This window comes from Podarcis erhardii (assembly GCF_964252035.2).
Source record: "Podarcis erhardii genome assembly, chromosome: 6".
Taxonomy (NCBI): Eukaryota; Metazoa; Chordata; class Lepidosauria; order Squamata; family Lacertidae; genus Podarcis; species Podarcis erhardii.
This window is the reverse complement of record NC_138510.1, coordinates 22,700,093-22,823,862: the sequence shown is the minus strand read 5'-3', so window position 1 is coordinate 22,823,862 and position 123,770 is coordinate 22,700,093. Positions and strand designations below refer to the sequence as shown.

At 43.9% G+C, this 123,770-nt stretch overlaps 3 protein-coding genes and 1 long non-coding RNA gene across 14 annotated transcripts; 2 read left to right on the top strand and 2 right to left on the bottom strand.

The window, feature by feature from the left end:
* The first annotated feature begins 12,228 nt into the window (after nt 1-12,228).
* On the top strand, nt 12,229-23,500 carry SERINC3 (serine incorporator 3). Of its 3 annotated transcripts, none has more exons than XM_081867889.1 (11): nt 12,229-12,430; nt 14,758-14,807; nt 16,212-16,373; nt 17,226-17,386; nt 18,073-18,152; nt 18,745-18,882; nt 19,473-19,642; nt 20,318-20,408; nt 20,772-20,955; nt 21,440-21,664; nt 22,700-23,500. In XM_081867889.1, exons 2-11 carry the CDS (start codon nt 14,799-14,801, stop codon nt 22,836-22,838), a joined length of 1,359 nt encoding a protein of 452 aa, XP_081724015.1. In that variant the 5' UTR covers nt 12,229-12,430; nt 14,758-14,798; the 3' UTR covers nt 22,839-23,500. The 3 variants fall into 3 exon arrangements, with proteins under 3 accessions (XP_081724015.1, XP_081724014.1, XP_081724013.1); XM_081867888.1 differs by having other exon boundaries at nt 14,755-14,807; XM_081867887.1 differs by lacking the exon at nt 14,758-14,807.
* Nucleotides 23,501-25,565: 2,065 nt separating this feature from the next.
* On the bottom strand, nt 25,566-33,381 carry TTPAL (alpha tocopherol transfer protein like). 4 transcript variants are annotated; one of them, XM_081868029.1, is made up of 5 exons: nt 33,280-33,381; nt 30,143-30,597; nt 27,990-28,183; nt 27,350-27,460; nt 25,566-26,633 (listed from the first exon to the last, which is right to left on the bottom strand). In XM_081868029.1, exons 2-5 carry the CDS (start codon nt 30,579-30,581, stop codon nt 26,358-26,360), a joined length of 1,020 nt encoding a protein of 339 aa, XP_081724155.1. In that variant the 5' UTR covers nt 30,582-30,597; nt 33,280-33,381; the 3' UTR covers nt 25,566-26,357. The 4 variants fall into 4 exon arrangements, with proteins under 4 accessions (XP_081724155.1, XP_081724158.1, XP_081724157.1 ...); XM_081868032.1 differs by lacking the exon at nt 33,280-33,381 and adding an exon at nt 33,210-33,232; XM_081868031.1 differs by lacking the exon at nt 33,280-33,381 and adding an exon at nt 32,593-33,167.
* Nucleotides 33,382-47,867: 14,486 nt separating this feature from the next.
* Nucleotides 47,868-120,766, bottom strand: HNF4A (hepatocyte nuclear factor 4 alpha). Of its 5 annotated transcripts, none has more exons than XM_081867871.1 (12): nt 80,786-81,019; nt 71,690-71,864; nt 69,089-69,183; nt 65,926-66,032; nt 62,639-62,797; nt 60,037-60,124; nt 58,143-58,298; nt 57,182-57,418; nt 55,984-56,109; nt 53,831-55,273; nt 49,856-49,925; nt 47,868-48,686 (listed from the first exon to the last, which is right to left on the bottom strand). In XM_081867871.1, the coding sequence occupies exons 1-10, from the start codon at nt 80,904-80,906 to the stop codon at nt 55,131-55,133; spliced, it is 1,407 nt and encodes a 468-aa protein (XP_081723997.1). In that variant the 5' UTR covers nt 80,907-81,019; the 3' UTR covers nt 47,868-48,686; nt 49,856-49,925; nt 53,831-55,130. The 5 variants fall into 5 exon arrangements, with proteins under 5 accessions (XP_081723997.1, XP_081723998.1, XP_081723999.1 ...); XM_081867872.1 differs by having other exon boundaries at nt 53,907-55,273; XM_081867873.1 differs by having other exon boundaries at nt 53,957-55,273.
* LOC309345160 lies at nt 89,928-105,878 on the top strand. Of its 2 annotated transcripts, XR_014158033.1 has the most exons (5): nt 89,928-90,101; nt 97,629-97,714; nt 98,732-98,804; nt 104,330-104,535; nt 105,390-105,878. It is a non-coding gene; the product is annotated as an uncharacterized lncRNA (long non-coding RNA). The 2 variants fall into 2 exon arrangements; XR_014158032.1 differs by lacking the exon at nt 97,629-97,714.
* Nucleotides 120,767-123,770: the final 3,004 nt, after the last annotated feature.

Below are 123,770 nucleotides of genomic sequence, written 5' to 3'. Positions count from 1 at the left end.
AGCTATTGCATTTGGTAATTTGGTAATAGGTGTATTTATTTATAAATACAGGAAACCGTTAACATGGGGATTATGTTCCAAAGCACCGCGCACGTTGGTGAAATCACATATAATTGAAACTCACTGAAAAATTCTGCAAACACCCCCTTCTGCCCCCACCCTGCTCTCATTCTGCCCTTTTAGTGACTTTTTCACTTGGGGAGTCATAAAGGTAAAGGGGACCCCTGACCATTAGGTCCAAGCGTGACCGACTCTGGGGTTGCAGCGCTCATCTTGCTTTATTGGCCGAGGGAGCCGTCGTACAGCTTCCGGGTCATGTGGCCAGCATGACTAAGCCGCTTCTGGCGAACCAGAGCAGTACATGGAAACGCCGTTTACCTTCCCGCCGGAGCGGTACCTATTTATCTACTTGTACTTGGACGTGCTTTCAAACTGCTAGGTTGGCAGGAGCAGGGACCAAGCAACGGGAGCTCACCCCGTCGTGGGGATTCGAACCGCTGACCTTCTGATCGGCAAGTCCTAGGCTCTGTGGTTTAACCCACAGCACCACCCGCGTCCCTGGGGTGTCATAGGTGACCATGATAAATTGATTCAGGGGGCGCTGTTTATGGGTTACTATAGGGATATTTATTTTGACGGAGATAAATACAGTGGTACCTCTGGTTACATACTTAATTCGTTCCGGAGTTCCATTCTTAACCTGAAACTGTTCTTAACCTGAAGCACCACTTTAGCTAAAGGGGCCTCCCACTGCTGTCATGCTGCCACTGCACGATTTCTGTTCTCATCCTGAAGCAAAGTTCTTAACCTGAGGTACTATTTCTGGGTTAGCGGAATGTAACCTGAAGCGTATGTAACCTGAAACGTATGTAACCCAAGGTACCACTGTATTAGTAAATATGAACTCATTAAAAGTGCAATGCTCCATTCTACATCATTGCTCTGACGTCCCCTGTCGCCCTTACTCCAAAACCTCCTGTCACCTACTGGAGTGTCACAGATCTGTCTTCTTTTGGCAGAGAGCGGGGGCAAAGAAAACATTTGTTTCAGCTCAGTCTGTTCTGTTCTTCTGCTCTGCAGAAAGGAATGGACTGTGATAATCTAATACAGACCTCCGTTTAGCCGTAGAAATTCTCAGACAATGCAAGCAGGAAAAGATAATGTTAATCAGATTAGTAAGTAGAAACGTTGCCAGGAAAACTCCCAATGGAGAAACAGAATTTCCCCACAAGTGTGGTATTTCCACCCAAACCCAAGATATAGTGGTACCTCAGGTTACATACGCTTCAGGTTACAGACTCCGCTAACCCAGAAATAGTGCTTCAGGTTAAGAACTTTGCTTCAGGATGAGAACAGAAATTGCACTCTGGTGGCATGGCGGCAGCAGGAGGCCCCATTAACTAAAGTGGTCTTCAAGTTAAGAACAGTTTCAGGTTAAGAACGGACCTCCAGAACAAATTAAGTACTTAACCCAAGGTACCACTGTAATGATATTTTAAAATTAACAATACGGGAGATGACTCAAGTCATTTTTTGTGCCTGGGTCAAACAAATCTCAGTGTCACACACACACACCGGTGACAACTAACAACAGGTTATCTCTTAATGGTATCCCACAATCTGTTCTATCCTCTGCTAAGCCTGGCCCTACACAGTAGAACTGTGGAACTATTGTCCTTTAAGATGTATTTATTTAAAAGACTTATGAGCCACACTTCAGGGAAAAATTGCACGAACTGAGCTCCTGCAAGTATCATATGATGTTCACTCCACATCTGGTCAGAGTCAAAGCTTTGAGTGTGGCAGCACCTGTGATCTGGGACTATTTCAAACACCCAGACACCCAGACACGTAAGCAAGTTGTGTACACTGGTTTCAATTTTTGCTTATTTTATTTGTATATTGATAATTGTTTTGCAAGAATTTCTGCACCCCACTTTGATTAAGCAATGTGACCCAGAGGTTCCCAGGTGTCTAAGAAGGAAAGGAATTACTGGTACAAAAGTGCCTTAAGAAACACATCCTATCCATCTTGGGTTTGTAAGTTTTTGTCACGAGAGAAGTGTGGACGTGCAAAGAGAAAAGATGGCCACTTTTGAAACTGCACTAAAGACGACTCCAAAGAGATCCCCGCCCCCGCCCCAGTGTTTACTCTGTCAAATAGCTATTTATAGCTCTAATAATCTGTGTGGAGATAAAACATTTGTGGGCCCAAATGCTTTCCATCTCTGGGGAATTTCATTCCACAACTATATCCCAGCTACTTCCCAAAGAAAACTCCCTCCCACACTGCTTAACCAGATTTTTTAAAAAAAATGTGTGTCTAATATTATTATTATTGTTGTTGTTGTTGTTGTTGTTGTTGTTGTTGTTGTTGTCACCTAATACAAGCAGTCTCTAGGCAACTTATTATTACCAGTAGTATTATTAATTTGATTTTGAAGACTATAAAGGAGAGAACTTTTAAAATTTATCTGCCACAAAACATGTTTCTCAAATTTCAGTGTTCATCATTCGTATCTGGAAGACATGACACTGAATTGTGTTTGTTCTGAAAAAATTGTTCTACTTGATTTCACTTCACACTTTAAAATCAAAGACCCCATAAAGCACGTTGGTATAACATTTGCTGTAATAGCACAACTGTAAGGTGATATATTTTTTATGTGCTATTTTTATGTTTTGTCTTAATATCTCACCCAATGGTGTTGAGCACTGGGTAATATCCTTTTGCTTTTAAAATAAAACATGAAATAATAATTCCGAAATATACACCATTCTGTATTGATAGAGTCACAGAACTGTGGGGTTGGAAGGGATCCAACCTTCTGCAATGCAGGCTCACTGCATATTTTACTAGCCAGGGCTTGTATTCAATGCTACTAGTGTTGAGATCAGCATCTTAAAAAGCAGAGACATCACCTTGCCAACAAAGGTCCGGGTAGTTAAAGCTATGGTATTCCCAGTAGTGATGTATGGAAGTGAGAGCTGGACCATAAAGAAGCTAAATATAAATGGTTCACAGAAATATAGCAAGAGGGCAGTAGAAATTAGGCGGATCTAGGTAAAATAGATCTAGGTAAAATAGTTTGAAAAGCAATGACAAACTCAGACAGCATCTTAAAAAGTAGAGACATCACCTTGCCAACAAAGGTCCGTATAGTAAAAGCTATGGTTTTCCCAGTAGTGATGTATGGAAGTGAAAGCTGGACCATAAAGAAGGCTGATCGCCGAAGAATTGACTCTTGAGAGTCCCATGGACTGCAAGAAGATCCAACCTATCCATTCTGAAGGAAATCAGCCCTGAGTGCTCACTGGAAGGACAGATCGTGAAGCTGAGGCTCCAATACTTTGGCCACCTCGTGAGAAGAGAAGACTCCCTGGAAAAGACCCTGATGTTGGGAAAGATGGAGGGCACAAGGAGAAGGGGACGACAGACGACGAGATGGTTGGAGAGTGTTCTCGAAGCTACCAGCATGAGTTTGACCAAACTACAGGAGGCAGTGGAAGACAGGAGTGCCTGGCGTGCTCTGGTCCATGGGGTCACGAAGAGTCGGACATGACTAAACGACTAAACAACAACAACAACTGAACTTATTTAAAAATCATGTGTAATGCTGATTACCGAGTGGAATAACTTACCTCTGGTATTTTTAAATCTTAATTAAATGACGTAAAACAGTGTTGGAACACTTTTACATTTCACGTACTTTTTTAGTTGGCTGTGCTAAAAACACACCTACTCTCGTAGAACACCAACGGCTAACCAGCAGGCGGTGCAGTTGCAACCGTTGTACTCACACATGTATAGACACATTTTAGGGATGTCGCAACACGAATAACATTTAGCGATATTGAAATATTGTTGGTGTATCAATGTGCCCCATGCATCAATGTGCCCCGCTTCCCCCCTACCTCCAGTATCTGGTTCGGTCTCCTGTTCTTGCAGTGGCCAACCAGGTGTCTATGGGAAGCCCAGAAGAAGGCCCAGCAACACTCTCCCACGGTTGTTCCCCAATGACTGGTGTTCAGGGCATCCTGTCTATTCACTCAGTTTGGAGTGATCCTGCCAGAGTGCCTCGCAATCATTTTTTCTTTTCACTACCCTGAACAGTCTGGTGTTATCAGCAAACTTGGGATTCAGCTATACAGCTGCAAGTAAAACATTTTAAGTGCAATATACAATGTGACCCTAGATGCAACGGTGAGCCTTGTGGAAAATTCAATGTATTTTTAAAAAACGCTTTAAAAAAAGCATTTTCAGAATGGTTATTATATGTGTGTAGATTCCACCTATGTCATCTCATTATTCATTTCTAGCTCCAGTTCATTCAACATGAACAAGTTAAAAAGCACATGCCCAAATACAGAGCTTCGAGGCTGAGTGGGGATTTGAATTCTCTCACTAACCACTACGTGGAATTGGCAAGTAGTAACAGTGACAAGATACATAAAACAGATCCACAAGCTGAAATGCAGACATGAGCCATTCTGAATTTTTCTGCGGTGTACTTAGAAGCATTTCTGGAACTTTTGGCTTGGAACCAAGCCAGTTTTGGGTAAACAAGCCCAACCGCAAGAGAAATACTTCATGTTGATATTGTGGTCAGCGCACCAGCAGCCACCCTGTCAGGCCTGCTGGAGGCGGTGGCCGGCTGGGCCTTGGAGTTCCCTAACCTATTGGTATTGGGGGACTTCAACATCCATGCTGATGCCACTCCCTCCTCGCAGGCTCTGGACCTGGTGTCTTCCATGGCGACACTAGGGCTCTCCCAGTTTGTTTCGGGCCCCACACATCAAGCAGGCCACACGCTGGATCTGATCTTTGGCATCGGTATAGATGTGATCATGTTTCCTTCGATGAAGGTGCCATGGTCTGATCACTATGCCCTGAAAGCCAGGATTGACGTTCCACCCCCACCCTGCTTGGGTGGCGAGCCAATTTGGGCTTGCCCGCAAAGGCTGATGGACCCTGATAGATTCCGTCAAGCCTTGCGGGACCTTTCTCCCCCTGGCGACTCATTGACTGAGCTTGTTGAGGCCTGGAATACCCAGCTCCTGGCAGCCATCAATGAGATCGCACCTAAGCGCCCTCTGCGACCCCGCAGAAACCAGGCTCCCTGGTTTACCGAGGAGCTCCGGAAAATGAAGCGGGACCTCAGACGGCTAGAGCGAGTATGGCGGGGTGCCCGTGACGGAGCCTCAAGAACATCTTATAGGGTTTTTATGAAAACCTATGAGATGGCAGTGAAGGCCGCTAAGAAGTCTTACTTCTCGGCCTCCATTGCATCCGCTAGCTCTCGCCCGGCGCAATTATTTAGTATAATTCGGTCTTTAACGTCCCTCGAAGGACAGCCAAATTTAAATAACAATTTGACACACAGCTGTGAGGCATTTGCGAGCTTTTTTGCGGAGAAGGTCTTGTTGCTCCGCCATGACCTCCCTGCCAATTTGGATACAATAAAGGAACTGGAGGCCCCTCGACTGTCCTCGGGTCCAGTATTGGACCACTTTGACCGGATATCCCCAGCCGATGTGGACAGACTCCTCCGAGCTGGAAAGCCCACCACATGTCCTCTCGACCCGTGCCCGTCCTGGCTGATTAGAGCGTGTCCAGACGAGGTGCGGGCCCCCCTGGGGGATATCATCAATCTGTCCCTTGGCACCGGGACATTCCCAGGGGAACTGAAGGAGGCAGTGGTGCGCCCGCTCTTAAAGAAAACATCATTAGATCCCTTAGATCTATCCAATTACCGCCACTCCTTGGTGTGTGGCGTGCCCCAGGGTGCAATACTCTCCCCAATGCTTTTTAACATCTTTATGCGCCCCCTCGCCCAGCTTGTCCGGAGTTTTGGGCTGGGCTGCCATCAGTATGCTGATGACACCCAACTCTATCTGTTGATGGACGGCCACCCGGACTCTGCCCCAGACACACTGATCAGATGCTTGGAGGCTGTGGCTGGATGGTTACGTGGGAGCCGGCTGAAGTTAAATCCTTCGAAGACAGAGGTCCTCTGGCTGGGACGGGACGACGGGGGGCTGAGGGGGCAACTCCCATCTCTTGCGGGGGTGCAATTAGTGCCAGCACCGTCCGTTAAGAGTTTGGGTGTAATCTTCGATACCTCCCTCTCTATGGAGGCGCAGATTGCAGCTATAACAAAGGCGGCATTCTTTCATCTCCGCCAAGCTAAGCAGTTGGCTCCTTACCTCTCACGCCCCGACCTAGCCACTGTGATCCACGCGACGGTCACCTCCAGACTGGATTATTGTAACTCGCTCTACGTGGGGCTGCCCTTGAGACTGACCCAGAAACTCCAGCGGGTGCAAAATGCTGCAGCGAGACTCCTTACGGGGTCTTCGCTTAGAGATCACATTCATCCGGTGCTATACCAGCTGCACTGGCTCCCGGTGGAGTACAGGATCAGGTTTAAGGTGCTGGTTTTAACCTTCAAAGCCCTATACGGCCTAGGGCCCTCGTACCTACGGGACCGCCTCTCCTGGTATGCCCCACAGAGGAACTTACGATCTTCAAATAAAAACATCTTGAAGGTCCCAAGCCACAGAGAGGTTAGGCTGGCCTCAACTAGAGCCAGGGCTTTTTCGGCTGCGGCTCCAACCTGGTGGAACGCTCTCTCACAAGAGACAAGGGCCCTGCAGGACTTGACATCTTTCCGCAGGGCCTGTAAGACAGAGCTGTTCCACCTGGCCTTTGGTCAGGGCGCAGCCTGACTCCCTCCTCTGGCAATCTTTACAAAACTTTAGTTTATGGTTGCCATCAATTTTGATTTTAATTCATTTTAATCCATTTTTATAATGTTTTATAATGTTGTACTGTTTTAGTGTTGTTAGCCGCCCTGAGCCCGGCTTCGGCTGGGGAGGGCGGGATATAAATAAAATTTATTATTATTATTATTATTATTATTATTATTTTGATTTTAATCACTATATAAGAGGGATAAGAGAGTAGAGGGCGAGGAATGAAAGAGTCCCCAGATGTTGTTGAACTACAACTCCCATCACCCCTAACTAGCAAGGCCAGAGCTCAGGGATGATGGGAGTTGTAGTCCGACAACATATGGGGACCCAAAGTTGAGAAACACCAAGTTAAATGATTCCCCCTCATCTTAACAAAATTAACAAATTTAGCAAAAATCATGGGAAGAGATGTGACTCCTCAGGAGAGCATGTGAAACTATTTCATGGGGGCGGGGGGGAGAAGCATCCTCTTTGCAAAAATATAAACAACTCAAAGAAGTGCTGCATATTAAGTGCTTCCAAACATTCCTTCAAAAATCTGGAATCTAAAATATCAGTTGTGATGCCAAGGACAGCGTACATGATTAAATTACTTACAGGGGCAGGGTGACTATTAACTGTTTAATTGGTTCTGTTTGGAAAGATTAGAGCGATCTGAAAAGCCAGCATTGTCAAAGATAAAATGGCCATTGTGCTGTAGTTATTTAAAACCCGATGCTAGTTCTATGTTTGTTGTAAACTGGCATAAGTGCAGCCCATGTCATGTATTGCCTCTACACATACATATTACTTAAGTGGAGAATTGCATTGCAAAATTTGGAGAATTTTGAAAGATGGCTTTGTTTTAGTTCTTCTATTGTTTCACAAAGTATGAACTAGTTTTTAAATGTGAAATGAATTGAATTTCCCTTCTGTCGCTAATTAGGATTCTCATGAAAGAGTTTTGAATATACCGTGCTTTAATTAGGGTTGCCATATTTCTAGAAGGAAACACAAAAGTTGTTGAGCTTTTTGGCAGGAAATCACCTAAAACGTTGTTGAGATGGTTATTTTTAAAATATCCCCCGGATACTATTTTCACCATTTGAATCTCAGGACGTATGGCAACCCTATTTTAATGCAAAAACATATTATGAACGAATATAGATCTAAAAGCACTAACAGCAGAAATTTCAAAGCTTTAATTTTTGCATCTTCCCTTCATTCTACAATTGACTGTGGATTGGAGCTCAGTTCATTTTGTCAAATAGGAATTCCTGTCTGACAAGCTATTTATCACAGGCTTCGTAGATTGGGATAACCTTCTGGCATATTCTGGTTCTTTTCCCACAACAGTCAGAAAGCTGATTTCACCCTTATCTCTTTTTAAACACATGCAGCTGGAGATGATGCAGAACAGAAGCAGGATGCCTTGTGTTGTTGGGAAAGAGCCATTAGAAGGTTCTCTGATGATGTTATCTTTGGAGGCATTTCCTCCAAGCAGTTGACAGAACAGCTCTTTCACCTTTCCAAGCATGCTTTCCAAGCATCAGGACTAAGGTGGAAATCTTATGCACACTTCTCTGGAAGTAAGCTCCATTGAACACATTAATACTTACTGTAATTTGATAACCATAGTATCTACCATTTAGCTAGGACATGAGTGAACTTCATATCAAATCATATCTGATTGCATTTATTAAACCATTTGGCTGTTTTTCTTTTTCTTTTTGAATCCATGTCACTTTGTTATGAAAATCCCAGCCCATACTTCTTTTTTATATTTCATTTGGATTTTTTCCTCACTACAGAAAATGCAGTAAGTAAAAATAATCCATTTTCTATCAGCAGTCACTGCTAGGTGAAAGCTCTTTAGATGTCAAGGCAATAAACAACTATTTTGCTTTTAAAAGACAACTGTAGGCAGCCCTGTTTAGGGAAGTTTTTAATGTCTGGTGCTGTATTGTTTTTAATATTCAGTTGGAAGCCGCCCAGAGTGGCTGGGGAAAGACAGCCAGATGGGCGGGGTATAAATAATAAATTGTTGTTGTTGTTCTTGTTGTTCTTGTTGTGCTCTGTGAATGTGCGGTTTTTCACATGTCAGTGGGTGGCCTCTTAACACCATTCGTCTACTTCCCACTTTTTAAAAGAATAGGACTTTTTGTGGTTTGCAAAGTGATGGGAAAATGCACCGGAAAGCGTGGGATGAACAAATGGCTAATGGTAAACGAATAATTGTTATATAGCTGCCTCACAAATGATTCAGAACGAATGTTCAATAGAGACTGGATATAATCTAACCTGCATAGGCTTTGTGCAAGCAAATCAGGATGAATGCTCAATAACCAGGTCATCTGGAGGGACCCTAAACACCAGCTGAGCACAAATGGGAAACAGTGCTTTCGCACCCAGGTCCTGCTTTCTGGGCTTCCCAGAGGCATGTGGTTAGTCACTGTGGTAACAGGATGCTGGACTAGATGGGCCTTAATAGATAGATTATTCAAGGTGTTTCTTATGACTGCCAATAGTTTAACGAAAGCAACAATGAACAGCCCCCTTTTCTAAAGCAGGTTGCATGATACGAAGGTTGTTTAAGGGAGAAAAGAAGAGTGGATTTTTGTCTTAAACGCCATTCTGGGGCTGAAAACTATTTTCTCAGCTTGAACATGTTCTTTAGAGGCACACTGTTCTTTAACTGGGTATCCCCCATACACCATGAGCCACTATTTAGCATCTGGCAGGGATGGTTGGATCTCAGGACTCTCAACATATTATGTACAAGCAATAACAGAAAGGAGATTGTAACTAAGGAGTGTAACCACACACAAAAAAGTGTTGACTTCCTTTTGGTCTAAGATCTTTAACAGTACTGGAGACCTACAGGACCAATTCTCCTGATATGTCCCACGGAGGACCTTACGTGCTTGCAAATAACAACATCCTGAAGATTCCGGACCCCAGGGAGATTAGACTGGCCTCGATCAGAGCCAGGGCCTTTTCGGCCGTGGCCCCAGCCTGGTGGAACGCTCTCTCACAAGAGACCAGGGCCCTGCGAAATTTGACATCCTTCCGCAGGGACTGCACGACGGAGCTGTTCCGCCAGGCCTTTGGTCAGGGTTCAGTCTGACTCATTTTCTCTTTGTATAAGAACAAGCACGAAGGAGATTTCCCAGCCCGCTCACAGGTCCTTATAATATCAGTGGAAACAGTTGGTCCTGGCGAGTATTAATTGTTATGTATTGAAGTTCTGACCCTGGCCACCAGGAGTATCGTGCATATAGTTTTCACTCAAGTCCACGTCAGTTACTTTAGGTGGGAAACCCTGGGTTGTTGTTGCTACAATGTTGACAGCCAGCTGCCTATAAAAGCAGGCCAGCTGAGCTGTTTGCTGTTCAGTTCAGTTCTGTTCTGGCCTGTGAATAAACAAGAGCTGTTTGAAGAATCGCTGTGTCATCTGATATGTTCACCCATAACTTAACATTAATCACTTTCAATTTTAACCTGAGGATTGTCATTTGTCCCATTTTAACTTTAACTTTAATTAACTTTAATTAATTTTGGGATGCATTTTAATCGACTGATTGCTTGTTTTATGCATATTGTATTATTTATATGATGCTAGCCACTCTGAGCCCAGCTCCGGCTGAGGAGGGAAGGGTACAAATAAATTATTATTATTGTTATTGTTGTTGTTGTTGTTGTTGTTATTTACTGAGCTGCACATATTTCTGAATTACATTCCAGTCATATGGCAGTTATCTGGTGAACAGCACAAATGGCTGCTGCAAGCTTATGATGGCATAAATGGTACTTACTGGCAAATGAATGTTTATTATGGAATCGCCACTGTTCCTGCATGCAAAGGTGTTTGTTTGTTTGTTTGTTGCAGCACATTTTGCTAGCCCAAACTTCTCCAACCAGATTTAATCCGGATTTACCATTTCTGTGGGAAATCCAAAAAGGAAAACTGTTGCCAGAGACCAGCATGAAATATCTTAACAAACTGCTTGCAAATTGAGGCCACTATTTTAGTGGCTTATGAAACATTTGACAACACAAACACACTTTTATATCATAAAAGTTGTTAACAAATTTTGGACACACTTTGGTCGGAGATCAGTTCAAAGTTTTCTGTACCTCCAGGGGAACAAGCCACTGGGCGTCGCATTACAAGTGAGCAGAAATGTGAAAGCAACTTTTTATCTATCTATCTATTTTAAATTTTATTTATTTGGTTTTCCAGATTAAAATTTTACTTTGCTTTTGAGCAACACTGGCTGAAGCTAAGGAGCAACTGCAGAAATAACATTAAGCCTTGTTAAAAGAGAAATCTGAGGGCTCCATTGGACAAAAAACAAGGCACCAGCCAGGAATACCAGAGCAAAACAGCAGCCAGTAGGCTTAGTCTTTATTGAAGACTATCATGACAGGACTCCCACCTGCCACAAGGTGGAACAAGATGGAAGCCCCGAACAAAAGAGCACCCAAACTCTATTAGCTGCTAATCCCCATATTACATCCCCCCCAAACTACATCATGGTTACATCTTGAAAGGAGAGGTCTGGTGGCAGTAATCTGAGCATCCTGGACCCTGCCCCAGGGTTCTCCTTGCCCTCCACCAAGCACCCATCAAGTGTAACAAAAGAGATATTTACATTTCCCTGTTTCCCAGCCAAGTTAATCACACCCTTTTGTCTTCATCTGGGTTTGTTATTTCTGGAATGGCTACCTGTCTGGCACTCAAGTATCAGGATGCCAGGAATTATCCCTCAGGCAGAGGGGCTGCTGAGTAGCTGAGCTCACATGTCTATATGAATTTCTGAAGTTTTCCCAGTGAGCCAGTACATAGATACATTTATCAGTGAATTCTTACATTTAGTATTGTGCAGCAAAGGCCCTTTGAGTAGATGGGAAGAAAGTGTGACGAAGTGTTTTGTGGGGACAAATCACAAGTCACAAAAGTGATTGTGCTGATTTTTGTAGCATGTGCATGATATCTGCTGGATATCCCCCCCATTCATAAATTCCTGCAACAGTCTGCAGAGCAAGGCAGATGACGAAATAAGTGCCTGGTCCTGGGTAACGCCATCCTTCAGGCGCAGCCCATCCACCAAGCAAGCTCTAAAGAGGCTGTTGCCAAGGCAACCGTTCGCACCAACGACGGCTAGTCCCATTGAAGATAGGCGAGGGGGGAAGGACCCTTCTCCTCCGTCCCACCCCCTCGAAGAGACCAAGATAGGCCAACCTCTAATAGGCCAACCGCTGACAATAAACGCTTGTCCTTTAAAAACCTTATAGCCAATCAGCGTCGCTCATGGTCACTGCGTCACCGCCAACCCTGCTGCACATCCCTCCTCTCTTGTTTTTTCTTTTCTGTTTCTGTTTTTTCCCCTTTTCCGGCCTCGCGACAGGCTGGGCCTCGCCTCTCCATTGGTCGGCTGCTCAGACCCCACCCCCGATGATTGGGCCTGCGGCGCCCGGCCAATCAGCGCGGCCCGGAAGGGTGGCGGCGGCGACCACAGAGCCAACAACGACAACGGCGGCGGCGGCGGCAGAAGCGGCTGAGGCGGCACCAGGCCCGGGGAGGAAGGCGACGGAGTGAGGCGGAAGCGTCCACGCGGGGGGAAGCAGAGAGCGGAGGGGCTGCGTTGCCGCCATGGGGGCCGTGCTAGGGGTTTGTTCCTTGGCCAGCTGGGTAAGTACCTGAGGGGAGAAGGTCGGGTAGGCCCCGCCGGGAGGCGGCTTCCGGACTGAGGGAAGTAGGCCGCGTCGTTCCCCGTCCCCTGTTTCTGACCTCCAGTGGGTGTCAGGGTTGCCGCCGTTTCCCACAGAGGCTGAGGGGGCGGCCTCGACAGACGTTCCCAGGTGCCTTTGCGGCTCTGGGGTTCAAAGCGAAACCTCCATGTCTAGGAGCACTATATCTCTATAAATACCGCGACAAATAACTCGTTGTCCAGGTTTGGCTTGCTGGACCTAAACGGACCTTGATGCCACATTCCGAAGCCCGCTTTACTCGCGAGTAAGCCCACTCAAGCTCACCGAGGCTTGCTTCTGTGTAGATATGCTTTCGTTTCGCCCGAACCAGGCCGATCCAGTTTCGTTTGTATAATCATGCCTTTCTTCGCTTTAGATTTATTTATTTGAATTTGTATACCACTCTTGCTCCAAAGGGATGCGGGTGGCGCTGTGGGTTAAACCACAGAGCCTAGGACTTGCCGACCTTTCGGCGGTTCAAATCCCCACGACGGGGTGAGGTCCCATTGCTCGGTCCCTGCTCCTGCCAACCTAGCAGTTCGAAAGCACGTCAAGGTGCAAGTAGATAAATAGGTACCACTCCGGTGGGAAGGTGAACGGCGTTTCCGTGTGCTGCTCTGGTTCGCCAGAAGTGGCTTAGACATGCTGGCCACATGACCTGGAAGCTGTCTGTGGACAAACGCTGGCTCCCTCAGCCAATAAAGCAAGATGAGCGCCGCAACCCCAGAATCGTCCGCGACTGGACCTAATGGTCAGGGGTCCCTTTACCTTTAAGCCCCACTCAAGCTCACTTCTGTGTAGATATGCTTTCGTTTCTCCCTGTTAGGCCGATCCAGTTTCGTTTGTATAATCGTTTCCTTTCTTCACTTCAGGTTTATTTATTTATTTGGATTTGTATACCACTCTTCCTCCAAAGATGGTAGTTCGCAACATAAAGATACAAAGTTCAGCACACAAAATACATAATAAGAAAAACAAACCAGTAACACTTCCCCCTCCCACCAACACATTTATAAGGCCATGTAGAATGTTGGTCAGCCTTGTCTGGCGTGAAGGCGCCAGACAAGCCTCCCTTCAGAGAGTATTCCATAAAGGGAGGGGGGAGCCATCCTATTCTTATATTGCCACGCTCCAGAACTCTTGTGGTGAAAAAAGGCCTCAGATGATGATCACAGGATCCAGGGCGTTTTGCAATACTGTACTGGGCTTCCCCAGTATTACAAAAATGGATGAAAACTAGTAATGGCAGGTTAACATCAAATCGGAAACAGGATGGGGTATTTGGATCTTTACTCTTGTAATATGGCAGTGGTTCTCAAACTTCTTTTTTGTGGGATACTTTAGAATTGCTTTTTTGGCATATGTTTAATATTTCTTATCTATAGCTTTAAAAAGAATAATTCTGGAAGTGGTTGCTGTCCTAAACATCGGATTTTGGGGGGGGGCTGTGTTTTTTTAAATTATTTTTGCCTACTGTTTGTCTTTATGGCAAGGAAGGAGAGTTCATTTGGGCTGTGGTTCTCTTTCCTCTCTTCGCCAAGACCTGTGATTTCATCTCTAGGAATGATGTTATTTCCTAATCCAGGAAGTGCTGGCTGAGTCATAGCCTTCTCAGCACGTTGACAGCTAACATTTATCCATGAGCTTTTTCCTGTGTAAGCAGGTATTACAAATCCAGTATTAGGTGACTGTCCTTTTTTATCAACTTTCTTGGTCTGGCCCCATTTGGCTGTTTTGGATGGGTTTAGTAGATCAGCCTAAATTTTTATTAATTTTTTTGGGGGGGGAACTAGGATCTCTACAAGCACAACTGTGGTATGTTCGAATACAGAAGGTGTGTTCATCTGCAGTAGCACCAAGGCAATTAGAATAAGCAAGCTTAATTCAGATTAAGTGATGGTAAATAGGCAACATCTCTTTAAATAAGGGAGAGCTGTCATAGCCAATTGAACAAGGGATGATTTCATATTTTTTGTCATTAGAGAGGGCATGAAGCTTAACATTGCAGCGATAACTCCCTCCAAAGTGCATCCAAATATTAAGACTTTTTATTACATAAAAGTAAGCTTTTTGTGCTGCCAAGTTATCAAACGTTTCATAATTCACTGAAATGATGGCATCCATTTGCAAAGCAGTTCCTTGCGCTTGAAAGAACAGAAAATTGTACTGAGATATTCCTCAGCGTTTCCATGACCTCTCAGAGTAGTGTAGAAATGAGTTACCCTCGCCACCACCAGTTTGAGTTGCCTATTTTTCTTTTTCCAGTAGTAGTTTGGAGTTAGTCCCTATCAAGAGAGAGTTATGTGCATATGTGCAAGGTATTGTGTTCCTTTGTTTTCAGGCATGAGTAAATGGAGTGTGCAGTGTGTGTGTGCATGAACCTAAGGCATGAGTCGTGGGCATGTGCAACTAACAATAAACATGCAGTACAATAGTTTTACAGCATCCACTTCATTGTGGATTCTTAAAGTGGCTGCTGGGATATTCCAATGTACCTGTGAGAACTGATAACATGCCACTAGAAATAAGTTTACTCAAAAGCTGCTGTAAGATGAAGGCACTCATCTGTTCAGGTAGCAACCCATAGTGTATCTGCATGGTTCACTGGTCTGCCTTTGCTTATTTCCAGCCAGCTTTCCACTAGGAGTAGAATTAGCAATAAAATATACGTTAATCAGCACATTCAAGAATAAAACAAGATGGATAAACTATAATCAACAATTTAAATTGGAACTAGCTGCTGCTTTTTCCCTCTTAAATCAGCCAAAAAGGCTGCCAGACATTGACTGTTCTTTTTATGAAACATGAGGCTTAAAGCGCTTGTTTGTGGATGTACCAGTTTGAGTTTTCTTTATTTTCTTGTGACTGCACAGATATATAACTTGTTATAAAATATTTTAAAATATTTCAATTTTATTTTTGTATGGCTCTAAGAGTTTTCTACAAATCATCTAGTTAGGGGTGCTCCTTGATCCAGTGTGCAGATGGGGTCAGTAGCAAAGGGCACCATTTTTTAGCTCTGGCTGGTTCCCCAACTACAACGCTATCTGACAAAGTTACAGTTTGAAAAGCCATTTTAAATTTAGAGAATGGTTTATCCGTAGAGAAATAGCACAAACCATTCTGAAAATCTGTCAGCCATTAAGGAACATGTTGTGGTTTATGATTATTTTACGTACACAATTTGGACATAGTGCTAAACCATATACTCTTTCTCTTTATAAAAACTAACTAGACTGGTTTATAAGGTGGTGATAGATTCATGGTGGTGATAGATTGATAGATTTAGTGGGACGCAGGTGGCTCTGTGGTCTAAACCACCAAACCTCTTGGACTTGCGGATCGGAAAGTCGGCAGTTCAAATCCCCATGACAGGGTGAACTACCTTTGCTCTGTCCCAGCTCCTGCCAACCTAGCAGTTTGAAAGCACTCCAGTGCAAGTATATAAATAGGTACCACTGTGGTGGGAAGGTAAGTGGCATTTCCGTTGCGCCATAAGCGGTTTCGTCATGCTAGCCACATGACCCGGAAAGCTGTCTGTTGTCAAACACCCGCTCCCTGGGCCTGAAAGCGAGATGAGGGCCACAACCCCATAGTTGCCTTTAACTGGGCTTAACTGTCCAGGGTCCTTTACCTTTTAGATTCATGTGACTCTATACACAGTATGTACTTTGTATGTAGGAGTTAACACTTAAGATAATATTTTCATTTCCATTCTACAGATACCATGTCTGTGCAGCGGTGCATCATGTTTGCTGTGTCGCTGTTGTCCCAACAGCAAGAACTCCACGGTGACTCGACTTATTTATGCCTTCTTGCTTCTACTAAGTACTATTGTTGCTTGTATCATGCTGGCGCCAGGAATGGAAATGCAGCTGAAAAAGGTACTGAGACTTTTTGTGACGTGTGTTTGTAACACAAGTCACGGCGCACAGATTCACCTACATATCATATGGCATGCAACAGAGACTGAAATAAGAGATGATAGTATTTTCATTAGACTCTTGCTGTAAGAAGGGAAGGGCAAGTGGATTGTTTGACTGGACTCATATTCCAGTGTCCTATCTCAGCTAATATCGGAAGAATGTTCCATGTATAAGCTGAAGATCTTTAGATTTATTTTGCTAAGCTTCAGTTAGCCGCCTTATGCAATCTCTTCAAATGCTATTTCACTAGGATTCTCTGGTTTGCTGCAATACTAGTCTTTCCCTGCTTAGGTGTGTACCTCTTTTGCATGTTGGTGGTTGGGGCCCTGGGGCCTTCAGCTGATCCTACTTTATTCTGTTCAATTAAAGATGAGTTTGTGTTATGTCAGTGCATTAAAATCATACGAGTTGGAATGGTCACCTAGTCCAACACCTTGCAATGCAGGAATCCCAACTAAAGCATCCATGACTGATGGACATCCGACCTCTGCTTTAAAACCTTCAATGAAGGAGAGTCCACAACCTCCTGAGGGGTTATGAAACTTCTAGTCTGTCTGCCATAACACAGGGTGATTTAAGTATAGTTTGTGGGCTTTATGAAGCCCCAAAATACTATAAAGTGGGCCACCCATTTGGTAGTGCAAAGAGAACATCAGCTTTCATTTTTCATCAGCATTTCAAATCTTGTTGAGCAATGGAAGCATATGCCGAAAGTTCAGTAAAATGGTGTGTTATTATTATTTTGTAAGGTGCCTTCAAGGTCTGCTTCAGCTGAGAAAAATCTTGGGATTTGTTGCTCTCTTCTTTCAGGTGCCTGGATTTTGTGATAAGGTGGTTCACTGTGAAGAATTGGTTGGATACAGAGCAGTTTACCGAGTCAGTTTTGCCATGGCGGTGTTTTTCTTTCTCTTCTCACTAATCATGATACAAGTGAAATCAAGTAAAGATCCAAGGGCTTCTGTACATAATGGGTAGGTTGGGAATGTGGACTGGTCTCTTCTTTCCTCTGCCCAGAGCATTAAACTCATAAGCACAGAAAATGGCCAAGTGAATATGTTCATGTTTTACTGAGTAGGAGCTAGTGCCCCCGTGAGGCAAAATAGAGGTATAACCAGTAGCTTCTACTTAAAAAAAAAGATACTCATAGACTAACAAGCAAAGTCCAGTTAAATATATTCTAGCATTTGTGGGGCAGGGTGGGCTTTATGTTCACTGGATACTAGGCATTAAGTGGGCAGCTTTGATGGGGCTTCCCTTTGAGATGTTAACCTAACACTTCCATTTGGGGCTCATCAGTCCTTGGCTCCTGGGTGCTTCCCCATTCTCCTGTGAGATGGAGCAGGCAGGCCTTGGTGGAGATCTGGGACCATGTTCTCACCCCTAGGTTAGGGTCTCTAGGAAGGGATCACCAGGGGGTTACTTACCAGGAGCAGGTGAAACGTACAGTGTCTAAAAAGACAATATGTCATGAATATCTTGAAGTAGACATGGGGCTTCCTTTTAGCTAAGTGAGATTAAGATTGCAACCCAAGTAACTATGCAGGCATATATGTGACCACCTATCTTTATAATACTTTGGCACACCCCTTAAAGGTGCTTGACTTTGTTAGCTTAAGAGAAATTATTCTAATCAGTGTTCTGTTTTTTTAAAAAACAGGTTTTGGTTCTTCAAAATAGCTGCCATTGTTGGCATCATGGTTGGAGCATTTTACATTCCAGAAGGACCTTTCACAACAGGCAAGCATTGATGGATGAGGAAATAGAATTTCCCTTAGCTGTTGCTATTAAGTGAAGCATTTGGTATTCAGTAAAGTGTCTTATTAAGCGTTAATTCAGTTGTGCTCATGCCTGGGGGGGGGGTGACATATGAATTCCTTAGAGTAGTCGCAACTATGGTGACAGCTCGTATTTTACTGAACTGTTCTTTTTAAAAGAATTGGGTTCATGAAGAGCTGGAGCTTATTAAATGCAAAAGTTTTTAGGAGCATATACGTTTGGCCACTCACTTAGCAGATAAAGGGCTGGATTCACCTAATGAGCTCTGTAAGCCAAAGTTTACACAACAGGACTTTCCTCCTTTTGCCCTGTGTACCCCTGTTACCCAAAAGTGACTCGGGGGGGGTGTCAGGAGAACACCAAGAATAGTGTACAGAGGACAGAAAGCGGGGATAGTTCTGTCTGGTAAGCTGAAATGCTTGTGGGGAGGAAACATTCATCATAGCAAGATGCTGAATTCCACCCAAAGGCTCCATAACTTCCTTTAAATATATTTAGCCAGAGGTTGTCAAAAGTTAAGAGGTTCATTATAACATTCTCCTTTTCTTTCTAGCATTGTTTGCTATTGGCACTTGTGGCGCCTTCTGCTTCATTTTAATCCAGCTGGTACTGCTTGTTGATTTTGCGCACTCCTGGAATGAATCCTGGGTTGAACGAATGGAAGAAGGAAACTCAAAATGCTGGTATGCTGGTAAGTGCCGTTTAACTAGTGAGTAGCAAAAATCAGCAAGAGGCAAGAAGTTTAGTATGAAACTGTGTTTATTGGCCAGCGTGTCAGCATTGTTGATAAAAGAAGTTCGGGCCCAGTGAAAGAAATGGGATCCACACAACATCTGCTAAACATTGTTGCTTAAATGCTATCACTGTAGCAAGGTGCGTGTTGGGTGTTGCATAAGAAGTTGTGACATTCGGAATGAAGGATATGTCATTTAAATCTTAACTTTGCCAACGTCTTGCCTGCCTCTGAGCAAACCAGGTAGCTGCTCTTCTTTCATTACGGAGGAAATACGTGAGATGTTGGTGTGATTGTATAGCACTTTTGAATACTAAATGTGTTTATTATTAAAAATTTGTGAAGGCAGCCATATAAGCTAAGAAAATGCTTTATAACTAATTTGTGGTATTATATTATGCAAGCCCTGCGGAATGTCAGTATTTCCCATGAAGGAGAGGGATAATATTTTCCTATTTGAAACAGAGTCTTAATCGGTGTTCTGATAATCTTTTGAAGAACTGCATTGTAATTTAACAATTGAACGTTGAAATGTGCTTTTCCTTTAGCTCTGTTGGCATGTACTGGCCTTTTCTACACCCTGTCCTTTATTGCCGTTGTGCTCTTCTATGTCTTCTACACAAAACCTGATGCCTGTACTGAGAACAAGTTTTTCATCAGTTTTAATATGCTTGTCTGCATTGCTGTGTCAATCACATCAGTTCTTCCAAAAGTCCAGGTATGATGAATTCTGCATTGGATTATTCTGAGGGATATAGGTTAGGATGACTTATTCGGGCTTGTATAAATATGCTTAGTTAGATGTGGTTTTTATCTTGCAAACACTCAGGAGGAGTAGGTGAGTGTGTGGAGCAAAACAGACTATAAACCCTTTGGTACAGCTGTATAACACTTGCTGATATTGCTGGAGGGAATGGTGGTCATGTAATGTACTGTTTTGGTGCCACTGAACTACAACTAGTTGAGGATCAGTATAATGTTTAGCTGATTGCATTGAGACGCAACATGACAGCAGACATTTTATTCGAGGGCTGGGGAACACAACTAGCAAGATTGCATAGTCATTCATAGAAGAGTTGCTTGCAAGAAGCAGTTTTGGATATTGAAAGAATAGTCTGGAGGCTGTACTAAAATACATGAAATAATATATGTGGGTAGGGGTGGCATGAGAAAAGTAACTCTTGCCCATGGAAACTGAAATATTTCTCATCAGTTCCCCAAGTAGTTCTTGTGCCTCTACTCATGCTTCATATTCCCCTCTGTACAGAAGCCTTAAGTTGTAGTGAAAGTGAAATCTTTCCAGTCAAGGCTAACCAACATGGAGTTAAACAAAAAAGCGATCTACATGGTTCAGGTACAGTTCAGTTATATAAAATTTGCTTGTCTCAAACAGGAACACCAGCCTCGTTCTGGCCTTCTCCAGTCTTCTATCATTACTCTCTACACGATGTACCTCACTTGGTCAGCCATGTCCAATGAACCTGGTAAGCTTTCATAAGTGCAGATAATTGTGCCTTCAAAACAATAATGGTAGTGGAGACAGTTGCGAAGGAATAAAAATATACTGAATCTTTGAGTGTATTAGGAATTGGAACCCTGCAGGCTTCTAAGAGATGCACAGTTTGGTTAAGTATGAAGGCAATAAATAATCTCTTGTCTGGCTACTTCACATCTGGAAATCATATATACTTTGTGAGTTCATGATGGGGGAAGAATTAGGTCGAATTCCAAGTTTTTTGTAGAGCATTTTCACTATGACAGGCAAAGAGATTCTGGGTTTATTACTAGGCTATAAACTCTCCTGAGAGTGAGCACTATTTTATAAATCTGTGGAATTTATTTTCCAGAACGCATCTGTAACCCAAGTCTTCTGAACATCATCAGCCAGATAGCTGCTCCTACTTCCATCCCAGCAAATGTAACTGCTGTTGTACCTGTTGTTCCTACACCTGGACCACAAAAGCTGCAGTGGTGGGATGCACAGAGCGTTGTTGGACTTACAGTCTTCGTACTTTGTCTCTTGTATTCCAGGTAACATTTGATCTCTGTAGTTTCAAAACTTCAGGCAGATTTTTGAGAATCGCATCTTAGGTTTAGGCGTAATGAACAGGTAGCTGCTGTGTTTTGAATCAAGGTAAACATTAACTAGACTTCAACTGTAACGGAATTCCATGAATTTTTATCTCTTCCCAGCATGGCTGGTGGTCAAGAAAGTTGGGAGTTGTAGTCCATCCATTTCTAAAGGGCCATAGTTTTCCCACCTGTTCTAAGGATTTTTGATGTATTTTTTACACTTGTAATTCATTCCTCCTCCCAGAGTTGAAAGCAGCGGTCTCGTTTCCAATCAGCTTACGTAGCCAGGTCTACTTAGCATCTGTGGTAGAATTGCATTACATACTTATAGACTCAGGTGTTCTTGGGCACTTTGAATAAGGCTAAACAATTTACTGGTAGATTTCAACTTTCTTATTCAATCTGAAACATTTAACACCCTCTTCCTTGAACTGTTTTGCAGTATCCGATCTTCCAACAACAGTCAAGTGAACAAACTGACTCTGTCAACGAGTGACAGCGTCATTTTGGATGATACTACCGGAACTGGTAGCGATGTAGAAGATGGAGAAATTCGCCGGGTCCCGGATAATGAAAAGGATGGTGTCCAGTACAGTTATGCCTTCTTCCACTTCATGCTGTTCCTTGCCTCCCTGTATATCATGATGACTCTTACTAATTGGTACAGGTAAGAATAGCCTAGTGGAGATTTAATCAGATAGTATAATATTTTTGCTGACAAGTACAGTGAGATTATCATAATCTCAAATATTAACTACTATTTTTAAATTTACTTTCTTAAAAAATGGGAACCTAGGAATCTGCCTTATACCAAGTTGGACATTAGTCCATGTTGCTCAGTATTGTGCACACTGACTGGCAGCATCTTGCCAGGCTTTCAGATTGTCTTTCCCAGCCTTGCCTAGAGATGCAAGGGAAACTCTCTGATCTTCCACAATTACTGAATAATAGTATTCTTTGATTGCTTTAATGCCGAGAGCTTTACATGGATTCTCTGTATTCTTGCGACAGCTTTATAATGAAAGTCAGTTACTTCCATGTGTGTGTGGCTTACCTAAAGTCACCCTGTGAGTAAAGCCAGAAGCTTCCAACTCTCAATGTGATTTAATATGCTCCTTCTAGTTATGTATCAAAATTGTAGGACTTGTGTCTCTATAAAGTAGGATGGGTACTTGGTGTATCTGAGCCCTTTTTATTGTTCATAGTTAAAGATGGTTATCTGACTGTAATGAATTCTTAAGTATCTAATGAAGTATATTAGTAGTCTCGTTTCCCAGCATTGCTGATTGAATTAAAAGAATTATCACTGTCTCTAGAATGCCTGAGTGTACAATAAATATGCGCATAGCCAAATTAAGTTTGAAATCAAGGTAGTGGCATAGTACCTGCTTCAGTCTGTATGACATATCTTGTCATACAGCTGAATCTCTTTTTGTTTTTCCTGTTAAGCCACTGTAATATTCCAGCTCTATTAACTCATTAAGCCAGATAGTTCTCTTATGCTTCAAACTGCATGACATCTCATCAACTGCTATCCCACTCGGGCACTGACAGGAAGAAACAGTTGCTTTCATGGGACTTACTTCTGAGTAGACATTGTTACAATGCTCCTGTTAGTCACCCTAACCCCTAGTTTCTTGCATGAATAAATTAGGCTCTAAGTTATGGCTTAATTCATTTTTGCCATTTATTCATTCCACAGCCCTGATGCCGAATTCAAAACTCTGACAAGCAAGTGGCCAGCTGTCTGGGTGAAGATCTCCTCCAGCTGGGTTTGTCTCCTCCTCTATCTGTGGACCTTAGTGGCACCTCTTGTCCTTCCTAATCGGGACTTCAATTAAACGATAATTTCTCTGAAAGCATAGAAACATGAAGTTCCTCTCTGCTGAAAGCCAAATGGTCTGTATTGCTTCTTGGAGCCAAGGCTCCAGCCATTTCTCCTGCAACATATACAGATGAATAGAAAGCTGCTAACTTGTATAATGCTTGATACAAAAAGCTAAGCTCTGTACATTTTGATATGTTTAAATGAAAGCTAGCTTTACCATTAGTCTACTACAGCTGTGCTGTTCGATACCGTAAAAAAGCCAGTAGTATAAGCAACCGAGTTGAAAGAAAAATTGCTTGAGCTTAAAGTAATATATTTTAAAGTTATTCTAATGCTTCAGTATATGGAAGTGAAAGCCATACTGCAGGTGTACATTCCACTTCAAGAAAACATGTTTAAATGGCATTTTAACATACAGATTTCTCAATGGAGCAGCATGCTATGTAGTATGGGAAGTTCAAATAAGCAATTTTTGGATCACTGTAGAAGACCAATTTTATAGAAAAGTTCTACTGAACTTTAGTATTTGTCAGTTAATTCCAAATGAAGTATCTACTGTGCTTTAATTAAATTATATTAAAATAATTTGAAGTGCTTTTTTGTCTAATATTTGTGATGTGAGTAAAAGCCAGTGCATCATTTTGGCATTTGCACTATAAACATGTTTGATTAAAATTACCTGTTCAGTGTCTCTTTATTTTGGGCAGGGGTATGAAAAATCCTGTGTATCTTTTCAAACCACAGTTCAGAGAAATCAATTCATGTCTGGAAATTGGGGTAATGAGCACCACAGAATGGAAGATCAGTTGTTCTCTCCCTGAGCTGCTTTTTAAAAATTTAATCCAACCCCCCCCCCCACGTCACATACCTTGATGGCTTTAGAAGGCAGTCAAATCCCATTGTGTTACTGATACACGTGGAATTTAAAATGGACTTAACAAGGAAGCAAATATTGTCTTGAAATAATGATGAAAATAATGAAATATTGTCTTAAGGTAGATGGTTTAATATCCACTCATGCATAAAGTTACAATTAAACTATTCCTTTTATAAAATGCAATATAAAAATAAATTCTCACAGGTGTATACTGTAACCAAACACCTGACTTCTACATACAGCAAAAGGCAAAACAAATACTGAAACAATTTACTTAGCAAAATGCCAAAACTGACTGACGGAACAGTAGAAATAAAGCACCTCAACTACTATTCTGGAAAAAACCTCAAAAATTTTAATAGTGCCTGTCAAGCCCACTGTATAAATTCAAGTATCATTCATTTTCTGTTAGACTTAAAGGCAATTTGACAGTTGTGGTAGGTTACCAATGTCTCTTTCTTAAGGCCTGGTACTGTTTCAATATGACCAAATAATTTCTTAAATAATGGTCGAGGATACATTAGATCAGTGTTTCCCAACCTTGGGCCTGTTTTTGGACTACAACTCCCATCATCCCTAGCTAGCAAGACCAGTGGTCAGGGATGATGGGAATTGTAGTTCAAAAACAGCTGGAGGCCCAAGGTTGGGAAACACTGCATTAGATATATTAGCTGCTAATATCTCTACTTGAAAAATTAGTGCATTAGTATAAACATAATACCTGAACTTTCTGTAACACTATACTAGCTGTTTAATTTGCCCCAAACTTAGAGGGACAGTTTAAATTAAAATATGAGTTTAGACCTTTTTCTGCACAATAATGAACTTCATCATTCAGTATCACGTGTTTTCACACTTCTTACATGCACAGGAGCTACCTGTGACTGCCAGAAGAAATATTTACACCTAGTATATCCATTTCAGAACACTTGTAAAAAGCTTTGAGTAATAATAATAAAACCTGTTTCAAATGCCTATGATGGCCTATTTTGATAACATACCACATAGTATAATCAATGGGGCCTCTAGTTCAAGCACAAAATTGCTTCATCTTTTGGCAATATAGAGGCAGATGGTTATGCTTTTTTTTTTTTTAATGTGAGGGGAAATACAAGTTTGGCACTGACAATACAAAAAGTCCACCAGCTGAAAACCTTATATTTACAATCAGCACCAGTTTCTGGTCTGTAGTTGGCACTAAGTAAAAGCCTCCGCAAATAGCTCCAACCATCTAGTTGAAAGTGCTAAAAGATGAGGTGGTAATAAGTGTTGACCTGCCTCCCTCTAAACATGAAACAGTCAATTCAATCTCTACAAAGGTTTCAGGCTGAAGTGCTGGATGTCACAAATATCTAAGTTAATCCACAACTCAAGACTGAAAGAAGAGGAAGTTGCGTACATAACTCCAAGACCAAACACACATGAGATAAGCCACGAATAAAAGGAAGACATAAAGCACTAATGCACATTAACAAGGACAACCATGAAGGACGGACAGAAAGTGACCTTTGTAAAAGGAAGCCAATTTAGCACTGAGGTCCAACTGATAACATCCCCCCCCCCTCCACACACACACTGAACGGAAAATAGTTACATTTACAAAACAGAAATTGTGCTTGTAAAATACCCTGTCCATTTGGTTTACAGAGACTCGGAAATAAACACGTCTAAACACGCATCCTTGCTTTGCTGAACAGACATCTACAACTATGACAGTTTCTGTATTACACCCCCCCCCCCACCAAGACCTATGGTAATAGAATTCTATAACTAAGGCAGGGTATTAACTGGCAGCTAAGCTAATAAGCAGAATTACCTGTCCCTTTCAGTTGGTCCTGGTACAAATTCAAGTATGGGCATAAAAACGGTGTACAGATTCTTTAATGCTTTCTATTAGGCAGAGTGAACATGTGCTTTCATTGATTTCAGTGGTTTTAAGGATACCCACTGCATTTGCAAACCCTGTCTGCAAGATTCAAGTCTAAGGTTTGCATCTCAGTGGTAACACACCCCCTACAAGAGAAGAGAATATGCTTATATGTGGAAATAACTGAATAATGATAGCGATAATCAGAGCGTGTCAAACCAAAGTGTATCAGAATGGCAGCCCGACATTTACTCCTAGAAACTAGCCTGCCGTAAAACAGCTACCATTATATCACACAACCAATATAATTTCTTCTCTAGGGAAAGTCAGTATAATGCATTATGACACTTCCGCTTTGTCAAAACTGTTGGCCATTTTAGCTCTTTTCAGCCTGAGAAAGTCTAGCACTTTGAGCCTAAACTTGCTCATTTGGAAGCAGGTCTCATTAATTTCAGAGCAACTTACTTCCAAATAATTGTGCTTAAAACCTTGGCGTTAGCAACGTTCCTTAAGTCACATGACACATTTAATCGTAGGAGATGCGGCTGTTTTCAAAGGGTCAAGAAACCACAACGTTTACGGTGCCTCAAAACTGCACCCTTCTCCTGGATTGCGGTAGAACTTCACCTAGCTCCATAGCTTCCCCTTTTTAATTTGCTTTGGTTCCAATGTAAAGTGCCTCCCTCAGCTGTCTCTACCCCTAGGCTACAGTCTACCTAAGAACAAGGCAGAGTTCAGAATCCCTTTGTAAACAGGAAGGTGACCTTTTGGAAGCTTTAACTGCTATGTTAATAGCAGGAATAGAGTTGCGTTTTCAAGCTTCGCAAAGAGTCATCACATTGCTTCTCATCAATCTCCCCAGTCAATAGTGGGTCAAGAGGAGAAGAGTCATTGGAGGGAGCCAGAAGAGAAGCATCATACAGGAAGTCATCCTCTGAGGCCAGCAGCAGCTCATTCCAGGCAGAGATATCCAGTTTCCCTGCAGTGCCCCCATATTCTTCAGGTAGGATCCATGGTGGAAGGTTGTGGTGAAGAGAGCGCAAGTCTGACCCATGAAGAAAAAACTGAAAAAGAAAAACCCAGAAGTTTCAACAACACGGGTTCACTATTCTTGAAATAATAATGTGATACCTCAATTTCAAGAAATTCAGAGTATAATTCACATTGTGTATCCAAATAACTGTGGCAACAAGAGACCAGGCTGATCCTAATATTAAATTGTGACCCACCCTGGGGCCTGCTGGTGAATGGCAGGAAACAAATTTACCATATTGAGCTCCTGTTACTCAGTCCCTGCTCCTGCCCACCTAGCAGTTTGAAAGCCCGTCAAAGTGCAAGTAGATAAATAGGTACTGCTCCGGTGGGAAGGTAAATGGTGTTTCTCTGGTGCGTAACCCCAGAGTCATCCACGACTGGACCTAACAGTCGGGGTACCTTTACCTTTACCCACCTGGTTGCAACAGCCACTACTCCTCTGCCACTGTAAGCTGTACAAGGTGGGAGAAGATAAGAGGAGGCCCCTTCCAGCTATGCCAAGTAGAATTCCATTGGTCACAATTACACTACAGATATATGCAACTTGCTAGTCTGACCTCTATGAATGAACAACAGCCTGTCTGCAACATTAGCCACTTTTGTTGCGTCTTTTGGACTGTAAGCCTTTGGGGCAAGGGTTGTCTTGTGTTTACTGATGTTATGTAAGCTGCTCTGGCAGCATTTTCAGCTGACAAGCAAGATTAAAATGCTTTAAATGAATGAATGAATAAAAATAGCCACTTACCCGATTTGCTATTTTCTCTTTCAGAAAGGGTTTGATGATGGCAAAAATGCCCTTGAATATTCGAGGTTCATTTATAATATTGACAGCTTTTATTCTAATAGGAAAGCCATCCTAAAAAAACAACAACACAATACCAGTCAGGTTTATAAATACTGGTTACTTTATGAATAGCTTTTACCAGTTTTCAAAAACACACATTTAATTTACTGATGTATGAACTCACAATAGAACAAAAATAGCTCCTTACAAAAGATCTGTAGGCAGCAGGCACATTTGTGAAGATTCAATTTTTTTATTTTTATATATATTTGTGAAGATTATAGAACAAATGTGTGCTGTTCATTCTTCCCACCACAAGGTAACACTTTAAAGTACACACACGTCTTATCCAAGGTGAAATATAATATTTTAAGAGAAGATACCGATTACTCGAACCTTCATAAGGATCTCTTATAATTAAAATCCAGGTTTCTTTCAATTGAAAATGAAGACTGTTTCAAAGCTAAACTATGCTCACAAAGATATTCCACTCCTTTGTTGAAACCCACCCATTTCCATAAGTACCTGTGTCAAATGAAATGGCTTTTAATATTTGTTGGTTATATAATTATTTTTTCCCCTTTATAGATTCAGATCTTACCTGAAGAATTCCGATCACTTTTTTGCCTATAAATGGACCAAAATGAGATGCCTTAGACAAGCTGACTCCTTTGTAGTCTGCAAGGATAACAATTCCATTCACCTGGGTCTCTTCAGACTGAATGAGCTTTTCTAATGTTAAGTATATGGCACGAATATTTTCAGTAATTGGGTAGTTACTTGGGATCCATCTATCTATGGTTATAAGACAGAGATGATAAGTTGCAAAGCTGAATAAACCAACAGTACATTTCAAAACTGAATTTTCTATTTGTCTTATAATGGTTAGTCATCCTTTAACAGTCTCTGTCCTAATTCACATTAGTTCTTCATTAAATAAAACCCGCAGATGCTTCAAGAAGCTGATCTTTTTGTATGCTTTGTGCTTGGACTTCTGGAGCAAAACAGGACATATATTTAAGGACAGGTGATGTTCATTTTCCTTGGGGGAAAATGATGTATTATTCAGTATGGGAAAAGGTAGAACAGTATGGGTAGAACAAAATCTCAAGGATGTGTAACAATAAAGATTTTAATGCTCCAACCTATTTCAAAATACAGTTGTTGATTATTCAGTTGGTTATACAGCAGCCTCAAGAACAAAACTTTTCGCTTTTGTAAGTGCCTCTCTTAAAGAACTGTGTTTCAAAACACCATGCGATAATAAAATATTTATGTTTGTGTATCCTCATGATTTCATCTCTCTCCCACCCACCCAATTACCATTAATGGTATTTTTTGATTTCTCAAATTCCATGCAAACAATTTTAAAATAAAAATGTAATACTGAGTGAATATAGATACTGGAGCAAGTAATAAGACAAACTTAATATATATACACCCACTATTAACTTTTGTTGATATCTAATTATATCCCTCTCAATACTAAAGGAGAAAGGTGAGTTTGAGCCATGAGGCAAGGGGGTAGGACATTTTATTATTTATATCATTTGTTTATTGCATAAAGTTTATACACAACTTGCGTGTAAAAAAACCAAAAAACCTCAAAACAGTTTACAAAAAGATAAATCAATAAAATCAAGAACAATTCACAACAATAATTTAAAACATACAAAAGTTAAAATACTTAAACAGATTAAAATTATTTCACCTAGCTAGGTTTATCAAAACAAGAATGCTTTTTTGCAGGCACCCAAAAGAGCACAGTGAAGGCACCTGCTTGATCTCAACAGGCCGGGAGTTCCAAAATTGCTTCCCTGGTTTTCTCTCTCTGGGCTGTCACCATGCATGGTGTTGGCCAAAGGTCAGGACAAGATGACTGGAGGTTTAAATTACTAAGAGGCCAAATTGTCAGCCTCGATCCATAAAACTGTCGTCACCACATCTTTTCTCTAATGTCAATGAACTGGACCCAAAACATAACAGCAGTAGATTAACCAATCGGGGACAAATAAATCCCAGCTACTTTCTTCAGCAGTACACTGTCCAAACCATTCCATTAGAGATCAAAAATATACTCCTTATATAAATATACAAAAATATACTCAAAAATATACTCCTTAAGGCAGGCCTACTCAAAATCGAGTTTTTTTCAAAGATATGTCTGCACCAGTGTTTTAGCTCACAACTGTAATTTGAAATATTTTTGGTGATTTCCTCAATGATAATATATGCCTGAAAATACTGAGGATGTTTGTTTTTGTTAGCTCATATATTATGTTACAACATACTATATTAGCATCGAAAACATATTCTGTCTCCTATGTACAATTCAGATTTAAGTAACAATTTAAAGTGTTACTTTAAAAGACTGGTGTAACAAGAAGAAAAAGTAAATATTTATGGAAAGCCAGGAAGGAACAAAAGGAAATGTAGGATTTTAGTCCTCTAGAAATTATATAAGTACAACAAATAACAACAACAACATCCCATCTCCTCATACAGAAATTACAGATAAAAAAATGTGTTCTGAAAACTGAACTCCCTGAAGTACGTGAATTAATGATACAGTTCTCAAGTCATTAACTGCATTTCACTGGATTATGCAGTAATATTAGTAATAGGGGAAAGAAAGCATAAGCATCAAATGAAATATTTGTATCTTTTTTAAAAATACAAATTTGGTAGCAAGTCACAAGAAGCAATCCTAAACAGTTAACCAAAGGCAGGGGGGAGAAGTATTAAAAAAAATACCTGGGCGAATGCAAACAACATGGCGTCCTTCAGTATCTAAGTGAGAAAGCACAGTGACAAAACCAGACTCTAAGGTAGGCTTTATAGCAGACGGTTTCAGGTTAGTAAAAACCTCAGGCCAACTCCTCCTACAGCAGTGATAGTTCACAAGGAGCTGAAGTGCCCGATCATAATCAAACTTCCGGGCTCTAAGGAACCTGAGCAAGAAAGCGTCGTCTAAACATGTTCCCAGGTTAGGATAGTCTTTGCACACCATGTCTCTGAGGGCTTGAACATCTCGAAGCCGCCACTCAGGTTTTTCCTGCAGCTCTTCACGTGCCTTGGCGACAAGCTCAGCGGACAATGAGCACACATACTTTGGCTGATCTGGCAGGACCTCAATCTCTGACAGAGATCCCACAGAGGGACTTGGAATGGTGCCATCACCATTTCCTGACATTGGTTAGTGGGAAAATCTGCAAGGAAGATAAAAAACAACAACACAATACTATGAACAAACAGCATCTAGGAAAAGTGGTCGGAAGCGTCTACCTAGTCTTCCATATAAGTCTTAAGAATTCCAAAATAAAACACCTATTTATTGGTTCTATTTGGGCTTAAGAATCACTCTGAAACATTCTTTATAGTCAGCTCTGATTCAGAGCAATGTTTGTACAGGAATAGCTCCACCTACCCCATTGCTTATTACAAGATACTGTTAGATATCACCTACCACTTAAATTTGCATATAAGATTTCATTTCAACTTCAAGGGGAAGGGTGCTTTTCCACTAAGAAATGCAATATTCAGAAAGAGATGCAGAACTCAATTTGCACGAATGGTAAGCCAAACTACTGCTTAATGCAAACACATGAGCATGTGAACTCTTGGAGAGGAGACTGTGGCCTCAAGTCTCTTCCTCAAGAGTGTTATAGGAACCTAAGCTCATAGTTTGTCTCATTCAGACAAAGGATGAGCTGTAATCTTGTTCTTGGTTTACAATTTATAAGAACACAAGAAGAGCCTGCTGGATGAGGCCATCTAGTCCTGTTTTCACAGTAACCGACCAGATGCCTATGGGAAGCCCACAAGGAGGACCTGAGCACAGCATAACAGCATTCTTCTCATGGTTCATCTGGAGCGAGACAAAATATGAGCCTGGGTTTAGACAACACATTAAGCCAAACATCCCTGATGCAAGAGAGAAAGGGAAAGCATGTGCTATTTAAGAGCAGTACCCAATGGCTACCTATGAGTATCATGCCAAAATTTATGGACAAATCTATTGTTATTGTGCTGGGGATCAAAGCTGTAACTATTCCTTGATAATGTGAAGTGTTAAAACTTGTCAAACCTAAGGTTATGAGCTGACAGGGTGGGGGGAAGACAAGTGAGGACAAAGGCAGAATTACAACTGCATGTTACAACAGTCCCTCATAAAAACACAAGACAAGCCCTGCCGGACGAAACCAAAGGTCCATGAAGTCCATTATCCGGTTTTTCATAGTAGCCAATCAGACATTTCCTGGAAGCCCACAAGCAAGGGCATGCAGGCAGCAACCCTCCAACACTGAATCCCAGAATCCAGGAGTCAAACAGAGCTATGCTTCCACTGAGCATTTAGGTGCCATATACCTACCATAACTCACAGCCAATGACAGGTGTTTTCCTGCCCATTAATCTGACTAGCCGCGTATATCTAAAGAACTTGCACCTTAAAGAATCTGGGAACTGTAGCTCTCTGAGGGGTAAAAAACTACAGCCCCCAATATTCTTTTTCTTGGGGTGGGTAGGTGTTGCTGCTTTAGATGCATGGCACATCACTCCTCCCAATTTTGTACACATCAGGATAGAACCAGACCAGGGCCGGATTTAGGTTTGATGAGGCCCTAAGCTATTGAAGGTAATGGGGCCCTTTATATGTCCAGCTGTCCTTTGTCAACAACAAATTATTGCGGTTTTTTGTGTTGAATATATGTTATATGGTAATTTATGGACCTAATAGGTCCATACACAACACAAAACACTGTTGCTGTATGTAGGTTTTACTTTGTTTTTTATCTTCTATTTTGGAAATGTACATCCAGGTTTTTCCCTTTTAATTTTTTTTGGGGCCCCCAAGAGAGTGGAGCCCTAAGCTATAGCTTGTTTAGTTTGTACGTAAATCCCGCACTGTTTAGATGTACGGCGTGCCCACCGCCACCTTCTCTGAAAGCACCTCTCCTCGCAATTTCATACACATCAGGCTGGATCCAGGCCACGCCAGCCGCACTTCCGACCCCACCGAAGGCAAAACGAAGCGAAGAGCGATTCCCAAGCCCCATATGCATAGCTGTCAACGTTTCTCTTTTTTAAAGGGAAAATCCCTTATTCCGTTTCCCACCCCCCAATACTTTTTATTGCTTTTTTGTAACAACAACAAATAAAATAAATACTCTTACATTCAAACAAATTTACGTCTTCTTATTTACCCTGCGCCTTATTGCGCCCGGACTTCCTTCCATCCCTTCAACAGTTTTCATGTCTCAAATCTTTTCTTACAGTTTATTTACACTCCATCCACATCACAAGATTTACATTAATCCTGCTACAGTTTTTAAATTCTTACAATTACTCCGTATACATTCAACAAATTTACTCCAATCCTTTCGGAACTTTGCTTCTTTTTGACTCCGAATCTTATAAGTCAATTTCGCCAATTCTATGTATTCAAACATTTTTGTCTGCCACTCCATTAAAAGTTGGGATTTCTTGGAAAATCCCTTATTCCGAATAGGATTCCTCGCAAGAAAAGGGAAAAGTTGGCAGCTATGCCCATATGTTTCAATGGAACTAACGAACGTGACCCAGGTAATGGGCTGAATCGGGGCTAGTTACTCGTCTTGAATCGCCTGCCAGTTTCGTAGAGCGGCCCTTTCCCCGCTCCCACCCGAGGGAAGAAAAACTCTCCCTCCTCGCGAGTAGCCTTTGGAAGCCTCCAGTTCCCTGGGAAACCGCGCGCGGCTTTTGCCGAAGCGACGTCCAGGAGGCAGCCCAAGTCCTCGGCTGGAGCCCGGCCACCGCCCGCCAGGCCTCCCCGGGCTCCCACCTCAGGAGGGGCAGCCGGAAAGCAGACGCCGACACCTCCCTCCCGCCCTCCGGTCTCCCCGGCCCCTCACCGCAGCTCCAGCTCCACTGGAAACTGAAGGGACACTTTCCAGGAAGAAAACCCGCTCGCGACCCGGAAGCACTCGCGTGACATCACAAACCTCGGCCCGCCTTGAATGAACCTAAGAACGCGCGGGTGGGCGGAGGGTAAATTAGGTGTCTGACTGGGCATGCGCGGAATTCCTGGAAGGCGGCGCAGTTGCGGAGCAAAGGGCCGCAGTCTGTTGGTTCGGAGCCGTAATTCCGGTTCCCGATGTATGTCAGGGCTTAGAATCCACCTTGCGCGGGGTCAGGGAGGGTAGAGGAAAGGACGGGAATCCAAGCTCTAATAAGGTAGAGTTAAAGAAGAGGTAGGGTTTTGTCTTTTTTTTTAAAAAAAGGATCGCAATTGCTTTGAAATGACCCTGCTTTCTATTTATCATTTTATTTTATTTATTTTTATTTTATTTATTCTTATTTGTTTTTATTTTAAAAAAGCAGAAAAAGAAACTGGCCATAGGGCAATTCAGGAAAGACTCCTCCAGGGCACTTTTAGTGTGTTTGCTCGTCTTTGTACTTCGCACCTTTAAAAAGTTAATTTAAGGGCAGGGTTGGATATGTTGTCCGGATTCTGCCGCAGGGCTTTGAAACATGACCTAAGGCTTTTAATGTAATCGTGCAATATGCATGGACTCAATAGGTGTTATGCAAAAGGAAGCTTCTCTTGTTACATTAAGGCTCAGTGCTTGTTTTCATTACCCCTTAAAGCATTCTTCTCCACCCCAGTTGTTTTGGACCACAACTCCAGAACATCTGGTCCATCAGATTGTGGGGTGAAACATCTGAAGTCAGTGGAAGACCTACAATTTTGGGTCCCTGAAGCATGGGCGTAGCCAGTATTTATGCTGGGGTGGGGGCAGAACCTCAATTAGTTAAGTATTTTTATTTATTTATTTACTTGACCCCCTTGGCAATGCCCATGCCCTGAAGCTTGAACTGTTATGGGGGGGCCCCTTCGCAACCAGCAACAAGGTCTGAGTAGCCACTGTTATCTTCAATGGGGCCGTCCCATGTCAGGTCACCACAATTTATTTCTTTTTTAAATTAACTACTACATTTCAGATTGTATTGGATTACCTCCTGTTACATGAAGCACATTTTACAAAATACTCTTTTTCTGGTTTTTCCTAGCAACATATTCAAGTACAGTTTCATTATATGAGAGCCAACTTACCGTGACATCCCACCTTTGCAACATCTGTGCTACTGACTCTCAAACGTCGGGGTTGTTGAATTATATACAACCAAAAAATAATCAGTTTGATTTTGTTAAGTGATGTGGACAGTGGATTAAGGGCCTTGAAGCTTAAGCTTCCTTAGATAGGGCTGCCATGCATCCGGAATTTCCCGGACATAGATGGTATTTTGCTGCCGGAAACAGTGTCTGGGCGGAAATTGTAGAAAATGTCTGGGAAAATCCAGAATTTGCTCTCCCCCTCCCCCCAAAAAGAAGAAGCAGCTCAACAATCCCCCCCCCCAAAAAAGGGAGAAGAAATCTCAACAACTTTTGTATCTGGGTTTTCACTTTTTGAAATATGGCAATCCTACCTTAGTTTCATACAGTCATACCTTGGGTTGCTAATGTGATCCGTGCAGGAGGCACGTTCGCAACCCGCAGCGTTCACAACCTGCAGTGCTGCATCTGCTCATGTGCATGACGCAATTCGGCACTTCTGCACATGCGCGTGACGTCATTTTGTGATTCTGCGCATGCTCGAGCGCTGAAACCCAAAAGTAACCCATTCCAATACTTCCAGGTTGGGCATGGTCCTCAACCCAAAAATGCGCAACCTGCAGCGTTTGCACCCCGAGGTATGATGGTAGTAGATTCAGCCCTGTCATGGGTGGCAACGCCAGCTGTAATCTGTTCCAGTTAGTTCACTTAAAACATTTGACCAGCAGAGAGTGCCAAATGCACGTCACAAATTGAAGCAGAGCTGCAAATGCGTACAATTTTCATACAGTATACAGTGGTACCTCAGATTAAGTACTTAATTCGTTCCGGAGGTCCGTTCTTAACCTGAAACTGTTCTTAACCTGAAGCACCACTTTAGCTAATGGGGCCTCCTGCTGCCACCACACGATTTCTGTTCTCATCCTGAAGCAAAGTTCTTAACCCAAGGTACTATTTCTGGGTTAGCGGAGTCTGTAACCTGAAGCATATGCAACCTGAAGCGTATGTAACCCGAGGTACCACTGTAGACTTACTTCTTCCTGTAGGATAGATTTAAATTCACTTTTAGGCTCATCCCAAAATACTGAATGAATGATACCATAATGGCAGGCCTAGAAGTAATCTAGAGGCCTGAAGAGCATAACGTAAAAATGGTGTTTAGTAGAGCTGGCCGATCCTCCGTTTCATTGTCTGTAACCGGTATGGTGTTCACATCACGATAACCAGTTTCAGACTTTTTGAGCTGCCGATACATTGCGGCTCCCCAGCTGTTGCCAGCTCAGCGCACTTCCTTCTCGCTGCCTGCCTGCGCTGTGATGGCGGCAACCAGGGAGCTGCAATGTATCGGCAGCTCAATTCACCTTCGTCCAAGCAGGCAGGCTGCATCTTTCCTCTTGGGGCGGTCGGCCACTCCAGGAGGAAAGAAGCAGCCCACCAAACAGATGCATGGAGAACATGCTTTTCAGGCTCTGTGGCTTGATTGTCGCCTGCTTGCCTTCACCCGGGAGGAAAGACTGCATCTTTCCGCCCAGAACACCTGACCGCCCCAGAAGGAAAGTTGAAGCCTGCCTGCTTAGGCAAAGGCAGACACCTTTGAGGGAGGCCTGATGCATTTCCGGCTGGACAGGCGTCAAAGCATCCTTGAAACGCTCCGCTGAGGAGAGGGAAGCCTCTCGCCCCCCAGCTGAGTGCAGTTCTGGTGCTGTGCTCCCCTGCATTCACTGTGGCAGGGAATCGTAGAATGGCAGAACTGGAAAGGACCACGAGGGCAATTTAGTCCAACAATGCAGGAATATTTTTTTTGCTCAGTGTGGGGCTCGAACCCAGAACCATGAGAATAAGAGCCCTGTGCTTTACCAGCTGAGCTATAGAAGATATTTGATGGGAGGGGGAAAACTGGCGAGATCCAGATTGATTGTTGTGGGGGTACTTTGTGATTTTTAAAAGGAGGACTCTCAGATACACACAAACACACACATGCACTTTGCGAGGCATGCTACAGGAGAGGGGTCTTAACTGTGTTTGATGAATGCAGTGGTTACGGAATACAGCAGTACCTCAGGTTACATATGCTTAAGGTAACAGACTCCGCTAACCCAGAAATAGTGCTTCAGGTTAAGAACAATTTCAGGTTAAGTACGGACCTCCAGAATGAATTAAGTACTTAACCTGAGGTACCACTATATAGAGGGCAGAAATGTGATTGTGTGTATGTGATGGCAAACTTTTTTTTGTGGCAGCAGGTCAGCAGCACTGAGCGCTGGGGGAGAGAGTCCTCTTTGGGAGTCCTCCTGATGTTCCCCGAAGGAGCAATGTGCATGATGGTCGTCTGCTAATCACACATTGACTTGTGAACCTTCTGAGTCAGCAGCCAGCAGCTCTGCTTAGTGTGGTGTGGCAAATGGTGTCCTTGAGGTCTTCTGATGCTGCCCTGGAAACCAGACAGGATCCTAAACGTTTCCAAAACATGGCAGCAGCACTCTGCAATTTCAGACTCCTTCACTGACCGCAAAAAAGTAATCATAAACACCAGGACAGAACTGAAGCCTGACTCCGCAGAAGCGCCACCGCCTCCTCTTAAGTAAACAGGAGCATTAATGGGGTTTGGCTGAGTTGCTTTGATTAATTTTTGAACTCAGGCAGACGATTTGGACTTTTTCCTTGGGTGAAATTTTATCACCAAGGTCAGCTTTCTTATATATAAAAACCCCCCTCAAAATATACTTGTAAATACATTCAAATGATCTTCTGTCTGGTCCCAAAGTAATCACATTTCATTAAATCAGTAAAGACATCCTGTTAAAACATCCATAAAACGTTCAATTACTTTAAACAGATTTGTTTTCTTTTTCCCTGCCACCAAGGTAAATTCAAGCATCTGAACACAATCCATTTAAATCCATGGGGCTTGAAAACCTGGGTGTGCACATTTTAGGAGAGGCAAGCCAGTCGTTGGTCTGTTCAGCATCATAATTTGCATACCTGATACCCACAAATCACATACAGAATGTGCCAGTCCCCTTGCCAATTCCCATTTATTGATTATTAACATTAAATCTGCTGTCAGTCCTTTCACCTACAGCTCTCAGGTCAGCTTACAACAATTTAAAATTCAGAATCAAAAAGCATTTAAAACAGATTAGTCACAGAAATGGAGTGGCCCTTTTTATTTATCATGGTTGTTTATTTCATTTATGGATTGCCTGCAATAAGGCATCCCAAAGTGATTTACGATACAATAAAAGTGTGCAGGTCACAATTGCACGTACAAAACCGCTGGGCAATCTCCAATGCACTTGTGCCGTTCGCTTGAGGATTTATACTTGTGCAACAGAACTTCCCCTCACCACTCTCCTCCCTTTGCGCCTGCCCCAAATCTGCTCTGGAGGAGGGGGGAAGCCCAGAACAGATTTATGGGGTGTATCGTATGTGGAGACCAGGGAAAGCTCCTGTGAGCAAGCGTGACTTCTTCCACTAACAGAAAGAATAATAGATTTAAAGTCTCGTGCTCTACCAATTGAGCTATTCCAACTGAGCAAGGGTTACCTAGCGCTCCATTGTTTACAACCCAATTAGAATATTTGCATAAATAAGTGTGTGTGTGTATCTGTAGCGCATTTACAACACCACCACCACCACACATATAAAATCAATTTAGTTCCAATACAAATGACGACTAGAACAATTCCTAGTTTCTTTTATTGGGCTAAGAATTGGCTATTTCTTTCTCTCATTCCATCTGACAAAGTTTCATGAATTCAAAAGTCCATGTGCCACTTCATTTACCTGAGCCACCAGGCAGTACCATCCTATGGATGCTATGATGATCTTAAATACAGAGCAAGGCTATAGACACACCACATGTTTAAAGTGCATTCTTCCACCCAAAGTATCATGGGAAATGTAATTTGTTAAGGGTGTTTGGAATTGTAGCTCTGTGGGTAAACTACAGTTTCCAGGATTTAGGGAGGTGCCTCAAAAGTATGGAATATTCAATATGAAATATTATAACGAGAATTATCTTAGTTACAGAAAACCTTGGAAGGCTGCCACCAAACTCAAGCCAATTCTGAGCCTCGACCTGCCCACCTTAGGAAACAAGAATTCAGGATTGGCCCCTTCGCTCTCTGCAATGCATGCTGATTATCTTTATTGCTGGACTTGTTATGTTTGTTCAGTTTTGAGATTAAATATCTTCCCCAGGCTTTCTCTGTTTGAAGATATGCCCAGCTTTCAAATCAACCACCTCCCTATGGTCGTAAAAGGTTTTATTGCTAATGGGGGAGAAGCTTTTGTTTTGTTTTTTAATGAAGAAATGAAAACCAAAGATAATTTTCCCAGGCTGAGAACCTGACGTGAGTCAAGAAGTGAAGACCATTACATGGAGCCCATTAAATATAAACCAACTCTGGCTGCCCTTCGTTTACAGCGCCATTCATCCATATGTCCCAGGGCTGATGTACAGCTCAGAATGGGGAGCTATATTTTATAAAGGCCTGGCAACAGAACATGAGCGGGAAAGATTTAGAATGGGAAGCTCCCGGAATCACATCCATCCTGGCAGGTCATAAAACAGTGCTTTCAGCCCTAGCAAATGAATTTGGCACAACTGGAAAGATGGTTGTAGCTCAGTGGTGGAGCACAAGTTCTGCATCCAAAAGGTCCTGGGGTTCAGTCCCTGGTCTTTCCATTTGAGGCTGGGGGAAATGGATGCCTGAAATGTAGGTAAGCCATTGCAAGTGAGTGTCAACAATGCTCAGACTTGCTTTGCACACCAAGTGATCCATGCAGGGTGCAAGTGCCGGGAACTATAATGGCTCATAGACAAAGGGGCTATAATGAGCCATAGACAAGAGCATGGATTAAATAAGGCCACAACTTTATTGGTAACAGGTTAGGTGTGGCCCAGAACAAGGATCCATCAATCAGGCGATTCGCCTGGTGGGATAACTGGAGGAATTGGCAGCACCTTCTGGGGCTGAAATCGAAGTGTCCATCAACAGTAGCACTTCAGTTGGGTGTACACGAAACGTTGCCTATGTTTCCTGCAGTCTGAAGCAGTGCTAGATATGAAAGCTAGGAGCTAAATCAATGGCACCTTAAACCTAAGTTATGGGTGCAGCAATGGAATGTCTAGGTACGCTTTTTTATATATAGCAAGAATTCAAAGCTGAAAATGAGTAAACTGCAGCTAAAATATTATGTCTATTTTTTACATGGTCTAGTCCAGGGCCGGATTTAGGTTTGATGAGGCCCTAAGCTACTGAAGGTAATGGGGCCCTTTATATGTCCAGCTGTCCTTTGTCAACAACAAATTGTTGCTGTTTTTTGTGTTGAATATATGCTATATGGTAATTTATGGACCTAATAGGTATCTAAAGCCATTTACACGTAACAAAATAATGTATTTTATCAAAATAATTGTAGAACTGAAATACAATTAAGAAGGAAGTATATTAATAGTGGAACATTTTGGGGGCCCCCAAGAGAGTGTTGCCCTAAACTATAGCTTGTTTAGCTTATATGTAAATCCGCCACTGGACCTACCCCTGCCCACCTCCCAAATATTTTTAAGAGGGTCTCTCGTCCAGTCTCCAGAGAGTAGCTGGAAGTGGGGAGGCAGAAAAAAGGTCCTCCTTTCCTTCCACTCTGCAGTTTTAATCTGAAATTTTTGGCGCAGGACTGTGCCCAGAGGTCAGAAATTGCTCGCACTAACGAATTTCCCTGTCGCAAAATGCGCCTAGAACAATGGGAGTTTCGAACACTGGACTGAAGTGATATAATTTCTTCTACCTCATTCTGTTCCATTCTGTTCCACAGCCACAGTAAGGCTGTGTAGACACAATACATTTAAAACACATTCAAAGTACACACACACACAAAATTCCTGGGAACCACTTTACCCCTCAGAGCTACAATCCCCAGCACCCTTAACAATCTGCACTTCCTAGGATTCTTTGTGCTCATGGGGCGGGGAGGGCAATGTCCTCTGAATGTGCTTTAAAGGTATGGCATGTCCACAGTGCAATTTTTCTATAAAATGAGGTGCCGGAACTCACCACGAACGCCTCCTCTGTTCTCTTATAATGGCAAAGGTGCCCACCTGAGAGGTGCCGGAACTGAGTTCCGGTGAGTTCCGCCTGGAAAAAAGCCCGCTATATAAACAGGTTTCAAATATGGAAGTATACTGGAGCTGGATTCATGGGTGCAGAGGTGGCCCATCCCTTGCAAATGATAGTTTTGGCCAGCAGCTTTAAACAAATCTAATCCACAAGCTGCTTGGCATGAAGAGCCCATTTTAGTTCTCCAATATTTTATGGCCTACTGCTGTAGCATCAGAGACCAAAACGCAGAGTGTAGGAAAACATCTAGTGAAAGACGCCACAAACACAGTGCTGACAGTTCGGCAGCCCAAAGGCCTCCACAAGCAAACCTAAACACTGCCAGCCTCTATTTTTACAGTGTTGTCTTGCAATCACATTAATGTTTGGCTTCTTCTCCAAAAGGCAGCACATTATTATTTTTTGCACTCTGCAAAAAACTAGACCTAACAAAACACATCTGGTGAGGGAATGTGCTGTTGAGCTAATGACTTTCCTTCTGCAGTAATTTGCAGAGTGTCAGTTAACTTGTTCCCAAAGTTTCCTGGAAGGATTATTAGTTAAAAGGATTTAGGTGTGTATGTTAAGTTGAACCAAAATGAACATGTCTTCATTGTCAGCAAAAACGTGTTCCAGTTCTCTTTTCTTTCCTTGGTGTCATTTCCAAGAAGCAGTTAAACAGTTGTATTTCAGAAAATGCCTCCTAGCTTCAAATATTTAGGTCCAGTCGCGGATGATTCTGGGTTTGCGGCGCTCATCTCGCTTTATTGGCCGAGGGAGCCGGCGTACAGCTTCCGGGTCATGTGGCCAGCATGACTAAGCCGCTTCTGGCGAACCAGAGCAGCGCACAGAAACCCCGTTTACCTTCCCGCCAGAGCGGTACCTATTTATCTACTTGCACTTTGACGTGCTTTCGAACTGCTAGGTTGGCAGGAGCAGGGACTGAACAACGGGAGCTCACCCCGTCACAGGGATTCGAACTGTCAACCTTCTGATCGGCAAGTCCTAGGCTCTGTGGTTTAAGCCACAGCGCCACCTGCGTCTTCAAATATTTAGTGTCACATAAATGAAGTTGCTTAGGACAAAGGGATCCTTCTTCACAAAATACATCATCCTGAAACTAGGTATCAGAATCATCATGTTGTACATATGGACACTCACAGATGTTACAGATGGAACTGAAATGTATCAAAAGACCTTTGTTGACATGGAGCTCTTAGGACTTGTCAGTTAGGGGATGTCAGATAATTCCGACAGAAACGGGGGTGGAAATTGCTGCTGTTTGTTCTTAATCCAGAATTGAGGACACAACCCAATTTGCATGGCATTTCCGTTGCACTGAAATGAATGGTAAGGGATAACATAATAATGCAACTAATTAACTAATTCATTCGCGGAAATTCTTCCCACAGCAGACAGCAAGGCAAATAATGTTGTTTTGTCGGAAGCTGAACTGCAGCAGAATGGAAACAGCACTGCATGCCACAAAGATGAGCTGGAATGGAAATCAGTACCCTTCTGCCTTCTTATTGTCAGCCAATCTCCATTTCTTTAAGACAACAGTGAGGAAAGGTAGGTCAGGATCTTCTGGTAGATATCTGGGTAATCGAAAGTAGATTGGCAGGAAATTCGGACTCCAATTATTTTCAAGTGGCAACAGCAAAATGACTCCCCTGCCCTAAATCTTTTACACTGTTGAAATTAAAAGAGTTTGGGAGGTGGGATTGGGTTTTACATGGAAGGTTAGTTTGGTTCTGATGGTCAAAACAAATTCCCGGGCCCAGAATCCTTTAGTTTTAAGTGTATGTCTTTTGCACCTCGCTCTGACTGATGGATCTTAAAGGTTCTGTTAAAAAAAGAAAGTAGATTTTGCAAGCAGGAGGTCTGCCCACATCTGATATATGGCAGACTGGGGATCTCCAGCTGGGGATACTAGCAGCCTGACACAACCACCTCCCTTTCGACATCACTTAACATAAAAGGAAGCCAATGGGGGCTACTTGAGAGCATCCACAGTACCTAATAAGAGCCCTTCTAGCTTGGACCAAAGGCCCATGTGGTCCAGCATCCTGTTCTCACAGTGGCCAACCAGATGCCTGTGGGAAGTCTGCAAGAAGGACCACAGCACTCTGCTTTGTGAGTCTCAGCAACTGGTATTTCGAGGCTCGCTGTCTCTTGACAGTGGAGGTAAAAAGGTAAAGGGACCCCTCACCATTAGGTCGAGTCGTAGCCGACTCTGGGGTTGGGGCGCTCATCTCGCTTTATTGGCCGAGGGAGCTGACGTACAGCTTCCGGGTCATGTGGCCAGCATGACTAAGCTGCTTCTGGCAAACCAGAGCAGCGCACGGAAACGCTGTTTACCTTTCCACCGGAGCAGTACCTATTTATCTACTTGCACTTTGACGTGCTTTCGAACTGCTAGGTTGGCAGGAGCTGGGACCGAACAACGGGAGCTCACCCTGTCGTGGGGATTCAAACCGCCGACCTTCTGATCGGCAAGTCCTAGGCTCTGTGGTTTAACCCACAGCGCCACCCATGTCCTAATAGCGGAGGTAGAACATAGCTATTGTGATTAGAAGTCACAAATAGCCTTATGTACATTTCATCATAGCTGTAAGCTTTAAGTAAATTCTGTGGTGTTCTATGTGAACTCACCCTTAGGTTCAGAAAGTAGCCATGCCCTGTCACTCTTGTAGAACTCTGGCAGGTCCTTTGCATCTCCCAAGGAATCCTGGGAACTGTAGTTTGGTCAGCCAACGTGAAAGATCTCTAACCCCAGGGTACTGATTTGTCAGTGTCGATATGCCCTATAAATAAGGTCTGTGGTTTAACAGAAGTCAGCGTTATTATATATGACGGTGCTGCTGCTGCTGCTGCTTGCAGCGTACACACCCACAACAAAGCTGGGAATCTTGTGCTGTGATTTTATGGGCCTGAGTTTTGATTTGCAGTTCTAGCCAGTGTTTACTCTTGAAGGTGAGTCTCGCCTTTCCATAAAATATGAGTTAGACAGGAGCTCCAAAACTCATGCACAGAACTTCCTCCTTAGCGTGGTTCCTCGGAAAGGACGGGACACCCCCCCCTTTTCTTCTCTTTTTTACAGAAGGCAGCCCATTGTCACCAAACGAACTGTACAAAAATTGAACTGCATTCAACCTTGAAGGAACTGAGCAGCCTGGCCCACGTAAATGCCTGTCTCAGCACTGCCACGTCTCTGGGCTGTCCCCAAAGCCTCTCAGTTTTATGGCCATCAGGCCTTGGAATAGGTGTGGGTTTTTATAGCAGTAATAGCTGGTGGATTTTTTAAAAAAGCATAATATATGGGGCTATAAAATGCTCTCAGTGGCACCATATTCTACGAAGAAGTTTTAAACGATCATAGAGGTGGTGGAGAAAGTTCTGAAGCCTTTTAGAGGAGCTCACTCAGGAATACTTAAGGGAGAAAAGGAAGAAACGCTGTTCACGTCACAGTAGTGTATAATCCTAAACACCATGAGTGCAATCTAGTTGAAATATTGCAACTCATAAATTTCAATGCAGGGTTTCCCGATTTCCCACTGAAATCAGAGAGACTTAAGTGCTTAACTTGACCTGTGCTGTGCCTCATTTTCTCTGATAGGGAATTTTTATGGATTGCTGTATATATATGATTAGGGACACGGGTGGCGCTGTGGGTTAAACCACAGAGCCTAGGACTTGCCGATCAGAAGGTCGGCGGTTCAAATCCCTGCGACGGGGTGAGCTCCCATTGCTCGGTCCCAGCTCCTGCCAACCTAGCAGTTCAAAAGCACGTCAAAGTGCAAATAGATAAATAGGTACCGCTTTGGCGGGAAGGTAAACGGCGTTTCCGTGTGCTGCTCTGGTTTGCCAGAAGCGGCTTAGTCATGGTGGCCACATGACCCAGAACCTGTACGCCCGGCTCCCTCAGCCAATAAAGTGAGATGAGCGCCGCAACCCCAGAGTCGGCCACGACTTGACCTAATGGTCAGGGGTCCCTTTACCTTTTTATATATATGATTGCTATTCAAAGAAGCTAAAGGACAAATGATATCAAATGGCAGTGGTCCTTTTAGAGAAAGAAATGTTATCCCTGGTAAATGGAAGCGGAGAGATGAGAGTGGGGATCCTTAAAACGTACTTGAACGCTTCAGGGGTGTGGGTGGGTGGGTGGAGCCGCTGAGGGGGACAACTTGGAGCCAGGAATTATGGGAAGGGCTATGGTCTCCCTCTTTGCCCTCTGCTTCTCCATTCCTGATTGCACACATACCTGAAAGTGGCTTGTCTTCTTCAAGAATGGTTATGGTGACGTCCACACCAGACATTTAAAGTACCATGATTCCACTTTAAACGGTAATGGATTTCTCCTAGAGAATTCTGGGAGTTTGTGAAGTGTACTGAGAGTTGTTAGGAGGCTCTTACTCCCCACAAAGAGCTACAGGTTTCCTATGAAGAGGGATGGAGTGTTAAAACACTCTGCAGTTCTGGGAGGGGAATAGGGAGTCTCCTTACGCCTGTCAGCACCTCTAAGGGACTACAGTTCCCCGAAGAAGTACTGTCCTGAATCTTCCAACATTAATCTTCATTGGATGGATGGTCACCAATTCTAGTGAGAGGGAGGAAAACTCTTCTCTGTCTACTTGATAGTTTCATCAACTTCACCTCTTACCTTTCTCTTAACTAAGAAGTCACAAACAAATGCTGTAGCCTTCCCCCAAGAAGGGAGTTGCCTCACTCGCTTGATCATTCTGGACCTAAGTTGAAAATGGACCCCCACCACCCCATTTGCATGCCACTTCACTGGGGTGCCCCTATTCCTTAATGCTTTAGCCCTCATGCTGAGGCTATGGGGTCATTCCGTTTCTTGAAGGGTTCATCCTTCCAACCACCATGCCCAGAAAGATGTCCAACTCCACATGTAGCCCCTCTGTTCCTTTTCAGACATCTCCAGTGAAATTGTAGTCAGTCACTGCTGGATCCTACTGGAGCACCAATGGCTGCTAGTCTCTCATGGGCAAACTCCCAGTAGCAGTAGGACCATGCTGGTCAGTGATGCTTTGTCCTTCTGAGTTTGCTCCCTTAACCACCACGTCTGCATCTCTCTTCTGTGGTTCAGTGCACGTTTTGCCATGTCCGACCGATGGCACACAGAGGTCTTGTGATTGGCGAGGAGGGGGTGAAAACTGTTTACAACCTTTCCTAATCTTCTGTGCGTTTCTTTACTTTTACAACCGGTAACAAATTAACTTTCACTTTATCTTCCTTTTGTGCTTTGTTGGCTCTATCCTGCCTTGGCGTCATCCACTTAACCCAACGAGCTATGCGAAGGATTAAGGCAGGCACAAAACCTACTTGGCTCGGGTTAGTGGTCCCACAGGACGGGTGCTTCTGTCTCAGCCATGGAAGAACAGACGTCCTTGGAAAGGGACACTATCTCATCACTTTTATATCCCACTTCTCTTCAAGCGAGCTGAAGGTGGCATGCTAGGAGGCTTTCCAGGCGATCTGATCCAGGCCCAGGCCATCTGCCGAGCTCAGTCAATGCTTCTAGACCATTCCCTGGTGCCTCAAAGGTAGAACCCACCAATGTGTTCCAGGATCTTAGCTTTAAGTGAAGAATAAAAATACAGTGGTACCTCAGGTTATGAACTTAATTCGTTCTGGAGGTCTGTTCTTAACCTGAAACTGTTCTTAACCTGAGGTACCACTTTAGCTAATGGAGCTTCCTTCTGCAGCTGCACCACCGCAGTGTGATTTCTGTTCTCATCCTGAGGTAAAGTTCTTAATCCGAGATACTACTTCCTTGTTAGCCGAGTCTGTAACCTGAAGAGTTTGTAACCCGAGGTGTTTGTAACCTGAGGTACCACTGTATCTTGTCACACCAAGAACCCTCCTAGGTTGCCCCGTTCTAAGAAACAACAGAGGTGAGGCTGGCCCTACCATTAAACAGAGTGAGGAGGCTGCCTCAGGTGGCAGACACTGGGGCGTGGCCGCAAAGTGTTGGGAGGACGCAGCTGTGTGTGCCGTGCATGGCCCTGGCCTGCTGCCCTTGGGTGCAGTGGAGGATGCTGTCCTGATGCAACATACAGAAGAGCTGCCATCTAGCGCTTTGTTTCAAGCAGGCAAATGCCTGAGGAAATGCATGATCGATCCATGTCTGGGTTGGTCTGTAGCACCCATGGCTGAATGTACTTCCATGCAAAATTGGGGGGGGGGGAGAAGGAGGTGTACTCTTTCCTGGCCTTCTCCCCGATATAAACAGTTTGTGGGATAGTCAGTCATATGGGGTCCACCACCCAAAGTGGTGTAGTCCACATCCAAGTTGACTGCCTCTACTGCTGATTTTGAGAGCCAGGCCACAGAAAAAGCATTCCCATTTCCATGAAAGGGAGAGAAAAGGGAAATGTCCCTTCTAAGATGACATCTACTGGCTATGGTTTATGGAGGTGTATTCAAGAGGTTTTTTTTTGGGGGGGGGACTGTTCCCTGATTTAATTGTGGGAGCACCGCTTTCTTCAGAACCAATAAATCTGCCTATAATTTTTGTGCGCTTATCCTGAAAACGTCTGAGCTCACGGAATGCACCTCTGGTATTTTGTAGCCTTTTAGCAACACTGCATCCTTACACATACAGATTGACCTGGGAACAAGGCCTGTTGAACAAAATGGAACTTGCTTCTGAGTAGACAGGTATAGGATTGTGTGTTAAAGATCTGTTTGTCTGTCTATCAATAGCTACATGTCTCTTGTCTTTCTGGTCTAAATCCACTGATTTACTCAGACCTTCCAAGTGTCTTTATTTTCCAGGGGGAGTCCCGGATTTACAGAAGCTGTCCTGGTTTCTAATTTGATCCTGGAACGGCTTGCTTTTCCTTAGGCTGTTCCTGTTTTCATCACAGAAATGTTGGAGGGTATGGTGTTATGCAACCCTCTAGCCAAGGAGATAAGTAACTACAAATTTAGAAGACATCTGAAGGCAGCCCTGTATAGGGAAGTGTTTTTTTAATGATTAATGTTTCATAATGTTTCTATATATATTGGAAGCAGCTCAGAGTGGCTCAGTCAGATGGGTGGGATATAAATATATTTTTTAAAATAATAATAATAATAATAATAATTATCATTATTATTATTATTATTAAAAAATAGGATTTCCCTATTTTCATTGGAGAAATGTTGAGGATATGTTTACTTACTGCACTCCATTGGCTCACAATTTTTTGGGGGGAGGGGGCGTGGGAGAGGCAGGGAATCAATGTACAAAGTTTCATGTTACGACACCTATCTGTGAAAGGTTAGAAAACATTTTGTATTTATTTTTCTTTAAAACACTAATAAAAGAAATACAGCTCTCTCTTTTCCATTGGAAGGCAGTAGTCAACAAACATTAATGTACCATACTAAAAGATTTCTGGCATGTAGTAAATCTACACCCCAAATACCTTCTTCCAACTATCCCTACGTATAGGAAATGTTGCTGCAGCTGGAAAAACAATCCTGTAATTTACACTATTCACATTCAATTTCGCAATTACACATAATCAATATGATTTACACAATAATTTAGGGGGGGATGATTTGACCCATCATTACAATAAATTACATAGCATAACACAGTCGTGTCTGGCAAACATTAGAATACTTTGACACCCGAGGTCTGCTGGCAGGATGTTTATTTTTGCATATGAAGTAAAGGGACTAATCCCTAAGCAGGTGTAAATGAGATGAGCTCAGTTAATATCCACTGGTCCATTTATTCCAGTCAAGGATCCTGACTGAGGTCTCTTTTTTTGGCAGTTGGAACTATTCTTACAAGGAGACAACTCCACAGAATTTGCAAAACAGCTAATATTTTCCCCAAACTATAATTCCAGTTCTTGAATTCAAAGGGATGGCACTCTACCTTCTACAGCAGTGTCTTTACAACTCTTCCAAGGAACCCCATGATACTTTCACACAAAAATATGCAGTGATGAACATAACTTCCACGAAAGAGGGATGGCACCTTTGGTCATAGCTCAGTGGCTTGGGCCCATGCTATGCAATCACACAGAGAGGTCTCAACTTCAGTCTTTGGCACTGTCATCTTAAAGAATCTCAGAAGCAGCTGCAGCAGAAAAGCAACGTCATTAGTTCACCCCTTCTGATCTTTCCCTGTCCTGCACATCAGGGGTGGATATAGGTCATGTTCTCAATTCACATAGGGTGATAGGCACAGTAAGGTCTAGTCTGTGGTGAGGAATCTCCAATTTGCAGGGCAGTATTGGACCTCCAGGAATTAAACTTTGGTCTGTGAGACTATTTTTAAAAAACCACACCCACCTGCCAATCAGCTGGCATCACTCTGATGAGGGGTAAAACCCAGGGCTTTTTTCAGCCGAACTCAGTTCCAGCACCTCTCAGGTGGGCGCCATTGCCATGATAAGAGAACAAGGGAGGGGTTCATGGTGAGTTCCAGCACCTCTTTTCTAGAAAAATAGCACTGGTGAAATCAGCTAGAACGTGCAGGGGGTGTTGGTTTTAGGAACTGGAGCAAGACTGAAATCCTGCTCAGTTTGGTTGCCTGCAAACCAGAGGTTCAAAGAGCAGCACAGGCTGTTTGCAAAAAGGCTTTCAAATAGCCTCAAACAGTGCTTTAAAGCCCCAACAGTTCAGGCTAGTGTGTCCCCTATTTGATCTCAGTTTGCACCCTAGGGCATTTCCTCATTCTTCAAACCCTTTGCAATACACAGGGATTCAGTGGCAGATGTAGAGAGTTCCTTAGCAGAAGGGGTTCCCCAAAGATAGAAAATCTGAAATCCACCAGTGAGTATATATCACAAACAGTTCTATTTCCCAGTCAGTGCCCTTTTTGGAAAGTTGGTTTTTCTTTTCTCAGCCATGGCATGTGATAATGAAGCAGATGATCAGCAGAGAGCGCTGTGCTCATCCTTCCAAGGGAACAGAGGAAGGTAACCTTTAATTATTATTATTAATAATAATTTATTATTTATACCCCGCCCATCTGGCTGGGCTTCCCCAGCCACTCTGGGCGGCTTCGAACAAAATATTAAAATACCATAATGCATCAAACATTAAAAGCTTCCCTAAACAGGGCTGCCTTCAGATGTCTTCTAAGAGTTTGAATAATAATAATTTATTGAGTTCAGGTCACTGGTCAATCTGCTTCAGTATTGTCTACACTGACCGACAGCCGTTCTCCAAGCTTTCAGATATGTATTATTTCCATGTCTACCTGGGGAAGTTATGAATGTGCTCTCCCACTGAGCTACATACCTTCAGCCCCAACATTTGAAGATTGTTATGGTCTGTCTACATTCTGGACACATTAAATTGGATGTTTCTTCTGTAAAATTAAGGGACATGTCAGTATCTATTAGGGTTTCAGCAAGAGAAAGCAGATAAGCACAGGACATCATTGGATAATGAATATTGAATTTGGACTCTGGGAAAGATTCTGGTTTACACTTCAGAATATCTGTACACTCAGGCCTTTTTCTCAGCTGGAACTTGCAGGAACTCAGTTCCGGCACCTCTCAGGTGGGAGCCATTGCCATTATAAGAGAAAAGGGGGGTGTTCATGGTGAGTTCCAGCACCTCTTTTTCTAGAAAAATAGCACACTGTACACGTTTGGAGATGGTTATCCCAAGATAAACTTAACTCTGGTCTGCATGTACTCCAAGGAATCTAAATAAATTTCAGATACCCTTCCTTGCTAGCTGCCTTGGCTCCTAACCTTGAGAGGCATCATATCTGGTGTTGCAGAACGAGACTTTAATTATTCTGTTTCCATTAACTTTCTCTGGCTGGAACAGTTTACAGCTGAGGACTCAGGACAGACAAGGACATGGAGTGCAGTCTATTCCCTAGTGCACCATGAGAGATGGGGAGAAAATAGAGGCTCTGGCACTGATATGTAGCCACACAGAACAGAAGTCAGAAAAACAGCTGAATGAAGAAACTTGATCTTGGATGTTGAGAATAAGGCATTCAATAGAGGAGGCTCTGTTATCTGCATGGCAGGCAGAAGTTCAACTGGTGAACTCCATACCACATACAATGGTAAGGCAAAGAGCCTTCTCTGTGGTGGCACCTTCCTCACCTTGGAGATTAGGCAGGTACCAAGTGTCAGATGCTTCCAGCATGCTTTTAAAAGTCATTGATTTGCTCAGGCATTTCCAGACTATTATTGCCAGTTTTTAGATTTTAGCACCTTGTTCGTCAAACTCACAGATGACACCAAACTGAGAGGGGTAGCTAATGCTGCAGAAGACAGAATCATAATTCAAAATAACCTTAACAGATTGGAGAACTGGGCTCAAGCTAACAAAATGAATTCCAATAGGGATCAATGTAAGGTTCTGCACTTAAGCAGGAAGAACCAGATATAGGATGGGGGACACCTGGCTTACTAGCAGTACGTGTGAAAAGGACCTAGGGGTCTTGGTGGACCACAAGCTTAACATGAGTCAACAGTGGGATGCAGCAGCAAAAAACCCTAATGCTATTCTAGGTTGCGTCAACAGAAGTATAGTGTCCAGATTAAGGGAAGTAATACAGTGGTGCCTTGCAAGACGAAAAGAATCCGTTCCGCGAGTCTCTTCGTCTTGCGGTTTTTTCGTCTTGCGAAGCAAGCCCATTAGCGGCTTAGTGGATCAGCGCTATTAGCGGCTTAGCGGATCAGCTGATAAGTGGCTTAGCGGCTTAGAAAAAGGGGGGGGGGGAAAACCCCGCAGGAACTCGCAAGACATTTTCGTCTTGCGAAGCAAGCCCATAGGAAATTCGTTTTACAAAGCACCTCCAAAACGGAAAACCCTTTCGTTTAGCGGGTTTTCCGTCTTGCGGGGCACCACTGTATTCTGCCTTGGTCAGACCACACCTGGAATTCAGTGTCCAATTCTGGGCACAATTTAAGAAGGATGTTGACAAGCTGGAACGTGTGCAGAGGAGGGCAACTAAGATGATCAAGGGTCTGGAAACCAAGCCTTATGAGGAGCGCTTGAAGGAGCTAGGTATGTTTAGGTTAAGAGGAGACTGAGAGGAGATATGATAGCCAACTTCAAATATCTTAAGAGCTGTTGCATGTAAGAGGGAACAAGCTTGTTTTCTCCTGCTCTGGGGGGTAGGACTCGAACCAATGGCTTCAAGTTACAAGAAAGGAGATTCCAACTAAACACCAGGAAGAACTTTCTGGCAGTAAGAGCTGTTCAGCAGTGGAATGGTCTCCCCTGGGAAGTTGTGGACTCTCCATCCTTGGAGGTTTTCAAGCAGAGGTTAGATGGCCATGTGTCTTGGATACTTTAGGTGAGATTCCTGCATTGCAGGGGGTTGGACTAGATGACCCTTGGGGTCCCTTCCAACTCTACAATTCTATGATATTATTTGACTGAAATATTTTATTATTTATTGCTATGTTATTTTTTGTGGTTGTCAATTGCTTTGGTACTCTCTGGAGTGAAATACCATGAAGAAATAGTTCTATAAAATAAATAGTATTTTCAGCAGCCACCCCGGGCCATTTCACATGAGTGTTTCTGAGATGGAACAACCACCACGAGCCACCAATGTGGTATCTGCATGTACTAGTGTGTCCACCAGAACTTCCTATGGTGTTTTTGGAAGGCCTCAGTGAATATCCCCTCAAAAATCCAGGACACAAAGGACCGTTTGCTCTTCCTGCCTCTCCTACATCAAACACATACCTTTAAACATGGCCACATTTCATTGGATGCCAGGACTAGTCACCCACCCTCCCACTTGCTTGAAATTTAAGAGACTGCAGAGGACTGCAGAGTGTGGCAATGGCAGATGGAAGTGCATTTTTTCCATTGATGGGGCAGGGACAACATCACATTACTTTGTGGCTCTGCCTCTTTTTCTGCTCTTTTAGCTGTGGGTGCCACTTTGTGTGACATGTCACACCCTTGTGAATTTTGCAATTGGGACCCACAGCGCTTTCTCAAAATTCCCAGTGTGCTCACCAAAACGCTGGCAACTCTTAAGTTTCCTTTAAAGTATTTGTAATTTCACCCTATAATTTTCTGGGCAGGGGAAGTCACCTCATAGGGATTCTTGCATCTCTGAAATTGTCTTATGGATGAGGCCTGCCTTCTCCAAGAAACAGGTAATTTTACTCATCAGAGAAGAATTCAACTATTGTTATGCTTATCCTGAGATAAAAGAGGCAAATCACGAGCCCCTGATCTTTTCAGTAGCCTTTGATTCTCTTTCAACTTCAGTTTCTTACTTGCTCCTTGAATGTGCTAAATAAATCAGTTTGAGGAAAAATCAGGGCTTCTTAACTGAGAAGAACTGATGGTGTAAACATGCCCCCAGGGTGTGGTTCAGTGTGCAGATAATGGCATTTCTCAGCTGTGTTTTAAATACAAAGGAAATTCCACAGTAGTCAACATACAGTGATACCTCTGGTTAAGAACTTAATTCGTTCTAGAGGTCCATTCTTAACCTGAAACTGTTCTTAACCTGAGGTACCACTTTAGCTAATGGGGCCTCCTGCTGCGCCACTGCCGCGCGATTTCTGTTCTCATCCTGAAGCAAAGTTCTTAACCCAAGGTACTATTTCTGGGTTAGCGGAGTCTGTAACCCGAAGCATCTGTAACCTGAAGCATCTGTAACCTGAGGTACCACTGTATATCACATGTGGTGTCGGCGTGACTTTGGCCTAACTGCTTAGATTGAATTAAAAAATTATCCTCACACAGAACAAGTCCAAGCCCTCATGCTTGCTGAGGTAAAATTTTAAAATGGGAAAGTAAGTTAATTTCCTTTTGACATCTCATCGGATCTAGGGCATTTTTAAAAGATTGTCAGCTGTATATTCATTGGAATGAGGTCCCCAATTCTTGTATTTAGGGGAGGATCGATGACTCAGTGGCAGAGCACATGCCTTGCCTTCAGAGGGTCTCAGGTCCAATTCCCAACATCTCTAATTAAAAGGGACTCTAGCTGTGGGATTGGGAAAGATGTCTGCATCAGGCTTGCAGCATAATACTAGGCTGGAGAGGCCGACGGTCTGACTCTGTATACGGCAGTCTATGTTGCGTTCCTATGAGCTGCCACACACAGTGGGTGCATCAAGATGGCTGCCACTCACAACTGGGAATACTACCCAAGGGGCATGGCAGCAAGGGCTTAAGATCAGGTAGAAACTTTGCATCTAGAGGAGATGGTTTGCATCACAGTGCAGTCAGCGTGAATTCTGGCAAAAAGTGCACTTGGCCCATGCTGACCTGGCTTATCAACCTCCTTGGCAGCCCCTAGGCCTAGGAGAAAGGTTCGCTGGTGCCAGCCCTGAACCTGCATCACCTTCAGATCTTCCCCTCATTTGTTCTCCATAATTCCCAACAACGTAGCACCTGGAATCATTATGAATAGGGACGAGAAATGGACGAGACCAGTAGTGGGTCGCTTGATTAGGAGATTCACTGAAGCAGAGGAATCTGGCATCATTAATGCAACTGAATTATCTCTTGAATGAAGGATGACATTGAAATCGACATTTGTGTAGCACTTCCACATACAGGCATCCCCTCAAATAAAGGGATCCTTGGCTCTGTTGCAGCAAGAAGGCAAATCTCACAGTCTCAACAAGGACTAGACAAATTCAAGGAGGACTACTTTATCAGACATGGGACCTCCATGTGCAGAGACAATGCGCATGAGTAGCAAGTGAGGAAAAGAAGAGCATAGCCAAGAGAAGGCCATCCACTTTCATGCGTCACTTGTGAGTCCAAGAGGCATCTGGTTGACTGCTGTTTGAAGGAGAGAATGCTGGACTGGATGGATCTTGGTCTGATCCAGCAAGCCAATGCTTTGTTCAAACAAGCTGCTACTTCCTCATAGAAATCACCAGTCACCAGGTGGAAAAAGCACCACCACTTTGGCCACTGAATTTTGTTTATTTCTGAATATCACTGGAAGCATCTAGTCCTGGCTCCTGCTTCTGCTCCTGCCCCAAGGCAGTGGAACTGTGGAGAAGGCAATAAGGAGGCTGTACTTCTGCAACATCCGGGTCAAACTTTCTGCCTCTTCCTTAGTGTGGACCACCATGTCTGCTTGGGATTGTCACGAGAGGGCTTGTAGCTATTTAGAGATCTTGCAGTGAAGTTGTTCACCCCACCCTTTCATTCAGATGCCTTTTTTTAAATAAAAAAAGTTAAGATTTGAAGTGAAATAAACACAATAGCATTGTGTAACTCAGTGGCAGTGATGAAACAAGCATGTCAGTGCAATAGTCAGCTACGGATCTGAAATTTGGGATCTGGCTCTATAGGATAAAGACTTCCACCAAGGCTAGTTCATTCATTCTGCAATGCTTGGGTGCAGATGTTCTCCGCAGCCACATGAAGAGTCAGCTTTGGGAAGATGGCTTTCTCCCCATCCAATTTCCAAATAACAATTTGATGCGTTTGTGCCCTGGGATGCCTCTGTGAATAGTCAGCCTCCAGAGTGATCAAAACGGGAATGAGAAAGGGTTTGTCTCCCTCATCATGGTCTTTGTGGCATCTGATACATTCATTTGGCTGGATGCTAGATGACCTCTTGCTTCGTGATGGCGGGTTGAGGGATTGAACTAGGCTGCTTGGCCACAGTTGCAATGGCCCCAGGAAGCAGTTTGTATTGTTCAGCTCCTGAGCCAGCGGGTGGGGAAGGCTGGGGAGTTTCGGGAGTGGCTGTTGAAAGAAAAAATTTGATGTTTTATATTATATATAAAAGGCACTGTACAGGATCAGTTAGAGCAGTGTTCCCCAACCTTGGGCCTCCAGCTGTTTTCGGACTACAACTCCCATCATCCCTAGCTAGCAAGACCAGTGGTCAGGGATGATGAGAATTGTAGATCAAAAACAGCTGGAGGCCCAAGTTTGGGAAACACTGAGTTAGAGTATAAAGGATCACATCAAAATAAGGTTAACAGTGCAACCCAATGCATGTTTACTTAGAGGTAAATTCTACCAGGTTCAATAGCGTTTTCAAAAGTCTTTTCTTTACTTTTGATTAGATGTACATGCCAAATGTTGTTATGTACTTGTGCACTCAGGTAGCCTCTTTAAAAGTGGGGAAACAAAACATTACTCCCTTCTGCTCTTGTCCGATCAATATTAGAATGCTTTCCTTTTAAATATTTCTTCTTCTTCGAAGGCTGTGTGTTCTCCCTCTTCACGTACTCATGTAATCATGTATACCATCCTATGGGGTTTTATTGTGTTTTCTAAAAAGTCTGACTGAGGCTCCTTCCTCTTCCTTTCCTACTGGTGTTAGGGAGAGCAGAGCGTTATGGGAGATGTTGCTCCCATTACTCCAGCAAACTGATAAATCTGCATACTAGCTCCACTTACTCAGAACACACACTAGAGAGCTGGTTCTCTTGTGCAGGAATACTCACACAGCTGCCCGTTGTGCATCTGAGCAGGCATTGTGTTGGCCACAATCACGTTTGTCCCCAGGTTCTCCTGGATCAGGTGCGGGTGAAGAGCATGGTGATGAGTGTGAGGAGTGTCACTCGATGACCCTAAATTATATATATTATTCTAAGTATTGCATAATATATGGATATAGTTCTTCTTTTTTAAAAAATAAAAATGCAGTAAAATGGTTACATGCAAAATTCGATGAAACAGAGAATGCAGCACAAAGCAATACATAGTGTAACGATACCAGTTCCAAAGCAGCTCAAAAAACCAACAACCCAGCCAGTTTAATTGATTAAAAACCTGAGAAAATAATATAGGTGTTGTTGTTTTTAACCACCTGACTACAGTGGTACCTCAGGTTAAGAACTTAATTCGTTCCGGAGGTCTGTTGTTAATCTGAAACTGTTCTTAACCTGAGACACCACTTTAGCTAATGGGGCCTCCTGCTGCGCCACTGCCGCGCGATTTCTGTTCTCATCCTGAAGCAAAGTTCTTAACCCAAGCTACTTTTTCTCAGTTAGCAGAGTCTGTAACCTGAAGCGTCTGTAACCTGAAGCGTCTGTAACCTGAGGTACCACTGTATATTATATGAAGCAGGCACCAGGCAAATGTCACTTTACATGCTGTAAAAACAATGGCAGTCTGTATAGGTTCTCCACAGCCAGGTCTGTGAGGCTGGTGGGAGAGCTTTGATTTGGTGGGAGATTGTGACCTCTGAAATGGAGACTCAGCAGATGAGGGTTGCTTAACCTGTCTATCCCCTCTACTGCTATTCCCCTGCAACTCCTCGCCCACTTTGTTTTGAATAATGTCCACCCTCAGCGGTTTGGCAGACCCAGTTCCCTACAGTACATCCATTGTTCCCAACTGAGTTAAATGCACAGGATCCCTGTCCTAAATGGAATTGGGCAACACAAAATGCTTGGATTTTCCAAAGAGTCTGAAGCCTGTTAAGGAGAGGTCCAGTAAGTATATCAGGAAGAATGTTTGTTGTCATATAACGGCCTCATAAATCGATTGTGACCAATGCTCCATAAAAACCGGACGTATAACCACCGTGTAAGTTTTGTGTATGCTAATCAGGACAGATGCTGAATAAGATGGTCATCTGGAGGAGCCCCTGAAATTCAATAGCCAAAAGACCCCGCTTCCTGTAGGGTCAACACTCACCTCCTAGCAGCATCTCCTGCAGAAGGTTGTCAATCTTGGCCATGCCAAAGAGCTTGACAAACTGGATCTGCTCAATCATCTGCCAAGTGATGCTCTGGAGGGTGGGCAGGAGGAGGAGGAGTTCCCCAAAGCGTCCCCGTGAATCATACTGCCGGTCATTGATGTAGTCCTCCAGGCTGACCTGAACCTGGTACCGCATTCGCTTGATCTTGATGGGGTCGCTCAGCCCTTTAGCATCTGGGGGAAACCGTAAGAAATTACGGACTATGGCATTTCTCAAGAAAGATGCAGTTTCAAGTGGGCCAGTCTGGGTAGTCTCCTGAAGTTCCTTGCTTTGCTCAAACTCCTTTGGCAGGCACTGGGGAAGGTGTGCCGGTTTCATTCCTCATCCTGCACTAACACAGACTTTCAATGAGTTCCGATTGTGTAAGAGCAAATAGAGGGACGCTGCGACAACTCCGGCTTATGAAACAGGGTGAACAAATGCAACACAGGACACCTGTGCCTCAACTAGTTATCTATCATCCTTACCTAGTCCCATTTTAGAGCCATCCAAGATGGCAGCCATCACTACATATTCCAGATTTTAACTATATGTTGTGTGAAGAATTATTTCCTTTTGCCTGTCCTGAATTTCTCCCATTCAGCTTCGCCAGATGTTCTGTCTTCTACGAGAAAAAACACACACCTCTCTATTCCCTTTCTCTACTTCCCTCACCTGCCCTCATGTTGTTGGGAACCTTACTGAATGGTTCTTATTCGTGAATAAACATTATAGGAGGAACTTGGCCACGAGGAAGGGCATTGCTAGACAATACAGTCCTATATTCTGCGGAACCTTCATTTAAATTTTGTTCCCCACACATTGTAGAAAAGCAATTCCCCTGCCGTGTTAAAGGGGTTGGGGCATGGAAGCAGCCTTAGATGCCTCTTCCAAGGTCCTGAAAAATTCGGCACCTACCTGGATCAAAGAAGATGATGGCTTTCAAACATGCGTATTCATTTTCGTCAATCTGCAGCTCTTGGAACGTGAGCACTAGCTCATCCAGGATGCGTACAGCCACACGGCTGATCTCCAGCAACTCCGGACAATTACGGGGGATTATGTGGTCATTTCCTGCAGGAGAATTGTTTGTTTTAATTAAAACCCAATTCTATCAAAAATCATCACTGTTCACTATTTGTAATCCACAACCCATTCTTCTTCTTCTTCTTCTTCTTCTTCTTCTTCTTCTTCTTCTTCGGTGGCATACATAGCAATAATAAAACATTTTTTTAAAAAACCAACCAAAAGAAATTTCAAAACATTCTAAAAACACTTTAAAACATTCTCAGCCAGCATCTCAGGGTTTCCAGGAACAGTGTATTTCAGCCACCAAGTGCCTGGGTAAATAAAATATCTCACTAGAGAGGGTTTTGCACAAACGGAACCACCACTGAAAAGGCCCCACACAGGTCACTGCCAATTAGTGACGGCAACATCTACAAGGCCTTGCCTGCCAATTGTACCATCCAAGATGTCTGGAATTGGAGAAGTTATTTGTTGAGCTATGACATTTTTGTACTGCACCACTATTTTCTTTCAGAGGACAAAGAAGCAGAAGTAGACAGTTGGTTCCCCAGTCCACAAAAAGGTGCTCAGATTCAAAGAGGGCAGGACTTCTGCACCTTTGACAGTAGTGTAGAAAAGGGAGCTTCAACAGATGTAACTGGCATGATACGGAACTTCTGCACTGTTTCTGAAAATACAGGAGCCCTGACTTCTTTTGTATCCGGCCATCCTGATTTTTGCTTCCTCTCCCACTGCCCAAAAATGACTCAGTGATATACTTAGAAGGAGTAGCAGCATGTTTTAAGTCTAAACTGGATCCTAAACATGTTTCTCATCAGCAATTCCACTCTATAAATGGCTTGCATTGAGCAAATGGATTTTCTACTTCCAAAACCCACCAAAAACATTTTTTTAAAGTTGGACGGGGCCTGTGGTGGTGGGGAGAGTCAGTTTTCAGCCACTTCAGTCATTGTAAAGTCCCACTGCTGCAACGCTGTGTTGCTCAGGCTGGAGACAGAGTGAAGATGGCTCTCTATTTTCCAGAGCTGAAGGCAGGAGAAAGGAACTGCAACTCAAAATGTCCACCTATGTTCCACTTTTACCTTTGGTGAAAAGTTCTTACAAAGTTGGACAATGGAGTGATGCCTTTTGCAACACACATTCAGCTCTTAAATCACCCTGTCTAAATATACCCTCATGTTATAATGTTTGCTGACAGAACTGTAGAGATAACTGAAAGCCATCAAATCAGGCGTTGGGAACATTTTTGCACTCGAGGGCCACGCTCCCTCTTAGGGGGCCGCATCCCAGTGTTGGGTGGGGTCAGAGGCAACAGTGGGCAAAGCAACAAATGTGCCCCTTACACCTTTGTGTACAGTAAGCTAGTTTCCACACACACACACACACACACACACACACACGTCCAAGCAAGCAAGAAGCATTATCAGAGTTCAATGACACATTCCAGCCTGGCAAAAACAGCCTGGCCCCTGAAACTGAGGTTTCCCACCCCTGCGGTAGGTGACAAAGAAACCTGATAGATTACCATATTTTTCTGTGTATAAGACTATATTTTTTCCCTAAATTTTTGAAGTTTAAAATAAGGGGCCGTCTTATACACAGACAGTGCATTTTCTTAATTTTGAGTCCCCAAACTCTTATACACGGGGGCATGTTATACATGGAAAAATACAGTACATTGCCTGCTTCCTTCCAACCCCCCCAGGCTGAAAAAAAAACAATACAATACAGTATTTTTAACAGGAGGAGATGGGAGGCATGTTGTTATACGAGGCACTTTTACCTAGGAGTAAGATGTCTTTGTACACCATCGACCTCTTGGCGGCTCCCAGTAGCAGGTGCTCCCCTGCATGGGCCCGTAGCAAAGCCACCTGGAGGAACAAAGGCCTATTATTAGAGGGCTGATGCAAGAGGAGGACAGATGGCAGGGCAGAGGGAGACAGAGAGATGATCACCTACAGAAGAAGAGCGCAGAAATTGCAGCTTGCTGAACTACTCCTTTGATGATTGAAAGGATCACAATATAAGCTGGGCATCTAATGTCATGACCCATATGGAAATTTGTTTTCTGTGAGCGGGAACACGACACGGAGGAATAGCAATTCCTGTGGAACTTGCTTGTTAGAGCACATGCACAGCTCCCCCCAGAGAAGGGGATCAATGAAGTCTTCTTAGCTCCTTCCCCTTTCTCTGCTGATGTTTGCCTACACAAGCATCCCAGGCATCACTTACAACAGTAGGCTGGTGAGCACTTCCTATAAATTCCCATATGGGAAGTACTCACCCTTCTGTTTTTCAGGAACTGGCACAGTATGTCTCATGTTCAACAGGATATGGGGGAGGGCTCTAAATTGCTCAGTAACGTGGCCTGATCTTTCATCAGCTTCTGGGGACTAGTTGTTGGCAACCGTCTGTCTCAAGAGACAATGGAGTGCACCTCCAGGGGTGAAGTCAATCTGCTGCATTAGCAGCACTGAAGTGCCCTCCCCTGGGCATAAGCCTGGTTAGTATGTATGGAGGCCCTGGGCTGCCCAGATGACAAGACACCCACACCCCACCTCACTGATATGGTCCAAAGGAAAGCAGAGCAATACGTTTGGCACCAGCTTGGCTGCAGGAGTTGCCGGAAGGAGGCGTACAAGGCGCCATCCAACTGTCTTACGGACTCTACTCCGGATTTGTGTAGGGCTTACTCCTTAGCCTTTTCTGCCCGCAAAGATGTAGAGGGTGAAGACGAACATAACAATGATAGATAGCCACCTTCCTCACTCAGTGCTAGGATGTTTGGGGACCAGAGTTCTCAGAGCAGGAATGGAACAAAGGGCCCCGGAACAGAGCAGCAGGCAGATGCGTAAGTGAGAGGTGCTCAACCACCCCCTTTGCAAGCTTGTTCCCAGGGTCCAGTTGCAGAGGGCGAAAGAATGCTCCGTTGAGCCCTACGCTGATCCTCTCCTGAGGGCACACATTGCAAAGGTGAAGGTGGATTGCCCCTAGTTCGTAAACAAGTAAAATAATGCTGGCCCTCCAATCCAGAGCTTGGGATCCAGTGACATTAGCGCTCTCTTAGGGAGCCATAGGGACGCAGTTGGCGCTGTGGGTTAAACCACAGAGCCTAGGACTTGCTGATCAGAAGGTCGGCGGTTCGAATCCCCGCGACGGGGTGAGCTCCCGTTGTTCAGTCCCTGCTCCTGCCCACCTAGCAGTTCGAAAGCACCTCAAAGTGCAAGTAGATAAATAGGTACCACTCCAGCGGGAAGGTAAACGACGTTTCCGTGTGCTGCTCTGGTTCGCCAGATGCGGCTTAGTCATGCTGGCCACATGACCCGGAAGCTGTACGCCGGCTCCCTCGGCCAATAAAGCGAGATGAGCGCTGCAACCCCAAAGTCGGTTATGACTGGACCTAATGGTCAGGGGTCCCTTTACCTTTTAAGGGAGCCATAAGGTTGCTCAAATGGCCACATGTTGGACTACTTTCCCCAAGTCTAGCATTGTAATTAATTTCTCTGCTGACTGTGGACATCTTGCTGTGATGAGCAACCCGTGGTAGTTGTTTTTCTCTTAAACCCTCTACTCTTGCTCTGTTGTTAATGATTGCATTCTGTCACTTTATGCCCTTCAGTGATCCTCAAGAATGTTCTGCATCTCCTGTCCCACTTCTGTTTTTTAAAAGAAGAAATCTGTGGAAACTAAGGTTAATACTAAGACGCAGCGTGGCATGGATGCTTCTTAATGTCCAACCGGGATTTCAGCTGTGCAGCAAACAACCACTAAACATTAACTAAAGGATTTGGGAAAGGGTGTCTTTATAGCGATGGGCCCATCTGTATACACTGAACAAACATGAAGAAATATCTTGCGATGAAAGAGCTGAAGGAAAGAGGGGACAGCATTATTTTCCGGAGGTTTAGATCTCACCACTGGGAGGGAACGAACTTAAGGAAAGGAAATCTGTCCAAACAGAGTTCTGATTTAAAGGTACCCTGATGTTAAAGGCACACAGCTTTCAAAACAAAATGGGGGCCCCTATCAACCCACTTTGCTCTGCTGTGCAACTGTAAATGCAGGCACAGCCGGCAGTAAGGAAGTAATCCTTGTGGGCCAAATACTCGACAATGTTTGCTTGCCTCACAGCTTGTTTGCATCAGTCATTTTCAAGGGGGTGGTTCTGCATTAGTTCAGCTTTGATGTGCATGCAGACCCCGTGAGTCATAGTTCATAAGTATTTTATCAACTTAGGTTGTACAATAGCTGCACCCTTTCCTGGACACGGATAACTCCGCCACAGTCATTCACAATGGGCCTTGCACTGAATTATTAGAAATGGAACAGGAAAACCAACCTTTAGTTTCAGCTAGGATAAATAGGACTCCCAATAACCGGCTCACCTGATCATCCAGAGGAAGCTCACAGAAGGCCGGGATGTACTTTGCCCACTCCACTAGCACTAGCAGCTGCTGCTTCATGGACTCGCAGACGTCTGCAATATTCGCGATCTTCTTCCCTCTGATATCACCATTGATCACTGAAATTGGTGACGATGATATCTGCAGAGGGGAGAAAGAGGTTTTACCTAACATTGCTCAGAGGGAGAGGGAGAGGTAAGCTGTTAAGGAAGCTGCACAAACGACATCATCATCATAATCAAAATCTGTGCGGCAGATTTATGTGAGAAACTGTAACACCTTTCTTTTTTGCTGTAGAGTTTGCTATGTTTTTGCTGCAGAATTGCAAAAGCTCTTGCCCTCTAACCAAGGTCAAATCTGTTCTCCACCAAATACCATGATCCACAGACAAGCTAGGTTTTAGATTTCCTCTCCACTATCTCCCCATTTCTTCAAAATACTCTGCTAGCTAGCCTTGTGGCCAGCAAATAAGAGATGGAATGGTGGGATGAGGAAGCCGTGGCCTGCATGGCCAATGATGACAGGTGGCTGAAGTTGAAGTCTAGCCAATATCTGGTAGGTCACATCCCTGCTCTAATACTAAACCCATTTAAACTGTTTGGGATTTGGCTCCGGTTGCAACATCTTAAAGCCAAATGTTCTTGGAGCACTTCTAGATGGTCCTAAAGGGAAGTTCACACTGAAATGTTTCTCAGTTGATGAGAACAGTACAGCATCCAGTGATTATGTGTGTTGTGTTTGTGAAATGGCTGCTGAAGATTGCAGACAGAGCCTGCATAACATTTGTTTGCATCACTGAAACACAATGCTTCCCAGCAGAGGGAGTTCCCATTCAGCAGGGAACCAGTTGAGCCATAACTGCTACAGTGATGAGCTATAAAGTCATGCACATGATGTACAGATCTGCTTTTATGATGGGAACCAGAAGTGCAATTCAAGTTCTAGATGGATGCTTTGGGCTATGCTTCCTCCCTCTTGGGTGCCTTCCAATCCTGGCTAGTCCTGAGCAGCAAATATCCAGATGCGAGCCAATATAGTTCAGTATTTAGAGTAGGGGTGGGTAGAATTCAGGATTGCACAATCTGCTTTGGTTTTCCCTAGAGCCCTGAGATCCATCAGCCAATGAGAGAAAGAAGGGAGTTGAGTGACAGAGAAAGCACTGTGCAAAGTGGCCATCAGGAGAGTGTGAACGTGCATCTTCTGACAGATACATTAAAAAGTGCTAAGTATCAATCTCAGTGAAGAAGAATGCCCTTTTTCAATGTGTCTGTTTGCAACAAAGAAGTCTGCCTGCATGCATAGTTTGCAACCCCTGCAAAACACACTGAAATCCAAGCCATCCTCCCCAGGCAACTGTTCTCTTCCTGTCAGCTATTTCATTTGCTTGTTCTCTCCTCCTTCCTTGTTCTCCCAAGACCATATTTGTGCTATTCCTTCTCCCATGTTAATGCAAAATTCCCAGTTCCGTTTGGAAAAAAAATGTGGCTCCGAAACGACCTAGAAAGCAATCCCCAGCACCACCTTAATCTTTTCCAAGCAGTTTTATCTGCTGCAATCTTGGCAACTCTAGAAATGTCATCAAATAAGCAATGCTTTACGTTGCGATGCGATACGATAATCTTTATTGTCATTGTCCCATACAGAACAACGAAACTGAAAAATCTACATCAGACATTCAAAAAACCAACAAGCCTGCTATCCCAGCCTGGTTAGCCCCCTCAAAACTCTGATACCCCATAATTAATACAATATACTCCCACAGAGACTACCTTACACTGCGTTTAAAACCAAAATCGCATTTGAATAGAAACTATTTCTCAGGCGGCTATACCTAGTCTTTATAACCCTGTACCTTCTTCCAGAAGGCAGAAGCTGAAAGAGATCATTTCTGGGGTGCGCACTGTCCTGCACTATTTCTGTAGCTTTCTTATGGCACCTGGAAGCATAGATTCGATCCAAGGTGGGAAGAGTGCACCCAATTATTCTCTCTTACAGTCTTTACAACAAACAAAAACCTGGCTGTTTAGTATAGTGAACCTGCAAGATTTAATACAATAATACTGATCCTGGATGACCCCGGGCCAATGGGGAAGAAGTCCCTCATCGGTATCTGCCCAGTTTGGGGGCCTTTCCCAGAGTTCACATTTTCGGTGCAGTCAATGCACAGTTGTTATTTGTTTCACACGAGCTAAGCACCTTTCTTCTCTTGAGGCGGCACTTCTGTTACATTTTCTCGGACTCCACAGGGCAGCATTTCGCACCTTGGAAGCTGCTGACAGCATATGCGATGCTATGACTGAGATGGGAAACGTGGTTGTACGAGTACTGTGTTGATCTGTTGGGTATTCCCTCTGTCATCTGCAATCCATCAAACTGGAAGCTGTCCGGCAGAGACTAAACTGTGCAACTCAATACTTTTTTATTAAGAAGTAAACTCAACTGCAGGCATAGGCAAACCTGGCCCTCCAGATGTTTTGAGACTACAATTCCCATCATCCCTGACCACTGGTCCTGCTAGCTCGGGATCATGGGAGTTGTAGTCCCAAAACATCTGGAGGGCCTAGTTTGCCTATGCCTGCTCAACTGTATGCAGTGGTGCTTATTCCCAAATAAATGTACACAGTACTGCAGCCCAAGAGACTTATGATGTCTGAAAGTGGCTTTCAATTTACAGGTGTCTGTTGAAGAGACCACAGGCTCCTCCAGACAACCTCTTTATTCAGCATTCATCCAGATTTGCTTGCACAAAGCTTACATCAGGCTTTCTCAGCACTCCAGATATTTTGAGACTACAATTCCCATCATCCCTGACCACTGGTCCTGCTAGGTAGGGATCCTGGGAGTTGTAGGCCAAAAACATCTGGAGGGCTGAGTTTGAGGAAGCCTGGCTTACATGGTGACTAGACTACATCTGGCCTTTATAGAGCACTCATTCCAATTGGTTTTACGGGGAGGTTATATAACAATGAGCATTCATCCTGATTTGTTTGCAGGGTGTTTTTACATCTTGCCATTAATCATTCATTCATCCCACAGTTTCCCATGTATTTCCACTCCACTTTCCCAATCAAGAAAAGTCTCATTTTTGAAAGCAGGTTTGTTCTGCTGCGGCAACAGAGCCCTTTAATCCACTTTAACTGTGCGAAACTAACATCTGGGTATGTGTTTGAATCCGTCCCACAAAATACTGGTGGTCTGGAGGCACCCCCGAGCTGGAAAGAAGACTAAAATGATTATTATTTCGCTACATTCTAAAATAAAAGACATACCTGTTGTGAGAGAACTTCTGCTTGCAGTAAAACGTTAATGGACGGCAAGCTGCTGTCTTCGTAGCTGGATCTCCGAGTACTGATTCGGTCGCGTTCGTTCTGTACAGCTGCAAAACCAAAACAAACAAAAAACGATCCCAAAAATGAAAATGCAAAACACTTCCAATTACTATCAGAAGCACAAGACAAAGCAAGAAGCTGTCGTCACCTCATACATTTTTGTCATGGCTTTTATACAACATAATAACATTTTAATACAACATAATAACATAATATGGGATAGCTCAATTGGTAGAGCATCAGACTCTTCATCTCAGGGTTGAGTCCCACATTAAGCAAAAGATTCCTGCATTGCAGGGGGCTGGACTAGATGATCCTGGTGGTCCCTTCCTACTCTACAATTCTATGATTCTAGATTTTAATTTCTGTAGTTTGGAAAAGTGCAAAGGAAACGCAGGGGGTGATGGTGGCGATGCCATCATCTGCCCTATCCCAAGAGCGATTTAAAGTGGGTAAAAGTAAAAGAATGGAATATATGTATGAAACATCCAGATAAATGCATGCCCTTATTCTAAGGAAGTCAACTCAATGGGAATTGTCTTCAGATATTTGAGTTCTTAGTTTAAAAGAGCTCTCTTCATGCTGCACGCTATGTTATAAACTTCTGCCATCTCCAGGCTACGGTCAATTTCAAGCCATGCATTTAATCCACATGGTACGCCAACCAAAGAATCGTGGGGACCATAGTTTACCCCTCACAGAGCTACATCGCCCTTAAGAAACTGCAGTTCCCAGGATTCTTTGGGGAAAGCCATGTTCTTTAAATGTGGATGTGACCATAGTTGGCTTTCTTTCCTAAATCAATAAACTCCAAGCACCACTTCCTTTGTAAGTGTTCCAAAATGTTTTGATCATTTTAAGCGCACCAGGGAACTGTGTTCTAGGATCTTTTAAGACACGTAGTCTACTTGCGGCTTCCTGGGAGGTTAGCCAAGTTTGCCGAGTCATGGAGTTGCCTAAACTATCACCTATGATAACGCCACAATTAATGGAGATACCAAACAATATCTGATTGTTACTGTTACACCTGTGCCTCTCCAGATTTATTTCCTAGTCATATCATTCTGCTTGATAATACGGCTATAATGAGGCTGTGCTGAAATTAAAACCCTGCAGTCAGCGGCTGTTAACAGAGGCGCTCAAGGTTACGCCATGCGTTATCGGGATCCACGCAGCTCTGTCACGGCATGATGTATTCTGAATGTTTACTCAGTATTTAGCTGGTCACGGACCTCATGTAACTTCTATTGAATATTAACAGGCAAATACAAGTTGAGTAGACACTCCAGAGAGAAAAGAGAAAATTCCCCAGTCCTTTGCACAAACCACAGTAATGCTCGAACCCACTGATGCAACTATAATAACTAATGTTGTGGAAGGAACATGAATCTCCAGGGTTTGGGGTTAATGACATTAGTCTGTTGCAGCAAAAGTGACAAGAGAGCCTCCTGGCACCTTTAAGACAAGACAGATTTATTCCAGCCTAACCATTTTATGGACTGGGGCCCAATCTAAAGCACAAAAACCGTGCCCAAAAAAAAGTACCTTGTGGCTTGTGAAAGAACTAACGTATTTATTACGGCATAAGCTTTTGCAAGACAGAGCCCCCTTTATCAGGTGCGTTTGGGCCAGAATCGTAACAAAATAAAAAGAGCCCTGTTGGGGCAGACCGAAGACTAACTAGTTCAGCATCCTGTTTCTTGTAGCGGGCAACCAAATGTCTTTGGTGAGGCCACAAGAAGGACATGTGAGGAACAGCAGTCTCCTACTATTGCTCCACAATAGAAATTATTTCACAGATGCAGCAACCTCCTTAGTGCTACACTGAATTCCACCCATAATATTTGAGTGAGATGGAGGCAACACTGAGGTTGATATCATGCTTGCTTCCTTTGCAGTACACATGCCTATTTTTTACATTGTGCGCTGTTTAAGGTAAAGATAAATTGACCCCTGACCATTAGGTCCAGTCGTGGACAACTCTGGGGTTGCAGCGCTCATCTTGCTTTACTGGCCGAGGGAGCTGGCGTACAGCTTCCGGGTCATGTGGCCAGCATGACTAAGCCGCTTCTGCCGAACCATAGCAGCACACGGAAACACTGTTTACCTTCCCACCGGAGCGGTACCTATTTATCTACTTGCACTTTGAGGTGCTTTCGAACTGCTGGGTTGGCAGGAGCAGGGACCGAGCAATGGGAGCTCACCCCGTTGCGGGGATTCGAACCGCCGACCTTCTGATCGGCAAGTCCTAGGCTCTGTCCCCAGGAAGAAGCATAGAGCCGTCCTTTTAAAGCATCTAAGATGGACTTCATTCCATTTCGTGGGAGCAAATTCTACATTTGAACTATGCACTGTGTGAAGAAGTAGTTTCTTTCTTCCATTCCTAATCCTGAATACGTTGTGAACCGCGCTGTGATCTTCGGATGAAGGGCAGTATTAAAATTTTAATAAATAATTAAAAATTATACTTGGAACTTTTTATATAGTAGATATCAAATGTTCAAACCACTTCGTCTGCACCATATTAGTAATTCCCACAATAGTCCACTTCCTCTCGAGAATCGAGTTGATATATATCCCAAAATATTGCATGCTCTCCACCCCGCATCCTCAGAAGTTGACAAAGGTTGAAACAGTGATTTGGGGAGCTTCTATTGGAATTGCATAATAATCCCTTCAGGTGCGAACTGGCATGGATGTTATTGTCTCAGTTGGTTTGGAGGCTCAGTTTGTAATATGCTGTATGATGGTTGTGAGCAGGGAAATAGGTTTCCCCACCCCTAAAGAAAACTATTCATTTGCTGATCAATAGTTGTTGAATAGGTCAAATGCTAGTGTAGCATCAAGGAGAAAAACTGCTATCTTGCCTTCAGGTTTTGTTGAAAACTGAGCAGCAGCTGGCACAGCAAATGGTCTGAGAACCTGGTGCTGCAGCACTGCAGAAGTTAAACAGGTGTGGGACTGCAAAGAAGTGTAGGGAAAGGAGTAGGCATTTGTTTCATAACCCAGTGACCTACATGACTGGTTTACAGACCACGCTGCCTGCAGTTTGGGCACACAATAAGAGGGAAGCTGCAGTCAGTGACACACAAAAAGACCTCACCTTCTTTCTTCATTCCTGCTCGAAAACATTTCTTTAGCCTGCAGTATCGACATTGGTTTCTTTTGTCCTTGTCTACAACACACTGCCTGTTAAACCTGGCAGGGGGTGGGGGGAGAGGAAGGAGATAGAATCATGAGTTTAAAAGGGAAACACCATTCAGAGTCTTAAGAGGGTGAGTTGAATTAGGTGCTATCTAGTACTGATCAACACCCCAAGGAATGAATAAGCAGGGAAACTGTAGTAACTCTGGGCTCATCAACACTTTGGCTTGAACTGAATTTTGATCATAAAGGGACCCCTGACCATTAGGTCCAGTTGTGGCCAACTCTGGAGTTGTGGCACTCATCTTGCTTTATTGGCCGAGGGAGCCGGTGTAGCTTCCAGGTCATGTGGCCAGCATGACTAAGCCGCTTCTGGCGAACCAGAGCAGCACATGGAAACGTCGTTTACCTTCCTGCTGGAGCGGTTCCTATTTATCTAATAGCACTTTGACGTGCTTTCGAACTGCTAGGTTGGCAGGAGCAGGGACCGAGCAATGGGAGCTCACCCCGTCAAGGGGATTCGAACTGCCGACCTTCTGATCGGCAAGTCCTAGGCTCTGTGGTTTAACCCACAGCGCTACCCGTGTCATACTCTGTACTGATTAACTCCCCTGGAGCTGAGAACTTTTCTCATTGTTCCGTGGCTGTGCCTTGCTAAAATCAGATATTGCGTGCCCGTAGAGGGCCTGCCCCCCACACTCACAGCAAAAAGGGAGGGATAAAATAAATGGACAAGACAACCGTCTGGGATTGAAAATGGTCATAACTTTATTGATTTCAGATATAGGGAGTCTTGGCATAGGCACTGGGCGTGTATCCCTCTCAGCCCCCCGCCCCCAGCTGCTGGGTCTGAGACATGACAGGGTCTATTTGGGGGTTGATCCATTCCAAAACGCAAGTTTAAGTGGATGGGCCCCAAATGGTGAGGGAAGCTCTATGGCCCACTAGCCCTATGCAACTGGCTTTTTGGACAGAGACTTCCCTCCAGACCCCTCTAACAGGGTACCCTGTTATCATCTCCACAGGGGAAAAAGGGAAGTGCAGGGGAAATTCCTTCCTGACCCCAAATATGAAGACCGTCAAAAGACCACAGCGAAGCCCTCCTAGCTGAAAAGGAATTGGTTAAAGCACCAAACAACTGGAATGAAGGGAGGGAGAAGGGTGGGTGACACTCCTGGCTGACTGGATGAGAAGGGCAGGGTCGGCCAGGAATTACAGTTGCCGAGCAGACCTGAGTGAAGCCTCCCTCCCTCAGGTCTGTTCATCAAGCCACACGTTCCCCTAAGGCCACTGCAGTTTTGCTCATTTGAATCAGTGGGTTTGGCGGGAACCTGTGAGCCTCCAATGGCGGCTGAGGGAGACGTGCAGCACTCAAAATGGCGCGTCAGCATCCGAGCAGCCGGGCCACAAGCACCGGTCACCGAGGAAGTATGGTAAGTGGCCATTGCCCGGTGGATTGGATCTTATCACATGTGCAAAAAACCCAAGACAATCCCTGCTCCAAAGCATGAAACTTAACTAGACCAAGAGTTACCAGGACTTAGGAATCACCCACACGTCTGCTTTCCCTGCTGCTTCCCCCCTGGGGAAAACTGCTGTTTACCAAGGAATCAATTAACTGGGTTTTCTCCTGATTGATACTTGCTCTGATTTAGCGCTAAAAAGAGGGTTTTCTGGGAGAAAACGGCAGGGTGAAGGCAAAACTGCTTGGACCCAGGCCTAGAAAGCACAGGACAAGCAGAAGTGCGGGCAAGCCCTGACTCTGAAGCGATTCCTCCGCTGCAATTTTGTGGAGTGCTCAACACATGTACAAAAAGCAGCATATTAATGCAACATAAAAGGGTAACTGGAATGATAGGGGACAGGCAGGGAGAAAAAACAGTAAGGTCAAGTAGGACAGGTTACAACCTAAGGAATGAGCCTGTCCCTTTAAATGTTTGGATAAAGTGAGAGGTAATGTAGATCCAGCTGCTACTGCCTCTATTCTTCACCAGTCCTTTCAGCCATCTTCCTCTTTTTTCTCCTGCCCTAATAAGCAGGACTCCACTACCTTCTACTGCAAAGAAGAGAGAAGTGGGAATAAAGGACAGAGGGGGGAACTGGGCATGAACACCAGGAATTAAGGCTGCAGTGCTGCATCCACACATACTGACAGGTCTCTGCTTTACTGTCTGGTCACTTTTTTTGCCCTGACACTTTACCCGTGAAAACCTGCTCTTTAACACTGAATCGGAACAAATGGCAATTTGAGTTTCTGTAGATTTCTGTCTGCTCCAGTTCAGCAGTAGAGAGTGTTTTTTCACAGGGAAAGCGCAATGGCAAAAAACAAGAACACTAGGACACAGTGCTTTAAAGCGCCTAGAAATACACCACAAAAAGAAGTCTGGATGAGCCCTTTTTTCCAAGGAAACGTGTGGGATTGCTCTGTCTCTTGCCTTCCAGTTCCTTGTAGCACTTATAGATAAGTTCTCATTCCCTAGGTCAACCCAAGCTGGGCTGTCTCACATATTTTAAGGATCTATCCGGTAACATCCCGCTGCCCCCACCTTCCCCCCTTTACCTGCAGGAATACATGTGATTCTTTCTGACGCTTCTCCTGAAAAACCCTTTGCAGCCGTCACAGCTGGAGGCCCCATAGTGTTTCCCCGTTGCACGATCTCCACAAATGGCACACAACGCACTGGCCCCGATGCTGTTGGACGCATTGAGGTTTGCTGCTTCAGAAGGGGAGGTGTCTGTTCAAAGGGGAGACAGGGAGGGCAACTGTGAAACAATTGGGAATGGGGTCAGATCGAAGCAGGAAATTACAAGGGCAGGCCCTACAAAGCATTATTATCCCAACTGGGCAGGCGGTTCAGGCTGACAGAGCAACTTGCCTTGGGCTGCTTGATGAGCTCCGGCAGAGGTGACATCTTAATCCAAGTTCAATCTTTGCAGCCCGCTTTTCCTTCCAAAGGGAAGCCCATAGCATACCAAAATAAATACAACAATACCAAAAATCAATACGATAATATCAGGCAGCAAACCAAACGAAAAGCAATGCTGTAACAACGCATAAGTAAAATTTCAATTCAGTATCCATGGCAATGGTTCTCAAACTTTTTTTTCTCTGGGCCACACTTTCAGAATAAAAATTTGCTTGCACCGCACCTAATTTTTAATTGATGAGAAATGCATTGGAAAACAAAACGAATCAACTCCTAGCAGCGCTTGATTTATAACATAGAATGCAACTACTTTATAATATGATCGTGGGACATCCAGAAAATACAAAGCAATGCTGCTACGTAAGTACATGAATCATTCCCAAAATATAATATTGATTGTCTTCACTCTTCCTGCCGCACATGCCATCCTCTCTTGCCACACCAGTGTGGCACAACACACCCTTTGAGAGCCACTGATCTATGGGAACAAATCAAGGAATCAGATCAACTGAATCCCTGCAATATGGACATTTCATATTAGTCCTCTTATCTTTGCCTCTGTCCTTCTTCCCTTCCCCTAATTGTCTCTCTCACTGTCAAAACCTATGACTGTAAGGTCCTTGGGGCAGGGCCCTTTTATTTTTATTCAGCACTGAAAAACACCACATATACTGGTGGTGCTAGATACACGAGTGCCAATACTCCCAATAATTTACTCCTTCTGGGACCAATACTTCTCACTAGGTTTGAGTTGGCAGTTGCATTATGATGGCTAGTCCAACACTCACTCCTTTCTGTACAGATTTGTTATGGCATATTGGGCTCTTCCAGAAGATTCAAAACCCATTCATTTTCCCTTGACTACTGTTCTTGAGCTCCTGCTGATCTAGTATCAAAAGGTTGTGATGCCATCCATCCCTGTGGCATGGAAAGGGGAGGCGGCCCTAGCTGCTTGTGTGTGTGGGGGGGGGATATTTGCCTGTCTCCCCACCCACAACAGCTCATGCAATTTTACACCTGTTTACCAATAAGCATTGTTATGTAGTGAAGTTTCACCCTGGGCCAGCAGGGGGATACTGTAGATAGTTTTCACTCAGGTCTGTAGATAGTTTTCACTCAGGTCCACGTCAGTTATTTTAGGCGGGAAACTCTGGGTTGTTGTTGCTACAATGTTGACAGCCGGCTGCCTATAAAAGCAGGCCGGCTGAGCTGTTTGCAGTCAGTTCTATTCCAGCTTACGAAATAAAGAGCTGCTTTGGAGAAATCGCTGTGTCGTCTGCTATGTCAACCCACAACTTAACAAGCATCAGGATGGTGAAGATGCAATTGAAGACGGCAGGCAACAGAGGAAGTTAGGGAGGGTTTGGCTGGCAAAACTGAAATCCTGATAGCCAGCTCCATTACATCTGAACTCTTTAATCTAGAAATTAAGCAACTGATTGCACCAAGTAATCTAATAATACAGTACTGGTACCTTTACCTTTTTACCAGGAAAATACAGAAAGATAAAGAGGTTTGTATAATAAATCATAACATTTCCTCTATTTCCAAGACACTACCCCACGAAACAAACACGCACAGCTTTGTGCCATTTTATTGTTTTGCTAGCATATAATGCATGTTGTATTTATTTGTATGAAACATAATATTTAAAAATATGATATCTAAATGTTAAATAAACATGTCTTCTAGGTGATAGGAAGCTGCACATTTTGAAATTAAAAGTTTTTTACAATCTTGCCAGTCCATGGCAATCTACGGAAAAAGTTATGTCTTCATGTAACGCATAACAACCAGGGTCCTTATTTTTATCCGACAAACATTGCAGGGGTCAAAGGAGGCTCTGAAATGGTTCAAATGATTTCTGTTACTGGACCAACATTTCTGATAGGGAAACAAGCTTGCGAGGGCCACAAAACTAACTTCTCGCCTGAACAGCAGCTTTGTACAACTTGAGAGCTTGCTGCCATAACAATATCATTTGCCTGTTGTGATGCGTTGTATGAATTAGTTGAGATACTTGGTACTGTGGCAATTCCACCCCCCACCTCCAAAAAAAACCCCTTCTCTCAAAGAATTTACAACGAGGCTTAGTTTTCTAGCCTGAAAGAGGTTAAGATATGAGCTATTTGCTGATGGGAAGTTTTCAGGCTTCTGCCGGATAAGTTAAGCCAGGAAAAGACAGACTTCAGTCTAGTGGGACTTAGAGCCCCTGAGTAGTCCCTGAGCAAAGGATTTGTGGTAAGTACTGGAACTAAGCTGACCTCACACAAAAACCCATTCCTAGTTACCCCAAGCTTTGTTCACCCCAGCAGCCTAATTTAGAGTGTGCGCATCATTTTGTTATTGTTACAATTGGGACTGACTGACAGAAATTCCTGCCAGCCTGCTGCAAACTACCTGGAGATCAAATTGTAGATCCCAATACAGTGGTGCCTCGCAAGACGAAATTAATCCCTTCCGCAAGTCTCTTCGTCTAGCGGTTTTTTCGTCTTGCGAAGCAAGCCCATTGACGGCTTAGCGGATTAGCGCTATTAGCGGCTTAGCGGATCAGCTGATAAGCGGCTTAGCGGCTTAGAAAAAGGGGGGGAGGGGAAAAAACCCGCAGGAACTCGCAAGACATTTTCGTCTTGCGAAGCAAGCCCATAGGGAAATTCGTTTTGCGAAGCGCCTCCAAAACGGAAAACCCTTTCGTCTAGCGGGTTGTCCGTCTTGCGAGGCGTTCGTCTTGCGGGGCACCACTGTATATCTTCTGCCCACCCTGACTTAGGCTGTTCTTGGAAAATCATTTCTGAAGCATGTTGGGAGCCTCTTTCCTCAAGGCTTGGGTCTTGATCCAGCCTTGCTAGCTTGATCAGAGCTGTTTTATTATTTATATTTCTAAGATGTTACTGGAGTCTTCCTTACAAAGTCTAGAGAAATATGGCTTGTTGTAGTGCCACATGAAGCAGGCAGAACATCCCCAGAAGATTTAAGAGTGCAAGCAGATTCATATTTCTTCACTGCAGGGGGTTGGACTAGATGACCCTCAGGATCCCTTCCAACTCGACAATTCTGAGATTCGTTTATTCTATGATACGAGAGCAGGTGGTCCCCAAAGCAATGAAGAGGGAGCACCATTTGCATGTGTCAGGAAGAAAAGGGACCTATTCATTTTCATGAATAGTGCTCACTGGTATTGCTCACTGGAAGGACAGATCGTGAAGCTGAGGCTCCAATACTTTGGCCACCTCATGAGAAGAGAAGACTCCCTGGAAAAGACCCTGATGTTGGGAAAGATGGAGGGCACAAGGAGAAGGGGACGACAGAGGATGAGATGGTTGGACGGTGTTCTTGAAGCTACCAGCATGAGTTTGACCAAACTGCGGAAGGCAGTTGAGGACAGAAGTGCCTGGCGTGCTCTGGTCCATGGGGTCACGAAGAGTCGGACATGACTAAACGACTAAACAACAACAACACACTGCATCATGGGGTCCAGCTTCTTGCATAACCAACTACATGGGGAATTAGACAATAAGATTCCTTCATGTCCTTGTTCAAGTAGCCAGTCAAACAGAATGGAGAGGTGCTTAAGTGAGACACTTGGTAGCTGGAGTGGAGAAAGAAGATTAATAAGGAACATAGGGAAAGATAAAGAGAAGGCCAGAGTAATGTGCTGGGAAATGAACATAAATTTCTGGATTCTTAGCTGAACCAACTGAGCATGAGGCATCTGTCTCTCCCTCCTGTTCTGACTTGCAATGGCATCCAGCCAGGGCGGGTATCATTAAGGCAAGGCCGCAAGGTGCCATAGTTTCATTTAGCTGCTGCAAATGACAGCTTAAAATGGTGCCCTATGTTGGCACAAACACATTGGCTAACCCGCGGCCCGCAAATGCTTTGCCGAGTCTGGGATAAGGTCACAGTAAGCAGAGACATCACCTTGCTGACAAAGGTCAGTATAGTTCAAGCTATGGTTTTCCCAGTAGTGATGTATGGAAGTGAGAGCTGGACCATAAAGAAGGCTGATCGGCGAAGAATTGATCCTTTTGAATTATGGTGCTGGAGGAGACTCTTGAGAATCCCATGGACAGCAAGAAGATCAAACCTCTCCATTCTGAAGGAAATCAGTCCTGAGTGCTCACTGGAAGGACAGATTGTGAAGCTGAGGCTCCAATACTTTGGCCACCTCATGAGAAGAGAACAACAACAAATTCATTTTCATCCTAATTCTTAATTCCAGCCTGCAATGAATCTGAACAGCGCTTGCGGCCGTTGCTGTTGTGACTGGAAACCGTATTAATCTTGTTTTAGAGCTCCAACATACTCAAACACACATGCACACTTCTCTTTGTGCTTCTAATGAAGCGGATCTCACAGTCCTCAAAAGTTTATGTCACAGTAAATCTGCTTGTCGATGTCACAAGGTACTTTGTTGCTTCTAATTACATCAGTTTCCTGGGGGTGGGGAATCCACATAACTGAGAGTGATGGCAGAGGGGTGGGGTGGGGAGGTCGAAAATAACTAGAATCAAGTTCACTTCTGAAAGAAAGTTCAGAAACAAACAAGTGAGCAAGCTCCCTGGCTGTTGGTGCATTACTGTGATAAAGAGAAGGTTTGTGCTGCACTGCTTTCCTATTCTTAAAAACACAATTTCATAGAATTTTGGAATTGGGAAGGGACCTTGGATGCCACCTAATCCAGCTGATCAGTGCAGGAATCTTGGAAGCACAGCAGCAGCTTTAACAACAACAACTAGCTCCATGGTGGGTGGAGGTCTGTGGGTGAGGAGAGAACTGATTTCTTTACCGTAGGCACCTTGCAAAAGCGGCCTCTGACAGTCACACCCAAATGCCAAAATGTATTTTGGAGAAACCTGCAAAAGTTTAACCAGAGACCATGCTCTTGTGCTTCATGCTTCCTGGGGGTGGGAAATGAACATACATAATTGAAGCTCACTGCATGACTGCTTTGAGTTGTCTGAAAAGCTAGTCTGCACACAGTCCTTAAAACACAGTTTTTTCCTTACTCATCTCTACAGATGGACAAGTCTCAAGTTCAGTTCCTCTCACTTGTTGCAAATTGTTTTTTTCCTCAAAACTCCTGTACACATTTCTCCAAATACACCCGTCTTTGCAATATTTTTTCCGCAATGTAATGCATTTTAGTATGTTATTTTAACTAAGATATGCTTTCCCCTTATGTATGCAATTCTGTACACACAGAGGACTGCATCTCAAAACACAAAACAGTGTGACTTTCAAAGGTAGGTTTGCAGAAAACCAAGTTTCTCCCCCATCCTTACTGGTTGTACACCATTAGCTTGTAATATGACAATAAGGACAAGGGTTAGGAATACAGAATTTTGGAAAATATAAGAATGTTGAAAATTAGGAGCATAGGACAAGAAAAGAAAATTTAGTATTTAATTTAAAAGAGAGTGCAAAGCTCTGTTGTTGTTGTTTTTTAAAGGAAGAAAGGCATGTCTTTGCCTACATTGGAATTTTGCTAGGATTGCATAATTTATCATACAGCAGCTTTCTCTGCTGGGTTTTAGAGGGAGCATTTAGAAATGGCTAAGACACCCAAACTAAGAAAACCCTGTTGGTTATCACTGAGTGGAAACTGCAGGACAGTAATTTTCTGTGAAACATAAAAATACGTTGTTTGTATATGATGCCTTTAAAATGCATTGTAAACTGCTTGGAGGTTCTCCCACCTCCTAAAATATAAGTGATATATATGATATTGTCTAAGTAAGTAAGTATTTTGAGAAACTTCCTAACCGGCAGACATGGTTGGCAGTGAAACAGCCTCAGGCAGTGGTGTGCTCTCTGTTTAATCAGAGGCTAGATGGACACCTGTCAGGGACACCATAGGTGCATCCTGCATTGTAGTTCTTGCACTGAATGGGGGTTTGCCTTCATGAGCTCTGTGGTCCCTTTCAACTCAGATCCTGCAACAGGGGTGGGGAACAAACAGGAAGTGTGAGGATCAAGATCCCAGTAAGGGGATAGGCAGGGCTGGCACAGGGATTCTGCACTGGTTATGCCACTGCCACACCACCCAGGGCCAGATTTAGGTTTGATGAGGCCCTCAGCTACTGAAGGTAATGGGGCCCTTTATATGTCCAGCTGTCCTTTGTCAACAACAAATTGTCGCTGTTTTTTGTGTTGAATATATGCTATATGATAATTTATGGAGCCAATAGGTATCTAAAGCCATTTGCACATATCAAATAGGAGCCTATACAACACAAAACACTGTTGCTGTGTGTAGGTTTTATTTTATTTGTTTTTTATCTTATATTTTGGAACTGTACATCCAGTTTCTTTTCCCTTTAATTTTTTGGGGGGGCCCCAAGAGAGTGGGGCCCTAAGCTATAGCTTGTTTAGCTTATATGTAAATCCAGCACTGCACCCACCCACTTCCTCCTCTTCTTCTCCCCCACTAACAACAACGCTCCTTCTCCCCCCTCTCTTTTTCTCTCCCTCCCTCCACCCCCAGCTTCCTTCTCCTTCTGCCATTGGTTTAACACAGGTGTGAAGAACCCGTGAACCTTCAGGTGCTGCTAAACTACAACTCCCATCATCCCAGACCATTCGTCATGCTGGCTGGGGCTGATGGGAGTTGGAGTCCAGCAAGCTCTGGAGGGGCACAAGTAGCTCATCCCATTTTACAATATCCCACAGTATTATGTACAGGTTTGAATTGGCTCATGGCAATTAAATTTCACACAGCAACTGGGGGGAAAGATGCTCCAGTATAATGTTGTTGTCCAAACAGGGTTGGGTTATATTCCAAGGCTATGATATATTATTGTACATTTCAAGTATTTATATTCCACCCTCAGAAGTAAAAATAAAAAATAAAATAACAAATCCATGATAATATTGCCACCTTCCCAGTGTTAAGGCAATCAAAAATAAAGTGTTAAAAAAACACCAGACAACCAGGCAAATATTCAATGCACGCACTATAGAGGAGACCTGTATGCATATTCAGAGAATTGGAATTGTGCTTATTAAATTATGACAAGTGCGAAGTATGAAACCCTTTCTCCTTGTAAAATCACTCAGTAAAGACCTAATAGGTGTCCGTATTAAGAAAATTTGAGTAGAGAATATATCTTTCTGAATTTCAAAATTAATGTAAGGCATGCTTCTGAATTACACTCAGATTAGCCATTAGCCTGTTCAGAGAATCCATGAGTAAACATGCCAAAACACAAATCTTGGATCTTGTGAACAAAAACAAATCCCCAAACGTTTTAGGAGTGGAATAAGCTAATGACTCCTATGGCTAAAGCAGCTGAAGGAAGCAGAAATGTCAGCCTGCAGTACTTCTTCATTCCTTGCTATAAAACATGCTGAAGCTGTTTGCAGTTTGAAAAGCTGCAAGGCTATTATTTTGGCCTCACAGTCTATGCACACACTGGCATAAGGCAGGATGTCATTTTCCACCGCGAAATGTGACTGGCAAAACACCCCAAAAGGCTACATACACACTTGACAAGGTAATCCAGGAATTTGTGAGGTATCTTACACATTTGATCTGTGAGGAAGGAAGTTTCTGGATCAAATTTGGCCTCGGCCACAAAATCATTAGGTGCACTTCAGCCAGACAATGTTTATTAGCTTCAGCCCTGCTACCTGCAATATGGGAATAATCTGGATGAGCTCTTTGGCCTCTCAAAAAGCGCTGGATATAAACAGCAAATATTATTATGTGAAATAAGCACACAGTGGCCCATCTCTATAGCACAATTCTGTGTAAATGTACTTGCAATTAAGTTCTAATGTGTTCTGTGGGGCTTACTCCCCGGTTTGTGTGCATAGGATTGAAGTAGCAAATCTTTTCCAATCCTTCTGAATTCTGAACCAGTATCCCTCTAAGTCAGTGGTTCCCAACCTTTTTTTGGCCATGCCCCACCTAAGCATCTCTAAAATCCTGGTGCCCCCTCCCCCCGGGACATTTTATTCAAAAAGTGAACACCTATTCATGTGGAGGAAGCCTAAAAGGCCATTACCTATTAATAACTCACTCTCAAATCCCCCCCCCCCATTCAAATTGCCCCCCTGCACTGGCAACATGAAGAAATGTATTTGGCATAAAGACAAATTCTGTTCCTAATGAATCCTTGTACCGCAGAAGTGCCTCTAGGCAGGGAAAACTATACTGTATTATCTAATCACATCCCTTCTTAGCCAATCCCTTCAGGAGACAATCACAGACACAAGTTGGAAGGGATGCCGATGCAGGAGCCCCGCTGCCAAGTTCTTTCCGATTCTAAATTATATTTTTTCTTAGAATTTAAACCTCTTGGTTTGGGTCCTACACTCCGGAGCAATGACCTAGCTCTCTGCTTTGTTCCCTTCCCTCTATATGCTCACTATTCATGCAACCTTCTGGGGTTCTTTCTATGCCTTCCTCTGACAGATATGTCATGTGGGAGAAAACCCGTAATACTCTACAAGATTTCTACGCCGCACCCATCCCTGGAAAAGTCACCCGGTTCGAGCTAAGCGGAGCACTGGTCAAACAAAATCTTGCCATAAACAGGCAGGGAGCCTGGAGCAGAGCCTCCGCCGACAGGGAAGGTTTTCCTTGGGACAACAAGGAAACAGACATGCAGTGAAGCCTACACACCATCTGGCCGCCACCGCCTGTTTGCAAATGCGCCTCTGAAGGTCAGCTGTCCCTTGCCCAAAATTTAACAGAGAAGAGCAAAGTTCTGAGTCGGACTTACCGTTGCCTATTGCCAAGACTTGCATGTTCTCAAACTCCAGAGTCGTGTATGCCGGGTCTAAAGCCGCACTATAATCTGCCATCTCCATGTCTATCAGGGCTTTGGAAAGGCGCATTATCATCAGCAAACACAGGCCAGATTGCAGTGATTCCGCAGCCAGAGGTTATTGGCCCCTCAACCTCTCCAACTGATTTTGCCGGCGTCCCCTATCTGTTGGCCTTTATTTCAAATATTTCTCTGAAAGGATCTGCTGAGCTTCAAGGCCTATACAACCCAGAGGGGTGGAGGCAGGAGGCAAGGGGGGTTAATCTTTAATCATCTCACTGGTGCAGACTGCTCTGCTCAGCTCCTTCTGTCTTCCTCTCTCACTTCAATTTTGTTTATTATTTCTTATTAGTCAACGGCACAATGCTGTTCAGGTTTGAGACAGGTGTAATAGGTATGCAAGTGATCTATGCCAACCTTTCTCAGGGTCTTCTGTACCTCATGCCCAGCTGTTAGGATTACCCAGTGCTATTTTTCTAGAAAAAGAGGTGCCAGAACTCGCCCCGAACACCTCTCTTGTTCTTTTATAATGGCACCTCTACCTGAGAGATGCCAGAACTGAGTTCTGGCTGGGGAAAAAGCCCAGGGATTACCTTACTTGTAGTTAACGTGCCAAAGAATTGGACGAACGGATCTGGACTATTAAAAAAGCACCGATTTCTCTATTCCTAGCTTGCCGCCATTTCACCAATCTAACTCTTTCTTCTCTCACGCCCTGTTGTCTCTCTGTTTGGTGAAGGTCGGCAGAATTGTAATTCCTGCTCTGTCATACACGGGCCTTTCGTTTTACTTCCCTATAAAACGATGTTTTACAGGCTGTGACTTCACTGTAAACAACTCCCACCCCATGGCATTTTTTTACCATACATCTTTCAGGGCCAAGCAAGCCCTGAAATGTCAAAGTGGGCCCTCTCCATATTCCATCATGTGATGATACTTCGCTTGGACAAGTAAGATCTTCCTTGTGGTCCCCTCCCACAGGTACTGTTTAGCATTTGGGCCAAATGGCATGTGACACTCAAAATCTACGATCGGATTGCCCACTGTCTTTTTTAGAAGCTTGGAAGCTCCTGCGAGAGGCCTGGAGCAGCAATGCTGGGGAGGGGGCTCTGCTTAGCCCTCCCCCCTGTGCCATTTTCCTGATTGAAATTCTATCCACCCTCCTCAACCTGACTGCTAATAGCCTTGGCAGGTATCATTGATTTGACATTCAAGTGCTTATTCCTGCATTTGGGGCAGAATCAACAACTACTAGATTTGTACATGTTCTTTCTCAGACTCATAAGACGAGACCCTGTTTTACATGTTTGGATCGTCTATATTTATGCTTTATTTGCTTGTATGTGTTTTTATACTGTTTTTCTGTTTTAGTTGTGCTTTTTAAATATTTTAATTATTATGGGCTGGATTTAACTAACTGATGCCACTAGGACCTCCACTAGTGCAACAGGATTCCTCTTGCACTGACAGAGCAATCTCCTTTGCACTACGTTAAATTCCTGTCATATTGTTTTTTAGACAGTACACAATGTAGAGATGTTGTCCTAACCCAAAAAATAATAATTAAGTGGTATATAAATGATTTTAAATAAATAAAATTTCTCTCAGAGTCTGCACCACTCAAATCAATCTACCGTACATTCCCATGTATAAGACAAGGTTTGTTTCCTTAAAAATCATTCAAAAAAGTGGGGGCCGTCTTATACATGGGTAGTGCATAGGGTAGACGTTTGATTGGTTGCTGCTGCGGCTGTCAGCAACTACTGTGTGTGTTATTGGTTGCGGCGTCAATGGGTGGTGTTGATTGGCTGACGCTGCGGCAATTGGTCGGGCCGACGAGGGGACAGATGGGAGGCAGATTTTGCAATGTGTGCAGGTGAGCGATTTTCGGCATTCCCCACCCTAAAAAAAGCTCAGCAACCCTCGGTAATAACCCCCCCCCCAAAAAAAAGCTCAACAACTCTGAGCAATCCTCCACAAAAAAGCGCAACACCGTATTTTTCGCCCCATAAGGCGCACCGGCCCATAGGACCCACCTAGTTTTTTTTGGGGGGGATTTATTTCCCCCCCAGGCACGGGGCTGGGGCAGGGGGATGCCCGAGCTTCCCCCTACCCCAGCCCCCAGAACAGGCTGCTATCTGCAAGCCTAGGGAGCCCGGCGGGAAGTTGCGCCGGTCTCCCCAGGCTTGCGGATATCTGTCCCCCGAGCTTGTGGGGCTGGCGCTGGGGAGAAGCCTGCTTCTCCCAGCGCCAGCCTCCAAACCAGGCCGGGGAACAGCGGGATGGCGGCGCTCCGCCTCCCCGCTGTCCCCCGAGCTTGTGGGGCTGGCGCTGGGGAGAAGCACCGACCCCTCTCGCTCTCCAGGCTTCAGCGAAAGCCTGCATTCGCCCCATAGGACGCACACACATTTCCCCTTCATTTTTGGAGGGGAAAAAGTGCATCCTATAGGGTGAAAAATACAGTACTGTTTTCCATCACCCCTTATTTTCCGAAATTTCAGTCCCCCAAAATAGGAAGCGTCTTATACATGGGGGCATCTTATAGATGGAAAAGTACAGTACATATATTTTAGTTAGAGCTATCCAAAGTCCCATTAAAGGCATTCACAGTTTTTTCACACAGCTGACTGGCCTTGTGCACAAGTTTCTGATTAGCAAGTATGGAGGGAACCCCAAAATTAATTGCCCTTTCTCTGCTACTTGTTTTCATCTCAAGCTTGGAGAGATATCATTATATGCAGTGAGTTGGTTTTCAGTGGCCTCAACTGGGGAGGACTTTTATGACCCACTGGAAATTCTGTTGTGTAACCACCACAGATTAATAACTGTAAATCAATTTATTGTTTAACAGCATCAGCTGAATTGCACTGAAAAGCCAGTAATAATTAATGATTATGGCAGTTTTGTTTATTTTTTTGCAACCATTTTTATGATTTAGTTTCCATGGAATAAATTAATGACCCTGAACTAGTTTTCAGCAACTCTTTGCTAGGTAAACCAGCCACTGAATCAAATCCTTAGATAAATCTGGTTTCCCAAGGGGTATTCTCCAACTTAACAGGCCCCCTGTTACCAACACAGACTCAAATGAAGAACATGGCAGGACAAGTGGCAGTGGCCATGAGATTGGGGAGGGGGCAGTGAAAGATTCTGAAAAAGCAGCCATATACTAAATGGAGAGATTCTATCACCTACATCAGTTTGAAATACAAGTTGGTTGGTCTGGGACTGTGACACATATTTAGGGAACAAAGCCCCACCTAGAAATCTGGTGGGGTCAGGTCTGAGACATTATGCTGCAAACCTCTACCTATTCTCAACCTCTATCTATGTGTAAGTAAACCATATATCGTATTGGCCCGAATATAAGCCGCACCTGCAAATAAATTGCCCCTTTACAATTGAAGGGTAAAAGAAAAAAAGACAATATCCAGGCTGCTTCGGGGGGGGGGGGAGCTGTGCCGCTTTTCCAGTAGCATAAGGTCTCGAATACACAGTAAGCCGCACTTTAACTTTTCAGGGTCTGAATTTGGAGGGGGGGGGAAGTGTGGCTTATATTTGGGGCAGTAAGGTAACACAACATGCCAGTGGCTCTCCAGTTAAAAAGGTAAAGGACCCTTGACTGTTAGGTCCAGTCACGGACGACTCTGGGGTTGCGGGACTCATCTCACTTTACTGGCCGAGGGAGCCGGCGCACAGCTTCTGGGTCATTTGGCCAAAGGAAACCAAGCCTAGGTAGCCCTCGAACCCTGAAAACGTCTCACCATTTGAAGAAAATGTGTTTGCATAGCACTTGTGTGTTTGCATAGCACTTGTGTGTATATATTGGATGCATCCAAACTAAGTGAGTTGCTTTCAGTTAGCCACAACTGAGATCGATGGGACAGGTTAATCAAGACTTAGGTCCTGTTGATTTCAGTGAGAACTATGGGCAACTAACGTAATCTGGATCCAAACCATGGGCTGGATGAAGTAGCTCATGGTTTTCAATGAGAACAGGAAGCCTATGATTCCAGATGAGGGTCCTTCCACCCCCAGACATCCTTCTTATTGGGCATTCAAGAATACTTCTGCTCATGGTGCCATTTGGAAGGTTCTAGGCCAGGGGCTGTCAACCTGGTCCCTACCGCCCACTAGTGGGCATTTCAGGAATCTAGGTGGGCAGTAGGGGGTTGTAAGGCGCAAGCTGAATCCTCCTTCCATCAAGCACTGGTGGGCAGTAAGGAAATTTTACCATCCAGAAAGGTGCATTAGTGGGTGGTAGGTATAAAAAGGTTGAGTACCCCTGTCTAAGGGACAAGGGTGGCACTGTGGGTTAAACCGCAGAGCCTGGGACTTGCCGATCAGAAGGTCGGCGGTTCGAATCCCCGCGACGGGGTGAGCTCCTGTTGCTTGGTCCCTGCTCCTGCCAACCTAGCAGTTTGAAAGCACATCAAAATGCAAGTAGATAAATAGGTACCGCTCTGGCGGGAAGGTAAACGGCGTTTCCGTGTGCTGCTCTGGTTCGCTAGAAGCTGCATAGTCATGCTGGCCACATGACCCGGAAGCTGTACCCCGGCTCCCCCAGCCAATAAAGCGAGATGAGCGCCACAAACCCAGAGTCGGTCACGACTGGACCTAATGGTCAGGGGTCCCTTTACCTTTACCTTTACCCCTGTTCTAGGCAAACCTACTTTCAACACTGTTTATGCACAAAAGTACCACAAGGGATAAGCAGCTTGGTTTCCAACCAGTGCATGTTCCATAACTTCACATAAATGTTCTGTTATTATCCGCCCCCCCACATTTTCGTTGGGCCATAGTGCAAGAGTGCCCCTCCAGACAGCAACAATGCAGAAACATTAAGAACATAAGAAGAGCCTGCTGGATCAGACCAATGGCCCATCTAGTCCAGCATCCTATTCTCACAGTGACCAACCAGATGCCTGTGGGGAACCAGTGAGCAAGATTCAAGCACAAGAGCACTCTCTGCTCCTGGTTTTCGAAAGCATTGCTTCCCCCAACTGTGGATGAGGCAGAGCACAGCCATAAATAGCCCTCTCCTCCATGAGTTTGTCTCAGCTTCTTTTAAAGCCATCCAGGATATGGTCATCATCACTGTGTCCTGGGGAACTGAGTTCCATTGTATATGCACTACCTGGAAAAGTGCTTTCTTTTCCCTGTCCTGAATGTTCTAACATTCATCTCTGTTGGATGCCCATGAGTTCTAGTGTTATGAGAGAGGGAGGAAAAACTTCCCCACGTCCAGTTTCTCCATGCCACACAAACTTTTATAAAGTTCTGTCATGTCACCTTGCCTTTTCTCCAAACGAAAATGTCCCAAACACTGCAACCTGTCTTCATAAGGGAGTCACTGCACTCCCTTGATCATTGGGGGAGCATCACAAAACCACCAATAAAGCAGAATGATGTGTTGACGGTCTAGTATAAATCCACCACGAATGCACTACTATTGTGACAATGGCATGTTGCAGAATACGCCAGCAAAGGAAACAAACAAACAATGGAGCGCAGACTGCCCATGGGAACCACACACAAAGCACAAACATAAGCTACACTCTTACCACGGTCACATATTTCTTGAATGTAGTTCCTAAACTAAAAGCAGCAATACTGAGAGGCCTGGTTGAGAATTACTATCTTCCTCGTGGGGGAGATTAAACAGAATAGCACTGCATGGCCCCTGAGAATGCAGGTCATTTGGAACAAACCAATGCTTTCCGATGGCTATTTACACGGATCATTTTAATACCACACACTCTATGTGCACTTAATGAGTATGCAAGACTATTGCACAGTTAGGAAGTTCCTGTGTTCGTGTGTTCCACCCATCCATGTGACCTCACTGAGAAGATAAGAGCCTTGCTGGATCAGACTAAGGCTAGGGCTCCTTTCTACTTCTTCTCTCCAAGAGCTGATATTCAGGGGCATATACTGTCTCTAGAAGTTCACAACAACAACAACAACAACAACAACTTTATTATTTATATGCCACCCATCTGACTGGGTTGCCCCAGCCACTCTGGGGGACTTCCAGAAAAATATAAAAACACCACAAAACATTGAACATTAAAAACTTCCCTATACAGGACTGCCTTCAGATGTACAGTGGTACCTCGGGTTACAGACGCTTCAGGTTACAGACACTTCAGGTTACAGACTCCGCTAACCCAGAAATAGTACCTCGGGTTAATAGTACCTCTGCTTCAGGTTGAGAACAGAAGTCGTGCGACGGTGGCATGGCAGCAGCGGGAGGCTCCATTAGCTAAAGTGGTGCTTCAGGTTAAGAACAGTTTCAGGCTAACAACGGACCTCTGGAATGAATTAAATTCTTAACCCGAGGTACCACTGTATTCTAAAGGTTTATCTCTTTGACATCTGGTGGGAGGGCACTCCACAGGGAGGCGCTAATACCGAGAAGGCCCTCTGCCTGGTTCCTTGTAACCTCACTTCACTCAGTGAGAGAACTGCTAGAAGGCCCTCTGACCTGGCCCACCTGGCCACTGTGGTTGGTGCAATTGCAGTGCACCATGGTTGCACAAATCATGACTTCTGCCTCTCTGTTGGTGATGGCATCTGGTGGGTGACTATCAAGGACAGAAAGGTTGCTCCTTGAAATAACACGGCCAGGTTATTTCCCCTTCAGCTAGGAGCCTGCTAAGCCAATAATTCATTTGCTTGATAGAAAGGAACAATGGAGTACAAGATGGTCAGGGAAGTGGAGAAAGAGCTTTAGCAGCCCCATTGAGGGATCTTCCACCTCAATCTGGGCTCGGATAGAGTGATCCCTATGATTAGATAAACGCGTACAGACATCAAGTTAAATATGTGCAGGATTTGCCGTAGTGTCTAGTACAATATCATAAACCTCCGGCCTATTTTGCTCCGTTCAGCAAAACAAGCCTTTTGCTCAAATAAACTCCTCACAAAGGAAAGCAAAAATAGCTTCTTCGCCCCTACAAGGTCTGCGGGAACCAGCTCCGGAAGGATTAAGGATACTAGAAATAGCAAACGAAAGAAGTGTATGCACAAGGGTATCGGGGTGGGGAGTTTCTTAAGGGGAACAGAACGATTAAATACCTGGAAATTGCCAAAGGGCCATATTTAGCCTTTCTCCTTTAGTGCTGATGACTCAGATGTATTATTGCTAGTGTTTTCAGCCTAGCTTCCAGGGAACAGGCAACTTTCCAGAAGTGGAGGCTGCTGGATTAGTGGGAAGGGGGCACATTGTCCACCAACCTCAGATTGTCCTCAGTGACCCCCCTCCCCATCCACCTTCTTACTTAGAACCAGTCCATTGGGGGGCAAAGCCTGCCAGCTTCCCCTTCCTTAGTTGTTGCTCTTGTAGAGCTCAGCAGGGAGGGAGACAAAACTAGAACTGGTTGGCTCTGACACCACCTACTGTTGATCTCCCTGCCTTCCACACTACCAGGTGCAGGGGGGCACCAGCCAGATAACTTTTCTCAGCACTATGAGGCAGTTTGATGCAGGAACATGATCCTCTGCTCCCAAAGTATGGAAGGGAGCACATAGCTGTACCTTTGTTCTCCACTCAAAACAATAACAACAGGGGAGACATGCACTGTCTCTAACCTAGATGGAAATGTGTACAATGCATTTCTACAGAGTGGGTAAATGGCTGCTGATCTAAAGCCTTGCCTGTGTTTAGTTGTGGTGTGTGCAGTGGGAACTGCAGCTTGTTAAGAGTGCTGTGGTTCTGGTGGTAGTAAACTACAGTTCCCAGGGTTCTTAGGGGAAGTCGTGTGCTTTAAATGTATGGCGTGAATGTATGGAAGTTCACAGTTCAGTAGGAAGACAGTGAGCAAAGCTATTTCCGGAGGCCCTGCGCTCTCCTCAAGCTTTTGAAATTTTAACTACCATATACAGTGGTACCTCAAGTTACATATGCTTCAGGTTACAGACTCCACTAACCCAGAAATATTACCTCGGGTTAAGAACTTTGCTTCAGGATGAGAACAGAAATCGTGCTCCAGCGGCGCTGCAGCAGCAGGAGGCCCCATTAGCTAAAGTGGTGCTTCAGGTTAAGAACAGTTTCAGGTTAAGAACAGACTTCTGGAACGAATTAAGTTCTTAACCTGAGGTACCACTGTATGTAGTTTCCAGACACAGTTTTTAACTGATAGGAAATGGCAGGTCCCCCAACTGGGTTTGGGGGACACAGGAAGCATCCTTGGGAGAAGAAAGAAGCATTTCACTTGCTTTTAAAATGCATTATTTCAAGCTGTCTACCACCAACACTTTAAAAGGGGCAAGACAAATTCATGGAGGAAAGTTCTACCAATGACTACGAGCCATGGCAATGTCTGTACAGAACTTCTGTATGCTGCCACTGAATATCCAGCTGTTGTGGAGCAACATCAGCACTGAATGGGGTCTTTGTACTTCTGCTTTGTGGGCTTCTTTGAGACACTTGGTTCACCATTATGGAAAGCAGGAATATTGCATTACATAGACCTTTGGTTTGACCCAGCAGGGATCTTTTAATGTTCTAATGCAGGGGTAGCCAACTTGGTGCCCTCTGGATGTTGTTGGACTACACCTTCCATCCTCCTGACCATTAGCTATGCTGGCTAGGACTGACTGGAGTCCAACAACTTCTCGAGGATGCCACGTTGGCTAACCCATTTCTAATGGAAGTCTTGCCATGCAAACTACATGGGCAATGTGAAAGTGGGAGAACTGACCCTTTTCACTAAGGTGGGTGGTGGAGTCTGCTTCAGAGGCGTTTGGGAGAAGTTCGTGTCTCTCCTGATGTTCCATAAAGAGGCCTTCCTTGCATTTAAAATCATTTGGATTTTCTCTTGCTTCTGTAGAGATGAATGTTTAAGTGTACATGTGCAAAAGCTGCCTATTTGAGGCTATTCAGTCTTCTGTTTACTAGCCCATGTGGTAAGCCAGTTTGGGCAGGAGTACCTGAGTTACAAGAATCACGCCAGCACAATCATCTCAAACCGTCCCTTCTGCTTTTTCACACACACACCCCCTTTTGAAATTTCAAATTCCAGTTTGTGGACAAAGTCCTATCTATCTGAGAATATAGATCTCCGACCACTGACCAAACTCCATTCCAAGCAACTACCTAGTTATGCTTCTCCCCAGGCTCTGACGTTCAGTGCTTGGAGCTGCAGGAAAGGTTTGCGAACCAGCTATTCATGCCTGAGCAGCTGTGCACCTTTGAAGAGTGGATCTGGGGGCCCATTTTTTGTGGCTATGGAAGAGGATAACCTTCTGATCACCAGTAACCAACCAGGTAGGAAGATCCTTGTCGCCTGTAGTTCCAAAAAGCCTCTAATTCAAAGGAAAGAGCCGAAAGCGTCTATTGTGCTTGAAGTATTCATTTTGGGCCACTGGTTAAGATTAAAAAAGGAAAACAATGTAGAAGGGTTTGGCTACTGAAAGCCAAAGAGATAGGAAGGAAGGAACTCCAGTTGGAGACATTTGATGTAGTTAACAGATAACTCTCCAGAACAGCTTTCTCGCTCTCATCCCTTCTGATTCTCCCCAGATTAGTTCAAACTTACTTTTGTGCTAATCATTTCTCGGCCTGTTTATCTTGCATTAAAAAATTAACAGAGAATAGTTTACTGCATGACTTGCTAACAACTGCAAGAAATGGCACACAAAGCTGCCAGGCTGAATTTTGAGCCCTTGTGCAAGATCTTGCTTTGGATCTAGGCACCTAAGTTTTCCAAAGTTTTTAAAAAGAATGATTATTCCCACCCCTCTAAAGTCAATATTTTGTTCCTGCCCCTTTTCCATGACCTGAGTATATATTTGCTCTCCGGCTGTTTCCAAATGAAGCAGATAAAGCCCGCAAAGGCTTGTATTTTGTCAGACATTAGTAAACAGGGATCTTCTTTCCACACCATCAAATCCCGTTTGCCTTTTGCCTGAATTCATGTCTTAAATGATTACAGAGCAGTTCCCCCCCTTCCCCCACGTGTTAATAACCACCCCTGTGGAATTCAGCTGAATCAGAAGGATGAAGCACATTTATGGATTACTAGCCAACTGGCAGAAAAGGAAAAAGCAGCAGATATAGGTACCCGGGGGGTACATCCATGCTGCAGCTCAGAAAGGGGCCAGGTATGCAACTGGTGCAGAACCCGGGCAAACAGTTCAGGCAAACAGAGGCTTCAACTGCACTGGTTTTTCACATGACAGACAAGCAGCGCCAGCACAGCAGAACAAGTTCACTCACCTCAGGCAGCTGCTCTTCAGTGTTATGAAAGGGCAGCAAATCGTTAGTTGTTGGATTCATTTTATTGCATTTTTACTCCCAGGGCGCTAAAACAACTTGATTAGCCTTGGGTGACATGCACAATGACTATGACACTTCCTGTTTTGTTCCCGGCAGCAAAATGTCTTTGGCTTGTCTTACAGATATGAGCCACTGCAAGGCCAGTGTAGACTCCTCTACAATTTTTATGCCTGGCTTCCAAATGCTAGTGAGAATGCATGTAGAAAATATAGGTCCACCTTTCCTGGTGATGTTCTGGGTTAGCACTCCCAAAGCTGAACCAAGAACTCGGGGGAAACTGTTTTATTGATGTGCCTAAAATCAGAGAGCACACACAGGAGGTCCCTTTGCACCCCCAAAATATTTGAGGGGTCCGGGAGTCCCCAAATTTGATGGGCATTGCCATTTAAATGGTGTGTGCGTGCCACGTTATGCGATCGATTATGTGGGGTGGGGCTTACCTGCCCTCCCCCAGTTTTATTAAAGTTGGCACCCCTGCGTGCACACACCCCACACACCCCACCAATGCGTTTCCTGCATAGACCTTCCTCTATCAGAAACAAGCAAGGCTGCCAACTTTTTATCTAGCAGGGCTCCTGTGACTAAAAGAACTGCATGACAAGCAGGAAATCAGCAAGCAAAGTTTACCCTTTCACTGCAGGGTTGCCTCCAGGCTGTCAGCATTTTGCAGGGGGGAGTGAAATGAATACTGGCAATTTAGGTTTGCACAATTCAAGTAGATTCAATCTGTCGCCCTAGTGCAACAAATCCCCTTAGAAATAAATGATGGAAATAAATGATGGGGATATGCACTAAAAAAATTGGGAGGGGGGAATCAATGATTAATAAGTCAGGATGCATGTTCATTGTCAAATAACCTCCCTGCAAACAAACAAATCAGAATGAATGCTCAAGAAAGACTGGACATAATCTGACCTCTGCATAAGCTTTGTGCAAGCAAATCAGGATTGAATGCTCACTCAGTAGGTCATCTGGAGGAACCCTGTTAGAAAAAAGCTTCACCAAGTAAATGTTGTGCTTGTCATGTAGTTGTTGAAGAGCAGCCCTGCTAGATAAAAAAAAAAAAGAAAACAGCTTGCAGCCATGAGATGCAATCCCCTCCCCTTCTACACTCCATTTCAATGCAAGGTCAACTCGAAAAAGTAAGGAAATATTTAAGTGTAAATGCATTTCTGATACATGGGACATTAGATGGTTGCTGGAAACTTGTGGGGAATCCACAGTCAATTATCCTGACGTGGAATTGGATTTGCATAGCTATTTGACTATGTACACAAACAGCAAAATCATCATACTTTACTCATACGGTCATTTTTTATGGGAAGGATGAAATCACTATTCACAGTCAGCCCCAACAGCTGAGTTGCTGCTGCTTAGCAGGAGGGAGAGTGGCGAGTTCAGTGTGGCGCAAACGGAGCGCTCCTGCTGGTGTGTTTTCACTATGCTGACCTCCCACTAAGCAGCAACTCAACTGTCAGGATGTCAAGTGAGCATTGCTACCTCACAAAACCATCTGTTACTGAGTGTGGCGGCTATGGGGGCTTCCATGCTGTTTCTAGCTGGGATTCTGATGCAAAATTAGCATTTGTTCTATTTGTTCTTTAGATGTCTGTTTGCACTCTACCTGCTCTGTTTTTATGGTGATAAATATTACAAAAGACATGGTAAATATACAATTCTCATTTCATCCAAAAGAACCCTCTACTTGAGGAAGACGAATATTTTGGAAGCTTAAGGCATGGCCACATGCATCATCTAACTACAATAACTAGGTAAAAGTAAAGGGACCCCTGACCATTAGGTCCAGTTGTGGCCGACTCTGGGGTTGCGGCACTCATCTCGCATTATTGGCCAAGGGAGCCGGCGTACAGCTTCCAGGTCATGTGGCCAGCATGACTAAGCCGCTTCTGGCGAACCAGAGCAGCGCACCGAAACGCTGTTTACCTTCCCGCCAGAACGGTACCTATTTATCTACTTGCACTTTGATGTGCCTTCGAACTGCTAGGTTGGCAGGAGCAGGGACCGAGCAACGGGAGCTCACCCCGTCGCGGGGATTTGAACCGCCGACCTTCCGATTGGCAAGTCCTAGGCTCTGTGGTTTAACCCACAGCGCCACCCGCGTCCCTAACTAAATAATATAATATAATATAGCTACAGCAACCCTATAAGGCAGGAGTGAGGAGCCTGTTTGGCTTGGCGGACCAGAGCTTTATCTCGCCACCCACACTGATGACATCAGGTGATTGATAGGTAGGCTCACCTGTCATTGTCGACTCACGGGGTGGAGGGAGGGACCCGATTTGCCACTTTGTTCCACACAGGGAATATGGTGGGAAAGCAGCTCCTAACAGGATCAAACTCTTGGGTTATCAGTTAATGAATGAAGACTTCCACCCTGCTTCTGCAGGGGTAGGATTGCCGTATTTCAAAAAGTAAAAACCAGGACACCCCAAAAGTTGACTTGCCTAAGTTCCAGGACAAAGCACCATCAATTCCACCTTTGAAATCCCAGTAACGTCCAGAAAAACCTGGGCATATGGCAGCCCAATGCAGGTGACAGTTTTGCCAGCACCAAGTGGAAGGTGCATCATTCTATTATTACCCTGCATTTTAGATGGAGGTGAGAGAGACCGGCTTGATGAAGGCTGCATAGCATATCCCTTCCCCGCAACATTTCAAGAGGGAAAATTGGGGCAACCCCCCAACACTGTCGCTCACCCACTTCCTCCTCTCCTTCCCCCCTCCTATCATTGTCCTCTGGCCTTCACCATTGCCGCCTCAGGAGATGCTGTGCTGGTCCGCACAGCCTAGGGCAGGGGTCTGCAACCCGCGGCTCCGGAGCCGCATGTGGCTCTTTTACACCTTTGCCGCGGCTCCGGGGCGGATACTAGCGAGGGGAGGAGGTGCATTGTGCGCCCTGACACGCCCCAATGTGGCGGGCGCTGTACTGGCTGTGACGTTGCATGGGGGTGGTGCGTGCATTAGTCACGCACCATCCCGACGTCACCTTCCCGCCCGCTGTCAGATCGGAGGGCAGCGGTGCGCATGTTTGCGGCTCCCAGTTTTTTTCCATTCGGAAACGGGTCCAAGTGGCTCTTTTTGTCTTAAAGGTTGCAGACCCCTGGCCTAGGGGAAGGCACAGCCGCCGTCTCTGCTGCTGGCCCCAGCTTCCAGAAGTGCCGCAACAGAAGGAGGAAGAAAAGTAGCAGGGGCAAGTTTATCCCCCCCCCCCGCTTTTTTCAGTGTTAACTCACTGATTCGTGCCACAGTGTGGAACCAAAAACCACCTGTCTTTTGGCCCTGCGTTCTGGCGTGGCCAGAGGACAGGAGCCAAAACAGGACATCCCCAGATTGGAATTAGAAGCTGCTAGGGCAGCTTTTATAAATTTGGGGTGTCCCGCTTGGAGGGCATAGCATAGTGAGTTCATGGCAAATGAGAGATTTGAATCTGACGCTTCCCGATTTGTAGCTCAGCCTCTTAGCCATTACATTACACGCATTAAGGCTTGAATAAATGAAAATCCTTGGGTAAATTAAATTAAACATCACCCATCTTCTTCAAATAGATGAAAATGGTGTTGTGGTAAGGAGAGAGACCACACTGAACCAATTAATCATTTTGGTAATTGGCCCCGGCAGCGTATTCGGGAATGGAGCACTGACTCCTTGTGTGATAGTGATTCCCCCCCCCACCCTTCAGGTCATATGACTGGTCACTATCCTCTGACATAGTTGTTTGTTCCAGTGTTGAGTTCCTGTGCACTATCTGCTGATCTAGCCTTGGCTGTCTAGACCAATTCTTTCTAGGAGATTCCTGTTTACCTGAAGAGATGTGGTGTTTGCATCTCTTATAAGCAGGTGACCAAGGAAGTGTCAGTGCTACCACAATGACCTTAGCACTGTTTCTTGCAGAGGTTACAACGGCACTGCAATCTTAAACCAGTTTTATGCCTCTTTGACCATCACTGCTTGCTGAAAGTAGGGCTGCCAACTTATGATTTCATCCTTGTTTTCTAAAATACTGATTATGACTTCTCTGGGCTCCTTCAGAGCACAATGCAAATTGAAATATTAATAATAGTAATAATGTCTGCAGGGTCTGGGTTTCTGTAAATGGTTCTCTCATTTTGATGACAGTCTGGTTTTTTCCTTAGAGACCATAATGCTCAGCTGCCATTAGTTATAACTAAAAAAAAAAAAAAATCATGCACAGAAAGACCAAGAGTAATTTTAGGTTTTAGCTGAAAGCCATGTGTGGAGAACCTGAATTCTGTCACCAAATTTACAGTCTTTCCCCATAAAAATTGATTTATAGGCTTTTTATAAATCTCAACTGAATCCTTTCTTTCTTGAACTGTTCTGTTTGGAAGTCGAACTGTTCTGTTTGGAAGTCTTTGGTTGTTCATGACATTATCAGAATCAACCTACGGAAGGGAACTAAAACATCCTCAAAGTGCTAGGTGTAATCAAAGGCCCAGTAATAAACAAACACTACCTGAGAAAGGAGAAAGAACGGGAAGTGTCAACCTTGAAAAATATAGGCCTAACCCCATTCACACATCACTGTAAGCCATTGTTAATTCTTAATGGTTTATCATGGAAATGCACAGTGCTATTTTCTAGAAAAAGATGTGCCGGAACTCACCATGAATACCTCCCTTGTTCTCTTACAATGGCAATGGCCCCACCTGAGAGCTGCTGGAACTGAGTTCCAGTGATTTCCAGCTGAAAAAAGCCCTGGAAATGCAGATGGCTTCTGATCTCCTCGCCTTTAGCCAGCAGGAGCAACAAACCACAACTGATGACTTAGCATTTTGTCTGAACCAGAGATTGTGGTTTGCTTTACTCAGACAAACCATGATCAGGAAGCCAAGATGAAACGTTGGCTTTGCATCATGGTTTGCTTGCAGCGAAACAAACCAGAACCCGTGGTTCAGTCATAACGGTATTCAGGAGTGGGGCATTGTTCATGCTGCTTAGAGGGAGATGAACAAAGTGGGAGCCATCCTTGGTTCTATGGGAAACCATCAACTATGGTTTACGGCAGGGCAGGAGAAGCTCACCTCGTGGGGCTGAGCTAACAGCAATAGCCTCCTGGCAGCAGCAGTAGCATTGCTGTCATTTCTCAGCAGGAGTGAGGCAGCAGCAAAGTTGGGGTTCCACTGGCAGGAGTTCCAGATTGGCTCCGCCAGAGCATTGAAGAGCCCCCAACCTCACTGCCTCCTTGGTGCCCCCTCTCCCAGTAATCAGCAGCAATGCTGCTGCTAGGAGATTACTGCTGCAGCTTCACCCCACTGGGGAAGCAGCTCTTGCACTGGGGTAGCCAACATGGCGCCTTCCACATATTTTGGAATTGAACCCCCATCATCCCGTCCTGGGATGTTGCCTGGTCTCCTTTGTACTGCCCAGGACTCCTGGGAAGAAGGGCAGGATAGAGAGCTAATAAGATGAATCTCAAATCCTTGGCCATGCTAACTGGGGCTGAGGGAAGTTGTGGTCCACATTGGCTATCCCTGGTTTACTATGAGATAAGGTGGTCACTGTGAACAAGCTGAGTAGCAAACCATCTTTTACAATGGATACACCTTTTCAACACTGCCTTCCAAACAGCTTATTAATGCTCCATTACAGGATTTTGTAATAACGATTACAGAAGTATCTTTGATATGGCTACCTTCTTGCTCAGTTACAAGAAGATTTAAATATTCTCTGGTGGCACGTAAATAATAATACTCCTGGTCCCCCCCCCACTGAAAAAGTGAAACTGCCAGGCTGATTGCAGCTAATGTCACCCAAACCTTTATTTCCAGGGACAGAAGGCCAATGTTGAAATCCCTGTGTTCAGATATTTCATCCAAGCAATTCATTCCTCTCTTAGCCTATCCACCCAATAAAGTTTTGGTAGGGGAAAAGAGGAAGGGGATTTGAGGGGTCATGGAGTGTGGACAGATATAGTGTGGGTTAGGCCACAGAAAAACAGAGGATCAAGTACAGGCACCCAAAAAAGACCCAATACACCCCACAAAAAAGGCAGCTCCACAGACTGATACAATCCCCAATGCATTTCAGCAGAACCCTTTGTCAATAGAAAATTTCTGTATAAACAAGAACAAAACGATGCTTCCCGGTTTGGGGGGAAATGGCCGTGGCTTATTTCCAATCCAAATCTGACAGGAGCCAAGTTGTGGGCCGTGGGCAGGAGCCACCCCTCACTAACTGCAATGCATCTGTGAAAGGGCCAGTGTGATTACAAATCATTTTGGAACTCTATGAAATTGTTAGCCCTGGGCCGAAGTAAGCCTGTGGGACTTCAACCATCATTAACTTCCAATGAAGAAGAATAGGAAATAATTATATGTTTATTTCACTGAAGACAGTCCCTTCCTCTGAAGCATTGGCATATGCTGTGTGGTTGTTTAATCTACTTATTTTTCTGGTTTTCTTTCCAGGGTTGCATGGAGGCCAGGATGGTAGATTAAAACCTTCTACCTCTTCTAACTACCGGTAATCACACAGGTGTGAATGAGCTACCCAAACAACTTGCAGGGGGGGGAAAGCCCATGTAACCCAAAGCTGCTGAGCCATCTTGAATGAAAGAGCATGTTAGTAGCATAGTATTTTGATCATTCACCACTTGCTTCTCCCAGAAACCATCCTTAGTTAATGTCCCGTTCTGCCATAAAATAATTAAATTATATTACAACCATAAAGTGCATAATTTAAGTCAACCAAGCATTTCAACAAATTGGAATATGGTGGCAAGCTGAAGCCATGAACCTTTATAAATCAATCATCAACTGATAAACGCAGCAATGATTAACTCCCAGAACTGGTGTCCCCAAAGCTGGTTTATTGAAAACATGCTGAGGGCGGATGATATTGGGTAAGTTAATTGCGGGAGGGGGAACGTTGGCGGGGCATAAACCTAGCATGTGTTTGACGTGATCTGGCGGGGGGGGGGGGGGGAGTCTAGTGTGAACTGTCCAGAGATCTCCAGTGTTTTTCCTTCTTCTTGCATGAGAATAGTGACTATTACTTGGCATCTCTTACACAGCCTTCCCTGACATTACTCAGCAGTGCAGAAGCTACAACATCAGCACAGTTCCTTCCTGTACAACTAGGGTGCCATCAAAACCTCTGGATCATGTGGAAAGTGCAAATCCAAAAACTGGAGCACCATTCCCATAGGAAACCGACTCCCTCGTGGTGGTCCGGAGCTTCTAAACAGTGTGGGAAGCAGTCATGCCGTCGCAGTGGCTCCCTCTACCCTCAGGGAATTGCTGTTGCTCAGTAGTAGAGCATCTCAAATTCAATTAGAGCTGATTCAATGGTGCTGATAATGCAAAAGTTGTAGGTTCAGTCCCCGTAAGGGACAGCTGTATATTTCTGCATTGCAGAGGGTTGGACTAAATGATCCTCAGGGTCCCTTACAACTCTGCAATTCTATTATTTTACTTGGAACACTAGCACAACAGGCAGAGTTTTAGGTTCAGCTAGACTTATTACCCCTGGGGTCTCTGTTTTCAAACTGCAGGAATGAAACATAAGAGATTATTTAAATATGTAGCCTGAAGCAACTATACCATACGAATATTCTAAATGTGTTTCTCTTCCCTTAGGGCATGCCGGCACATGATTCATTCTGAGGATGATGTGCTAGAATGAAATCCTTACACTCTGTAGGTACGAAAGGTAATTATTACCAGATTGTTACGGGATGCGCAGCCGATGTAGGCCACAGAATTTGGATCCTGAGTCATAAGAGCAAAGGATTACCTGATCTTTCTAGGGATGTGCCCTGTATTTTTGGATTGTACGCTATACCAAAAGCACTAAAGAGCAGGAAGGCAACAACAAGAGATATGTCATGGAATCGGACCATGGAAAGGAAATTCATTTAAAGAGACAGCAACATAGGGTTTTTTTGTTATTTAAATGAAGGCTCTGGTTCTAAATTTGCAATATTTGGGGTGCATGGGTGGATAACACATTTGCCCTGAGGACTCACTCATGAAGCCTTTCGGCAGCCTTGCACAAAAGCTGCTGCCATGGGAATACCTCTTACAGAAGAGGTAAGTTTAGATCTACTCCCATGTGGTTTGGGTTCTCGTCCCCCTCAATTGAAACTTTCTAAAAGCCGAGAATTCAGCCACATCCATTATACAAGCAATGGTAGCTTAATAACTTTAGGGCAAAGAGAAGATGCTTGTTTCAGTGAGCAGTTCCAAGGGGGTTCTGGGAGATAGAGACAAAATGGGTGAGTAGCTTCTCCACAGTTCCAGGAACCTCAAACATCTGGAAGAATCTGAAGGCCAAACGGGTTATTGTGATATGTTGGCTTCAGAGAATGTTTGCCCAGAAATTACCGGACAATAAAGGAGCAAAGAAAACTTCCTGCTAATCAGGTTTGAAAACTCAAGAGTACTAATCCTCACAAAAAAAGCACCAGGCTTGACTCTTCTTTGATAAGTTTAAAGCTGTTAACATGTTTTCAAAGACAGTGAATCTGGGTGCTGTTTTCTCCTATGGGAACCCCTCCAGTTGTTTCCACATGTAGCATTAAAATGCAAAACATTCCCATGCACTAAATATTTGGGGGCATGTGTGAATGTTGCTGATGTGGGTGGAGAATAAATTTTAAAACTGAAGCCAATCAAATTTTTACTTTCACATTTCAGATTCTGGGAGCTTTTCAGTGACACGCACAGAAGTTATATGTACAACTTAAGGCAACCATTTGCTCAATTTGCTTGGTTAAACTCTGGCAACACTTGAAGGAGGGAAAAAACCCAGTAATACTTTTTCATCCCCAAACAGGCTGATGGTCAAAATTAAAGTCCTAGTAGGACCCAGTACCTGGTGTTTCCTGAAGGAAATCATAGCCATTCATGTTCCAGATGGACCTGATGGTTCTCCAAAGAGAGAGAGAGAGAGAGAGCTAGAGGAGCCTCACACCCAGAGAGGGACTTCTGCCCAGCAAGCAGCATAGGGGTTCTGAGCAGGGAGCCATGTTCTGTCTGACTAAGCAAAAGAGAAGCCAGCTGGAGTGTGGGCTGCAGGGCTAAGATAATCCCCTTAATGCCAGTCACAATGAGATTTGATTGGAGGCAGGAGTTCATGCTGTGGAGTTTAAGGAGTGCTGCTGAGTGCTGGAACAGGTTTCGTAAGGTAGCCCCAAGAGCTGTGCTACTGTGGCCATGTCCCATGACCATCCTGTGCTGAACAGACCACGTTTCCAAAGTGGCTGCTGCTGAATATGCACTCGCGTCTGCATGTGATTCGTGTGGAGTCAAAGAGTTTAAATGTAATAAATACATAGCATGTCTGCAGCACTTTATCTCAGAGAACATCCACACCAAACGTTTAAAGCATAGGGTTTCTCCCAACGAATTTGGGACTGTTAAGGGTGCTGGGAAGGTTAGCTCTGTGAGAGGTAAACTTCAGTTCCCAAGATTCTTGCAGGGAGAGGCATGTGATTTAAATGTCTGGAGTGGATGTGGCCAGTTATATTTACATACCTTCCAACATTTCTCTGATGAAAATAGGGATGTCCTATTCAACAAAACCAAGAAGTTTATTATTTATACCCCACCCATCTGGCTGGGTTGCTCCAGCCACTCTGGGCAGTTTCCAATATATATAAAAACATGCTAAAACATTAAACTTTTTTTAAAAAAAAAATAACTTCCCTATACAGGGCTGCCTCCAGATGTATTCTAAAGGTTGTATAGTTACTTATCTGCTTGGCTCAGGGGTTGCATAACTCCACACCCTCCAACCTTTCTCCAATGACAATAGGGACATCCTAAGGAAAAGTGGGATGTTCTGGGATCAAATCAGAAACCAGGATGGCTTCTGTAAATCTGGGATTGGAAAATAGGGACACGTGGAAGGTCTGATACTGCTGTTTGCATGTTCAGTAGGTGTGCAAAGCCACTCTGTTGTTTGCACATAAAGGCTTCTCACATGCTGGCAGAATGAGTCGCAGGTGAGGGAGCTAGACTGTGCAGCTGAATTGCACTGATGCAAAAGGATGCTCTGTTGTGAAAATGGCTTAACTGGTGTGTTTTTAAGGCTTGGGCTGAATTCAAACCAGCCCTTTATCCACATCCCTAGGGTTTCCCAGGGCCCACTGCAACCACACTGTATATTATTGTTCCTAGTTTCCCATCCCAAATGCTTTTTGACAAGGGGAAGAATTTGACTTGTGTGTCTAGGGCATCAGCACTTCCAGTTTTTGATGATATACAACAATACCGAGAGCAGATAAGGCAGTTCCTTTCTCGCTTACTGGAAAGCTTTCTGCTGGCATGGAGATGGAGATATGCCACCCAAGCCAAACACTTCTTTGCAGGTGTACATGCAGGTGGGGGTGCCATGGAGGTTTTTAAGCAAAGGCTGGATGGTCATCAGCCATGGATGCTTTAGTTTAGTTGCTATTCCTGCATTGCAGGGGGTTGGACTAGATGACCTATGGGGTCCCTTCCAACTCTACACTTTCTTGATTCTATGAACCCTCTTTTTGCACAAGCAAGCTGCAGTCTGCAGAAAGGGGAAATGAATGCTGTTGGAGTATAATGATTTGGAAATGAATAAAATGTGGCTTCTGTGCAAGGGGATGAATTGATACTCCAGAAGGTGTGAAAAAGGAATTATTTGACTGAAGACACCAACAGTGCAAACCTATGTGCACCTAGTCAAAAGTCAATCCAATTGAGTTCAATGGGGCATGCTCCCAGCAGGTATATGGGTCTATGACAGCAGCCCAACACCACAGTTCTTTAAATCCCTATTCAACAGTAAGTCTCACTGAATTCAGTGGGGCTGCTCCCAGGTAGATATATGCACATTCCATGAAGCCACATTGCACTAAATGGGACTTACTTCCCAGTAGGCATGCATAGGATTTTGCCGTAAGGCTGCAGTGCTTTGCACACTTACCCAGGAGTAAGCCCTATTAAACACACTCAACTCACTTACAAAGAGGTAAATGCCACTGAACACAACGTGGCTTCCTTCTGAGTAAACACATTTAGAATTGCAGACAGAAAACTCTTCTGATTCCAGTATGAGCTACGTAACTATGCAAATGCAATTACATTATTAAATTTAGAATTACTATTTTGCAGTTGCCCATGAGTGTGCTTTATTGTATTGTGATTTTATGTTTTACTGTCGCAGAAAGATGGGATAGACATTTTAATAAGTAAGGAGTGCAGAAATCCATGGATATTAGTAGGCATGGTCCTTACCAAATGTTCGCAAACATTCATTTAATGTGCTTATTGGCAGGAATCTGTTTTAAGTTAAATGCTGCTAAAAAGCAGCTGCTAGGGTTCCTCTCTCAGTTTTCTTTTGTTGACTTCTCATCGCCCCCTAGTGACAAGTCATTGAATCCAAGTAACTTTCCCTTTTCCATGAAAGGCGACTTCAAAATGCAGGTACAGTACAGAGCCATCCCACTGTTGCTTCTTATGATAAACTCAGGGGTGTACAAAATATGCACAAAGCATGTAAGATGCGAAGACGGTCTGCAAGCATGTGAGACTCAATATAGCCCTGAGTCTTTCCTGCTTGTTGCTCACATTTCAATGGCGAACATAGCAGGTTTTTTAAAAGTAAATCCCTAATAGCATGTGTGTTATAAGTGTGTGGTTTTTTTCCACTGGATGCCCGTGCACAGAAAGTATAAACAAGCTGCTCTCAAGTCCTACTTATTAGTGTTAGAAAGCAGTCATGAATCTCTGTTGGATCACATTTGCAACTGTAAAGCCTCTTACACTCGTTGTCTTGAGCTGCTGTGATGTCATGGAATGTTCACAAGTATTTAAAGTGCTCAGGAAACAATCTATTGGAATATTCATTGTCCATTTTGAGGAAGGAAAGGAATGCCAGTTTTGTCTGGAGAGATTATTCGTGGGCCATGAGGAGGATAGCAAAGAGCCCCCAGACAGTAAGGAATCTAAAAAGTCACTGAGTGGTGCTGAATTTTACATATACATTTTGACTTGCCAGCCAATTCTTTGGCTACAGACTGGTACAACATATTCAGTGCTGCTGTTAATTAAGTTTAGTTCTTTTCTGTGAGTGCAGGAGGCTGCCAGTGCGCTTTTTCACATGTAACTCTAAGCCAAAGCATGGCTCAGCGAATGTTCAGGCTCCCACAGAGGAGATTGTGGCTGCTTTACTCCTCCTCTGGTCATTCTGCTTCTGCACTGAACTCAGCCATGCTTTGGCTTAGCATGTTGTCTGAACTTGGCTCTCAGACAAACCACAAACTATATGCCAGGGGTAGGCAACCTAAGGCATATAGGCCACAAGCGGCCCACGGGGGTCGTTTAACCAGCCCACAAGCCACCCCTGAACCGAGCCGCCCACTCAGTGAGTCCCCGCGCGCTCCACTAAACTGGCGCAGTGTGGCGTGGGGACTCGCTTCTGCAGACGCCGGAAATCTCGGGTGCGTGCACTCACGCGTGTGAGCAATCTCACCAACTGAGGCAGTGGCGTAGCGTGGGTTGTCAGCACCCGGGGCAAGGCAAGTAATTTGCGCCCCCTAACCCATGGATTTTAGTAGGGGCAGAGAGCTGCGAGTGCGAGTGCGCGCCCCCAGATGTTGCGCCTGGTGCGGCTGGGCCCCCCTTCACCCCCCACGCTACGCCACTGCACTGAGGGATCTACACTGGAGTGAACCGGTCCAGGCGAGGTAAACCTTGCCGACCCCTGCTATAAGTGATAAGACATGCCTTGTTTATGACTTGCGCTTTGTCTGGCGAGAGTTAAACCACAAACCCGGGTTCAGATGCCAAACCATGGCTTCACTCAGTGCAGCACAGCAGCAGAGCCACTAGAGAGGAGTGAAACAACCATCATTTCCTCTCTGGGAATCCACATGTTTGCTCATTCACATTAAGCTATGGTTTGGATTTGTGTTACCCCTAAACTGGGCCAAATAATGTCAACTCTGCCTGATAGTGACACGTGGATTTTGAAATAAGTTAGAACAGATCTACTTGCCTTAATCTTAAATGATCACCAATATTGAAAAGGTGAGCAGATACAACTGCTCTCAAATCACCCTGGGAATAATGTCTTTTCCTACACAGGTGACTGCTTTTTCCTGTATATATTTTTTTACAGCTGTGATCTCTCTCTCTCTCTCTCTCTCTCTCTCTCTCTCTCGGAGTACCGTCTGCTGTTATGACTCTCAAACGCTCAAGAGAATCAATGCCGTCACCAACAAAGCCAGCCCCACCTATGAGGCAGGGTGAGGTAGCCGCCTCATGAGGTGAAAGCTTAAGGGGGAGTGCTCCTGCGGGAGCCCCCCCACCTGCCCTGCCAACTTTGCTGCCAGCAGAGAAGTGGAAGATAGCACTGGATGGCTCCATCATTGGTGCTGCTCTGTAGGCACCACTGCACAACCCAGGTAAGGAGGACTGCAGAAGGGCTGCATGTTCCCATGTTGGCAGAACAGAACACACTGCACCCTGTTCACCAAGAAAGGAGAAGTTCAGGTTTGATCTGAATTTAACCTGGTGAAACTTCCTCCATCATCATCATCATCATCATCATCATCATCATCATTATTATTATGGCCTTTGTCTAAAGATCTCAGGGCAGTGTTCAACACATTACAAAACATCCATAATAAAAACCTGTCCATTAGTCTGGAGTCCCAATGGATAATGGAGGTTTAAAAGGTAAAGGTAAAGGGACCCCTGGCCATTAGATCCAGTCGTGACTGACTCTGGGGTTGCGGCGCTCATCTCACTTTATTGGCCAAGGAAGCTGGCGTACAGTTTCCGGGTCATGTGGCCAGCATGACTAAGCAGCTTCTGACGAACCAGAGCAGCGCACGGCAACGCCGTTTACCTTCCCGCCAGAGCGGTACCTATTTATCTACTTGCACTTTGACGTGCTTTAGAACTGCTAGGTTGGCAGGAGCTGGGCCTGAACAATGGGAGCTCACCCTGTCATGGGGATTCGAACCGCCAAACTTCTGATCGGCAAGTCCTAGGCTCTGTGGTTTAACCCACAGCGCCACCCGTGTCCCTATTGGAGGTTTACTGCTCTGAAAAAATTTATTCCCCCAGCAAGCAGAAGTAAAATCAATTATGCAAACACACACACAAAAACAACAACCCGCAAATAAGCTGAACACCTCATTTAGATCACAGAGATGGGCTTTTCTTGGTAAAGAATTTTGGTTTTCCCTCGCCACACATCACTGAATAGGTACAAACTGCCATTTTCTCTTACATCCTCTGCATCCCAATTCAGGAAAGCAGTTTTGAAAACGGACCAAGGAAGAAAGGGGATTTACGGACCATGAGACTATTCACCTCAGGGTCATGGGTTCGAGTTCCACGTCGGGCAAAAGATTCCTGCATTGCAGGGAGCTGGACTAGATGACCCTCGTGTTCCCTTCCAACTCTGCAATTCTACGATTCTATGGGACATCATTCCTCCTCTTTAATTGGCCTTGCCTTTTCAAAGTGTATTCCAACTGACAACCACTGCCATGGAGTATATTTGCTGTGGGAAGAGATTGCAGCTACACCCAGCGAGACATGCAAGGCACTCAGACATGACACGTGCTTACAAATCTCTTGTCGTGGAGGTATAATTTTCCAAAGACTGTAAGCAGAAGTTGGTGACTGATTAGCAAATGCACATGGAGTCAGTCTTGGGAGGAAGGAGGCCGGTAGGCCCCAGCCAAATGTCTCCATTAGGAGCTTGGGGCTTTGAGCCATAAACCCAGTGAACCAATCTGTGGCGGGTGTCATTTATGCGTCGGCAAACACTCTTAGCGAGGTCTAGTTATTGATTTGGACAGTATAAAAAGGCTGTTGTGCCACTTGTTCAGGTTTGCGCAGGTTTTATGACTCTTGTTCTGAGGAGTGTCAATCTGTTTGGTTTTGCCTTATTCCCTCAGGTCTCTTGTTGACATTGGCTGAGCTAAGTGGTGTGTATCCACGCCACTCCAGGAAGCCAAATGTTTGGCTGCCTTGTGCTCTGCCTCTGCTTCTCCATCCTCCTAATTCCTTGGAGGTTACCTACTGTGTGACACACCCAATCCCCAACCTCAGGTTTTCTGGGCGGAAGGTGGGTGAAAGGTACATTTTTCTTCAGAGTATGAAATGGTTACTCATTCTAGGCATTCAATCAATGATAACTGATCAATAGAAAAAACAGAGGCTTTATTAGACCCGGGTCATGGAACATCAGGATGGCAAAATCCCGGGAGAGAAGCAAGGTCAGCAGCAGCTGTGAGCCAAAAGAAGGAAGGGGAGAAGCAAGGCAAGGCAGAGACTAGAGAGGGGAGCATTTTCTCACAGATTTTTCCAACCTGTGAATAGCATGACTACTTTTTAGTAGTTTCTGAGAATTTGAGCGTCTGTGAGCACGGTAAAATATTCACCCATTTGGAGAGATGGCAGAGGGCATTGCCCTCACTCTGAACTGGACTCATGGTGTCATAAAGTCAAATCTGTTTGATTCAAGTAGGTAGCCGTGTTGGTCTGCCGTAGTCGAAATAAATTAAAACGATTCTTTTAGAAGGTAGTTAAAAAGACTCTTCTTAAAAACCTAAAAACTCCCTTAAAAGAATCAAGTCTTCAAAAAAGTTATATGATCTAAGGAAGTCTTTAAAAGAAGCCTTCCAAAAGAGTTTTAAAATTATAATGTAGCACCTTAGAGACCAACTGAGTAGTTTTAGGTATGAGCTCTCATGTGCATGCTGAAGAGTCTTTTTAACTATCTTCTAAAAGAATTGTTTTAATCAAATCTGTTTGGTTATGTGATGTCGCTACAGCAAAAGAACTGCACTCATTGGTAAACAAAGAGACAAAGAGTGAAGAGAGGTGAAAAAGGGAGGGGATGAGAAGGTGCCATCAAGGCATATTTTGGAACCCCTGAGAACCCACATTTTCACATGTGAGAACATACAGTACAGTCCTAGTAGAGACTGAGTAAAGAGAAAACAGGTGGTGGACAGGACCAGGACCAGCAAAAGCATCTCCTCATTACTCAGAGACAAGACAGCAACTCTGATGTGAACACTTTTTGTTGATGCTAGACCTTGCAAGATGACCTGCTATGCTCTGCTGATACTGCACAAGAGGCTTCTTTTACTGGTCTGACTAGCTACCCTGCAGAACTTGGCGAAGGGACACTGCACAGAGTGACTTCTTCCCTGGCCTTCCTCCAGCTTCACGTTAAAGTGATTCAAACCCGAACAGAATGGCTGTTTTGCTGGGAATCTTAGGTGAGATACCGATATAGTGGAAGTTGCCCCCAGTTCCAGTCACCACACAGAGGCAGCTGAAGTTCCCAAATAGTTTACTGCTGCAGAAGAACAGGCTTCAGTATTCCAGTTCCGGATGTTGATATATACAAACAGCTTGTAGGCTTTGGAGATACAGATATATGTATATACAAGTACAAAACATTTCATAGAATCTTAGAGTTGGAAGGGACACTAAGGGTTATCTAGTCCAGGGGTCAGCAACCTAAGGCCCATGGGCCGGAAGCAGCCCGCAGAGGTCATTTGACCAGCCCACGAGCCACCCCCGAATCAAGCTGCCCGCTCTCGTGCAGTGCTAAACTGGCGCAGCGTGGGGACCCGCTTCTGCGGCACCGAAAATCGCATCTGTGCAGGTGCAGGTGCCAAAAGTTGCGTCTGCGTATGCTCAGACACTGACAATCACAGGCGGGCACGCGCCTGGCCCTTGGAGGGATCTCCGTGGGACCAATCCGGTCCAGGCAAGATAAACCCCTGATCTAGTCCAACCCCCTGCAGTGCAAGAATCTCAGCTAAAGCACCCAGGACAGATGGCCATCCAACCTCTGTTTAAAAACCTCCAAGGAAGGAGAGTCCACCACCTCTTGTGGGAGTCTGTTCCACTGCCAAACATCTCTTACTGTCAGAAAGTTTTTCCGAATGTTTAGTCGGAATCTCCTTTCTTGTAACTTGAAGCCATTGGTTCGAGTCCTACCCTCCAGAGCAGGAGAAAACAAGCTTGTTCCCTCTCCCACGTGACAGCCCTTAAGATATTTGAAGATGGCTATCATATCTCTTCTCAGTTTACTGTTTTCCAGGCTAAACATACCCAGCTCCTTCAAGCGTTCCTCATAAGGCTTAGTTTCCAGACACTTGATCATCTGGCTTGCCCTCCTCTCCACACGTTCCAGTTTGTCAACATCCATCTTAAATTGTGGTGCCCAAAACTGGACACAGTATTCCAATTGTGGTCTGACTATGGCAGAATACAGTGGTATTATTACTCTATTACTTCCCTTGATCCTGGACACTATACTTCTGTTGATGAAGCCTAAAACAGCATTCCTTTTTTTTTTTTTTTTTTTTTTTTTTTTTGCTGCTGCATCACACTGTTGACTCATGTTAAGCTTGTGGTCCACCAAGACCCCTAGATCCTTTTCACATGTACTGCTAGTAAGTCAGTTGGAAGGGACCCTATTGCTCTAGCAATTCAAGACACAACACACACTTCAACTCATGGATTGACCCTAACACAGACTAAGAACCGGGCACACTAATATAGAAGGCACTGGCTGTTGCCCCATAGCAACTGGCTTGGCTCACATGCACCTGTTGGCTCCTCTCATGCATGGGACTATTTGTTCTCATGAAGGAAATTAACCCTTTCCTCCATGTCCAGTTCCTCCAGGGGCCAGCAAACCTTTTCAGCAGGGGGACGGTCCAGTGTCCCTCAGACCTTCTGAGGGGGGGCCGGACTATATTTTGAAAAAAAGAAGAAGTACAAATTCCTATGCCCCACAAATAACCCAGAGATGCATTTTAAATAAAAGGACACATTCTACTCATGTAAAAACACACTGATTCCCGGACTGTCCGTGGGCCAGATTTAGAAGGCGTTTGGGACGGATTCGGCCCCCGGGCCTTAGTTTGCCTACCCATGTTACAGTCTATTTGACAGCCCTTAGTGGTTTTTGCAGTTATACAGATGAGCTCTTTCAACTGTTGATAAAGGCGACCTTTCTATGCCAGCTTCATCACCGTGCACCCAATTAGTTGCTCAAAAGACTTGGTATATTGGATTAGGCTGGAGGTCCATGAAAACTCAGTGCCAGACAAGCTTGCAAGCAGGATAGGGCAGATATAGCCATCTCCCATTATTGTCACCAGCATCTCACACTCCGAGAAACAAGTTGGACCTGCGACAATTTGCTGTGGTCTTCAATTCTTTGTTCATTGTGCCAACCCATCAGCCACGCCATCTTCAGGCTACTCCGTTCTTTCCACCCTCCCTTCTAGCTATTCAACACTACTCAGTAAGCATTTGTTGGCCACTGAGCATGCTTAGTCCTCATTGACCTTTTTGGGGCCAGCCCATCCTTTAAGGTTTTCCCGAAGCCTGCTGATACCTCTCTCTTGTGCTTGGATGGTGTTGTTGGGCTACCTAAGGATCTGTATATGGAGATGAGTTTGCTATTAGCCTAAATCATGATACTATTTCCGAAGATGAGAGGCTCAGTTGTAGTGGTCAAGACTTTGATAGGCATATCCTCTTTGAATTTGTCTCATCTGAGAGAATGACATCCACAGCAATGGCCACAACATCATCCTATGTCCCACCAAAACTACATCAAACAGGGAGATTTTGACATGAGGGAAGTGTTTTGAAACAAACCACACCCCATGTGGATTCTAATGTGGTACAGTCCTGTGAAAGGATTGTACCATGTGCACCACCACATATTTGAATGAGCAGAAATAGAAGTGAAATAATAAATGGGAGGGGGGACTGCAAAGAGAATTAACTACACAGTAAATACAAGTTTTCTGATATATGCCTCTCTCACTAAACGTAGTACCTTAAAACTGCAGCAGCTCTTATAATTTCTTCAAGTTACTGATCTTGCACACTTTATCGCTACACCAAGCTCTCTGTGCATGGCAGATGCATTGTTGCTGCACTGATAAACATCTGCAATTAAGGATCAATTGTATCATTGGTTTTCAAAAGGACCCTTCCTAACAGGGTCACCATTTGTTTTGAAGTTCCCAAAATTACTGAGTACTATAAAGGAGCTATCCTTCCTGTGCCATTTGTGTATGTACCTGTGGATTAACCTGTAGCAGGCACTGTATAAGGACTTTATTGACAATCGCTGTGGGATTAGCAGCGTTTACCCAGCGTTTGGGTTGTGGCAAGTGGGAAGGACAGGTCTAATCCCCATCTCCTTGTGTTGCTTGCTCTCTTTCCCTGAAGCATGCAGATTACTGCTGAAAACCACACTGTGTGAGAGACGCTGAACACAACATGGTGGGATTTGTCCTCATTGTTTATGTCCCCCTCCACCCAAAGCATTTGAATAGCTTGCGAATCCCGTGATAGCCTTGCAAAATCTACAATGCCACCACCAAGCAGCGACACACACCCCACAACAAAAAAAGTTACTAGGCCAAGAACATTTTACTTTAGGATTTGCTCCTGGCAAACAAGCCAGGCAACTCTTTTGCCGCAAACAAACCAGCATCTCTCTTGGGTAGGGCAGTCATTTGATTACACGATTGCTTCCCCACACATCCATTTGAAAGTCAACTCAAACTTGTTACTCTGCAGCAAAGCATGTTGAGCAATAAATGTGGTTTGAGTTGTGAGCTGGACACATGGCAAATGCATCATTTGACCCCTTTCATAATGGATCCAGTCCATCCATGATCCCAGAATACCAACGTAGTTGTGTGAATTAGCTGGGGATTGAGAGTGAGCAAGGCAAAAGTGATGAACATATGCTTCTGCCTTCAGAATATGAGAAGAGCTGAATCAGACCAAGGATGTATCTAGACCAACATCTGTTTTCTCATCGCGGCCAATTAGATGCCTGTGAGAAGCTCACTTGCCCTCTTCCACTGTTCTCCCCAGCAACAGGTAGTCTAAATCATACCCTCCTTGTCCATCAAGCTTGGTATTGCCATCTCCTCTGACTTGCAGTGACTCTTTGGGTTCATCTGAGATTCTTTCAGCTGGAGTTGCTGAGGACTGAATTTGGGACCTTCTTGGTGAAAAACACGTGCTCTGCCACTGAGTTATTGCTCTTCTTCATATGGGTTTATGGTGTTAACGTGGGTTTTATGGTCTGTTGCTGCTGCTGCTTTGCATCCTGGGGCAATTAGCAATGTCTGTCTTGCAGCTGCTCAGAAATTGGTTCCTCAATAGCATTCTGAAGAGTTCAGCCTGACATTAGCTCATGCAGAACAGAGAGGTTCCTTAATCCTTTTCCAAATTCCGCTTGGCTTTAGGACTTATGGAGTCCCTGAATCCATCCTCTGTTTTCCTTCGTCTTATGTTTGGATAACTTTGTAACCTAGCTATTTAGAAGGACTGCCCTTCCCTCTGCCAACAGTCGGTTGCTCTTCTGCATTTGCTCCCATTTCCTCTTTGTTGTTTCCTCCCTCTAAATCTTTAGACTCTGCTAGACTTGGCAGGCTTTTTCTCGTGGCCAACATTTAAACAAGAAAAGTCTGGGGAGGAGAGCGCACCCTTTGTTTAATCACTTAAAACAGATGGGGAAGACGTGGCTGGCTGGTGGCGCGCAAAGCAGTCGTTCTTCCCCAATCCAGCAGATAGAAATGACAGCTGCCGCCTGAAGAGAGCATGTTTCCATCTGGGGTGGCAGCTAGATTCAGAACATGCACCTTGAACATACCCTCCAAGTGTCCTGATTTTCCAGGGACAGTCCCGGAATTACGAAAGCCATCCTGGCTTCTGATTTTACCCTGGAATGTCCCTATTTCCCCTGCCAGTGCTGCCACCGCCAAACTCATGGAGGAAGATGTGCTTGTTCTGAACGGCAGCAGCAGTGAAGGAGCATCCCATTGCCTCTCCATGGCTGCTGCTGCTGCTTCCGGTCTCCTCACTTGGGCAGCTTTTAGCACCTGCTGGAGCGCAGGTGAGGAGGAGGAGAGGCTGCCACAGCCATTGCCCAGTCCTGTGTGCCGTGCCAGCTCTGAAGGGCAGACAGAGGTCAAGGTCACCCAGGGCGGGAAGAAAGTGAGAGCAGAGTGGAGTGCAAGGAGTTTTTTTTAATGCTTTGTGCATCCCTTTCTAAAATTTATTTTTTGGTGTGTGCTTTTCTTTTCGTAAACCAAAGAATAAAATTAAATAAAATTGGGATTGAGGGATTTTCTCAGGACAGTGGAAGGTATATGTGGTGTGTCCCATTGGTGAAGTGGTGGTGGAAATGCTCAGGGGAAGGGGATAAAAAATGGGGGTGGGGTCGAGGAGCATCAGTTGGGTGGGGGGAATGAGAAATATTCCTATTTTCATCTGAGGAATTTTGGAGGGTATGACTTAAAGAGAGGTGCAGAATGCACGACTACAGCAGGTGCAATTTCCTCCCCCATGGAGTGCACTGAGTGAAAAATCCACATGTGCAAAACCTTTCCCTTCCACGCACCCCCTAAAGCTACAGTAACTCAGCCCGACATTGAGCCAGCTCTTTGCTCCATGGGCCACCCCTTTCCTCTCCTGCAATCCAGGTTTAGAGCCAGTTCGGAAACCGGTGATGATACCACTTAATTAATGGTGCTTCAGCCCCAGCAAATCATTTTTATGTTGGAAGCTGGTGGACAGCTGCTTCCTTTAATTCAAACAGAAGTGGACATAGTGGGCTGACCATAAATTATTTCACAGATCATTCAGGTGTTTGCAGCAGCCACTGCCAAATGGACTTAAAAACAAGGTTGGTGCTCACTGTCAGAATGTGTCTATAACTGAGGATCCATTCCACTCATATAAAATGCATGCAATGTTAAAGTCCGCAGGCCCTGACACGTTCAGTTGACAGAGACTTCCTGCTACTTGATGTAAAATTTCTCTGCCTGGTCACCTAGATGCAATGAACCGCTCCTGTATTGGAGTCTGGTCTGTTAACCCCTTATGTCTTAACATCCTAATCTGAGGGAATCAACAGTAGCATATAGCTGACATTCAGTTGCTTCTGCTTTGTCTTATTGGTAGTTTTATTGCTTTTGCTAATTTAGTGAACGTTGCTCTAGCTTAACTTAAGCCCATTAATTTTGATGGTTCAACTGTGAGTAGAATTTAGATGGAGATTTGGTTTCTGTGCTGCTCAGGGAAGAAGGGGTTTCTCCTTCCCTCAGTTTTGGTTTCTCCCAATTTTTCATTTTTCCACTATTCAGTTCTTCACATTTCCACATCATGATGCAATTTTTAAACAATTATCCTGAAAATTAACCAGCTTTTTAGTGCACGCTTCTTTCAATATTCACTTTTTAAATGAAATGGTTCCTAATGCACATATTTTTGCCAGCATTTCCCTCTAATATACTACATTTTTAATGTTATTTTTCATTGTTGTTATATGTGCTTTTATGCAGTTTCCTTTAATCCGTGCATTTTTGTAAACATATGGTTGGAGAACTGCATTGAAAAATTCAAAGAGGTGTGAATATTGAAGGAAAGATGCATTCCTGTTCACATATTGTTTGGGGACGTGCAAATTAGGTAAATTTCCATAGAAATGTGAACCAAACCTAATTTCTCTCCCAACCAGCATAAAAGAGCAGTGGAGTAGCAGAGGATGGACAGAATATTCCTTTTTTTTTTTTTTTTTTTTATAATAATTTTTATTGATTTTACAACATAAACAAAAAACAAACAAACATAATGCGACTTCCCCAAACCTCCCCTTCACTGCATCCAAATTTCAAAATTTTTAGCAATTCTTCATCCCATTTTTATATTTAATTCTCTTTAAAAAGAGTTTCTGCTTTATAAATTTCGATTTATAGCTGTAATTCTTTGTGTCCAATCCCCTGACATCTTAACATTCCGAAATTTTACAACAATTTTTAAGATAGATTTTAAATTTTTTCCAGTCCTCCTCCACTGTCTCTTTCCTCTGGTCACGGATTCTGCCGGTCATCTCTGCCAGTCCCATAAATTCAGTCACCTTGGTCTGCCATTCTTCCAGAGTAGGTAATTCTTTAGTCTTCCAATACTTCGCCAAAAGGATTCTTGCTGCTGTTGTTGCGTACATAAAAAAGGTCCTATCTTTCTTTGGTACCAATTGGCCGACCATGCCCAGGAGAAAAGCCTCCGGTTTCTTTACAAATGTCCACTTAAGGATTTTCTTAATTTCATTATAGATCATTTCCCAGTAGGCCTTAATCTTTGGGCAGGTCCACCAAAGGTGATAAAAGGTTCCTTCACATTCATTACACTTCCAGCAATTGTTATTGGGCAAATGATATATCTTTGCAAGCTTGACTGGGGTCATGTACCACCTATAGATCATTTTCATTATGTTCTCTTTCAGGGCACTACATGCCGTAAATTTAATACCTGTGGTCCATAACTGCTCCCAGTCAGCGAACATAATATCATGACCAATATCTTGTGCCCACTTAATCATGGCTGATTTAACCGTTTCATCTTGTGTATTCCATTTTAGCAGCAGATTATACATTCTAGACAAATTCTTAGTATTGGGTTCTAGCAATTCTGTTTCTAACTTTGACCTCTCCTTCTGAAATCCTAGTTTTCTGTCCTGCTTAAAAGTTTCATTAATCTGGTAATAATGTAACCAATCTCGGACTTTAGGTTTCAATTTCTCAAAACTCTGTAGTTTCAACTTTTCACCATCATATTCTATAATTTCACAATATTTTGGCCAGTCTGTATCCATGTTCAATCTTTTTACCGCCTTAGCTTCCATTGGTGACAGCCACCTGGGGGTTTTACTTTCAAACAAATCTTTATATCGATTCCATACATTATACAATGCTTTCCTAATAATATGATTTTTAAAATTTCTGTGTACCTTTACCTTGTCATACCATAAATATGCATGCCAACCAAAACTATTATCATAACCTTCCAAGTCCAGAATGTCTGTATTCTCAAGAAGTAGCCATGGTTTCAGCCAGCAAAAAGCTGCTGCTTCATAATAAAGTTTTAAGTCCGGCAGGGCAAAGCCCCCTCTATCCTTTGCATCAGTCAAAATCTTGAATTTAATTCTGGGTTTTTTGCCCTGCCAGACAAATTTAGATATATCTTTCTGCCACTTCTTGAAACAGTCCATCTTATCTAAAATTTGTAATGTCTGGAACAAAAACAACAATCTCGGCAATACATTCATCTTAATTACAGCAATTCGGCCTAACAAGGAAAGTCTCAATCTTGACCATATATCGAAGTCTTTCTTCACTTCAGCCCAGCATTTCTCATAGTTATCTTTAAATAGGTTCACATTCTTAGATGTTAAATTCACCCCCAGATATTTTACCTTTTTAGTAATTTCCAAACCAGTTTCTCTTTGAAAACTATCTTTTTCCCCCACCGTAAGATTTTTTTCCAACACCTTTGTCTTGTGTTTATTCAATTTAAAACCTGCTACCTGACCAAATATTTCAATAAGTTCCAGAACTCTTTTTGTACTAGTTTCTGGCTGTTGTAATGTCAAAACTAAGTCATCTGCAAATGCTCTTAGCTTATAATGTTTAGTTCCGACCTGTATACCTTTAACCAGCTGGTCTCTTCTAATCATATTAAGGAAAACCTCCAGTACCGATATAAACAATAGAGGGGAAATTGGGCATCCCTGTCGTGTCCCTTTCTCTATTGGAATTTCATCCATAACCATACCATTTACAATAAGTTTGGCCTTTTGCTCAGAATAAATTGCACTTATACCATTTTCAAAGTTCTTGCCTACCCCCATTCCTTGGAGATTCCTCTTCATAAAGCTCCAACAAATATTGTCAAAGGCTTTCTCTGCATCCACAAAAATCAAAACAGCTTTTCTATTTATATCAGTTTCCAAAAGTTCTAGAATATCTATAATATTCCTCACATTGTCTGACAATTGCCTGCCTGGTAGAAAGCCTGTTTGGTCCCTGTGAATCTCCTCTAACAAAACTTTTTTGAATCTTTTTGCTAGAATGTCTGCAAAAATTTTATAATCCACATTCAAAAGTGATATAGGGCGGTAATTCTTAACTTGATGTTTCTCAGTTTCTGTCTTTGGTATAAGTGAGATGAATGCTTCCTTCCACGATTCGGGAGCCTTTTTCCCCTCCAAAATTTGATTGCAGACTTCTTTCAGTGGTTGTATTAACCAATCCTTCAATACTTTATAATATCTCGCAGTTAGTCCATCTGGTCCTGGTGATTTTCCCAGCTTCATATCCTGGATGGCACTCTCTATTTCTTGATCTGTAATTTTCTCATTTAAACTCCTTCTGTTGTTTTCAGAAATTTTTGATAGTCCGTATTTTCCAATAAATTCTTCTATCTCCTGTTCATTTTTTGGCCCTTGTTTGTATAATTTCTTAAAGAAACTTTGAAAACAATTACTTATCTCATTTGGTTTATTAATAGACTTCCCGTCTACTTCGAGTGATGTCACTGTATTCAGTTTTTGTCTCTTTTTCAGTTGCCAAGACAGTAGCTTCCCACATTTATCTGCAGACTCAAAAGTCTTTTGTCTCATTTGTTTAATTTTCCATTCTATTTCCTGGTTCATCAATTCCATATATTGTGTTTGATAGAATTTTATTTCTCTTAATATCTCCTGGGATTTAGGCTTAGATCTCAGTTTCTTCTCCCCTTCTTTTATTAGATTCCAAATTTTCTCTTTCTTCTCATTCTGTTTTTTCCTCTTTATTGAATTCTGTTGTATTAGGAAGCCACGCATCACGGCTTTACTTGCGTCCCAAATGATTCTTTTTTCTGTGTCTGATCTCAAATTGATCTCGAAGTAGTCTTTAAGTGTTTTTTGGGCCTTTTTGCAAATTTCCTCATCTCCAAAGAGGGTGTCATTCATTCTCCATCTAAAGGTTCCAGCTGTTGTCAGTTTCATTTCCATCTTGACAGCATTGTGGTCAGAGCAGGTCTTTGGGCAGATTTCTGTTTTTTTAACCTTTGATGCCAGATTACTAGAAATCCATATTTGATCAATTCTAGTCCATGTCATTTTTGCTTCAGAGAAGAAGGTCCCCTCCCTTTCCAGAGGGTTCCTAGTTCTCCAAATATCAATCAGATCCATAGTGTCAGTCAGGTCAAAAAAAGTCTTTGGTAGTCTTCCATCATTAGATATTGTTTGTCTTTGGGCCTTATCCATATTTGTAGAGACGACTCCATTCATGTCACCCATCATTATAATTTTAAAGTCCAAAAAGTCCATTAAAGTCTCATGCAACTTCTTGAAGAATTCAGCCTTCCCCTCATTTGGTGCATAAACTCCAACAATCAATATTTTTTCTCCATGAATTTGGATTTCCACTGCCAGGTATCTTCCTTGGTCATCCTTAAAGATCAATTTTGGTTCAAATTTTTCCTTGACATAAATCACAACTCCTCTTTTCTTGACTCTATCTGATGATATAAATTCTTGTCCTAATCTCTTGTTTGTTAAAAGTTTTCTATGTATCCTGGCAATGTGGGTTTCTTGTAAACAGATTATATCTAGATGTTCCTTCTTTAATAAATGAAATACTTGGCCCCTTTTTCGAGGGTGGTTCAAACCATTGCAGTTCCAACTGAAGAGTTGCAGAGACATTTTAGTTACTGGGTAGATCTTCCACCGACTGCACCAAGTTGACTGGACAGAATATTCCATCAGAATATTCTGTTGACTGGACAGAATATTCCATCGCTCTTCCAACCAACCACTCAACTCACCTAAATGAAATTCATCTGGTGATCAGCCGTGTGGTTTAAAATAAGACCAACTCCTTATAGGCATCTTAACAGGCTGAATAAAGCAGTATTGCAAATAAAAAATTCACAATTCAAACCTATGCTGAGTGATCAATGCAAGCTTTCGTCATAGCTAAGTATAACTGAAGATAAAATGCTTATGCATTAACAAAACATGGGGTTTATAGCACTAAATATCAGGAAGTCTCTCTGTATAGTACAGTGGTACCTCTGGATGTGAATGGGATCCATTCTGGAGCCCTGTTCGCATCCTGAGCAGAATGCAACCCGCGTCTGCACAGGTGTGCGGTTTACGATTTGCCGCTTCTGCGCATGCGCGTGACATCATTTTGAACGTATGCGCGAGCTGCGAAACCTGGAAGTAACCCGTTCCATTACTTCCGGGTCGCTGCAGAACGCAACCTGAAAACGCTCAACCTGAAGCTACTTTAACCCGAGGTATGACTGTATATGCATTCACAAAATGCTGGGAATGACTTTGCCTGCAGGTTTGCCAGAACCTTTAACTCCTTTGAGTCCCTACACCTCTGTAACAAACCTGTTGAGATCTACAACAGACAATCTACTGCAAACATGACCTTTTGAACCCATGGGAGGTGTGACTTTTTAATCTGCCTATGCTAACTTCCACCTGCCTTGCGCCAGACTGAGTTGGTTGTGTACATGTCATTGCTGATACCATCCTCTGAATTTGGTGGAAGTCAGATTTGGGTGCTGGGTTGCAGCCGTTGCTTTTCCAAGTGGTTGCAATCTGGTGTCAAAACTGAATCTGTGCTCTTAAGCATGCAATAAGCATGCATATGATGACCAGCTTAACCTATGACAGCATGAGTGAAAGCGAGGGCTGGCTAACAAAACAAAACAAAAAACCACAGCTGTTGCAGGAAAGCACAATCAAATTAATATGGATAAGGCAATGCCTATTGCTGTGGCGTAGCGTGGGGGTGCAGGGGGGCCGGCCGCACCGGGTGCAACATCTGGGGGTTAGGGTTAGGGGGCGCAAATCCATGGGTTAGGGGGCGCAAGTTACTTGCCTTGCCCCGGGTGCTGACAACCAACGCTACGCCACTGGCCTATTGAAGTAAGGTGTGTTTTTTTTGCATTGCACAGAACTCAGCCTGCAGCTGGAAGTCTGGATTCTTTAACTGTGGTCTGCTTACTCTACTGTTATGGTGAATTCAAAATAACACTCCATCCATGTTGAATCTTGTGTATATTTCTTTTAGCTCATCACAACAATCACCCTTAAATCCTCAGAAAATGATCTTTAAAACTTTGGGAGCCAGTATGGCATCCTGGAGAGTGCTGGACCAGAATTGGGGCAACCCAGGATCAAATCCATACCCACAAAGCTGGGTGACATTAATCCCATCACTGTAGCTCATCATAATTTACTTCATAAAGTTGCTGTGGAAATTAAAAAGGAGAGGGAAAAGAATCATGCATACTACCTTGACCTCCTTGAAGGAAAGATCATTACCAGCTTGTTATTATAAGAACTAGTGTGTAACTTTAAAAAAAGTGCCTGGGTTTGCTTGTTTCCTCTTCCATCCTCATCCTTTTTCCTTTTGTGTGGTGTCTTTTAGATTGTAAAACTTGTAAGCAGTAACTATTTTGTTTTCATTGATCTTATGTTAAGGTCACTACTCTGGGTGCTCTGTGGTTGAAGCGTTTCTATACTCAAGCCTGAAAATAAAGAAAAGTGTGCATCTGTGGGGAAAACATGCAAGAGTCAATTTTGAAATACCTAGAGCTTTTTTCTGCACTTTCCCTTAAGAGATATTCTGTGTTAGGGGTAGCCTGGCCAGGCGTCAGAGGCTTAGTTTCTCAGGCCCTCAAGTTTCAGGACCCAATGAGCCAACTGCTCATTTGCGTGTGTTGAATTTTTCAACTATCAAATTCCCCAGATGAGGGGTGCTAAAAAGTTGTAGCATGACTTGGGAATTCAAAAGATAATTTGGTTAAATTAATGTAGTTTAGATATATTAAAATTTGACTAAAATTGCATAGAAATCATTAAAAATGATTGTGAAGTACTCGCAGTTGTATTAGATTTTATTTCCTTATTTCTTTAGCATTACCTGACATTTTCAGAAGGTAAAACTAAAATTCTTTGTTTTCCAAAAGTAGCTTATGCGCTTCTTCATCAAACCTAGATTTTCCAAGCTAAATGCTGTCCAGCTACAAAAATACAAAGGAGTCTTAGAGCTATCTCACTAGATCCCTACAAAAACCCAGCTGCCTCCCATTCATGGGACTAAACTTGCGTCAACTAAAATATCTCTTGGCATTTCTATGTTTAGCCACTTTGCAAAGCTTTATGAGTGATGGGTCTGGGTCAAGTCCTTCTGTTTAGTATCAATTTCAACTCTTCCCTTGGAAACCTCATTTCTCTCTCATGCATCAGACTGCTCAAAGAACGAGGAAAGAGCCTCCTTTTCCGATTTGCACGTTAAAGGCTCTCCCAGGCCAGCCGTTTGAATCAGGACATTTCAGCCTGAAAGCTTTTGCTCACACACATAATCGAAAAGAGAGAGAGAGGTTGTTTTCTTTTTTTTTAGGAAGGCTAACTTCTGACTGAAGATGACACAATAACCTGAGGGGAAGCACGTTACAATGAAACACACCGCGTGGTTAAAGCGTTTAGGGGAGGGGGGGAATAAGGCTCCCCAGATCGACAATGTGTGACTGGCATGCCCTCACCACACACAACGCTGCCCATAATCTCTCCGCTTCTCTTAATGCTCTCTCTCATCAGCAACAAGGAAAGAAGATGGTAACCTGCGTACTCACCATATGGCGCCTCCATCTTAGCACTTAGCTGTGCGATTACATTGACCATTTCTCATCAGTATAATTCTGTAGAAAACGGAGAAAGTGTAAAATTACAAGAAAAGCTGGGTGAAGGAGGCGGGCGGAAGGTGAGCAAACCTGCCTCCTCTGTTATCTTATTGATTCGCTTAATCAGGCCTAATGTGGGTGGAGATGTTAAATAGTAACCAAGCTCATATGGAAACCAACCTGCAAGGTGCCGTCTGCCACGGTAGCTATAGTAACTGCTTCCAAGCTTGAAACTCAAACATGACTTTATGGCACACTTTTGGGACTCCTACCGACACCTAGTTTCAGGCCTTGGGTGACCCCATTGCCGGGCGATTACTTTCCTTCTTATTCCTCCAAGACAAGAGGCTAAAGGGAAGTAGCCCTGGAGCCTGGCAAGGCAGAGAACTCTCCTTTGGGAGCTGTGAACTAGGTCAGTTTCACAGCTGCAGAGACACGGGGCATTTATTGCCCTCACCAAGCAAACACAGAGAACAAAGGCTTTGTGTCTGTGCGTGCACGCGCTTGAGGCCCTGCACGCCATCATTGTTGATGTGCTGTGCGTACATACCCAGGTGTACATTTGATTATATGTAAAAGCATAGAGGGTTGTGTATTAATTCATGGCAGCGTACATGTACATTGTAAACAGAGAGATCTGGGTGTGTAGTAAATGTGTGTGGTTGAGGACAGGCATTTCTAAGGACCGGGGCTTATGTGTAGGTGTGTGTACATTCTATATATATTTATTTTAAAGTATATAGTGACCTTTACTCAGGCTCCCGAAGGAGTTTGCAGCAAAACATTTAAAAAATGCAAATGACACACATGTACCAAAAAATAATAATAATCCCCGCCCCCCCCTAGTAAACTATAGCAGCAGGGGAAATAATTTAAACGCGAGAATAAAAATGTCTTTGTGTGGTGCCGAAATGATAGCAATGTTGGTGCCAAGCAAATACTGTAAAACAAAAGTTAAATCCCAAAGGAATGCCAAATGGTTAGGGCAGTCACAACTGTGGATTAGCTAAGACCTGGGGATGCTTTTGCACTGACAGTTATACACAGATTTACTGGTGGAACTCTGGATACACTCTTATTGTTGTATATTCCATACTTGACAAGTCGTGTTCCTGGTGTTAAATTATTCCCAGTGGAAGATTCAATTTCAGTATACTGCTTTTATTTTGGGGGGTGCAAGAAAAATATGCCATAGATGACAATTTGTTCTCTCCTACAGGGCAAACAAGTTTGGGTAAAGGTGGCCATTTAGTGTGTCACCCAAAAAGAGGAAATGCATCACCCCCCCCCCAAAAAATGTCAAAGATTTACATAAAATTTGTATATGCTGATCTATAAAATGTGTATATAATAGTGGGGAGTGCCTGGCACTGCCTAGGAATGACTAGAAACCAAAAAATATTGTGATTTTTAAATGGATATAGCAATTTATGAGTTTGAACCCATCATGCCAAGCATTGGGCAAAGTCATGCCGAAGTCATGTTTCGGTTCACCATCTTGATTCAGAATGGTGCCTGGCATCCAAACATCAATGGAGACAGCTGTCCGCACCTCAGGAACCCTTCTGCTGAGTTTGATGACAATATCTCTGGAGGCAGCCGAACCTACACCAAAGTCATGTTTCAGTTTGCCATCTTGATTCAAAATGGTACCCGACACCCAAATGTCAACAATGACTGCCACCCACAACTCATGCCGAGTTTGGCGGCGATATCTTGTGAGGTGACAAAACTTTGCGAGAACAGACAGGCCAACAGGCGGACCACTTACCAAAATATATAGTAGATAAGAATTTGGAAATCATTACTACAAATCAAATATAAGTGCTATATATCTTGTGAAAGTTGGGAAGTCTGTAACACATGTGCTGCATCCCTCCCCTCTGCCTCTGACCCTCCACCTGTATCCAGTTCCTGTTGGGTTCCCTACAAGGGAATGTAGCCCTTTTGCTGAAAATGGTCTCCCTACGACATTTTTCATGGTGTGCCCTCCCTGGTATCAGTACAGATTATGGGTGGTCTTTAAATATTTTTAATAATAAACAAGCACATATATCAATTACTGCTGAGATAGAAACACAATAGTGAGGCCTGAGGAGATTATGATGATGCCTCCTCAGCTGTTGCTGTTGGTTATGGACTACTTGTGACATCACAAAAGCCTGAGTGGATATAAAGGTGGGCCTGTTCCTCTGCCCTAGCAGAACACAGCAGACAACAGCTGTGACCTTCAGCACTGCCTGGTCTTCTTCCACTTGAAGAACAAGAAGTGGCAGATGGACAGAGGCAGTGGAATGCTATGGAGTGACAGTAAGGCAAGCTTACATGCTGAGCAGGATCGTAGCTTGAAGATGGCTGATACCCACAATTGGAAGCTGGCTTGTGTCTAGTAATGGACCTAGCAGAAGCTGGCAAATGTTGGTAGGTAGAAGCTGGTGGAGTTCACATTAGTGTGAAATGAAAAAGGTATTTAAATATACTTTTCTGAAGAAACCAGAGGCCTTTCTCCTGGGCATGGTCGGCCAATTGGTGCCAAAGAAGGATAGAACTTTCTTTATGTATGCTACAACAAGCAGCAAGAATACTTATTGCAAAGTACTGGAAGACACAAGATCTACCCACCCGGGAAGAATGGCAGATGAAGGTGATGGACTACATGGAACTGGCGGAAATGGCTGGCAGAATCCGAGACCAGGGAGAAGAGTCGGTGGAAGAAGATTGGAAGAAATTTAAAGTTTATTTACAGAAACATTGTAAAATTAAGAATGTTAGAAGGAGGCTGGAATGAAGTTACGTGGCTTTAGCAGAAATATTATAAAGGACTAAGTAAAAATAGACTGTTAATGGATGAAAGGAGGAAAGGTAAAGTTACATTATATTAGGATAAAAATTGGGAAGGATGGAAAGGATTTGCTGAAATAGCTAACCGAACTAGAATACAAAAAAGGGAGGTGCGAGGAGGTCAAGGAAACAAGCAAATGAAAGATAAGCTATGGGAAGGTTCGTTGTGTTTTTCTTTCTTTCTTTCTTTTTAATTGTTTCTATTTTTCTATTTTTTCTGTTTTTTACAAGTTTGTGTTTAACT

What these genes read in the sequence shown, in the direction of transcription:
- SERINC3 (XM_081867887.1), top strand. Translation starts at nt 12,392, where the DNA reads ATGGGGGCCGTGCTAGGGGTTTGTTCCTTGGCCAGCTGG. An exon ending in AGGGCTTCTGTACATAATGG is followed by an intron (nt 17,387 to 18,072) that starts GTAGGTTGGGAA and finishes TTTAAAAAACAG; the next exon opens with GTTTTGGTTCTTCAAAATAG. An exon ending in CTTTGTCTCTTGTATTCCAG is followed by an intron (nt 20,956 to 21,439) that starts GTAACATTTGAT and finishes ACTGTTTTGCAG; the next exon opens with TATCCGATCTTCCAACAACA.
- TTPAL (XM_081868029.1), bottom strand. Translation starts at nt 30,581, where the DNA reads ATGTCAGGAAATGGTGATGGCACCATTCCAAGTCCCTCTGTGGGATCT. An exon ending in TGTTGTTTGCATTCGCCCAG is followed by an intron (nt 28,184 to 30,142) that starts GTATTTTTTTTA and finishes TTATAACCATAG; the next exon opens with ATAGATGGATCCCAAGTAAC. An exon ending in AAGTGATCGGAATTCTTCAG is followed by an intron (nt 27,461 to 27,989) that starts GTAAGATCTGAA and finishes TTGTTTTTTTAG; the next exon opens with GATGGCTTTCCTATTAGAAT.
- HNF4A (XM_081867871.1), bottom strand. Translation starts at nt 80,906, where the DNA reads ATGATAATGCGCCTTTCCAAAGCCCTGATAGACATGGAGATGGCAGAT. An exon ending in AGTCTTGGCAATAGGCAACG is followed by an intron (nt 71,865 to 80,785) that starts GTAAGTCCGACT and finishes CCCTTTGAACAG; the next exon opens with ACACCTCCCCTTCTGAAGCA. An exon ending in CATCATCTTCTTTGATCCAG is followed by an intron (nt 57,419 to 58,142) that starts GTAGGTGCCGAA and finishes GGTTTCCCCCAG; the next exon opens with ATGCTAAAGGGCTGAGCGAC.